This window comes from Mesoplodon mirus (assembly GCF_964341445.2).
Source record: "Mesoplodon mirus genome assembly, chromosome: 15".
NCBI lineage: Eukaryota > Metazoa > Chordata > Mammalia > Artiodactyla > Ziphiidae > Mesoplodon > Mesoplodon mirus.
Genome location: NC_138991.1, coordinates 36,547,463 through 36,685,831, shown reverse-complemented (window position 1 = coordinate 36,685,831; position 138,369 = coordinate 36,547,463). Strand labels below are relative to the sequence as shown.

Genomic DNA, 138,369 nt, shown 5'->3' with positions numbered 1-138,369 from the left:
AGTGAGGGAGGGGGGCTCAGTGAGGGGATGGGGCTCAGTGAGGGAGGGGCTCAGCAATGGGAGGGGCCATGGGAGGAGCGGCTGTGAGCGGGCAGAATATTCAGCGCACAGAGTAGATCAGGCTTCCCTGGTGGCGCAGTGGTTGCGAGTCCGCCTGCCGATGCAGGGGACACGGGTTCGTGCCCCGGTCCGGGAGGATCCCACATGCCACGGAGCGGCTGGGTCCGTGAGCCATGGCCGCTGAGCCTGCGCGTCCAGAGCCTGTGCTCCGCAGCGGGAGAGGCCACAACAGTGAGAGGCCCGCGTACTGAAAAAGAAAAAAAAAAAGAATAGACCAGGGAAAGCCCTGAGGGGTGGGTCCAGGCCGCCTTGTGCCATCTGGGCAGCGCTTGGCTCCGAGGCAGCCCCCGGGCTGGGTTTCGCCCGCCTGCCTGAAAGCGGAAGAGCCTTGGGCAGGGCCTCTTTATGGCTCCTGGCGAAACCTGGCCCCCGGGACAGGGAATAAGTTTCGGGGGGGTGGGGGGGGGAGTGACTCATTCTCCCTCCCAGGCTCCTGACACCCCAGAGCCTGGGAATTACTCCCAAACAGCCAACCAGGCCCCCGGTCGAGAGAAAACAGCTCCACCCCACCCCGGCTTCTCTCACCTCAGGCCTCCCACCCTCACTCACAGGGAGGGACAGACCATGCCCGGAACAGTGGACACCCTGGAGGAGAAACACACCCTCTCACACAAACACAAACTCAGGCAGACACACACCCACAGGCTAAACGCAGTCCCAAACCTCCGCACCCAGAAACAAACACCCGCCATCCGCGACAGCCCCCAGAGCCCCCAGAGGACAGCCCACCAAGAAGCCACCGTCACTCACTCACAGCAAAGCACAGCACCCAGTGAGCCCGAAGCCCAGCTCCCAGACTCAGCCAGACCCAGGTGTGGGCCCTCTCTGCTGGCCCAGAACCAATCTGGCTTCTCAGTCGGCCAGTTTAAGAGGCTCATGAGGGAAAGAGAGGGAAGGAGCTGGGGCAGCAGAGGTGGAGGGAATGCCAAATCGGGGTGGGGGGGACCCCAGCCTCCTGCTGAGGAGAGACAGTACACACTGGGTTTTAACCACCCCAGGAACAAGCACTGTCTTATCGCAAGAATCTGAGGTGCCCCCCCCCACCGCCTTCACTGCCTCCTGTCCCCCACCTTAGGCTCCATCTCAGAGAACACACATAATCTTGATGTCTCAGCACAGGGGTCCATGTAACAAGAGCCGGCTGCAAAATCACCTCTCCAAGGAGTCCCTGGAATCCCCAGCATCTGAACACATTGGCTATTTCTGCCCCCAGCTGCAGCATCTGCTCCCAGTGTATATGATTACCCACCTCAGACTGAGACTTCCCAGGGCAGGGCCTGTCTCTTCTCGGCAATGTCTCCCCAAAGGCAAGGCCATGTCTCTCCAATCAGACCAGGGCCTCAGTGTTAGAGATAGCAGGTGTGCCAGACACGATTATTTTTATTGAAAGTTACAAAAACTGCCAGTGTTTACTGTAAGTCCCAAAAAAAAGGTATGGGAATTGGAGGGAATAGTTATAGGGTGAATACTGAGGTTTCTCTCCAGAGCAAAATGAGTCACCAAATTCCAGAAAAGGCATAAGGTGGAACAGCATGGGGATCAGCATATAAATATATAAATTCTCGGACTTCCCTGGTGGTCCAGTAGTTAAGAATCTGCCTTCCAATGCTAGAGACATGGGTCCAATCCCTGGTCGGGGAACTAAAATCCCACATGCTGCAGGGCAACTAAGCCCATGTGCCACAACTACTGAGCCCGTGTGCCACAACTACTGAGCCCATGTGACACAACTACTGAAGCCTGCGTGCCTAGAGCCCGTGCTCTGCAACAAGAAAAGCCACCGCAATGAGAAGCCCATGCACCACAATGAAGAGCAGCCCCTGCTCGCCGCAACTATAGAAAGCCCGTGAGCAGCAACGAAGACCCAATGCAGCCAAAAAATAATTAATTAATTAAAAAAAAAAAGAAACTCCAACATACTGGAGGAAGTGTTGGTTAGTACAACAATTTTAGAGAATCATTTCGCAATATCTGGTAAGGTGGATGACGTATATACATTATGACCCAGCATTTCCACTTCTAGAGAAACTCTCAGGTATGTGTACCTAGAGGACTAGGACATGTGTCACATCTTGTTTGTAATAGAAAAACAATTGGAAGCCATTCAAATGCTCACAAGAGAAGAATGGATAGGAATTGTGACATAGTCACACAATGGAATGCTCTACAACAATGAAAAAAGAATAAACTACTGACATGCACAACAACATGAGTGGACCTCACACACACTGTATTGAGTGAAACCAGGTACAGATGAGTATACACTGTGATTCCACTTATACCAAGGTCAAAAATAAACAAAAGTAATCAATGGTGACAGGAGTTAGAAAGTGGGGAGAAGGATGGGGTGGGACACCAGGAAACCTTCTGGGGTTATAGAAATGCTCTGTATCTTGATTTGGGTGGTAGGCGCATAATGTGTTCAAATGTAAAAATTTCAAGCTGTACCTTTAAGATTTGTTCATTTCAAGGACCTCAGTGAATGTATTTTATGCCTCAAAAAAAAGAAACTGCGGACTTCCTTGGTGGTCCAGTGGTTAAGAATCTGCCTTCCAATTCAGGGGACGTGGGTTCGATCCCTGGTTGGGGAACTAAGATCCCACATACCGTGGGGCAACTAAGCCTATGTGCCGCAACTACTGAGCCCTCATGCCACAACTAGAGAGAAGCATGTGCGTTGCAACACAGAGCCTGCGAACTACAACTGAGACCCGACGCAGCCACAACTAAATAGATAAATATTTTTAAAAACTAAGCAGCATTATAATTAAAAATAATAATAATGAGATGCAACTTGACACCCACGGAATGACAAAAAGTCTGATGCTACCAAGTGTTGGCAGAGATGTGTAGCAATAGGAACTCTCTAATGTGCTGGAAGGAGTGTATAATACTAACAGGCAACAATTTTCGGGAATCATTTGGCAATATCTGGTAAGGTGGAAGGTGCATATACTCTATGATTCAGCAATTCCACTTCCAGAGAAACTCTCACACATATGCACCTGGAGGCATTTACAAGGATGTATGTCACATCTTTGTAATAGCAAAACAGTTGGAAATAATCCAAATGCTCATCAAGAGGAGAATGGATATAAACTGTGACATACTCACACCATGGAATATACACAGCAGTTACAATGAATGAACTAAAGCTTCCTGTATACGTTTCAAAGACATAACACCATTGAATAAAGCAAATTGCAGAATGATGTGTACAATATCAGACCATCCATGTAAAAATGTTTAATATGCAAGAAGTTCTATGTATTGTGGATGAATATATACCTAAGTAGCAAAACTATGCAAATCTGAACAGGAAGATGCCATGTCAGCTTCAGGATTGTGTTACCCAGAAGAAGAGAAGTGAGTGGGATAGGGAAGGGGTACAAAAGGTCTCCAGCAGAATGTAACAACTTGCTAACTCTGAGTGGTGGGGTCCCATGGGTATTTTTTATATTATTCTTTGTACTTTCCAGGGTTTTTTTTGTTTTTTTTTTGGGGGGGGGGGTTGGCCACACCGCACAGCTTGCAAGACAGTTCCCTGGGCAGGGGTTGAACCTGGGCCATGGCAGTGAAAGCGTCAAATCCTAACCACTAGACCACCAGGGAATTCCCCTCGTAATTTTAAAAAACATATTCAAAGGGAAGAGGGCACTTTTACAGTCTGGCTGCAAGCTGGTGGGCTTCCATCTTGGTTTCTGCAGCTGATCCCGGACTGTGCCTTCCCTCCTTCACTCCACATTTCAGCTTTGGCAGCACCAGCTGGGCCAGCATTCTTCTCCCACAGAGATGACCAGCCCTTGGTGGTCCTGCTTGGGGTGGTGGTGGTCTTCTGTGAACATTTATCACTGGTGATAGCAGAATGCAGACATCCAGGAGGGTCCCTGAGTTCTACACAAATTGCCCATGCTCCCCTCCAGTAACTGGGACTTGATTTACCCTCCGTGGTCAGAGTCAATCATCTCAGCCATTGTAGTGATTCCCTTTTCCCTGTTCTTGTAGGGGGACAAGGAACACAAAACAGTCAGGGGGCTTCCTCCCTTCCAGCGCAGTGGGCCTGTTATCATGCAACACCCCAGGGGAGCAATTAACTCCACAGAGTTCAGGAAACAAAACTCTTGACAGTGGGTCATTGGGTGTACTTCAGGGTGATGCCTCCCCCATTTTTGCCCCTCAGTTCCTGGATCCTCAAATAACACTGAGATCCTGGAGATTTAATGCCACACAGGCTTGGTGTCCCATTTACAAAGCATGATCTAGAAGTACATAGGAACCCCCTAACCCCCACCCCGCCGTTGAATTTTTTTTTGCTGTGTTGGGTCTTCGTTTCTGTGCGAGGGCTTTCTCTAGTTGTGGCAAGCGGGGGCCACTCTTCATCACGGTGTGTGGGCCTCTCACTATCACGGCCTCTCTTGTTGCGGAGCACAGGCTCCAGACGCTCAGGCTCAGTAGTTGTGGCTCAGGGGCCCAGTTGCTCCGTGGCATGTGGGATCCTCCCAGACCAGGGCTCGAACCCGTGTCCCCTGCATTAGCAGGCAGACTCTCAACCACTGCGCCACCAGGGAAGCCCCCACTGTTGACTTTTTTTTAACATTTAAAATTTTTTATTTATCAATTTATTTATTTTTGGCTGCATTGGGTCTTTGTTGCCGTGCGCGGGTTTTTCTTTAATTGCAGGGAGCAGGGGGCTACTCTTCGTTGCGGTACAAGGGCTTCTCATTGTGGTAGCTTCTCTTGTTGTGGAGCACGGGCTCTAGAGCGCAGGCTCAGTAGTTGTGGCTCACGGGCTTAGTTGCTCCGCGGCATGTGGGATCTTCCCAGACCAGGGCTCGAGCCCATGTCCCCTGCATTGGCAGGCGGATTCTTAACCACTGCACCACCAGGGAAATCCCCACCATTGACTTTTTTTTTTTTTTTTTTTTTGAGGCACGCGGGCCTCTCACCGTTGCGGCCTCTCCCATTGCGGAGCACAGGCTCCAGACGCGCAGGCTCAGTGGCCATGGCTCACGGGCCCAGCCACTCTGCAGCACGTGGGATCTTCCCGGACCGGGGCACGAACCCGCATCCCCTGCATCAGCAGGCGGACTCTCAACCACTGCGCCACCAGGGAAGCCCCTCCACCATTGACTTCTGAAAGATGTCAAAGTTATCAAAATATGTGGTCTACCACAAGTCAGGTGAAAACCACGTTCCCTCTCCTCTCCTCACACCCCACACTTGGTCCTAAGGTCCTAAGCAAATCTTCTAGAAGCTGCACCCCCCAAACCACTCTTTCACTCCCAGTCTAACGATCTCTGTTCCTCCTCTGCCCATCGCAACACTTTATCATGTGTATCTGCATTGCCTTTCTTCCAGCAAGCAACTCTTCCTACTTATATTCAATAAGGTGGGAGGGGGTGGGGCAAACTTGGTGCAATTATTGAATCCTCTTTAGCAGGCCAGGGGAGGAGGAAGTCTGATTACACACGTGTTCTGTCGGCAGGAGAAACAGCACGAGGTGTAAGAGCATTTGCAAGATGGCCGTCCGAGCTGCCACGCTGTTGTCTCCCAGGTGGAACCACAGCTGTCTTCAAAGGGCCATTTCATCCCCCCTGCAAGGTCAGATGCTTCTAGATGATGGGGTTCATGATAAGAGCAGGACTCCCAGGACATCACCCCATACTTCTTTTGCTGTAAGGCAACTTCTAGATCAGAAACAATATTGCAAGATTCACTAGAACAGCAAATGAGGCATGAGTAAGTTCATGAATAGTAGTACTGGCAGGAGCATGATGCTCAAGTAAAACAAATCCACATCTCAAATGGGCATCTATCGATGTATGGACACACTGCTGATATCCTCACAACAGGAGTCTGGAGTGATGGCAGTCACATTAGGTTGGCTGGCCCCTAAGGAAGGACAGTGCCATATTGGATTCAGGATTGGTGCTACTTTGCGGCCAGAGGCCACTGGGGTCGGCCTTGGTGAGAGAAAGCCCTACGTGGACTCCCTCCCTGCCGCAGTGGCCGCCACAGTCACAAGGCCATTGAGCAGGGACTGGGCTGTCTGGGGAAGAGGCTGCCTGGTACCCATAGGGCTGCTCATCAGCCAACAAAGATATTTGAGCTCCTTCAGCTGCAAGACTCTTCTTTCGGTTGGAGCTCAGAGTCGGGGCACAGAGTGCCACGGGACTGCCCTGGCTGGGGAACGTGGCCTCTGTCAGTGATAACACGGGAGGCACTAAGGGTTGAATAACCTCTGATAGAGCCCTATCTTAAACCAACTACGCTCTCCTTGGGCCTCAGAAACTGCTTTGTTTAACTTTGTGCTGTTTGCATGAAGATATGATAAGGTTCCCCAAGGTTTAAATAAACTTAGAAGTCAACAGAGTCCATTACCCTCCGTTCCGGGGAAGGGAGGCTTAGTGAGGCGAAGACACAGCACAGTGCAGGGGCTGGGGGCTGGGGTCTCACACGCCTCTCTCCTGCAGTGCCCCCAGCCCCACCCTATCCCAGCTGAGCTTCCCTGGGGTTTCTTTCTTTTCCTTTTCCTTTTTTCTCATTCTGGTTGCCAGTAGGAGACCCAGGGCCAAAACACTAAACTACAAAGGCTAAGCCAGGGGTCTCAAACTCAAGTGGTTACAGGGGCCGAGCAGGTAATGAATATGTGTACAGAGAACCAGGTGAAAGAAAACAGGTGTGTGTGTCGGGGGAATTCCCTGGTGGTCCAGTGGTTGGGACTCCACGCTTCCACTGCAGGGGGTACAGGTTCGATCCCTGGTCCGGGAACTAAGATCCTGCATGGTGTGGCCAAAAGAAAAAGAAAGAAAGGAAGGAAGGGAGGAAGGGAGGAAGGAAGAAGGAAAGAAAGACAACAGTTGGGGGACTGACTCCTGAGAAGATGAAATAGACATACGTGTTCCTATTCCTTCTGCCAAGTACAGCTGAAACCCCTGGACTTTATAGATAAAACAGGCATGAGAAGATTGAAAGGTGGAGGGAAGGCAGACCAACTCGGGACCTCTGGACCCAAGGACACATGATGCCCTCATCGTTGTCACCAACCTGCTGCCCGCCCTCAGACTCCTCGTAGCTCATGATGAGTGCCACAGCTTTTCTTTTTCTTTTTTCTCCCAGTTTTATTGAGTTATCATTGATATAGGCACTGTACAAGTTTAAGGCGTACAGCATAATGATCTGACTTACATACATCGTGAAATGATTATCACAATAAGTTTAGTGAACATCCATTATCTCATATAGACACAAAATTAAAGAGATAGAAAAGAAATATATTTTTGCTTGTGATGAGAACTCTTAGGATTTATTCTCTTAACAACTTTCATATATAACATACAGCAGTGTTCATTATATTTATCATGTACCTTACATCCCTAGTACTTATTTATCTTATAACTGGAAGTCTGTACTTTTGACTGCCTTCTTCCAATTCCCACTCCCCCAATCCTGCTCTGATAACCACAAATCTGATCTCTTTTTCAGTGAGTTTGGTTTTGAAATATAATTGACCTACAACACTGTATTGCTTCCTGTTACACAACATAGCGATATTGCTTCTTGTTATACAACATAACGATTCAATATTTCTATACAATGGGAAATGACTACCATAATAACTATACTTAGAATATATCACCATATAAAGATATTACAAAGTTATTGACTATATTTCCCACACTGTACATTTCATACCCATGACTAATCTATTTTGCAACTGGAAGTTTGTACCTCATAATCTTCCTCACCTATTTCTTTCCTCCCCCCAACCCCTTCCCCTCTGGCAACCACCTGTTTGTTCTCTGTATCTATAACTGTTTCTGTTCTGTTACATTTGTTCATCTTTCATTTTTTAGATTCCACATATACATGAAATCATACAGTATTTGTCTTTCTCTGTCTGACTTATTTCACTTAGCATAATACCCTCTAGGTCTATCCGTGTTGTCTCAAATGGCAAGATTTCATTCTTTTTAATGGCTAACGTTCCATTGTATGTATATACTGTATCTTCTTTATCCATTCATCTATCGATGGGCATTTAGGTTGCTTCCACATCTTGGCTATTGTAAATAATGCTGCAATGAATGTAGGGGTGCATCTATCCTTTCTAATTAGTGTTTTTGTTTTCTTCAGATAAATATCCAGGAGTGGAATTGCTGGATCATATGGTAGTTCTATTTTAAAATTTTGAAGAATCTCAAAAAATTTTTTGAGGAATCTCCATACTGTTTTCCATAGTGGCTGCACCAATCTACATTCTCATGAACAGCGTGTGAGGGTTCACTTTTTCCACATCCTCACCAAAACTTGGCATTTGTTATCTTTTTAATAATATCTATTCTGACAGGTGAGAGGTGCTATCTCACTATGGGTTTTGTTTTGCTTTTTGTTTGTTTGTTTGTTTTTAAGATTTTTTTGATGTGGACCACTTTTAAAGTCTTTATTGAATTTGTTACAATATTTCTTCTGTTTTATGTTTTGGGATCTTGGCCACAAGGCATGTGGGATCTTAGTTCCCCGACGAGGGATCGAACCCACACCCCCTGCATTGGAAGGCAAAGTCTTAACCACTGGACTGCCAGGGAAGTCCCCTCACTATGGTTTTGATTTGTATTTCCCTGATGATTAATGATGCTGAGCATCTTTTCATGTGCCTGTTGCCCATCTGTATGTCTTCTTTGGAAAAATGTCTACTCAGATACTCTGACCATTTTTCAGTCAGGTTTTGTTTGTTTGTTTGTTTGTTTGTTATGTTGAGTTGTATGAGTTCTTAGTACATTTTGGATATTACCCTCTTATCAGATATATTGTTTGCAAATATCTTCTCCCATTAATTGGCAACCTTTTCGTTTCCCTTTGGTTTCCCTCACTGTGCAAACTTTTTAGTTTGATGTAGTCCAATTTGTTTATTTTTGCTTTTGTTTCCCGTGCCTGAGGAGACATATCCAAAAAAATATTACTAAGACCTATGTCAAAGAACTTACTGTCTATGTTTTCTCTAGAAGTTTTATTTATTTATTTACTTACTTACTTACTTACTTATTTATTTATGGCTGCATCGGGTCTTTGTTGCTGCCCACAGGCTTTCTCTAGTTGCGGCGAGCCGGGGCTACTCTTTGTTGTGATTCGTGGGCTTCTCACTGCAGTGGCTTCTCGTTGCGGAGCACGGGCTCTAGGCGCGCAGGCTTCAGTAGTTGTGGCTCGTGGGCTCTAGAGCGCAGGCTCAGTAGGTGTGGCGGACGGGCTTAGTTGCTCAGCGGCATGTGGGAACTTCCCGGACCAGGGCTCGAACCCATGTTCCCTGCATTGGCAGACGATTTTTTTTTTTTTTTTTTTGCAGTACGCGGGCCTCTCACTGTTGTGGCCTCTCCCGTTGCGGAGCACAGGCTCCGGACGCGCAGGCTCAGCGGCCATGGCTCACGGGCCTAGCCGTTCCGCGGCATGTGGGGTCTTCCCGAACCGGGGCACGAACCCGTGTCCCCTGCATCGGCAGGCAGACTCTCAACCACTGCGCCACGAGGGAAGCCCTGGCAGGCGATTCTTAACCACTGCACCACCAGGGAAGCCCTCTCTAGAAGTTTTATGGTTTCAGGTCCTACATTTAAGTCTTTAATCCATTTCGAATTTATTTTTGTGTATGGTGTGAGAAAGTATTCCAGTTTGATTCTTTTGCATATAGCTGTCCAGTTTTCCCAACACCATTTATTGAAGAGGCTGTCTTTTCCCCACTGTATATTCTTGCCTCCATTGTCATAGGTTCATTGTCCATATAAGTGTGCATTCATTTCTGGGCTCTCTATCCTTTTCTATTGATCTAGGTGTCTGTTTTTGTGCCAGTGCCCTGGGTTTTCTTTCTCCCTCATGTATCCCAAACATGGAACTGAAGATGTAGGCAAGTGGGAGATACCACTGGACCAAGACCAAAAAACTCCAATAAAAGTCTGCTTTCTCCAGTCAAAAGACCAAGAAAGAGGCAGCCAAAAAGACAGAAAACTTTTGGACAATAACCATTCTAGGGGAATTTCCTGGCAGTCCCTCCAAAAGACAGTAACACTTCAAATCAGCCTTATTATGGGGTGACAGATTTGGGGCTCTTAGAGATAGTGGTAGCTAGAAGAGTGATACTTCATCCCTGCAGTGGTTTGTTTGGGGGCGGGGTGAGGTGGGCAGAATGCAAGGAGTCATCAGCTGGAATGACCCTTGACCCTGCCTTCAGCGCCTACACAGTGCCTGGCACACAGTAGGTGCTCAATAAATATTTTTCAGCCATTTGTGGGTAGTGGGGGTTAAGGACTCCGCACTTCCACTGCAGGGGGCGTGGGTTCAATCCCTGGTCGGGGAACTAAGGTCCTGCAAGTCATGCAGCGCAGCCAAAAAATTTTTTAAATAAAATTTTAAAATAACCATTCTATATTAGGACAAACACCAGAGAAGGAACCGTGGCCTCACTCATACCCACACCACAAAGGCCAATGGGGAGCCTAGGTATGAAATATGAAGACTTTTTTCAATTAAAAAAATTTAATTACAGTATATTATAACACAGTAGTACAACAGGACTCACTCACATATTCATTTGACAAGTATTTACTGAGTGCCTGCCCTCTGCTAGGCACTATTCTACTGCTAAAAATAAAGTGGTGAAGCATACAGACAAGGTCCCTACAGTCATCAAGTTTACATTCTAGTGGACACCACTTTTGAACAGAAATGACTAGAAAAGCATCTTGAAACGTATAAAACCAGATGTCAATAATGGTATCTTGGGCCTCCCTGGTGGCGCAGTGGTTGAGAGTCCGCCTGCCGATGCAGGGGATACGGGTTCGTGCCCCGATCTGGGAGGATCCCATATGCCGCGGAGCGGCTGGGCCCGTGAGCCATGGCCGCTGGGCCTGCGCATCCGGAGCCTGTGCTCCGCAACGGGGGAGGCCACAACAGTGAGAGGCCCGCATACCGCAAAAAAAAAAAAAAAAAAATAATGGTATCTTTAAATGGATGGGATTATAATTTTTCTAATATCCTATTCCATTTGGACTTTCCTGTATAAGTAGGCATTGCTTTTAAACTTTAATAAATAATAGCCAAACTTGGGAATTCTCTGATGGTCCAGTGGTTAGGACTCTGCACTTCCAATGCAGGGGGCACGGGTTCGATCCCTGGTTGGGGAACTAAGATCGTGTATGGCGCAGCACCCTCCCACAAATAATAATGATAATAATAGCCAAACTCAGCCAATCAAGAAATATATAGGACCTCCCTGGTGGCGCAGTGGTTGAGAGTCCGCCTGCCGATGCAGGGGATACGGGTTCGTGCCCCGGTCTGGGAGGATCCCATATGCCGCGGAGCGGCTGGGCCCGTGAGCCATGGCCGCTGAGCCTGCGCGTCCGGAGCCTGTGCTCTGCAACGGGAGAGGCCACAACAGTGAGAGGCCCGCGTACAGCAAAAAAAAAAAAAAAAAAAAAAAAAGAAATATATATAGATATGCATTTATTTATTTACTTATATAAATAAATAAAATACAAAAGGTTTTCCTCTCTTCTTGAGTTTTCTAATTATGTTTGACAGTTGAAGCAAAAATCACAACACTGTCTGATGTGGTTCTAAATATATAGAGAGGAAGTGTTTAAGACATATCAGCATGGTAAATCGGAGAGGGTAAAGGGACATAAAGGGAGGTACGTTTTCTATACTTCTCTTGAACAGGTAAAATGATGACAGCAAATAGATTGTGGTAAGTAATATACATATAATGTAATATCCAGAAAAATCACAAAAAAAATGCTGTATAAAGTGGTACACTCAAAAACATTATAGAGGGACTTCCCTGTTGGTCCAGTGGTTAAGACTCCACGTTCCCAGTGCAGGGGGTCTGGGTTCAATCCCTGGTTGGGGAACTAGATCCTGCATGCAGCAACTAAGACATAAATAAATATTTTAAAAAGAACAAACACTATAAATAAAATGGATTTCAAAACTGTTCAAGTGGGCTTCCCTGGTGGTGCAGTGGTTGAGAGTCCGCCTGCCGATGCAGGGGACACGAGTTTGTGCCCCGGTCCGGGAAGATCCCTCATGCCATGGAGCAGCTAGGCCCGTGAGCCATGGCCGCTGAGCCTGCACATCCGGAGCCTGTGCTCCGCAACGGGAGAGGCCACAACAGTGAGAGGCCCGCGTACCGAAAAAAAAAAAAAAAAAATCTGTTCAAGTAACCCACAGGAAAGCAGAAAAAAGAAAACAGAAAAAAAAACAAACAAATGAAGAGAGCAAACAGAAAACAAAAAGTGAAATATCAGACTAAGCTTTAACATATCAATAATTACATTAAAATGTAAATAGTTTAAATACAGGCATCCCTCAGAGATATTGCAGTTTTGGTTCCAGACCACCACAATAAAGCAAATACAGCAGTAAAGTGACTCACCCATATTTTTTGGTTTCCCTATGCATATAAAAGTTATGTTTACACTATACAGTATTCATTAATTGTGCAATAGCATTATATCTAAAAAACAATGTACGTAACTTAATTTAAAAATACTTCATTGCTAAAAAAGGCAATGAGCCTTTTTTATGAGACTCATGAGCCTCATGAGTCATAATCTTTTTGCAATAGTAACTTCAAGGATCACTGATCACAGATCACCGTAACATAATAATAATGAAAAAATCTGAAATATTTCAAGAATTACCAAAATGTGACACAGAGACACCAAGTGAGCGAATGCTGTTGAAAAAAGGCACCAATAGACTTGCTCAGTACAGGGTTGCCACAAACTTTCAACGTAAAAAAACACAATATCTGCGAAGTGCAATAAAACAAGGTATGACTCTGTATCAATTAAAAGAAATTATCAGAGTGCTTAAAAGCATGACCCAAATATATGTTGTGTACAAGAAACTCACTTCAAATATAATAACATAGGCAAGGTAAATGGAAAAGGATATAGCATGAAAACAATCAAAGGAAAGTAAAAGTGGCTATATTTGTATGACATAAACTAGACCTCAGAGCAAAGTAAATTACCAGAGACTGAGAGGGACATTATGTAATGAAAAAAGGGTCAATCTACCAAGAAGACATAGTAATCCTAAATGTGTATGCATTATCAAACAACAAAACCGCAAATTATGAAGCAAAAGCTGACATAACTAAAAGGACAAATAGACAAAACCACAATTACAGTTGGAGACTTTAACACTTCTCCTGCAACAATTGATGGAACAACTAGATGAAATATAACAAAGTTATAGAACTCAGTGACACCATCAACAAACAGGATCTAATCAACATTTATAGAATACTCCACTCAACAACAGCAGAACACACATTTGTTTAAAAAGCCCAGATAGGGCTTCCCTGGTGGTACAGTGGTTAAGACTTCGCCTCCCAATGCAGGGAACGCAGGTTCAATCCCTGATCTGGGAGCTAAGATCCCACATGCCTTGGGGCCGAAAAAACAAAACAAAAACAGAAGCAATATTGTAACAAATTCAATAAAGACTTTAAAAATAGTCCACATCAAAAAATCTTTTAAAAAAATTTTTTAATTAAAAATTAAAAACCTAGATAGACCATATCCTGGGCCAAAATGAAATCTCCACGGATTTTTTTGTTTTTTGGCTGCGCTGCTTGGATTGCAGGATCTTAATTCCCCCACCAGGGATTGAACCCAGATTCTGGCAGTGAAAGCGTTGAGTCTTAACCATTGGATGGCCAGGGAATTCCCTCAACAAATTTAAATTAATTGGAATCATATAGTATGCTCTCTGACCACAATGGAATCAAACTAGAAATCAAAAACAGAATGACAACAGGAAAATCTCCAAACACTTGGAAACTAAACAGCACACTTCTTGTTCCATAACTCAAAAGGCAGCCATAGGTCAAGGGAAATTTTTTTTAAATGCATTGAAATAAGTGAATATGAAAGTACAACATATCAAAATTGTAGAACACAGATAAAGCAGTGCTAAGAGAGAAATTTATAGCACTAAATGCATATATTAGAAAAGAGGAAAAGTTTCAAATCAATAATCTACACGCCCACATCAAGAATTTAGAAAAAGAAGAGAAAATAAACCCAAAACAAGTAGAAATAAGAAAATAATAAAGAAAAGCAAAAATCAAGGAAATTGAAAATTGAGATCAATGAAACAAAGGGCTGGTTCTTTGAGGAAAAAAAAAACTGGTAAAAATGACAAACCTCTAGGTGACAAAGACTGACCTTTAGCTGACAGAGAGAGAGAGGGAGAAATACAACTTGCCAACAGAAATGAAACAGGAGCTATCATACAGACCCTACAGATATCAAAAGGATAATAAGAAATATTATGAACACACATAAATTCAACCACTTAGATGAAATGGTCCAATTTCTCAAAAAACACAGCTACAACAATTCACTCAGTATGAAATAGATAATTTAAATAGACCTGTAAGTATTAAGTATTTGTAATTTTACAACTCCCAGAAAGTAATCTACAGACCCAGTTTTCACTGGAGAATTCTACCACATTAGTCAAGGTTCTCAAGAAAAACAGAACTAATAGACTATATACAGGTACGCATAATAGAAGATTTATCATAGGAATTGGCTCATGCAGTTATAGGGGCCAAGAAGTCCCACAATCTGCCATTTGCAAACTGGAGAACCAAGAAAACCAATGGTATAATTCAGTACAGACTGCCCACTGGGGAGAGGTGGGGGCCAGGCTGAGTGTGCTGGGATGGGAGAAAGGGGAGGATGCCACCACTGCAGTAGGGGAAAGGCAGACCTTGGGGACCTGATGGCTACTTCTGGGGGGCTGAACACTGGGTGGGAGATGGGGAACAGGCTAAACTCCTAGCTGGGGGCACTCTTCTTTCAGTTCCTCTTTTTCTAGCCCCTTGCTTCTTGGAGTTACACACACACAATTCACCCCAAACACACCTAGTCACCTCCACCAGCCAAATCCTTCTCTACCAGCTCCTGCCCAACCTCCTCCTACGGGAAGCTCTCCTGGACCAAGACAGCAACAGAACTCCCCTTCCTATGGTCATTCAGCCCTAACTGGAGGGACTTTGGAGCATCAGTCCCACCTTGGCTCATGCTGCTGTTTCTAGACAGGAGGCTCAGGAATGGAGGAGGGGGAGACAAGCATTGTGCTTGGAGCCCCCAAGCCTCACCCTCCTCTCACCAACTCCCACATACTCTCCATTAAAAAACAGCTTCATCCCACCCTCATTCGCACTCTCTGGGAACACACATACCACATGAATACACACTGCAGCCCCCGCACCCCGCACCCAGCACCATTGTGGTTTCTAACAGCTTTATTGATACAATTTACATACCATACAACTCACAATTTAAACTGTATTATACAATGGTTTTTTACAGCTTTTTTGATACAATTTACATGCACCATTGTGGTTTTTAACAGCTTTATTGATACATTTACATACCATACAACTCACAATTTAAACTGTATTATACAATGGTTTTTTACAGCTTTTTTGATACAATTTACATGCCATACAACTCACAATTTAAACTGTACTATTCAATGGTTTTTTAGTATCGTCACAGAGCTATGCAACCATCAACACAATCAATTGTATCAATAGAACATTTTCATCACCCCAAAAAGAAACCCTGTCCCCATTTAAGCAGTTAGTCCCCATTTCCTCCCAACACCACCACCCCAGCACCACCACCGATCTACTTTCTATCTTTATAGATTTTCCTACTCTGGATCTTTTTTTTTTTTTTTTGGCTGTGTTGGGTCTTTATTGCTGTGCACGGGCTTTCTCTAGTTGCGGCGAGCGGGGGCTACTCTTCATTGCTGCGCAGAGGCCTCTCATTACAGTGGCTTCTCTTGTTGCGGAGCACGGGTTCTAGGTGCTCGAGTTTCAGTAGTTGTGGCATGCGGGCTGTAGAGTGCAGGCTCAGTAGTTGTGGCACACGGGCTCTAGAGCTCAGGCTCAGTAGTTGTGGTGCTCGGGCTTAGTTGCTCTGTGGCATGTGGGATCTTCCCGGACCAGGGCTCAAACCCGTGTCCCCTGTATTGGCAGGTGGGGTTCTTAACCACTGCACCACCAGGGAAGTCCTGGATCATTTTTATAAATGAAATCATATAATACGGAATCCTTTGCAACTGGTATCTCTCACTTATAATGTCTTCAAGGTTCATCCACGTTGTAACACATATCAGAACTTTATTCCTTTCTATGGCTGAATGATATTGCATGTATAGATACACTCCTTTTTGTTTATTCATTCATCAACTGACATTTAGGACATTTCCACTTTCGGGCTATTAGGAATAATGCTGCTATGAACATTCGTGCACAAGTTTTTCGTGTGAACGTACATTTTCATTTCTCTTGGGTAAATACCTAATAATGGAATTGCTGGGTCATATGGTAATTCTATCTTGTGAGGAACTGTCAGAATGTTTTCAAAAGCAGCTGCAGCATTTTACAATGCCACCAGCATTGTCGGAGGGTTCCAATTTTTCCACATCCTCTGCAACACTTGTTATCATCTTTTTGATTCTAGCCATCCTCATAGGTATGAAGTTTTATCTCTGTAGTTTTTTTTTTAAGATTTTTTTGATGTGGACCATTTTTAAAGCCTTTATTGAATTTGTTACAATATTTCTTCTGTTTTATGTTTTGTTTTTTTGGCCACGAGGCATGTGGGTTCTCAGTTCCCCAACCAGGGATCGAACTCACACCCCCTGCATTGGAAGGAAAAGTCTTAACCACTGGACCGCCAGGGAAGTCCCTCTTTGTAGTTTTGATTTGCATTTCCCTAATGACTAATGTTGTCAGATAACTTTTCATGTGCACCTTGGCCATGTGTATGTCTTCCTTGTCTACTCAAATGTCTACTCAGATCCTTTGACCATTTTTTTTAATTGGGTTATTTGTCTTTTTATTATTGAGTTGTAAGGACCATGGACGATATTGAGCAAAACGCTGATTGAAGCTATTTGCCCAGCGTCCCTGAAGTTTGGCCCCTGGGCAAGAAGCTTTCTGTCTTGCTGGCTTCATCTCCTCACAGCCCTGCCCGGCACATCCACCTCATTCAGGCTCAGGAACAAGGTGCCTCTTCCTGCCCACCACCCCACTAACCCAAACCCAAGCAGCTCAGAGCAAACCCCTCTTTACAGATGAAGAGACCGAGTCCAGGTGGGAAAGGACTTGCTCAAGGCCACAGGACTGATAAGAGTGGAACTGGACTCCACCTTAGGTCTGTCCAACTAAACCCTCCACCTTCTCCACACTGTTTCTCTGCCCACTGGTTTGTCTGACCCTGGCTGTTTTCTGGTTTGCAGCACACATATGTTTCCTCCGTTCTCATCAATGCCCTGTGAGGTAGGTCATGTTCGCATCAGTCTCCTCATTTGGCAGAGGAGGAAATTGAGGTTAAGAGAGGGGACCTGACTTTCCTCAGCCTCGCAGGTAGCAAGAGACAGAGCTCAGGGCAAAACCAGCAGGAAGCCCACTCTCAGGACAAAAGCATGTGATTTCAGGCGCCCACCCGATACTCAGCCACACTGCCCAAGTGTTCTGCCTCTCCTCCGACCCAAAGCCACGCCACTAACCAGGAAACTGCAGCAGCCAGCAGTCACTGGATGGACCTGGGCTTCAAGATCTTGCTCCATGGCAGCCCCCACCCAGCACCAGCGGGGCCCTCTCGCTGGGCACTCCCAGCCCTGCCCAACCCAGCCCCAACAGGCCCAGCCCAAGACCTTTGCCCCTGTGAGAAGTAGGACCCTGGTTTCCATGGGCCTCTGGCCCTGTTTACCTCACCCCAGGGCTTGGACCCTTACAGAGGAAGACATAGGCTGCATGCCTGTATTTGAGAGATGTGGGGCAAACCAGAAAAACCCCTAGGCCCGGTTTGATGAGGTTTCTCATCTCGCCTGGAAGTGCCCTAGGTTCCAACTAGATTCCAAAGGCACGTGACCCATTATCAGTGTCTCATTATCAGTCATTTATGCCAGGAGGAGGGCCCCCAGGCAGACGAGGTTGCAGGAATGCAAGAAAGTGATGTTTTTGCATGAACTTTCTAAATCAACTTTCTCTTGAGGACCCAGCACTGTTCTGGGCACTGGAGATACGGCAGTTAATAAAACCAGCAGAAACCCTTGCCTGTTTGGGGACCTTCTGGATGTCCCAGTGGAGCTGACATACTAGAGCAGAGAGAGAGAGAATAAAAAATAAGTAAGAAAAATATAGAGTATAATGCACGGTGTTAAATGCTAAAAAAGAATGTAAAGTATAAAAAGGGGACAGGACATAGTGGGGTGAATAGCTGCAATTTTATTTATTTATTTGGCCACACCACGTGGCTTGCAGGATCTTAGTTCCCCCACCAGGGATTGAACCTGGGCCACTGCGGTGAAAGCAGGGAGTCCTAACCCCTGGACCGATGGGGAATTCCCAGCTGTGATTTTATTTTTTGATTTTTAAAAAATAAATTTATTTTATTTATTTACTTTTGGCTGCGTTGGGTCTTTGTTGCTGCGTGCGGGCTTCTTCATTGCAGTGGCTTCTCTTGTTGCAGAGCACGGGCTCTAGGCACGCAGGCTTCAGTAGTTGTGGCACATGGGCTCAGTAGTTGTGGTTCACGGGCTCTAGAGTGCAGGCTCAGTAGCTGTGGCACATGGGCTTAGTTGCTCCGTGGCATGTGGGATCCTCCCAGGCCAGAGATGGAACCCATGTCCCCTGCATTGGCAGGCAGATTCTTAACCACTTCGCCACCAGGGAAGTCCCAGCTGTGATTTTAAATAGTGTGGTTAGGGAAGGCCTGGCTGGGAACAAAAACATGGAAGGTGAAAGGAGTGAGCCATGTGGTCTCTGCAATGTCCCAGGCAGAGGACACGGCAAGAATGGGGGCCCTGAGGTGAGGGGAAGTGAGGAAGGTGGGGGACAGACCTTCCAAGGCCAACTCTGTAGGGCTCTAAGCAAGGCGAGGGATAGCCCAGGTGTGGGAGCAAGGCCATTGCAGGTAATGTCTCTGACTTCCCACTTTTGCCTGGATCAAACCTCTTTCACCACCGTTTCATTAAGGTGGATCCCGGTTCTGACTCCCCGCCCCCAACCCCGGCTCAGCGGGAGAGAGAACCAGGGCTCTGTGAAGGGAGGGGACTCAATGGAGGTGGCTCTGGGAGGGGAGAGCAGCTCAGCTAAAGGGATCAGGGTCACTGCGAGTGTTAAGAGCTGAGAGCTGGAGAGGGGCTAGAGAATCTGAGTTCAGCACTGGCTCAGAGGTGTCTTCTGGGCGCCTTTGCAGGTGGTCCCTGGCTTCCGAATCCAGACGTCCAGGGCTGGCAACCCCATGGCCCTGGATCAGGCCGGGATCCTGCGCTGGGAGCGCTGCCTCAGAGGCCGGAGGGACTGAGGAGCAGGTGCGCAGCTCCCGGGGCAGCGGCCCACTCTGGGAAAACAGCCGCGGCCACGCCCACAGTGGGCCCTCTCTATCCCCGCGGATACCTGGCAGGTGGCAGCGCCCTCTTCCTCACGCCTCCCGTGCCAACGGCGCTGAAAATGCGGGGGAGGCGGAGTGTCCAGCACTTTGTGCTTTTCACCACACACCCCGTAGAATTCGTTTCCGAGCAGTGGGGAACCAGGAGCGAGGGGCGGGGGCGCAGGTCTCGGCCCCGCCCTCTCTTGGCACCCCCCATCCCCGAGCCGTGAGCCACTCCTGGCCAAGTCCTTCCTCCCAGGGCGCTTAGTGAAGGTGGGAAGAGGGGCCACGTCACTGTCCCCAGGCCCGGGAGAGGGCGGCTCCGCCTCTCCCTCCCCCGCCGGAGCGCTGGGCCCGGATCGAAGACTAACCTGCCCCAGCCCAGGGCCAGCCCAGTCGCTGCCGCCCGCCTACAAAGCCACAGGCAGGTGCAGGCGCAGCCGCTGTGCGAGCGGGCAGAGCGGACCCTTTAGGGCGCGCGCCATCCGTGTGTCTTTCCGTCGGTCCATCAATTCGGGCGTCAGTCCGTCGGCGCACCGCCGCTCCCGCCCAGGCCCCAGCGGCCCCGGCCCCTCGTCGTCCCGCACCCGGAGCCGCCCTCCAGTGACGGCCTTGGACCGGCAGCCATGTCCATGGGCCTGGAGATCGCGGGCACCTCGCTGGCCGTCATGGGCTGGCTGGGCACCATCGTGTGCTGCGCGCTGCCCATGTGGCGCGTGTCGGCCTTCATCGGCAGCAGCATCATCACGGCGCAGATCACCTGGGAGGGCCTGTGGATGAACTGCGTGGTGCAGAGCACGGGCCAGATGCAGTGCAAGGTGTACGACTCGCTGCTGGCGCTGCCGCAGGACCTGCAGGCGGCCCGCGCCCTCATCGTCATCGCCATCCTGCTGGCCGCCTTCGGGCTCCTTGTGGCGCTCGTGGGTGCCCAGTGCACCAACTGTGTACAGGACGACACGGCCAAGGCCAAGATCACCATCGTGGCGGGCGTGCTCTTCCTGCTGGCCGCCTTGCTCACCCTCGTGCCGGTGTCCTGGTCGGCCAACACCATCATCCGTGACTTCTACAACCCCTTGGTGCCAGATGCACAGAAGCGCGAGATGGGCTCCGCCCTGTACGTGGGCTGGGCGGCCGCGGCGCTGCAGCTGCTGGGGGGCGCACTACTCTGCTGCTCGTGCCCGCCGCGCGAGAAGAAATACACGCCCGCCAAGATCCTCTACTCGGCGCCGCGCTCCACCGGCCCGGGCACCGGAACCGGCACAGCCTACGACCGCAAGGACTACGTCTGAGTGAGCAGCCGCGGGAAGCCTCTACCACTCCCACGAGCTGGCGCGCCCACCAGTACTGCGTGCGGCCTTGCATCGGAAACCAGCCCACCCAGATGCCAGGCAACTCTCTCGCTGGACTGGGAGGGGACCTCCTGGCGCCCCCTTCCCCAGCTGCCACCCCTCCTCGGGCCGGGGAGCGGGATTGCGGAGCCCAGGGGCCAGCCAGCATGGACCAGGAAACCTTGCCCCTCTGGAGCGCGGAGCTGGGGTGACTGCCGCTACTTGTTCGTCCCGTCGGGCTGCGGCCTGACAGCCCTCGTTGAGCAGGGACCTGCAGTCTTGAAAAGGGCCACTTGTTATTTTTCAATAAAAACATTTCGTTTTGCAGTTGCCTGTGCCTCCTTGTCCTGAGCGCGGACAGGCCTCCACCTCCCTGCAGAGCTCTCCCCGCAAGGGCTGGCCTTGGCTGGATTCTGCTCTCCCACCGCCCGGGATGAAGCTTAGAGAGGGACCAAGTTTCGGTAGCCGAGAAAGTGGGGTTGTAAACTGAGCTGGGTGCTCACTAGCTAGTTGGTCCTTTGGCCTGTTCACTGGGGATTCAGACGATGAAGCCCCAGTCTGGAGGGGCGGGCATGAGCACTTCCGGGCATGGGGGAGGTGGGAGGAGGATGTCGGGGACCCCCTTCTCCAGGGTTTGCGCCTGGAGCACCGGCCCTCCACAGCGCCCCCCGCACACCTGAATCTCCCCTGTGGTGTGTGAAAGAGCACATTCAATGCTATGATTTCATATTTGGGAAAGGAGAACAAAAAGATCTATTGTTTTGGTAAAACACACCACCAAAGGAAGCTGAGTGGAATCTTCTCACCAAGAGAAGAGATGAGAGAGGGACCTCATTTTCTTCCTGAAACCCTTGAGGGAGGGAAAGAGGGGGGGACTCAGAACTCTCTGGTGACATTCTAATGCTAAGGTAAACAAGGCTGGAAAGCACTTGTGTCTTGGAGAAGGTGTAAGAGGTTCAGGCAGTGGGAAAGGGGGCTGGTGTCCAGAGCCAGGAAAGTGGGATTCCAATGGCTGGGTAGATAGCAAGGTGAGGGAGGAAGTAGCAATGGGACCCTGGGCCCAGAAGAGGCCAAGTCATGGAGAATCTCGTGTGCAGAATTACAGATTTTGGACCCTAATCTAATGTTATGGGAATCATGGAAGGGGCGTACCTGGTCAAATTTACACTCTAAAATAACCTCTCCAGCTGCCCCTGCAGAACTGGGACTCAAGGAGGGGGATGAAGGCAGGAGACCATCTTAGAGGCTGTGCAGCTATCCCCGTGTAAGATGATGCAGCCCAGAAATAAAGCAGGGACAGTGGGATGGGGGACCAGGCCTGATGGGGAGGGGGTGTTGTAAAAGAAGCAAGATGAGCTGGGCTGGAAAACCATTTGGATATGCGGGGTGAGGGAGTGGAAAGAGCTAGGATAACCCCAATTTTCTGCCTTAGGTCACTGACTGGCTGGTGGTGCCGTTTACCAAAATAGGACCACGTTGCTGGGGGAAGATGATGGTTTCAGTCGTGAGTGAACAGAGTTTGGCAAGCCTGTGGGACCTTCAGGCAGAGACGTCCAGGATGTGACAGGACATACATAGAGATCTGGAAGTCAGGAACAGTAAACCTGGCTGTTGTTAGCATACATAGGGCAACCGAAACCAGGGAAGTGGATGAGGTCAGTCTAGAAACCAAAGAGAAAAAAAAAAGAGTTTCAAGAAGGCGGGCGTTGGCAATGGCACCTGAAGCTGCGGAAGTCGTCAGGCAAGAAGAAGCCTGAAGATTAAAAACAGCAAGGTGGTCACTGGCGGCCTTAACTAGAGGCGCGGGGGCAGATGCAGTGGACAGAAAAGTGAGTGGGAGATGAGAAGCAGAAACAGAACATGTAGAGCAGGCGTCCTAGAGGTTTGGGGAATTCAGGCCAGGAGAGCCACTTGCAGGGGAGAAGGGTCACAGCACAGGTATTTGGGACTGTGGAGGCTGGCAATTATTTCGAAGGTATTGTATCTCGAACTTCTTGGCCTGCAGCAAAGCGAAAGTGAAAGGCCCCGGGGGCAGGCAGATTTTTTCCATAGAATGCTTCACATAGCTCCCAAAAAATTCTCCTCTAGTTAAGGAACAACAGACATGTTTTTACCCTTTATGACCCAAGGAAGAGGAAGTAGGTTACCATGAACAGTAAGAGTACCCTGGCTTTAGATCTTTCATTCTCTGTGAGATTCCAGGAAAGGGCTTGGGGTTGCCATTACTCTCTCTCCAACCCAGTCCCTTTGGGAGCCAGTCTTCTAGCCTGGGGGGAAGGAAACAGAGTGACATGGAATATGAAGGTGAGGGGGGCTGCTAGTGATGGACCCTAGGGAGAGCTAGAGGGAGGGGTTGTGGGCTCGGGGCAGGGGGTGGGAGGGCTCCATGGGGAGGCCTCAGGGGAAGGGGGCTTAGCCACAGGGAAGTGAGGGGAGGGAGCCCAGTAAGAGGGAAGGGACTCAGAGAAGGGGGTCAGTGAAGGGGAGGGGGCTCCGTGGGGGGAAGTGTCAGAGAGGGAAGAGGCTTAGCAGTAGAGGGGGAGGGAACTGAGATGGGATTTGGGGGTGTAGGCAGAGGACCAAGGGATTGCATCTGCCTTCATCCACCCCCACAGTCTCTTGTTCAGTGGAACCAGGGAGTCAGGTTGGCCCAAGCCAAAACTGAGGGGCACCAGGTGGCTTCTTTGTCCCAGAGGGCCCTGCAGGCAGGAGCGAGGTTATTCATTTACCACCGGCTTCAAGAGGGCAGCCTGGATGCAACGCCTCCCAGCCACACTGTGGCAGAGCTGCAGCCTGAGGCTCTGAGCCAGCCAGCCCACTGTGGTCCATCCCCAGCACACCCGTCAGCTCCCCTGAGTCAGAGAGATGTGGCAGAGAAGGTAGACAGACCCAATCAGATCCTCAGGTGGGGTGAGAAGGGCTCCCAGGCCTCAGACCCTCCCCTGGCTCCCTAGGCTCTCCCCAAGCCTGGGCTCTCCTGCGCTCCCCTAGCGGGTAGTGGTGAGGTATCCTACCCCATCCTACACCCTCCCACCCCAACTCGCACACACATCCTTGCCTGGCTTCAGGATCTGTCCTAACTCAAACTCTTCTTATTCTTTCTGGAGTTTAGGGTCTAAACAGAGGGGGTAGAGTTTGCAGCCTAGAGACCACAAACTGAGGAGGGTCCCACGTGAGGGGTCCCAGGAAATCTTGAGACTTCTAGAGAAGAGAAAGGCATTTGGTGTGACTGGACTGGGAGTCAGCTGGGATCCTCTCCTTTCCCTGTGTGACTCGGAGCAATTTCCTTCCCTTCTGAGTCTCAGTTTCCCCATCATTTCAACATAGGGCTTGGACCAGATGATCCATGAGAGCCCCTGTAACTTGTCTTTTCCATCCCCATTTTTATCCTTATCACCCCCTGCAGAAGAAAATTAGTCAGAACCAAACTGACCAGGTAAACAGGGCAGTTCACTCTCTGAGTCTCAGTTTCCTCATCTACAAAATGGGTATGATAATAGCACTGAGCTGTGTTGAGGATTAGCTGAGCCATCCTCTGGATTCCCACGCAGTCTAGTTTCACCCCGTCACAGCACATACTACACTATGTTGTGGTTCTGTTTCTTGTGAGATATCCCCTGCAGAAGGTCATCTCCCAAGGTCAGGGGCACTATCCTGAGCTTCTCTCTGTCTGCAGCACCCAGTACAGGCCAGCACTCATTTGTGCTCCTGTCTATATGCAGGAGTAGCACCTGGCACAATGCTAGGCACACAGTAGAACATCAGTTAACTTGAGTTGGTATCGTTAATATTTTGGGGTATTCAACCAGGCAGGAGTCTGGGAACATGAGGGAGATGGCTGGGTCATGAGAAAGTCCTTGGATTTCTTCAAAATCCACAGACCCTGGAGCCCCCTGCCAGGCCCCTGGGCTCTGTCCCACCCCACCTCCCACTGTTGTGCTGCAGGCTGCCCTGGTCTTGCCACACCTGTTCTAGCTCTTCCTCCTAGCAAAACTAGAAGTCAAGTGTTTTATCAAACAAATACAGCATTTATTGTGGCTCCCTCGAGGTCTGCGGCAGGCCTGGAGGGACAGACAGTAACTTCCTTCTCCCTCCCCTGCCAGGGTTCCATTCAAGGTCATCCTTGCCAAGACAAGTATGCAATGCAGAGGAGGTGAAGAGAGAGAGAGCGCATTGGCCCTACTGAGGGACCTTGGACAAGTCACTGGCCACCTCCCACTCTCCTCTGTAAGAGAAGTGATGTTGTCCCTGCTCTGTTTGATCTCCGTAAGAACCCTGCAAGGTAGGCATTACACGATGAGACCACCAAAGCTCACGAGCTGATGAGACTGGGCTCCAGGCTCTGCCACCTCCTGTCAATTACCAGCCTGTTATTATTTCTAGATACGTCCACTTCTCTTCTTCCCCACTTGTACCACCGATTCCAACCAGGCTATCACCATCTTTCTGTAACAGCCTCAAGAGGGTCTCCCATCTCCAGACTGCCTCTCCCTACCCTCAACCCTGCTCAGTCCATTTCCAAGCCATTTGGAATAGCCAAGTGACACAGTCCTGCATCTGGCCATGTCACTCCTCTATTTAAAATCCTTCCAGTCCCCCAAGCCAACATGGCTCTTAAGAGCCCCCCCAGACACCATGGCATGCCTAAAGAGCCCCTACAAGGGCAGAGCCTTGCTTGCCTCTCAGTTTCTGCCTGCACTCTCCGCATTGCCCCACTCTGCCTCCCCACCCCGGCCTCCAAGGCCCAACCCCACTAGACAGCCTTCCCTTCCTCAAAAATCGTGCTCTCTGGACCCTCAATACAAGTCATTCTCTCTTCTTGGCACAGTTTCCCCATCTTCACCTCACCGGTCTTGGGAAGCTTAGAGGTCACTTTATATCCCAGCTGAGGGATGCTTCCCTGACACCCAGCCTATTCCTATAGGGTCCTGGGCATCCCGGGCAACACCATAGCATTTGTCCCTCTGTGTCAGAATCACCTATTTTTTTTCTTTTCTCTCTTTTTTTTTTTTTGGCCGCGTTGGGTCTTCGTTGCTGCGCGCAAGCTTTTTCTAGTTGCGGCGAGCAGGGGCTACTCTTCGTTGCGATGCGTGGGCTTCTCATTGCAGTGGCTTCTTTTGTTGCGGAGCACGGGCTCTAGGCACGCGGACTTCAGTAGTTGCAGCATACCGGCTCAGTAGTTGTGGCACCCGGGCTTAGTTGCCCCGCAGCATATGGGATCTTCCCTGACCAGGGATCGAACCCATGTCCCCTACATTGGCAGGTGGACAGAATCACCTCTTAACTTGTCTTTCTCCTGCCCTAGACTATCAGCTCTGTCGCGGAAGGACCTAAGCATCCTGTTCACCTTTGTATGCCCCAAGCCTAGCAGAATGCCCAGCACAAAGCTGATACTCAATAAAGAAGAGACAAGTTAATGTCCATGGTGCCTTTTGGAGACAAAAATGACTGTGTCTTATGTGCAATCAGGGAACAGCAACAGATTGGTTCTAGAAGAGTTCAGAGGTCATGAAGATCTGTAACAGTCTAGGAAGGCTTTGTGGGCGGGGGGGGGTCCCTGAAAAGGTCTTGAATAAGTAGGTTTTAGATGGGCTGAGCTAAGAGGAAAAGGCTTTCCAGGCAGGAGTCACTGATTGGGCAAAGGCAAGGTGTCAGACCAGAAGTCAGGAGTTGACCAAAAGGTCAACCTGGTTGAAGTACAATATTTGTATACAAGCCAGTAAGAGAAAGGTTGAAAAATTTGAGTAGGGACACGGAGTTACATTTCAACCCAAATTTCTCTGCCTGGTATTCCAGACCCTTCAGTGCCTCCTTCCCAGACCCAACCATGCAGCCACCTAGAGCTGTTCCAGCCTCCACAGTTTTTCTTTTATTGAAGTATAGTTGATGCACAGTAATGCTATATAAGTTACAGGTGTACAGTATAGTGATCCACAATTTTTAAAGGTTATACTCCATTTATAGTTATTATAAAATATTGACTATATTCCCCATGTTGTACAACATATCCCTGTAGCTTATTTCATACCTAGTAGTTTGTACCTCTTAATCCCCTGCCCCTATATTGCCCCTCCTCCTTTCCCTCTCCCCACCCAGTCTCCACACTTTTTTTTTTTTTTTTGGCCATGTTGCACAGCAGCTTCAGGGATCTTACTTCCCTGATCAGGGATTGAACCTGTGCCCCCTGCAGTGGAAAAGAGGAGTCTTAATCACTGGACTGCCAGGGAAGTCCCAACACTTTTTACTATCCCTATCCTTCCACCTTGCCTTCTGTCCACATGCTAATCATTGGCAATTCATTGGGAATCCAGATGCATTAAAGGTCTAACACAACAAAACAAACAAGCAAACTAGAAAGAACTAGAAGATAATGCAGAAAGCATTTTTATGATATAAAAATGAGGAAAGCCTCCCTAAGCAAGACACAAACCCCAGAAGTCAAACAAAAAAATGATCAGCTTTGAGTGCATAAAAAATATAAAATAAATAAACAATCTGAAAAGGAAAGTAAGAAAACAATTCCACTTACAATAACATCAAAATGAATAAAATTCTTAGAAATAAAACCTAACCAAGGAGGTGAAAGACTTGTACACTGAAAAGTACAAAACATTACTGAAAGAAATTAAAGAAAACACAAATAGATGGAAAGACACCCCATGTTTATGGACTGAAAGACTTAAAATTGCTCAGACATCCATACCACCCAAAGTGATCTACAGATTCAATGCAACCCCTGTCAAAATCCCAATGGCACTTTTGTTTTTGTGTTGCAGAAATAGAAAAATTCATTCTGAAATTCATATGGAATCTCAAGGGAACTGAATAGCCAAAAAGAAGAACAAAGTTGGAGAATCTACACATCTGGATTTCAAAATATTACAAAACTATAGTAATCAAATCAGTGTGGTACTAGCATAAAGACAGACATATAGACCAATGAAATGGAATAGAGAACCCAGAAATACACTCTCACAAAAATGGTCAAATGAGTTTCAACAAGGATGCCAAGAACACTCAATGAGGAAAGAGCAGTTTTTTCAACTGGATATCCACATGCCAAAGAACGAAGTTGGACTCTTGCCTGACAGCTTATACAAAAACTAAAACTGGATCAAAGACCTAAACATAAGAGGTGAAACAACAAAACTTTTAGAAGAATGTGGGGAAAAAGCTTCACAACATTGGGCTTGGCAACAATTTCTTGGATATGACATCAAAGGCACAAGCAACAAAAGAAAAGAACAGACAAATTGGACTTGATGAAAATTTAAAATTTTGTGCATCAAAAGATATTATGGACAGAATGAAAAGGCAATCCACAGGATGGTTTTGGAATATATTTGCAAATCATGTATCTGATATATGATTAATATCCAGGATATATAGAGAATTCCTAAAACTCAAAAAGAAAAAAAAAAAAACAGAAAATAACAACTGTTGGCAAGGATATAGAGAAATTGGAACTTTTGGTGGGAATGTAAAATGGTACCGATGCTGTGGAAAACAGTATGGGGGTAAAAAACTTTAACTACCATATGATCCAACAATGCCACTTTTGGGTATATACCCAAAAGAGTTGAAAGCAGGGTCTCAAAGAGATATTTGCACACCCATGTTCATAATACTATTCACAATAGCCAAGGGGTGGAATGCAAATGTCCATCTATGGATAAAGGGATAAGTAAAATGTGGTCTATACATACAATGAAATATTCTTCAGCCTTAAAAAGGAAGAAAATTCTGACATATGCCATAATATGGATGAGCCTTAAAGATAAATACTAATTGAAATAATCCAGCCACAAAAAGACAGATACTGTATGATTCTACTTATATGAGGTACATAGAGGAGTCGAATTCATAAAGACAGAAAGCAGGGCTTCCCTGGTGGCACAGTCGTTAAGACTCTGCACTCCCAATGCAGGGGGCCCGGGTTCAATCCCTGGTCAGGGAACTAGATCCCACATGCATGCCGCAACTAAGAGTTCGCATGCCATAGCTAAGGAAACCATGAGCTGCAACTAAGACCCAGCACAACCAAATAAATAAAAAAATTTAAAAAAAAAAAGAGTTCCTGCAAATCAACAAGAGAAAGTATAGCAGTCCAAAAGAATAATCGGCAAAGGAGAAGAAGTAATTATAAAAATAACTATTTATGCTAATAAACATATGAAAAGGTGTATAACTTCCCTATTAAGTGGTATTTCTCTAAATTCTCTAAGTGAAACAAATTTTCCCCCCTTTTAGATTGGCAAACTTTAAAGATTAATTGTATCACTGGGGGCCTGGCAGAAAGCAGACAGCATGCTGGATTTTATTCTATCTATTTATTTATTTATTTTTTGGCCACGTGGCCAGCGGAACTTCCCCATCTAGGGATTGAACCTGTGCCCCCTGCATTGAAAGGGCAGAGTCTTAACCACTGGACCACCAGGGAAGTCCAGCATGCTTGATTTTAAAGAGACTTTATTGGAGGGACTATGTACAGAGAGGTATGGGTAGAGCTAGGGAATTCAGTAAAGGATATTGAGGTACCAAGAAACTAACAATTTTTTCAAAAAAGGAAAGAGGGCTTCCCTGGTGGCGCAGTGGTTAGGAATCCGTCTGCCAATGCAGGGGACACGGGTTCGAGCCCTGGTCCGGGAAGATCCCACATGCCGCAGAGCAACTAAGCCTGTGCGCCACAACTACTGAGCCTGCACTCTAGAGCCCACAAACCACAACTACTAAGCCCACGTGCCACAGCTACTGAAGCACACGCGCCTAGAGCCCATGCTCCGCAACAAGAGAAGCCACTGCAATGAGAAGCCGCGCACCACAACGAAGAGTAGACCCCGCTTGCCGCAACTAGAGAAAGCCCGCGCACAGCAACGAAGATCCAACGTAGCCAAAAACAAACAAACAAACAAACAAACAAATAAATAAAAAGAGTTGCATCTCCAGCAGCATTAAAAAAAAGAAAGAAAGAAAGAAACTAACAATAGTGAATAGTGGGGAGCCATTACCCCCCCCAAGCCTAAAGAAGCAATGGGAGGGCTTCCCTGGTGGCGCAGTGGTTAAGAGTCCGCCTGCCAATGCAGGGGACACGGGTTCGTGCCCCCCGGTCTGGGAAGATCCCACATGCCGCAGAGTGGCTGGGCCCGTGAGCCATGGCCGCTGAGCCTGCGCGTCTGGAGCCTATGCTCCACAACGGGAAAGGCCACAACAGTGAGAGGCCCGTGTACCAAAAAAAAAAAAAAGAAGCAATGGGAGGAAACCGAGTTACAGGGTTGAAAGAGCCATGGGAAACAGGGTTGCTGGACAGTAGCCACAGCTATAGAAGGACACACCCTCTGCTGGAACCACAGCAAACCTGGGAGCAGCAGGAGAAACAAATAGTCCAGCATCTCTCTCTTCTCGCCCTCAGAAGCCAGAAGACAAGTCTAATACAGCCTGCAAAGGTGAGCCTCCCAGAGGCGCAGTCAAGAGCGGAGAAAGGATGCCTGCGACACTAATCAGCACTTTGATGATATCCCATATGAAAGAAAATACTAGTTAACAATTTCTAAGTGTATGTGTTGACTGAATAGTGGTATTATCATCATCATCCCCATTTTATAGATAGGAGAACTGAGGCACAAAGAAGTTATACTAGTTGTCCAAAGTTCACACAGACATTACACAGAGACGCTGGGCTTTGAACTCAGGCATCTGGTCTTCTAGAGCCCAAGTTGTTAAGGACTGCACTCCTCCGCCTCTTGTTTTCCTTTTCCCTTGTTGGTGAAGTATATATTGATACAATAACCAATTTTTTGGAGGGCAATTTGACCACTTCTACAAAAAATAAGGTCCCTTATAAGTATAAAAAAATAGTCTGAGATCCAGTAACTCCACTTCTAGGTAACATCATTCAGAAATATTCAGTGTGCAAAGATATGGGATATTCATTTTATGCCTCTATAGATAACTAGAGCAGACCCCCACCCCCAGCTCCAGTGATAACTCCTGATTAGACTAAGCCAATCATGGTGGTTGGTCTCTTTCCCTCCATGGTGATTGGCTCAGACTGGGTATGTGACACTTTTACAGCCAGTGAGACAGGAGGGAAGGTCTGTTGCCAGGCCGCAGGACTAGGCTTCCACTTGCCTAGAAAAGAAAGCACCCCATCTTCCCCTGGACGTCCTGTCAGGTGGTGACATCTGGAATTCTATGCCAGCTTGAACCTCCAAAGAGAATGAGCCCGAGGACTGCGACCAATGATGAGGACATCGATCTGGAGAGGAGGAACCTGGAGCCCTGGAAACATTTTCTATCCAGTAACTGTCTTCTCTTCGGGGCCCTGAATTTCCTCTAGATCTCTTGGTTGTAGGAGATGCGGCTTTTCTTATTGGTTAAGCCAGTTTGATTTGGGGTTTCCAGCCAAAGGGGTCCTAACCAGTACAACTTGGCTGCCGTAAAAGAAGAATCAAGTACAACATCTCTTGTGGAGTACACGTACAGAAAAACAAAAATAAAAATAGCAAATAAATAAGTGAAATCTGAATCTAATCAATCTTCTAGATCAGAAGATCAATTTACAGCACATGCAAAGGAGAGAGGAACACATATACCCAGAATACAGTCAGCAAAATCCAGATGTGGAGAACTCTATAGGACAAATGGGTCCTTCAACAACAAAAAAAAACTCAAGGAAAAAAATGAGATGTAGGGACATATGGATCAAAAAAGAAGAAACACAAGACATATCAACCAATCACAGCTGTGGATCTTAATTGTTTCCTGATGCAACCTGTTAAAATTTATGGCATTTGTGAGACAATTAGAAAAGTGAACATTGAGTGTATAATTGATAATATTAAGGAATATTAAGTGGTCCAGTGGTTAAGACTCTGTGCTTCCACTGCAGGGGGTACAGGTTCGATCCCTGGTCAGGGAAGTTCCACATGCCAGTGGTATGGAGGGGAAGAAAGAAGAAAAGTATGTAAATGATATGCTGGTTTATGTTTAAAAAACAAATAGGTCCTTAGCTTTTAGAGAAACATACTGAAATATTTACAGATGAAATAGTATGATGTCTGAGGTTTATTTCAAAATAATGCAGAGATGGGAGAGGAGATACATAGGGTAGAGATGAAACAAGATTGGCCTTGAGTTGGTAATTGTTGAAGCTGGGTGATGGGTGATGGTGATTCTATCTCCCTTCATATATGTTTTAAATTTTTCATAATAAAAAGTATTTTTTTTTAAAGGTAGATCCAGGGAATTCCCTGGCGGTCCAGTGGTTAGAACTCTGTGCTTTCACTGTCTTGCTGGGTTCAGTCCCTGGTCAGGAAAGTAAAATCCGGCAAGCTGCACAGCACAGCCAAAAAATAAAAGAAAATAAAATTAAAATTTTAAATTTAAATTATAAAGAAAGGTAGATCCAATAAACTAAATTAAATAATAAAAATAAATTAAAAATTTTTTTAATTTTAAAAATAAAAACTAAAAAAGGTAGATAGAAAAAAATCTCCCTCAGAAATACCTTATTTCTCTTGCATTAGCAAATACCACCCACTCTCTACTATATCCTTCACATCAACATATAAACATGTTTATCTCCCATCTTAAAAAAAGAAAGTTCCTTGACTTCACATCTCCAAAGAGATGCCAGCCCATTTCTCTGTTCACCTCAAGAGCTATCTCACCCTTGATTTTGCTTCCTCCCTGCCCACATGCCAATCAGCCCCTCCTGTCTGCTCCTGCCCCCACCCATTCACCACTCCAGGCTGCTCCTGGCAAGGTCCCTGGGGCCTCCAGGTTGCCATGGCCAACAGTCACTTTTCCATCCAGAGTTTACTCACGTTCTCAGCAACTGTTGACAGAGGTGACTGCTCTCTCTCCTCCTCAGAACTCTCACTTGTCCTGCTCTTTGAGACACCACCCTCGCCTGGCCTTCCTCCTCCTTCTGTGCACTTCCTCCATCTCCCTTCCTGCCATCCTCCAAAGGTCCTCTGTCTTAGGCCCTCTTCTCTTCCTCCAATGCACTTTTATCCCCTGTGAGTGTCTCCTCCATTTCCATGGCTTTAACATCCTCCAGCTCCCAGGCCTCTCCTCCGAGCTCCCCACTCATGCATCCACCTGCCTCCTTGAATGCCACGAAGACAGTAGAGGACACTGGTTAACAGCATGGCCCCTGGAGCCCAACCACTTGGGATTGGATCCCGGCCCTGCAGCTTCCAAGCAGTGTGATCGTAGGCAATTAATTAACCTCTCTGTTGCTCAATTCTCTCAGTTATTAAAGGAGGGATTAAATAATACATGTACCCTCTCACAGTCATTATGAGGAGTAAATGAGTTAATGGATATACACTTAGAACAGTGCTTGGCATGTTAAACTCAATAAATGTTAACTATTATGCTATCTCATGGGCATCTCAAACTTAACATGCCTCAAGTGGAACTCTAGATTCTCCCTTACCACTTGTACCCTATAGAGGGGGATATCCATCTAATTCTTCATCCAGGGAATTCCCTGGTGGTCCAGTGGTTAGGACTCTGTGCTTTCACTGCTGAGGGTGCAGGTTCGATCCCTGGTCGGGGAACTAAGATCCCACAAGCCACGCCCTGCAGCCAAAAATAAAAACTAAAACTAAAAATAATTGTTCATCCAATCCTATTAATTCTAACTCAAAATATATCTCAAGTCTATCTACCTCTCTCTATCTCCACGACCACCTCACAGTCAAAGGTTTCCATCGTCTCAACTAGATAATACAATAGCTTCCTAGCTGATTTTCCTTCCTCTCCTCCACTTCCCCTCTAATCTGTCTCTCCAGCCTTCTCCTGCATAGCCAAATAGTCTTTGTAAAATGGAAATCATGTCTCTCCCCGCTTAAACCCTTACTGGCTCTCATTTCTCTTTAATAAAGACCAAATCCCTTACCAGGCCCCTACATGGACCCACCCCAGCCCATCTCTTTTTTTTTTTGCTGTACGCAAGCCTCTCACTGTTGTGGTCTCTCCCGCTGCGGAGCACAGTCTCCGGACGCGCAGGCTCAGCGGCCATGGCTCACGGATCCAGCCGCTCCGCGTCATGTGGGATCTTCCCGGACCGGGGCACGAACCCGTGTCCCCTGCATCGGCAGGCGGACTCTCAACCACTGTGCCACCAGGGAAGCCCTAGCCCATCTCTTATATGCCTTTTTCCCCTTGCTTTCTCTGCTCCAGCTTCCTCTGCCTTCCTCTCTGTTCTTCTAACAAGGGGAAAGTCTTGTGTACTTCAGGGCCTTTGCACATACTATTCCCTCTGCCTAAAACACTTTTCCCCCTGGTGTTTATATGACTGCCTCCTTCTTATCCTCCAAATTTCACCTTACCTGAGACCTTTTCTTACCACCCTACTTAATATCTCCCACCCCAATTATTGAACACAGCACCCTGCCCACTTGAAAGTAGAAATGCTGGGGGGGGTTTTGTTTTTGGCTTTTTGTGTTCCTTGAGGAAGAGGGCCATGTAACTGCCATATCCCTGACTCTAAAATTCATATTTAGCATCCGCGGGTACCCAGTAAATATTTGCCAAATGAATTATTGGATTGTTGATTTATAAAGAAAGTCCATGTATATGGCATTGTGGCAATTATGAAAGTCAGTTCATAAACTGAGCCATGAAATAACATTATTTCCTTGATGCTCCATTCTGCTGAGGAGGCAGTGGCTCGGCCACAATTCCAGGACATTCAGCAGGGCCAAATTTGCTGGGGGTGTGGTGGATGGGGGAGATGAGGGAGGAGGCTGGGGGGAGGGTGAAGTTGGACAGTATCCAGCCCTCAGGCAACAGTGATCACTGCTGAGGCATCACCATCTTGTCTCCATGGTCCCTTTGGTCCTGTGGTTTGTACTGTGTCTGCTTTGGGCTCAGAGCTGGGAACAATTTTGCAAGCTGCCTATGATCCTGCCTGCCTAGTAAGCCCATGAGCCATTCCTTTCTGGGGACCCTGCCAAGAAGTAAGTGGCAGACCCCTCCCATTCTTGGCCCAAAGACTTATGTCTACTGATGCTTCCTCTTCCCCTCTGGGCTTCAGCTTTTGAAACACAAAAACCAGATTTTCTACTCTTTGGTCTGCCACATGCATCCCCAGGAGCATTGAACACAGAACCCAGAGCACAGAAAAATAGGAAAATGTAAAAAGGAACAAACTAGATTAACATAGAAATATATTAGATGTTTGGAAAAGATCAAGCTGCCTACTATGTAGGGAAAATACTAGAAGGGCCAGAATGGACAGGTCCAGTGAGAAGGTGGTGATGGAGGGGCGAGATGGGGCCGTGGAGATGGACAGAAGTGGATGGATATCAGAGCTGTTTGAGAGATAAAAATCAACAGAACTAGGTGAGGGATTGGATGGGGGTGGAGGAGGTAAGGAAGGAGGCATCAGAAATGACTCCTGATTCTGCCTTGAGAAATGGGATGGCTTTGTCATTGAACATGGTGTGCCAACTTCTGGAACACTCTCCTCCACTGTAACCCCTTCACCTGGCCGATTCCTACTCATCCTTCAGATCTCCATTCAAGCATCACTTCTGCAGGGCCAGTAGGATTCCTCGGTTTTATGCTCTCACTTTCCTTTGCATATTTACTGGGTGTGTGATCACACATCCATTCGTATCTTCTCCAGCAGACCGTCAGGTCTGTGAATTGATCTGGGCTCACCCCTGCATCCCCTGTGCCTGGAACATAGCGCTCAGTAAATGAAGGCTCCAAAATGCAGGCAGAGGGGGCTGGTGTGCAACCTGCAGGCTGCTGTTTCTCAAGAGGAGTGAAGGCTGCTGGGTTTCAAAATACACAGAATCCCTCCACCCAAAAAGAGGAGGTGTCCTCACCCCACCTACTTTAAGAATGTGTGCCTGTGATGAGGCTGTGACTGGGGGTACAGTGACTGTGCACGTGAGTCTGGAGGTAGGAAAAATGTTGACAAGAGTTAGCAGGGCTGGGACTTACCTGGTGGTGCAGTGGTTAAGAATCTGCCTGCCAATGCAGGGGACAGGAGTTCGAGCCCTGGTCTGGGAAGATGCCACATGCCACGGAGCAACTAAGCCCGTGAGCCACAACTACTGAGCCCGCGTGTCACAGCTACTGAAGCCCGTGCACCTAGAGCCCGTGCTCTGCAACATGAGAAGCCACTGCAATGAGAAGCCCACGCATGGCACCAAAGAGTATACCCTGCTCACCGCAACTAGAGAAAGCCTGAGCACAGCAACGAAGACCCAATGCAGCCAAAAATAAACAAAGAATTTTTTTTTTTTTTTTTTTTTTTTGCGATACGCGGGCCTCTCACTGTTGTGGCCTCTCCCACTGCGGAGCACAGGCTCCGGACGCGCAGGCTCAGCGGCCATGGCTCACGGATCCAGCCGCTCCACGGCATGTGGGATCTTCCCGGGCCGGGGCACGAACCCGTGTCCCCCGCATCGGCAGGCGGACTCTCAACCACTACGCCACCAGGGAAGCCCACGAATAAATAAATTTAAAAAACAAATAGTTAGCAGGGCCTGTAGGGGGTTCTGTAGCAGAGGAGCAAGTAGGTGAAAGCAGGAGATGGAGGATCTGTGGGTCTGGTGGGGAGCTTGGAGGGGAGGAGGTACACGTAAGGCCTGGAGGTGGCAGAAAGGGTCCCCAGAGGTGTTCTGGACACCAGGGCTAGAGGATGATCACGCGCAGTCTCTGTCTTCTACACGGGGTCCCCAGGAGCCTCCCCAACCTGCTCAGAAGAAAATAAATACTCCACACCATCCACTGTCGTGTGGCTCATTAGTCTGTTGTCTTGTTCACTGGCTGTCTCTAGAAAGGTGCCTGTGTCTAGAAAGGCATGAGGCCCCAAGAGTATCTGTTGATTGTTGAATGAAAGAAGGCAGGAGCAAATGTTCTCAAAGTGTTCCCTGAGTCGGGGGGAGGTACAGGGGATTACCACCACTCCCACGCAGGACAGGCTGCTGTGCTGATTAAACAAGATAATGCATACGAAAGTCTTGGCAGTTTAATAAACTCAGGTTCAAAATCTGGGAAGAGAGAAGTTGGGTTGGGGGTGGGGTGCTATGGGAGTATGCTGGATGGGAGTCACTTGAGGGGGGCCGCAGGGACAGCCCCAAGGGAAATCTCGAGGGGTCTTCCAGGAGCCCCGGTGACACTCGCCTGACCGACACCCCTGCCCCACCTGGCGGCGGGCAGGAATTTGCCCTCGTGACCTCCCCAGGCGCCCTCCTGTCACCATGGTGACCAATCGCGGAAACAAGCAGCCTGATTGTCCCTGCTCAGCGGGGCAGGTGAAACCCTGGCCACGTGACCGATACTGAGCCAGGTGCGGTTAAGGGACACCCGCCACCTCCCTGTCTTAACCCATTCAACGCCGCCGCCACCAGGGTGCAGTGTTCCTGCGGCCGCAGGCCACACCCCCTTGGCTCTCAGTCCCCAGCCAGAAGGGCGGTGACGAAATACTCGGAGCGCTGCACTAGGAGTCACACAGCTGGGAAAGGACTTCGGGTTGCGCCACACGGGGGCTGCATGATTGGAGTTGGGTGACTTCACCTCCCAAGTCTCCATTTTCTCAGCAGTAAAATAAGGATGCTAACACCTTCCCAGGTTGGACGGCTGGAAACAGATGCGGAAGTGGAGAGTCGATCACCGAGGTGGAGCGTCCTCATTCTGTGCCCCATTTCTCCCCCTACATCAACCTCAGCATATCAGGGGCTTGACACCCCCCCAAGTAGGAGACCCTCACCAACCACCAGCGAGGCCACTGGCCTGTTCCTGACAAGATGGGAGGGGTGGACGGCCCTAAGGTTGACCCCTGCCCAACACCCCATCACCAGAGTCCTTCCAAGGTAGCAACAACCCCTCTCCTGGCCCCACTGCTTCTTCTGGAGTGTTCAAGTGAAAACCTCAAGCCGTGGTTTTTCTGCTTGCCAGCCAGCCAGGTCCTGACCGGCCACGTGACACAGCTGGGGCCCTGGACTCAGAAACGTCTCAAGACTGCTTCTGCCCCTAGACCCAGGACTCTGGCTGGGGGCAGATGGTCAAGGGTTGTGGGCCAGGCTCAGGTTACCCAGTTAGACAGCAGGCTGGGGTGGGGATGGGGGCCCACCTGAAACCACCATTGAAATGCTACTCTTCTGAATCACCACCATGACATCAACCCCCTTCCCCTTTATCCACCAGTTCTAGAAAAACTCCCTACCTGTTCTCCTCCAAGGACCCCTCCCAGGACTTGGACCAACCCCTCTCCAGGGCTCAGATGTTCTCATCATGCCCCTATTGACTATACTGGCAACAAATGATCACACCACCTGGTGTGTTTAGAGTCCCCAGCGACCTCAAAGCCCTCCTCAGATTAGAACAAAACACCTGCCCATCACCAGGCTGGCTCAAGATGGGGGCCACTTCATTAGGCAAGGCATATATGAGGCCATGGAGTTAGGATGCATCCTACCGTACTGATTCCATCAGGCTTGTCCTAAGGAGGTGGGGGAGAAGCCAGTGGAACCCTGGCTAGCCCAGGTGCCATGTCCTGGAGGGGGCACTGACCCAGCTACCAGCTGAACCTACACCTAAGCCTCAGCTAGTGCTTGAATCTCTCCATAATCATTCAGTAAAATTACTATTGCACTTTGCGCCAGATGAACAAAACATGACCCTGGTCCTTCAGGAGCCCCCAGCCTATGGTGGACACATAGGAGTCCAGACTCTGACAAATGTTTTGAGAACATGTGGTGAAAGAGATTAGTTTCAACTGGGAAAAGCTGGGAAGGCTTAAGGAAGAGGTGGCAGTTATCCTGGACCTTAAAAGACATTGAGGACTTGGGCAACTGGCTATCTGGAAAGTGGACACAGCATCCCAGTGGGAAGTGGTGTGGGAAAGGACCTGAAGGGAGGTGTGCAGTATAGTCCTTGGGGGTGCCTGGCACTGCGCAACTTGTGGGATCTTAGTTCCCTGACCAGGGATTGAACTCGGGCCCTCAGCAGTGAGAGCACGGAGTCCTCACCACTGGACCACCAGGAAATTACCCCTGACCGTTTCTGAGCAGAAGAATGCTGTAGAAAGAGCAGCTACTCTTGCAACTGCTGAAGGCTGGACTGCTGTGGAAGCCAGCTGAGACCTGAGACAATGTCGCCACTGCCACCGCTACCCCAGACTGGTCAGAGAAGATGGCAGCCAGTCAGTGCTCCAAAAGGAGGCGACTTCCCTGCACGATGTGCTGAGGGGGGTGGGAAATAAAGGTCTTATTTATTTCTCTGCTGGTAAATGGGGGGCGGGGGTGAGCAGATCTGAACCATTTCAGCTCAGTGCAGCAAATGCCCCCTTTAGTACAAACACCTGACCTCCCACCTTGACTCGCAGACCAGAGGTCACGTTATACCGCTTGTAAAAGTTATTTGCCTCAGTTTCCTCATCAGTAAGGGGCGGGAGCGGGGGTCGAAGGGCGGGTTGGAAATGACCTCTAGAGTCTCTCCTAGCTCGTTCTAGAGTAGACTTCAGGAATGGTAAGAGGTGCTCCATCCAGCCTGCCCGGGCCCGCAGCTGTAGAGCACGGCGCCTCCAGGCTGGCACCTCGACGACGGGAGCCACTCATGGCGCCTCTCGCCTGCGACCGCCAGCGGCACAGAAAATACAGCATCCGGAGCAAGCCAGGTGCGGGGTCCGCAGCGGGCTTGCCAAGGATCTGCCCCGCGGCCAGAGTTCAAGCCCCAAATCCAGTACGTCACGAGCTGCAGGAACGTGACTCCCAAAACTCAGGCTCCGATTCCCCGCAAGAATTCTGCGCGAGGAGGGGCCGGGCGGAGCTTAGCAGGGCGGGGCCAGGGTATTGGTTGGCTCCGCCCAGGGCGTGGCCAGGTGCGGTGCTCTCGCCTGTGGGCTTGGTGCCCACAGAGTTACGTAGTGACGCAAGGGGCGGAGCCTCGGGGGACAGTTTTCCGGGATTACGTAAGGAAACGTGAGCGAAGGAGGGGCGCTCCGCGACAGGGGGCGGGGAGAAGGCGGGGCTCCAGTCGGAATTGGGCGGGGCTCTGAGTGAGGCGGAGCCGGGGGACGCCACGAGGTGTGCGCCGGGAAGGAGATCCAGGAGATGCTCCGCTGGGCCCGCGCCTGGAGGCTCCCTCATAGGGGCCTCGGCCCCTCCAGTCCCAGCTTCTCCAGAGTGCCTGTCGCACCCAGCAGCAGCCAAGGCGGCACCGAGCCGAGGTCAGTCAAGGGTGTCAGGTGCAAGTTCGTCCTTCGCCCCTCCCCCTCCAGTCCAACCCAGATGGCTCCACTTCCTCCGCTTGGGCCCGCCCTCTCCCAGGCCGCTTCGCCAACCGGCTCAGACCCTTCCCCTACCCTTGCTCCTCCCGCCAGGCCGGTGCCGCTTTCCTACAGACTTCTGGACGGGGAGGCAACCCGCCCGCCCCTCGTCTTTCTGCATGGGCTCTTCGGCTGCAAAACCAACTTCAACTCCATCGCCAAGGCCCTGGCCCAGCAGACAGGCCGGAGGGTGAGCTTCCGGGGGAGGTGGGGACCCGAGGGAGGTGGGGCCTGGGTGGGCGGGGCCCTAGAGGAGGCCGAGGTGTGACCAGCTTCTCTGTCCTCAACGCTGGGAGTGGCAGGTCCTTCTCGACAGAAATGAAAGAAGAGATTGACCTTCTAAGGCTGGAGGCCCCAGGGCAGACCCAGGCCCTAGATGAACCCCATTCATTCCCTCGTGCTTTCACCCATCCTGTCCTTCATTCGTGTTACAGGTCTGCGTGCTGCACCCTAACCTAGGCTCTGCTGTCAGATGCCTAAGCACCAATACTCTACCCCCTAAGGGGGCCAGACCCTGCTTGTTCACCAGGGATGATACGGGGCTTTCCACCTCGTACAGCAGCCCGTCCTGCTGTGCTCCAGCTGTTGCCAGTTCTTGGTGTCTGCTTTCTCTGGAGTTGCCACCCAGCTAGGCCATACCTCCAGAGACGTGGTCACACTCCTTGGGCCTTCTGGCACAGTGGCTCCAGGTTCGTCATCTGGGCCTCCCAAGTTCTGAGAACTGGGCCTTCTCACCTTTCGGGCCCTTCGTTCCCTTCTGGATCTCCCCACCACCCCAGGCTCTCCACCTCCCTCAGACTGCAGATCTGCCAGGCTTTTGGCTATGCCCTGAATGTGGATGCCAGAGCTGCCCTCCTCGTCCACTCCCCAGGTGCTGACAGTGGATGCTCGGAACCATGGTGACAGCCCCCACAGCCCAGACATGAGCTACGAGGCCATGAGCCAGGATCTGCAGGACCTCCTGCCCCAGCTGGGCCTAGTGCCCTGCGTCCTCATTGGCCACAGCATGGGAGGCAGGACAGCCATGCTGCTGGCACTTCAGAGGGTGAGCCGTCTCTATCCAGGGCTTCTTCCCATCCACTGTAGACCCTGAGTGCCCAGTAGGCAACCTGGAACTCCACTGAGCCTTGGATGGCCAAGTTCAGGATCCAGGAACTAGGCCTGAGACCTGCTATGCCTGCCCTAAGGTCCCCAGTCTGATTCTCTCCCACAGCCAGAGCTGGTGGAGCGCTTGATTGCCGTGGACATCAGCCCAGTAGAGAGCCCGTCCAGCTTGAACTTTCCAAACTACGTGGCAGCCATGAGGGCCATAGACATCCCGGATGTGGTGTCCCTCTCTAGTGCCCGAAAACTGATGGATGAGAAGCTCAGCTGTGTTATCCAGGTAATGCACCCAAGCCCCTGTATGGTGTTGTGGGCAAAGGAAGAGTGGCGGCCCCGGGCCTCACAAGGAGTCCCTCCCACCCGCAACTCCTGGACCCCCACAGAGCATAAGCATGCGGCAGTTCCTGCTCACCAACCTGGTGGAGGTGGACGGGCGCTTCATGTGGAGGGTTAACTTGGATGCCTTGGCCCAGCACTTGGACAAGATCTTGAACTTCCCACCACGACCAGAAACCTACTCTGGGCCAGCCCTCTTCCTCCTGGGTGGAAACTCTCAATTCGTGCTGTAAGCCAGGCTGGGTGGTGGGAGGGGCATACCTGACTTACCCAGCCCCCAGCCTGGGGAGGGCTGGGGTGTGGGCAGGGGGCGCCTGAAAACCCAGAAACACCACTGGGCAGCTGGACTCACGTGGCTCTCCATCCCTCCCTGCTTGGCCTCCACTTCTCTCCTTCCCTCTCCATCTTCCTACTTTCACCCCCTCTTGGTGGCCTTCTCTCCGGCGGACAGTCCCAGCCACCACCCTGAGATTAGACGGCTCTTCCCTCGGGCCCAGATGCAGACCGTGCCTAACGCTAGCCACTGGGTCCACAGCGACTGCCCGCAGGACTTCATGGCTGCCGTCCGAGACTTCCTGGCCTAAGAAAGGCCAGAAGGGGACACGAAACCCCAGGCTTCAAGGCCGTGCGGGCTGCTCCTTGTTTCTGCACAGAAGGACTCAGGTGGGCACTGAGAGGGCACGAGGATGCGTGGGGGGTGCGTCAGACCTTAAACTTTAATGAATAAAGTTACTCCTCCCAAGGTCTTGGGCTGAGCTCTCTCACCGCCAACGTCCCCACCAACTCAGGGAGAATCTGACCCAGGGGGTCCTGGCAGTGCCAGGGTCCATGGGGGCTCCCAGGGCGCCCCTGGACTCTCTCTGCAGCTGACTCTCGACCTGCTGCCTCACCAGCCGCTGCATGTCGTCCTGGAGGCAGGAGAGCAGGTTCAGGGGCCAGGCTTGTGCCTGTCTGGCCCTGCCCCCTGGGCCCGGCCGGCAGGTCCACCCTACCTCCCAGGCCTCCACCTCCTGCCTCAGTCTCAGCTTCTCCTCCAGAACTTCCAGCAGCTGGGCCTCCACAGCTCGCAACTTGGCTTTGAATATGTCCAGCTCAGCCTCCACTGCCCGCTTCCTGAGGGGGCAGAGAGAGCAGTCTGGGCACCAGGCCCTGTAGATCCGGTTCTGGGCCCTGGGGGTGGACAAGTATGGCCACAGCCCCTGCCTTGTGACAGAGTGGATATTTGTGTGTGTGACAAAGTGTGGCTTTTCTTCCAGGAATGCCTGACGTCCCCCCTTCCCCTCCTGGCAGGATGGAGCCTGAGGGTGAGCCAGCCACCACCCTCCCGTCCCCCACAAGCAGCTTCCTCTCACTTGGCAATGGCTTCATCCCGCTCCCGGAGGACCTGGTCCAGCGAGGGCTCTGTCTGGGTATCCCCCAGTGCTCCAGCCACTTGGGATTCTGGGCTCTGTGGTAGGGTGACAGAGGAGAGAGTAGTGGTTTGCGGCTTGCCTGGACAAGGTGCCCCACTTGGCCCTTCCGCCCTGGCCTTGGCCCTGATGCTGATGTCAGGAGGGGAAGGGTCTGAGACGTTCTGTACCTGCCCCCCAGTGCCCCGGTCTCATGGGCCGGGGACTGCATCATGCTGAGGGGTTAGTAGGTGTGGCCCCTTCCTACCTAAAGGAAAGCAGAAGGAGCAGGGTTTTGGACCCCCTCCCCACAAGGAGGAAAGGAATTCTCACCTGATCCCCAGGAAAGAGACAAGGTGGGTTCAGAAGGACACTTACCCCTCGAGGGCCCCAGACTGAGAGGGTGGCCTGGTGACTGGGACTCTTGTCAGCAGGGTGGGGCAGGCGGAGGACGTGGCCCTTTGCCCTCCCTTCCTGTCAAGGCACTCCCTGTCAGGCCCCGCCCCGGGTAGGCTGACCTTGTCCCTGCCTCCACTCCTGGATCCTGGAACCCTCCAGCCAGACCCAGTTTCCTTGCCCAGGTATGCGTGCCCCTCCCCTCAAGGGGGCGCTCTACTGATGTCAGGAGATAAGAAAGGAGTTACAGCCGGATGACGCCAACGCTGAGAGACAGGTGCCCCAGTCCCCCATGCTGAAGAGTTGGCATCTTGGAAGCTTGAGTGGCATCACCACACATACAACCATAACCTTAGCTCAGCAGAAAACAGAAGGGCAAAAGTTCAACCGTTCCTGGCAAATGGCTCCTAACATCTTGAACGGTCCGTCCCCCCCTAGCAATATCCTCCAGTATTCCCACAATAGTGCTCAGTATTCCTCCAGTATTCCCAACATTCTGATCCTGGAGTGTGGGTGGAGGTGCTGTGCTCTGAGTGGGGGGGTGGGTAGGGGAAGTCTCAGAATCTCAGTATCCCACACCTCCCTCGATGTGACCATTGAGAGCACAAGTGACCTCAAACGTGCAAGAGGGCCTCCCCATTGAGAGGTCTTTGCAGCAAGGTTCCATCTTGGGGATTAGACCCTCAACCCCACTCTAAATAGTACATACTTCCTCCAAGATCCCCCAGGAAGCTCCCTGCAGACATGACTCCTGGTTGTCTGGGTCCCACTCAGCCAGGTGCACCTCTAACAGCCAGACTCCAGTTTCTTTGGTTGAACCCAGGTGAAAAGGTGGAATTGAGCTATACCCCCAAAAAACCCCTTTTGTGGAGGAGATTCATTCAGTGTGTTTCTGAAGGCTGCTGTATGTCATGATCCAGACAGGACCTCTGCTCTCGGATCTCTGGGGCTAGCAGGGATGAAGCACAGATATAATCAGGAAAGGGTGTCAGGGAGTCAGGAAGAGTGGGAGCACAAAGGCCCCTCACATCCAGTCACAGGGGTTCCACAGGAGCTTGTCCAATAATGAATCCCACAGGCCAGCAGGAGTCAGCCAGAAAGGTCTAACACTCGTGCCAGGCATTTCTTTTATCTTTTTACTTTGAAACAATTTCAAACTGCTCTTCAATGTCAAAAAATATATATACATATATATATATATATATATATATATATATCCTTTTAGGGTTAGAAAACTAATATGGTATCAAACATTGCACCCAGTTGTCACATCTCTCTGGTCTCCCTCAATCTAGAACAATTTGCAGCCTGCCTTTTAATTTTGACCTTAACATGTTTGAAGATTACAGGGAACTTATTTTGTAGACTGTCCTTCAATTTGGGTTTGTCCATTTCTTTCTCACAATTAGACCACTGTTATATATATTTTGGGCAGAAATATCACAAAAACGATGCTGTGCTTTTTTTTTTTTTTTTTTTTTTGGCCACGCCGCACAGCTTGCGGGATCTTAGTTCCCTGACCAGGGATTGAACCCAGGCCACGGCAGTGAAAGCACTGAGTCCTAATCACTGGACCACCAGGGAACTCCTGATGCTGTGTTCTTGTATTCAGTATCATTTGGAACCATGACTGGTGTTGGTAATGTTGATCACTTGATCATAATTAGTAGGTATTGGGGAAGGGAGGTACTTTTAAGACTATGAAACATCCTTTTCTTCATCCCACTTTCACTCATAGGTTTCAGCATCCATTGATGTTTCTTGCCTGAATTAATTATTAATACAATGGTTTGCAAATGGTGATTTTCCAATTTTATCATTTCTTCTACATTTATTAGTTGGCCTATTATAAAAAACTTTTTCTTCACCCCCATTTTTTTATTCACTTATTTATCAGATGAACTTGTGATTGCCTATTTTATTCAATAGGTTATAATCCATTCCTGTCATTTATTTTGATGCTTAAATTGTCCCAGGATTGGTCAACGGGTGCCCCTGGCTCACCTCTTGTCATTTTGATGCGTCGCATCATTCTTTGGACACGTCCATTCTTTCTGGCTCAATAAGATAATTCCAGGGGCTTCCCTGGTGGCGCAGTGATTGAGAGTCCGCCTGCCAATGGAGGGGACACGGGTTCGTGTCCCGGTCCGGGAAGATTCCCACATGCCGCGGAGCGGCTGGGCCCGTGAGCCATGGCCGCTGAGCTTGTGCGTCCGGAGCCTGTGCTCCGCAACGGGAGAGGCCACAACAGTGAGAGGCCCGCGTACCGCAAAAAAAAATAATAATAATTCCAGGTTCATCTTGTTTTTCCCTGCCCCAGCCCTGGAATTAACCATTTCAGCAAGAATACCTGTTTCTTTTTGGTGGAGAATAATATTTAGAAACCAAGATCTGGGTGTTAGTTGTGCTCAATGCAATTAGGGTAACCTCTACTGCCAGGCCCACTCAGTAGACACATGTTTATATATACACATAAACATACACATTTATACCTATGTTTATTCCTTTATCTGTGTGATGGTTAATTTTATATGTCAACCTTACTGAGCTGCTGGATGCCTAGATACCTGGTTAAATATTACCTCTGGGTGTGTCTGTGAGGGTGTTTTCAGAAGAGGTTAGCATTTGACTTGGTGGCCTGGGTAAAGCAGGTGGCCCTCCCCGATGTGGGCGGGCATCATCCAATTCACTGAGGGCCTGAATAGAACAAAAAGGCAGAGCAAGGCTGAATTCTCTCTTCCGGATTGTTGAGCTGGAATTGGTCGTCTTCTGCCCTTGAACTGGTACTTGCACCATTACAGCTCCCTGGTTCTCAGGCCTTCTGTCTGAGTCTGGAACTCCACCACCCTGCTTTCCAAGTCTCCAGCTTGCAGACAGGAGATTGTGAGACTTCTCAGCCTCCATAATTGCATGAGTCAATCCCTCATAATAAGTCTCTTTCTCTATTGGTTCTGGTTCTCCGAAAACCCGAACTAATACAATTTCCATATATTGAAAAATAGTTTCCATTCAGACCTTAAATTCCAGTGGCACAGGGTTCATCCTAGCTTTCCCCCTTTCCAGATTTTTACTTCCTTTTCCCCAATTGTCTTCAATATATTTTATAATTTGTTCAGTTTCCCTGTAGGTAGCTAATCCTCTGAGACAACAGGCTGCCCCCGACTTAGATGCCCTCCTTACATGGGGGTGGGTCCGGCAGGGCTGCCTTCCCATCCCACTCCAGTGCCATCTGCATGCACGGTCCTGGCTGCCACTGGGCTATCAAACATTTCTAAGACTTTTATATTCGTTCATTCTACAGATATTTATTGAGCACCTACTATGCTTCAGGCATGTTTCCAAGTGACGGACATAAAACAGGAAGATAGACAAAGTTTCTTGACCACCGGAGCTCACATTCTAGGGAAGGGAGATAGAAAATAAACAATAAACAAATGAGTATACCAGATGGTAAGAAGTGCTGTGAAGAAAAAGAAAACAGGGCAAGAGAATGATAAAAGACTAAGAGATTGCTATTTTATATAATTCTGTACTACCCTAGGGAGATCACAAATACTAACCTACCACTGAGATGAAAAATGACCATTCTCATGACTTGGAATAATTTTTCCAGCAACAGCATCATTCATGGATTCAAAAAGCTCTGGGTTCCCCTGATGGTTCAGTGATTAAGATTCCGCACTTCCACTACAGGGGGCACGGGTTCAATCCCTGGTCAGGGAAGTTGCGCATGCCATGCAGTGCAGCCAAAAAAAAAAAAAAAAAAGTTCTGTATTTCCAAGCACAAGTGAAGATGACACATTCAAGAAAACTGTATTAGAGAACACAAAGGAGATGGCTAGGGATGACACATGATATGACAATGAGAAGCAGAAGTGCAAGTGAAGGGTTTGAATAAACTCACAAACCATGAGCGTGGAAAAGAATTGTTTCGAAATAAAGTTATTTGTAAATATATGTGATTTAAAGTATTTCCATTTTAAATGTTTTCACTAAATATCATTACGAGGGAGCCGCTTATTTCATTTGCATCCCTAAATGTTTTAATTAGACTATTGGGCCAAATTTCTTTTTTGAAAATCTTCTCATTGGGAAAAGGAGGGCAATGTATTCAGGCATATAGTCAATTCCATCACAAATACCTTAAATATCACACACTGAGCACTGAGGCTCATTCCCCAGCTGCCTACTGCCCGTATCTCCCTCCTCTGCTGTGCCCCCAGGATGGCTGAGCCCAGGCCTCAAGACTGAGCTAGAAGATGGTGGGCTGGGGTTGGGGAGTCTGGAAGAGGGAAGGAGAGCTGCCTGCTGGGCAGGGCTGGACTTTGTGGTCAAAACAGCTTGGATTTGCAGGGCTAGGTGGCTTACAAACCATGTCACCCAAACTTCAGTACCTGGTTTGTGTTTACCTCTCTGAGCCTCATCGTCCTCATCTGTGAAATGGAACTAAAGGAGGGCCTTCCTGATAGGGTCACAGTAAGAGTGACCCTTACACAATGGCCAGCACTTTGTACAATAATGGGCCAGGGCCAGACTTCCCAGGGGAGGAGAAAGAGGGAGTAAATCTGCCAGAAAGCAGCAGAAAAGCCACAACAGGAGAACATCAAAACACACACACACACACACACACACAGATGGACACGCACTCTCCTCAGCCTCAGAGCCTGGGTTGTCTGGCCCTTCCTGCTCTGAGCCCCTCACAACTCTGCCCCGGGGACAGAATTCCTGAATTCTACACAAGCTGCCTCCCCTTCCGCCTCCAGACCCCGAAAGCCCATATACTTCCACATCATTGTCTTGTCACTGTCAAGGTGTCTCTCACACCAGCCCGAGAGCTTCTGGAGGACAGGTAGTGACTGTCATCATCCCAACCTGGGCACACAGGTGCTCAGCCGTGAGGGCGTGGGCAAGGCAACACCGGCCTTTCCCAGCAGGTGGCAGCAGTTCCCAATATTAGGGATCCCCACTCCCACCCTCCCAGCTGTTGGGATGGAAACCCCAAACCGTGCTGGGGCGAGGGAGCTCTCAGACGCCCAGCCTTTCCTTCAGTGCTCCTTTATAGGAACACGCCTCATTCAAGCATCCAAGTGTTTATAACTCAGTCTGCAAACACACTTTCTGTGCCAGCCCTGGGGAATCAACAAGAACATGACCCCGTTCCTTCGCTTTATGTGTCCCCATCTAATGAGGGGACAGACACTTAACACACACTATATGCACACAGGACAATAGTGCTATAGTCGGGATAAATACAGGCCTTGGTGGGACCACGCAGAAGGAGTCCAAAGCTCATTTTTGGGTGGTCAGAGACAAATCCTTGGAGGAGGTGATGTCTAGGAGGGAAGGACTAGAAGTCATTGGCCAGCTGCATGCGGAGGAGGAGAAAAGAGGGAGGAGAGGGCCCCAGGCATGTGCAAAGGCCTGAGAGGAGGGTGCAGGTCAGGCATTACGGAGGCTGCTCACAGGGTGGGAGGGAAGGCGGCCTCCAAGAAGCGAGGCAGGACCAGACCACAAAGGACCTGGAAAGCTATGTTGTGGCACCAGCATTTCCCCCGCTCCTCAAGGAGAAAAGGAAACCTGAACAAGTAGAGGGGTGCAGAATGCCAATGTTGGGGCACAGTGATGCCCCTTTAATGAGAGTGGGGAGAGGGCTCTACAGAACATTGGTCTGGACTGAATCTCCATCAATTAACCACATTAAAGAATGCGAGTGATGTGTGTTGTGGGGACTGCCTGGTTCCCACAGGCACTAAGCCCTGCTCTCTCACTGTCCATGTCCTTGTTCACAGCTTTGCCGCAGAATGCCCTTCCCCCATTCTCCACCTGGCCACCTCCTACTCATCCTTTAAACCCCAAGTCAAATGCCCCACCTCTGTGAAGTGGTCCCTGATCCCAGGGAGGTGGCTGCTCGGGTACTCATGGCACCTTGTGCAGCAGCTTCTACTTTAGCTCCTGCCATGGTTCTGGCTCCTCCGTCTCTAGCCATCCCTCACCTGTCAGTTTCATCTTCAGACCTTCACCTTCTTCCATAGACACAGACACACACACACAGACACATACATATGCACATACTTCCCTAGATTGTGGCCCACAACTTCCATTTCCACCCCAAGCCAGACTCCTCCTGCCTTCCAAGTCTCCAGCCTGTGTGCCACACGAACGCCTCATTGACCGTCTGCCTGTCTCCTCTGGATGTCAGGGCAGAAACCTTAAATACTACACATCCTGGTCGAAACCCTCCCCCAGGTGCCAGTTCTGTGCTTATCTGCACATGGTCAGTCACAGGGCCTGTGGCTTCTAGTTCATAATATCTGTCACTGTTTTGTTTTGTTTTGTTTTAAATAAATTTATTTATTTATTTGTTTGTTTTCTTTTTTGGCTGCACTGGGTCTTCGTTGCTGCCCGTGGGCTTTCTTTTTAGTTGCAACGAGTGGCGGCTACTCTTTGTTGCGGTGCACAGGCCTCTCATTGCAGTGGCTTCTCTTGTTGCGGAGCACGGGCTCTAGGCATGCAGGCTTCAGTAGTTGTGGCACGTGGGCTCAGTAGTTGTGGCTCAAGGGCTCTAGAGCACAGTCTCAGTAGTTGTGGTACACGGGCTTAGTTGCTCCACTGCATGTGGGATCTTCCCGGACCAGGGCTCGAACCCACGTCCTCTGCATTGGCAGGCGGATTCTTAACCACTGCCACCAGGGAAGCCTCTGTCACTGTTTTAATGTTTTACAACAAATATATTCTTTTCATAATTGAAATAAAGTGTAGTCGTATTAAATAAATATCTCTCTCTCTCCCTCTTTTTTTTTTTTCTTGGACACATGGCTTGCGGGATCTGAGTTCCCTGACCAGGGATCGAACCCGTGCCCCCTGCAGTGGAAGCAAGGAGTCCTAACTATACCTACTGGACTGCCAGGGAATTCCCTTAAATAAATCTCTTGAATGCCTTTGACCCTTCTCTCCAGCCGATGGGTCCTGCTCTTGTTCACACAGTCCCAGTCTCTCTCTTGGACAACGCAGCAGCCTTCCAGCTGGGCTCCATGCTGCTATAGATGAGCCTCTTCCCTTGCTTTAAGACCATCTATGCTGGCCTCTTCCAGCCTGGACCTCTCCCACAAATTCTAGATTCCTATGGGCAGTGGCCTACTTGCCCTCCCTGGTGGGATGTCTAATGGGCCACTCAAACTTAAGGGTCCAAACCCCGAATCCTATTACCACCTGCCACCCACCTGCCACCTGCTCCTTCTCTAGTTTTTCCTCCATCTTTGCAAATGGCAACACCATCTTTCCAGGTATTCAGGGCAAAAAACTTGACTCCAGGCATCCTTGATGCCTCTTTTTCTCTCAGTTGGCTCTACCTTTAAAATGTATCCAGGGGAGCTCCCTGGTGGTCCAGTGGTTAGGACTCGGCGCTTTCACTGCTGTGGCCCAGGTTCAATCCCTGGTTGGGGAACTAAGATCCCGCAAGCCACACGGCGCAGCCAAAAAATAAAATAAAATAAAATATATCCAGGATGTAACCACTTCTCATCACCACCATTGTATCACCTTTGGCCCAGCTGCCTGCGTGATCACAACTTCCTAAATACGTCCCTGCTTCCTCCCGTGTTCCCTTCCGTCTGTTCTCCACTCAGCAATCAGAGCAATCCTGCTGAAGCCCAAGATGGATCAGGTCCCTTCTCTGTTCAAAACCCTCTGGGGGCTCCCATCACCCTCAGAATCAAAGCCAAGGGACACACAGTCAATTCCAACGCCCCTCCCTCGACTCCTCTGACTTCACCTCCTTGGAGCTCTTCTTCACCCACCACACTCCAGGCATCCTCACCTCCTTGCTGTCCCTCCGATATGCTAGGCACACTCCCTGCTCCTGGTCATTGCACTTGATGTTTCTTCTGCCCAGAATGCTCCTCCCCCAGAGACCTACATGCCTCACTCCCTCACCTTTATTTATTTATTTATTTATAAAATCTTTTTTTTTTTTAATTTTTTTAAAATTTATTTTATTTTTGGCTGCGTTGGGCCTTCATTGCTGTGCGCGGGCTTTCTCTAGTTGCGGCGAGTGGCGGTTACTCTTCGTTGCCATGTGCGGGCTTCTCATTGCTGTGGCTTCTCTTGTTGCGGAGCATGGGCTCTATGCGCGCGGGCTTCAGTAGTTGTGGCATGCGGGCTCTAGAGTGAAGGCTCAGTAGTTGTGGCGCACGGGCTTAGTTGCTCCATGGCATGTGGGATCTTCCCGGACCGGGGCTCGAACCCATGTCCCCTGCATTGGCAGGTGGATTCTTAACCACTGCACCACCAGGGAAGCCCCCCTCACCTCTTTTAGATATTTACTCAAGTGACACCTTCTCAGCAAGGCCCTCCTTGACCACCTGATTTTAAACTGGAATCCTGCCTCAAACCCGGTACCCTACTCCTTCTGTCCTGCTTTATCTTCTTCATAATATATTATCACCATTATGTATATTATTTGCTTGTTTATCATCTCTCTCCTCTACTAGAACCCCATGAGGGCAAGGACTTTGTCCGGTTTTCTGCCATGTCCCCTCTAGAATAGTCAGCACATAGTAGATGCTTTTTGATTAAGGGAATGAAAGTCGGACCCTTGATTGCCTCCCCCCTTGTCTGCACAATGAAGTTTAACGTTCAACGTCTCCCTCACTGGACTCATCTCCCACCCACGCTCATCCCCATACCTGAGCACCGCAGCAGGCTCCTGAGGTTCTCCAGTTGCTCTCCACCCTCACCCCAGCGTCTGGGCACACTCCTTCTGTCTTGAATGCCTGCACCACTGCCTGCTGCAATGTCACTCCTTCAATATCCAGCTTGAACGTCACTGGCTCTGGGAAGCCACCCTGAATCCTTCACATACTGAAACCATGTCTGTCTCTCCCACCACTCTAGGAGCACCTTAAGTGCAGAACAGTGTCCCCAGAACATGCATTCCCAGGTAATGTTTGATGAATGAATAAATGAATGAGAGTAAGACCTGTATCAGAAAGGCAGTTTAAGTTGAAGGGCACACATTCATTCTCTATTCATTTTTCATGCTACCATTTAATATTCATCTCAATAAGTGATGCTGGGCATGACACCAAGATTCTCTGAAGGCAGCAGCTGTGTCTCCCCTTCCTGCCCTCTCCCCACAGGGCCAGACACTGGGCTCTGGGGCTGCACCCATGACTCACCCCACTGAGTCACCCTGCACAGGGGAGAGTACTCTGAACCAGGAATCAGCAGCTTCCCTGCCACCTGTTCCCTGTAACCCTGGGCAAGTCCCTCTAGCAGGCGAGTCCTGGTCTCACATCGGTCATATGGGGCACCACCAACACTTGCTCTGTGGGACACTCAAGGTTGAGGTCTGGACAAGTGGAAGGGGTGTGGCTGCCTCTCATGCTAGGCTACATCTGAGCTAGTCTTGGACCAGACTTTCCAGGGAAGGAGGGGTGGCTGGAACAGTGTCTCCAGCCTGTCTGCCAGCCAGCTAACCTGTGCCCACAGTCTGGGAGAAGTGCCGGGCCTGGACACACTGGTCAGCAGGGGGCTGGCCCAGCCCCAGAGCAACACCTTGGCAGCCCTGGGGAAGGGAAGGGGGAGTGCTTGGCTTGAGGTCAGAGCATCTGGGCCAGGGCACAGAGGGGGCAGCTGTGTGTGTGTGTGTGTGTGTCTGCCGCTCAACAAGATGCTGGCAGGAACCAGAAAAGAAGCATCTGCTACTGACTAGCCCCCACCCACCACCCCTCCACAGTATTGAGAAGACCTTCCCATTAGTCCAGAGGAGCTCGGCCCCTGCTTAGCTACTCTCAGCTTCTAGCTAGGAAGTAGGATCTCAGGCCCGGGGCTGGGATGCAGGGCTGGGAATACAGGGAAAGGGGAAGGAGATGGGGCTATAACTTAGATCACCTTACCCCAAAATAGAGGGGTGCCTACATCTTGCTGGGAGTGGAAACTAAAGGAAAAATGGTGGTCACTCAGCATCGGACTGTGAACTGAGGAATTCTGGGGAAAGAAGGGGCCAGAGCCTGAGTCTGGATGAGACGCTGGGAGAAGGCAGGGAGGGTAGGGGCTCAAAGGCTGGAACTCTAGAGGGTTTTAGCTGGAGGAGGCTTTTGAAGGGGGATGCTGGAGGTCCCAAGGCAATAAAATTAAGGAGGGAGGTGGGGTCTAACCTCTAGCAAATCCCCAAGGATATGAGGGGCTCTGGGGGTGAAAAGCCAGGGTCCAGAAGGAGGGATGATGAGCGGCTGAGTCGAGGGATGGGACGGAGGGAGGACGGAGTTGGGACGGGAGGGAGCAGAGACTCTGGGAACCGACCCCAGGCAGGGATCAGGCGGGCGTCGAGAACGCAGGGGGATGAGGTCCCAGGGCTGTGACCCTACGGAGGACCTGATTGGGTCGGGGGGAGGGTGGGCAGTGGGAGCGGGGCGCCAGGGTCCCAGAATTGGGCTCTAGGCTGGGACCCGCCAGGGCGGGGCGGGCGCGGGGCGGGGCCGAGCTGGGGGCTGGGGGCTGGGCTGGGGTCCCGGGGGCCGGGGCGGGGCCGGGCTGGCGCTGCGCAGCCGCGGGGCGGCCGCCGCGCATGCGGGGCTCACAGGGCTGCAGCCGGTGCCGCTGCCACTCCCGGGAGCATGAAGGACCGAACACAGGAGCTCCGCACGGTGAGTCCGGCCCCTGCGCGGCGCCCCTCGCTGCCCGCGCCCAGCGCCCGGGCCGCTCCCCGACCACCTCTGGCGACCGCTTGGGCGATAGTCCCTGCGTCCCTGGCCAGGGTGGGAGGGAGCAGTGCCGAGCCGTGGACCCCCATCCGGGTCCCGCCCCTTGGACCCAGTGGGGTCACGGGCTCGCGTGAGCTCGGCTCCGATGGTTCGCGGACTGACTACTGGAGCCCGGGGTCCTGGATAAACTTTTCGGCGCCCCCTTCTTTTCGGGGATCGGAGGGATATTCTGGAATATCGGTGGCGGGACCGAAGCCTGGCCTCTCGCTCGCCCCGCGGAGCAGGTCCCGACTCTCTCTCCCCACGGTGCCAAATCACTGACCCTCCTGCCCTCCCTCTGGTTTAGACAGACGGCGGGACTGGTGGGAAGGGGCCGCGGACGGTCCCCTGTCCAGAGCCCCGCTGCAGGGCGCGCTGCGGAAACGGGGCGGTCGGGTGTGGCTGGACTCCTCCGTTGGGCGCTGTTTCGTGGGGCGACCGCCGCCCCCATCACCTTCCATCACCTGTAGCTCCCATCACCTGTGGCTCCCCACTCGGTGGCGATCGGCATCTACTGCCCGCCCTGGTCCGGGAGGGGTCAGACCCGCTCCCGGTCCACATTCCTGGCTTCCGGGCAGCCCGGGCCGGCGTTTCCAGACCCTTCCGGGGTTCCCTGGTCTGATTCCGACCTGAACCTATTTTTCCACCTGTGTTTCGGAGGCCCCTGGGGTGTGGCTTCTGGGGCGGGGTTCCGGTGGGGGAAGTAGAAGGATGCTCAAAGGTTCTGAGTCAGAGCCCGCCCTCTCCCAGCCCTGACAGAGACCCCTGCCGCCTGCTCCTCATCATCAAGGCCCCCCTCCCCTGGCCCCTGCTATTAACCAGGGTGTTCGCACCTCTTCCTTTAAAGGTGGCAATCCTGGGGTGGGGGGGCTGGGGGGGACAGAGAAGGAAGGGAAGCCTGCCTGTGGGGAGAGGGGCATCAGGGCTCTAGACCCAGTTGAGGCTCCTCTGATGCCCTGGCTGACCCCCCTGCTGGGAGGCTCCCACCTGCTGATCTCTGTGGTGGGGGCGGGGCTAGCTCAGTGTCTCCCCAGAACACTTCCCCTGCTACCCACCTTAGAGCCAGAGACCTGGGTCCCCTTATATGGAAAGTTCCAAGGGTCCTTTGGACTTTTGATCCCAGGGCTTGTCCTCTCTGCCCATAGGTTCCCTGCATTTGTGCCTGGGTCTCCCACCCGTTGTACCAGTCTTGTCTCCTGGGCAGCGTGGGGCTGGAACCTGTGCTCTCCTGCCTCCGTGTCCCCCTTGCTCTGGCTGCCAGCCCCCACTCTCCTGTCAGACCTGTGTTATTCCTGGCTGAGTGCCCAGCCCCTGGAGGAAACCCCACAAGGTTTCAAAGGAAGAAGATGGTCCCTCATGTCGTGTATGGTGTCTAAACACTTCCCCCGCCAGCCCTTGTGGTTGCCCTCAAGTTTCCTGTGCTTGGTTGAGTCAGAGGGAGTGTGGTTATCTTGGTGATGAATGGCCGTGTGGTGCATTTGCTGGTGTTTGGGTGCCTGGTGGGTCAGGGGAGGGCGTATGTGGGAACCAGGAGATCAGGGAGAGCACAGTCCTTTACATCTGACATCCTCTGACTCATCAGCTTCATCCCCTCTGCTGAAGGGAAAACTGAGGCACAAAAGAGATGTGGCTGGCCTGGAAGATGAAGTGGGATGGTAGAAAGGGGCTTCACCTAGTCCTAAAAATAGTCACACTCAGACCTGGCTGAGACCTAGGGCCTAAGAGATCTTGGGCTGTAGGAAGCTTGAAGCCAGCTCTTTGCTCTGGTGTGTCTGTGATTCCCCCCTTCCCCCCAACCAGCACACACACTAGCCAGAGTGGTCTTTAGGTGGTGAGGCCTGGCTTCTCTGAAAGTAAACTGAGTCTTCCTCTCCAGACAGGCCCCCAGTCCAGGCATTCAGCGCCCATGCAGGCTGCTGTACTCATGGCTGGGTGGCTCTGCCCCTTGGGGGTTTCTAGCAGCCTTGAGGGTCCGCTGGCAGGATCCCACACTGGGTGGGGTGGAACCATTAGTATGGGGGGCTGCCATTCCCACAGGTCTACGTCTGGGCTGCATAGATTCCTATCTATGAAGTGGAGGTAGGAAAACCTAGAACCCAGTTTCTCAGGGCAAGAGGGGTGGTCACAGGTCTCCTGACTCTGACTCCATATTTGGGGGAGACCTTGAACCCCAGGAGCCAGAATCCCCAGGAACTGAGACTCCAGTGCTAGCTGGGCTGGACAGAGGGTGGCGCTTGGGACAGCCACTTGCACCACAGCCAGCCTCCCTCCCTCCTCCTCCCCCCTCCTCCTCCTTCCCCACCACATTTGGAAGGAAGGCGAAGGGAGCTTATTTATAAAAGTCACACTTGGGGAAGGAGCTAGCACGTTTCCTCAGCGCTGCAAGCCAGGCCCAGCCCTCCAGCCTTCTCCAGCCCTCATCTCCCCTGGAGCTGATCCTCTCATGCAGAGGGAGAATGAAGGGGTCCTCACGGGCCGGTGTGGGGACCTGAATGCTCTCCACAGCCCTCAGAGATCAGATGGGCAGCCTGGAGGCCTAGGACGGGTGAAGACCTGGGTCACCAGAGTATGCCGGGGAGACTTTGGGGACGCGGTGTCCGCAGGCAGCCCTGCCTGGCCTGCAGCTGCCTCCTTCCCCCAGTTCAGAGGCCTCCCTGGTTTTCTTTCCAAGAACTCCTTGGAGCTGACCCGCCCCTCCCTGGGCCCAGAATGGTGTTTATCTACATTCTGGGCCATGTGAGACACAGAGGGGCCTGCAACAGGAAAGAGGAGGGAGAATGGGGTAGCCAGACCCAGGAAGAACCTTCCTGGAAGGAGAGGACTTGGGATGGCCCAGAAGGAGGAGTTGGATTTGAATGGGAGGAGGGAGGGTGGTCCAAAAGAAGGGACCAGTATGAATAAAGGCAGAGGGATGCCCAACCGAGAGAGAATGGTGGGTGGGCCTGACATCTGGTCTAGAGCAGGGCCCAGCTCACCGGGGCAGCACTCTGCTGACCGGTTCCCTTTTTCTCTCTCACTGCTGGGAAGAGACTGGGGGCTCCCGGGGCAACAGCAGGCAGGTTGGTGCCTTAACCTCTCCATGCTCATTTGTCTGTACAGTGGAGCCAGCTGGCGTTGCCCTGCAGAGCAGAAGAAACGGGGGTGTAAGAATAGACCCAGGCTAGGGGCCCCCTCCTTCCTTCGTTCCTTCTCATCACCTCCTTGGAGTTTCCCCACAAAAAAAAAAAACCAGTGGATTTGGGCACGTGTTCATCTGAGGTACAGATGGCCTCCAGGAACTATTTAGTCCAACCTGCTATTTTACAAATGGAAAACTGAGGTCAGAAAGGGCCAGGAGTTTATCCAAGGTCACACAGCACCTGGAGGGAGGTGGAGCTCAGCCCCTCCTCACAGCCCGAAGCTGCCTCCCTGAGCTGCTCTGGGGCCCTGCTAAGGGGTAGACCTGGCTGAGGGCAGGGATCTGGGGGAGGGGGAGGTTTGCAGGATGGGGAAAGGAGGAAGGGGTCAGAAAGGAGAGCCCTCTCTTTCTGGAGACCCAGCTCGGCCTCTCGCACACCCCTGACTCAGCTCTGGGCCTCTCTGCTTTAGTAATACTGGCTTTGATTAGTCATTAAAAAGAACAAGGGGAAAAAAAATAGCCCTCGAGACAGACAACAGCAACTCCTGCTCCAGCAGGAATGAATCAAGCCTGCCTGCCCGCCTGCCGCAGTCCCCCAGGACGGGCCTGGAGGCTGCCTGGCCTCCGCACCCCTTGGAGGATTCACACTCTTACTTCCAGGAGGGTATCCTGGAATCCTGGAGCCTCTGCTTGGAGAGACCACCAGGGCTGCACGCGTGGTGGTTCTAGTGGGATATTCTCTCCCCTGTTGAAGCAGGTCCCTGTGGTGGGGCAGTGCTTGCTCACTTCCGCCCTGATTTTCTCTTCTGATTGCTCAGGCTGGAGGTGATGATGCTGGAGCCGAGACAGCCAGCCAGCCAGAGAGGAGTGAGACCAGACCAGTGGTTCTCAATCCTGGGGGGGCTTAAAAAAACTTAAACCTCACCAGCCCCATCCCCATAGATTCTCATTTGGTCTGGAAGCTGTTTTTTTTTTTTTTTTTTTTTAATCCCCCACCGAGGGACTCAGGTCCTGGGCCAGGGTTGGGAACCCGTGAACACTAGAACCAAAAAACAAACGCCAAGACAAAAAATTGGATGTAGGTTGGACTTGAGAGGAGGAGGAAGAGTGTGGATGCTCCCCCCAGTTTCTGACTTGGGGGACTCTTGAGAACGGGGTTTCTGAGCAGGGGGGTTCAGAGAAGGGGGCTCAGGAGAAAGAGGTGGAACTTAGTTTTGGCCAGGTGGCAGGCAGGGTGCCCATATGATGTCTGGGTGGGTTTGTCCAGAAGATGTTTATACCTTTGAGTTTATAACTGCCTCACGACTCCAGCTGCCGCCTCCATGCTGCAGCCTCTCAAGTCCCCAACTCTAGTCCAGCCCTCTTTCCGGAGCTGTGACTGCCACTTAGAGAGGGTTGGCGGATCCCCAAGGGAGCTGGGGCCCTAATCATTCAGGGCTTTGGCCTAGATGTGGATGAAGTTGCAGGGGGCAACAAAGGCATAAACCATCAGATTCTCACAAACTGAAGCAAGGATCAGAACAAATGAAGATCCTTCACTTGAGCCCAAAATCCAACCAAGTAAACAGGGTGGGGAAGGGCTTGGGGGCTTTCCTTGGCAGGAGGAACTATATCATCACTTCTGTGATCCCTGGCTGCATTAACAGAGGTAGACTATGTAGAAAGAGGGAGGTGATGGGTCAGCTCTTTGGCACTGCTCAGGCCACAATCAGCGGCAGATTCAGTTTATATCTTGTACTGCTGGAGAAGACAGAGGCTGAGTAGAACAAGTCTGGGGCAGGGGCTGCAACTTAAGGCCTCTGGGAAGGATCTGAAGGGGAGGGAATGGTCAACTTGAGAAAACCGAGGAAGGATGTGGATGCTACCTTCAGATCTCTGGCAGGGCCAGCCCAGGGAGAGGGCACCAACAGGTTCTTTATGGCCTGGGGCCAAACCGCAGGAATGGGAAGGACTTTCTAACAATTGGGGCTGCTCCAGATAGGCAGAAGTGCCCGGGAGAGCTGGTGTGCTCTCCATCCCCCGAGGTGTGAAAGCTGCAGCTAGATGCTGTGGCCAAGGTGACTTTTCAGGTCCCTTAGGGCTTGAGAGTGTGTGCCTGTGGCTCCAGTAGGGATGCAAGTAGGGTGTGGGGAACCAGAGGAGCAAGATACCCACCCCAGGGAGCTGGGGAAGGCTTCCGAAGGAGGTGGCATCTAAGGATGAGGGGAATGTCAGCTTCATGTAATTGGCACTGCCGGCAGAGGGAGCCACATGGGGACAGCAGGGAGGATAGTGGGTAGATTATAGGGGCAGGGAGATGGTTATAGGTTATAGGCGGAGTGTGGTGAGATCAGATTTCAGCCTGGGGCAGTGAGATGAAGAGGGGGGTGAGAGTGAAAAGGTCCTGAGGAGGAAGAAGTGGTAGCACTTGGTAAGGAAGGGTGCCCTTGAAGCATCCCCTCCATGTTTTGCTCAGAGCCACAGCTGTTTGACCCAGGCTGTGAGGTCAGGCCCTAAACCCTCCAATTGATAGAGAGCAAGGAGGAGGGTGTGGCATCTCTCCCACCACCCTTCTGTTGGAGAAGCTACTCAAGTGCAGCCTCTGTGCAGGGAGGCTGTGCAGGTAGCAGGTCAGAACTGGCTGGCTGCCTGGAAAAGATAAGTCCGTTTCACAGATGGGCAAGCTGAGGCCCAAAGGGAGGCATCAGCCCCAGGGTCCCTGGTAGTGACTCCCGTCTCCAGTGACTCCGGCGCCCTTGTCTTTGGCTCTAGCTGGTCATCTCTCCGGAAGGGAAGGGAGCTGGAAAATTCTCCTTCTGCCTCTTCCCGTCCACCCGTATCCTTCTCTGGGCACCAGAAGGACAGAGAAGCCAGGATGCTGAATGGCAGGAACTCCTGGGGCCACTTCCCAACCTGGCAGGCTGCCGGGGAGGGGGCCCTGGGGTTCTCCAGGCTGCACCCTGCCTCGGTGTCCCTAGGGAGTGCTCCTCTGGCTTGGTTCCTGGGCCTTAAAGTATGGAAATGGCTCCTAGATTCTCTGTGGCTAAGGGTGGGCTTGGTGGGGGATGGGGGCCACCTGGCGGCAGCCACAGGCACTTGTGGAAGCGAGGATTTATTTCAGCTGCTGGGGGAGGAGGTGTGATCTCTTGAGGAGGGGGGCCGCCTCCATAAAGCTCCCAACCAACCCCCTCTCTTGGTTGGTCCCACTTTGGTGGTGTAGTGGGACCCCGAGAGCCCCAGGGCCACAGCCCTTTACAGAACATGCTGGGCTTCCCCATCCATTCTCAGCCCGCCTCCCCCAGCATGGCGTCACTGTCCCCATTTCATAGAGGAGCAAACAGACCCAGAGGGGAAGTCCCTCAGCCAGTCAGTGTCTGTGCTGGGCCCAGAACTCGGCCCCTTCCCCAGCCGGCGGGGGCCCAGCCTCCCTGGCCCCACAGCCTCCCCATCCCCTCAGCCTCTGCCTGCCTCCATCCTCGCAAGGGAGCATCAAGGTGAGGGCTAGTGCCTCCTCCCTGTGGGGTGCTGAGAAGTGAGGAGGCATGACCCAGCCCGAGAACCCAGGTGACCGTCCTGCTCTGAGCATCTGGGCCTTGGCTGTGGAGAGGGACCTTGGCCTTACCAGCAGAGTGGGCCGACCATGGCTGATCCCAGGTGTGGGGCGGACAGTAATGAGCATGGCCGGCATGCTGGGAGGTCAGAGGCGTAATCACCCCCACCTCCTGATGGGCTGGCGTTTGTACGGCTGCCCCTGGGGCCGCGGGGTGAGGCCTGCACCTGCAGCTGAGGCAGGCCCTGGGCCAAGTGGCAACGTGACTGGCCTCTTGTGCCTGCCGGACCCAACTCTGGGCCTGGAAGGAAAGAGGATCAAGGTCAATGTCAAGACTAACAAGGAGGGAGAGTTCCCCGAGCGCTCTGAGGGAGCAAGCCTGGCGGATCACAGAGGCCCCTCACGGGCAGTAGCTCTCAAGCCGGCCTGGGTGTTGTGGGGATGGCCCATATCTGAGCCATTCCACCTTTTGGCAGGGAGGTGTTTGTGGTGCCCAGGCCTCCCCCTGCATGGCCCTCTGCTGAGAGGGAGCTTGGAACTCAGGGCCAGCTTGGGAACTCCAGGCAACCTGTCTCAGGCAAGGTGTGAGCTGGGGCCAGTGGCCGGGGGACTAAGCCCTGAGGTTTGCTTGCCTAGCCTGTGGCAGGGCCTCCCCAGCAGCACCCTAGGGTGAGGGGTGTGCTGGGAGGACCCCAGTCCTGTGGGGGAGGGGAGGCAGCTGAGCAGGGGAAGGAGTGCCTGGCACGGAGGTGGATACTTGGCCCTGTCACCAACTTGACAGGCAAGGCCTCTCTCCATGATCATGCTGGGTCCCCAGGGATCCTCCAGGTCTCACTGCGGCTGGGAGCTGAGGGCACAGCCAGGCCTTGTCCCTGCCAAGGGCCCTGGAGCTGCAGCCTGTGGGCCTGCTGTATGTAGATGCTGGGCAGTTTGGGTGTCCAGGTCCAGTGGGACCCAGTGGTCCTAGCACAGATCCGCTCATGTGTGCACACCCCTGTGCAGGCCAAGGACAGCGATGATGATGATGATGTCACTGTCACCGTGGACCGAGACCACTTCATGGATGAGTTCTTCGAACAGGTGGGAGCAGCACACCTGCCTCTCCCCAAACACTGGCAGACCCGGGGTGGCCACGTCTCACCTCTGAGGCAGTCCAGGGCTCTTACACACCTGCGCCTGGCTCAGCAGCCCACAGGCGCCAGTTAATGAGCCCATTTTGAGAGTGAATAGACTGAGGCTCAGAGGGGAACAAAGTTTGGGATGGCCCATTCCTCCCCACTCCTACCCCGGTCTAGAAGGATCCTTGGAGCAGCCCCGCCTCCCCTCACCTACCCCCTGAAGCCCGGCCCAGTCTGGCCCTGAGCCCTGACCTCTAGCCCTACTCTGGGCAAGCCCTGGGCCCAAGAAGCCCCCCTCCCTGGATTTTTGCCTCCAGACCACCTGGCCTTGGTCCACAGGTGGAGGAGATCCGCGGCTTCATTGACAAGATCTCAGAGAACGTGGAGGAGGTGAAGCGGAAGCACAGCGCCATCCTGGCCTCCCCCAACCCTGATGAGAGTGAGTGTGTAGGTGTGAGGAGCCCCACAGGCCTCCAGGAGGGCGCTGCTGCGGGGAGGGCCGCCCTTCATTGCTGGCCGGCTGAGGGCTGCCTGCGCCTGGCCAGGCTGGGGAGGGCTCCATGGGGAGCCTCAGGAAACACAGCTGTCCCAGGCCCAGGGTGGGGGGGTTCAGTGCCCAGTACCACCTGCGGGATGCCTGGTGAGAAGGGCGGGGTCAGGCGCCAGACCTGCCCTCCCCAGGTGAGCTGGCTGTTTTCTAAGGCAGCACGGCTGGCTGGCTGTAGCCCTGGGATTCTGGGAGGGAGCAAGGAGGGAGGCAGCGGCCTCTGATCAATAGAAGGCCTCTCAGCCCAGCCTCTCCCTTTCCCTCGCCTCCCCAGGGGAGCAGATGGCAGCTCTGAGGCATCAGCGCTGTGGGAGGGCAAGCCGGCCAAGCAGGCAGAGTTTCCGGAAAAAGCTGGCAGCCCTGGCACTTGGCCATTGGTACCCCAGAGCTGGGCGTTCTCAGGGCTCCAGGAAGTGGCCTCTCTCCCTCTGCACAGGGAGGCTGTGTGGGTCTGCGTTTCACTCTGTCTCCAGACGGGTCCCACTGACCTGGCTGTCACGATTCCCGTGGAGGTGTTGATTACTACTACACTAACATGGGCCAGGCTGACAACATGCAGGCCCGTGACCCCCTCCCATAGAGGGGGCTCACCCTCAGCCCTGGGGAGGCAGTGACGGGCTGGGGCCCAGGTCAGCCACCTGGACTCATCAGATTGGGTGTGTGCACTGCTTGCCTGTTCTCGCGGCTTGCTCACCTCCTCTCTCCCTTCTCCAGCTCCTTTGGAAGGCGCCAGCCTATGGGACCCCAGGACAAAGCACGGGGGAGGGTCTGGCTGCTGCCCAGGTGTTCATGGGATAGGACCTACGGTCCATAGCCCACCACCCAGGCACCCAAAGCTTGATTTTGTTCTCAACTCCAGCACTGCCTCCCTATCCATGGCCTCTCAGCCCCAGGCCCACAGGCATCCTCAAGCACCCAGAATAAATCTCTCCACGGCCCCAAAGTGTGCTTGAACCTGAGGCCAGTGTCAGGCCCTTTGAAGGCAGAGTGAGTCAGCTGGGAGCCGGGGAGACTGTCCCAGGAAGAGGTGGAAAGGAAAGAGGGACACCCCAGAGCAGGGCATACATCCAGTGCAGTCGCTGTGTCGTGCTGCTTTGCCCTTCTCCCTAGAGGTTTGTCTGGGACGGCAGTATGTGACGTGGTTTGTCCGTGGGCCCGTGTGTATCTGGGTCAGCGCCTGTCCCTGGTGGGTCACTCCTGGTGAGGCGCAGGAGGGGGCTGACTGTGGGGCGAGACTATAAAGAGCTGGGAGTTGGCCTCTCACCTGCTGGAAGGTGGGGCAGGCGGGGGGCGACAGAACTGCCCAACTCCCCCAGCCTTGGCTGCCTTGTGCCACCTTCATCAGACTTCACTAGTGACCAGTTTAGAATCGCCACCCATGAGCTGGGCAGTCAGGACCCGGCTGACAGTCACTGATGTGGGCTACCCGGCACTCCCCAAGGGGAGGGGGCTCCCCATTAAGGGTTCTAGGGCAGAGGCGGAGCAGAGTTGAGGGGCATCACAAAGAGAGTTGGCAGTGAGGGGGGGGCTTTCCTGGGCCAGGCTTGCTCTGCCGCCTCTGGGGGCTGCCATCCAGGCTGGGCTATTCTGGGTCTGAGCAAAAGAGGCTGCGACGTCAGAGCAGCTGGTAACCGAGTCTGCCTTTGTTCCTATGAACAAGGCCTCTTCCCCCGCTCCTGGAAGCCCCCCACTCCACCTCATTCACATTCCACTTGGGAAGTGGCCCTCCCACTTGATCAGCCACTGTAAATGCTCCTCCCGAGCCCCCTATGGGAGAAGCCCCAACCCCAGAAGCAAGCACAGAGTGGATGAGAAAGGCTCCAGCCAGGAGCTCAGTCCTGGTTTCTCCAGGGGGTGGAGCCATGGGGGGCTGCCCTGAGGCTGGGCTCCACCCAGCACCCCAGAGGGAAGCAGCCATCTTGTCCCGCCTTGCCAGCCAACCCCTCGCAGGGAGCAGGGCTAGCTGGGCACCTCCATGGCCTCTGCCAGCTTTACGGAGATGGTTCCACTTGGAACAAGGGCCAGAAACTACGCCACAGCCCTCCCCGAGCTTCACCCCCTGATAGGCCCCGCTCCATGCTACTTCTAGAGCTGACTGTACCCCAGGGGCCCACCTCTTTGAAGCTCTTCTCCCAGCTCCCACCTGGCCGGGTGCCTCCAGCCCCCATCCACCTACCAGGCACTCAGCAGCTGGCCTTCACTGAGCTTAGCACCTGGGGAGGGGGGCTCTGTGAAGAGAACAGGGTCTGCCCTGCCCAGGGTGCTCGATGGGGGCTGGCTTCTGCCTCCTTGGCCCCTGGCCCGCATCAGCCCATCAGCTGGATGTTCACCCCCAGAGCCACCAGGTAGCGCTAGGTGAGCCCGCACCTCCACCTTCGACTCAGGCAAGTTATCAAGTAAACGTTCCCCAGTGCCACCTTCGGCATCACCAGCTGCTCCACAATTACTTCTGCCTTAAATTTAGCCCCATCTGTTATCTGCAGGGGGTTGGGGGGAGCCAGCGAAGGCGGAAGGGAGGCTCCTTTGAAGGCACATGAGAAGGGGTGAGGCTGCAGCTGGTGTGGCCCCGGCCCGGGATTGGAGGGGCAGGCGGACTCTTAGCCAGGGGACAAGGGGAGACCAGGGTCTGCCCAGAGCCCCCTCGGGCCTGAGCCTGAAGATCAGGCATGGGGGAGCCCAGGGTGTCTACCCGCCACCCCTTCTACCTCCCCAGAAACCAAGGAAGAGCTGGAGGAACTCATGTCTGACATAAAGAAGACAGCAAACAAAGTTCGCTCCAAATTGAAGAGTGAGTCTGGGCTCCAGGCCTTGTCTGGGATATGGGGGGCACTCCAGGCCTGCTTCCCCCACACAGCCCATGGAATTTCACTGACTCTGAGGGGTACATTGGGTCTTGCTTTCCTTTGTGAGGGTGCCATCATGCGCCATTTACTCAGCAGCTACCTGGCAAGGCCTGTTTGTGCCAGGCTCTGGGCTGGGCCTTGGGACACATACCTGAGGCTCCGTCCAGGGAGTGTTCCACTCTGGGCACTGTCAGCTAAAGAGAGTTAAAGGAGTGGCCAGCAGTGCCTGGTCCCACACAGGAGCCCCCATGCACTCACGTGAGCACAGGCATGCATGCCCCGGAATACACAGGCCTAGGGGTCCCGTGCCCTGTGATTGTGGCCACCTAGCCCTGCCCACCCCCCGACCCCCTCCACGGCATGCCCCACTCCTCGCTCCATGCACAGCCTTCCTGAGCAGGAGAGAGACAGGGTGGGCCTGAGCCACCAGGCCTAGCACATAGTAGGTGCACACACACACAAAGATACACAGCTTGGTGTGTGCCCGAGGCCTCACAGGTGTGTCTGTGTGTGTGTGTATGCACACACCCACACACACATCGTGCCTGGAAGAGCCCTTGTTGGCCCCTCCATCAGTGCCTGGAGCCCCCTCTTGCTCTGCTTCCTGTGTGACCCCACTCAACAGACAACACACATCCCCCCAGGGGAGGTCCTGAGCCAGATCCTGGGTGTGTGGGTGGCGAGACAGCGGTGAATGGGGCAGGTTATCAGCAGCTGGCTGTTCCCCAGGCATCGAGCAGAGCATCGAGCAAGAGGAAGGCCTGAGCCGCTCATCCGCTGACCTGAGGATCCGAAAGACACAGGTGTGGGCGGGACCTCTGGGGCGGGCAGCCAGGCACCTGAGGCTCTGGGGCCCGGTGGGGCTGGGCCTAACACCTGCACCCTCATCTCGGGCCCCCAGCACTCCACACTGTCCCGGAAGTTTGTGGAGGTGATGTCCGAGTACAACGCCACGCAGACTGACTACCGCGAGCGCTGCAAGGGCCGCATCCAGAGGCAGCTGGAGATCAGTAAGCTAAGGGGGTGGGGCCAAGGGGCGGGGCCGGGCTGCCGCTGACCACCCTGCGGAAGGCCGGGCTCAGCGTGACCCCTGCTCACAGCCGGCCGGACCACGACCAGCGAGGAGCTGGAGGACATGCTGGAGAGTGGGAACCCTGCCATCTTTGCCTCCGGGGTGAGTGTGGACCCCTCCCCCTGGGGACCCTGGTGTGCGTGCAGAGCGCTGGATCTGGGCAGTCTTTGGACACAGCCACCTGTGAGGCAGGTTTTAGAAAAGAGAAGGCCGAGTCCCAGAAAGGGTTAGGGACCAGGCAAAGGTCACACAAACATTAGGGGCAAAGGGGGAATTAAGACCCGTCTCCCGGTTCCTCCCAGTTGGGTCCACTTCCTAGCTACCCCTGCTCATTTGCCACCAGCTAGGGGCTCCTTCCACCAGCCTCAGGACCTTTTACCCCTCTTGGAGGACACGGTACCCTTGGCCTCTCTACATGCAAGTGAAGCTCCATGTTCTACCTGGCAGGGGGGCTTCCTGAAGGAGGTGGCACACAGGTAGGGGAGGCAGCTTGGGCGTGTGGTTCTAGGAGGGGGTGTCAGCTACATTCAGTGTGGGAGGAAGAACAGGAGGAGAGGGGATGGGAGAAAGGCCGAAAGGCCATTCAAGGCCTGGGCCCCTCGGGGCAGTCGTCTTGGGCTCCTACAGCGCTGGTGGTAAGAACTACCACTCAGCTGTTACTATGCACGGGCACAGGTGGGGAGGGTTAGCCCCGTGTTACAGGTAGGAAATCTACAGGTAGGAAATCGGGTCTCCGAGAAATTAGGTAACAGCTAGTAAGAGCCGAGCAGAGAGTGGGGGGAGAGCTGCGGCTGAGGAAGAAGCCTCAGGCTCTGCTGCCAGAACATTCTGCTCAGGCCACTGCACATTCCAGTGGCCTGCTTCCACCCTTGGCCTCTTGCTGTCCCGGTCCCCACCCCCGCTCCCTTCCGCCGGTCCCTGGGTCCCAGCCCACTGCTCCCACCCTCTAGATCATCATGGACTCCAGCATCTCAAAGCAGGCCCTGAGCGAGATTGAGACGCGCCACAGTGAGATCATCAAGCTGGAGAACAGCATCCGGGAGCTGCACGACATGTTCATGGACATGGCCATGCTTGTGGAGAGCCAGGTGAGTGCCTGGGGCCCCACCATCCCCCCCCCAGCCCCCAGCAGCACCCAGGGCTGCACTAACCCTACCCCCTCTGCCTGCCACGCTGCCCTGCCCGGGAGGAACCGAGTCTTCAGGTAACTAACCACGTGCTGATGAAACTGCCGTCAGGGTCCTGCCCACCTGAAGGATCCTCTCTGCATGGCTCTGCTTGGCCTTCTAGGACCCCAGGCCCTGCATGGCCCTACACACCTTCACCCAGCCTTGTCCTGTCTTGTTCACCAGCTGTGTGTCATGTGGGCACTGTGGATGGGCACTTTTCTAGGAGCCGGAGGTATAGCTGTGACCAGGACAGCTGAGGGCCTGCTCCCTGAGAGCTAATGTCTGTTGGGCAAGAGGGCAGCATAAGTAAACGATGAATGGCATATTCTCCAGTTGTGCCAGACGTTAGGAGGAGGCGATTAGACAGCAGCGGTTCTCAAACTTTAAAGTGCTCAAGAGCCACCAGGAGGGCTCGTTATACGTTTCCCTATTCTGGTCCCCGTTCCCAGAGATTGGTAGGTGGGGTGGGGGTTCATAAATTTGCATGTCGCACAAGCTCAAGGGTGATGCCGACGCTACTAGTCCAAGGGCCACACTTGGAGTGACACAGTCACTGCAGTGGCCACTTTGGACGGGGTGGTCAGGGAAGGCCTCTCTGAGGAGGCGGCATTTGAGCTCCGAAGACTTCCCAGGGGAAGAGTGAAGAGCTGGCCCAGGCAGAGGGACCAGCGGCACCACAGTCCTGAGACCAGCAAGAGCCTGACTTACGTGAGGAGCAGAAAGGAGGTCCGGGAGGCTAGAGCACGGGGAGAGCTGGAGATGACAAAGGTGGGGTCTTGGCAGGCAGTGCTGGGCTGCTGGAGTCTCTTCTAGATTGGAGGGTCTTAAGTGTGGGAGTGGCATGGCCCGAGTTAGGAAGCAGGGAGGCCTTGAGGAGGCTGCTGCTTCCACTGGGGCGAGAGACCATGTTGCTGTGGACGCCTGTGGGTGCAGTGGGCTTGGAGAGAGCGGCCAGCCCTCAACACGCTACTGCTGGGAGTCCTGGGCATTGTCATGGTTGAGTGGCCTCTGGGGGCTGCCTGGGACCAGACTGCAGGGCCCAGGAGGCCTGTAGGACTGGGCGGGGGGGTCTTAAAGGTTGAAGACCAAAGCCTGTCAGGGCTGGACGGAACCATCATGCCTGGGGAGGATGGAGTAGGGGGCTCACCATCGTCACTATGGCCAGACTCCAGCCCACCCACTCCTGCCCCTGCCTTCCTCTGCCCCGTGCTGTCCTCTGCCCAGCCCCGGGGTCAGGGGCCCTTCTGAGCATCCTCTGCATGGTCCCCACCCCCTTGGCTGAGGCTGCATGGCCAGTTCCCGCCCCAGGATGGCTGCATTTCAGGGAGCTGCGCGGGGTGCCTGGCAGAGGCAAAGGGCACAGGTGAGAAGCTCTACCCCATCCCCCTCACACTCCCCTTTTCTCTAACCTCAGGCTGCTTTCCCGAAATCCTGCCCTGGGCCCCCTCGTAACCCTGAGGGGGGCCCTCTGGAGCTCGGGTGCCCCTGGCCCTGCAGGGAGAGATGATTGACAGGATTGAGTACAATGTGGAACATTCGGTGGACTACGTGGAGAGGGCTGTGTCTGACACCAAGAAGGCCGTCAAGTACCAGAGCAAGGCTCGCCGGGTCAGTAGCCCCAACCTTGCCTGAGCCCACGTCCTCATGCACGCACAGAGCCCCCGGACCATCACAAAGCCCTCCGCATTCTGCCTGCACCCTCCCTCAGCTCTGACCAGAGCCTCCAGCGCCCAGTTAAAACCCCACCCAGATACGTTCCAGGCCATCACTTCCTCCCTCATTCAATCCCCCAGACTCTCCAACCCTTATCCCTCACCAGAGCCCCTCCCCAGCCGCCCCACAGCCTCAAAGCTCTGCGCAGAGGCCCAGCCCCCCTCCTGGCCCCACCTCCGCGCTGAGGCCTCTCCCTGCTGCCCTGTGCAGAAGAAGATCATGATCGTCATCTGCTGTGTGGTCCTGGGCATCGTCATCGCCTCCACCTTCGGAGGCATCTTCGGGTAGAGACCACCCCACCGCCACTCCGCCCTGGACGGCCCAGCCCAGGAGGCCGCCTGGCTGCTGCCACCTGCTGGCTCGAGCCCTCTCCTCCCCACCCCATACCGCTCCTCTCTCTGCACAGGGCCCCCCATCCCCACCCTGCCCTGAGCCGTCGTGTGCATGATCTTTGTGACAGTGTGCGTCTGTACAGAGGAGGCAGAGGGGAGCCAGGCTGGAAAACAGCCAGCCCGGTGGGGATGGGCCAGCAAGGGACAGACTCAGGCCCTGGCCCAGGCCACTCCCCTTATAGGCAGGGCTGCCTGGGGTAGTTAGCCATGCTCCCCTCCCCCGGCCCTCAGTCATTCCACTCCAGCCTGGGGTCTGCCCTCTCCTGGGATCAAGGCTCTCTGGACCCCATCCTTGCCTCCTACTGACCAGCCCCATCTGCCCCATCCTGTGTCCTCTCCAGCTGTCCCCATAAGCCAAGCCCCCTGAGGGCTGGGGACCAGCTGGCCACATGGTGCTGCTTTTCAGGTTCGGGGAAGGGTGGCCCTGAGAGAGCCCAGCTCTAAGCCTCTAACAGCCACTCACTGCCAGGGAGGCTCAGGGTGCCGTGGCCGGGTATGGCTTCTGGCCTCTGGCCGTGTCAAGACCAGGCTTCCTCCCCTGCCTCGGGGCAGAGTCCAACAGGTCTTCAGCTGCCTCAGCCTCCCTTCCCACATTCCTACAGCCCCAGGAGCAGCAACCCCTTTGGGCTACGCCTGACCCCAGGTAATATCCTGGAAGAGGCTGACTGGTGCCTGGTCTCCAGCCACCCTCGGAGGTAGGGAGGCAGAGCAGGCCCCGGCCAGGCCTCTGCACGGGTGAAGCCCACGGCCCGGGCCAGCCACTCTCCCCGGCAGGCCCTAGTCAGGTCCTCAAGCCATTGTGTGTTGCATGTTTGGGACAGTGGTCCCTGCTCTCTTGTGCTCGGGAAGTCAGCGTCCCTTCAGGCACCTGCAATCTCGTCCTGCCCTTGCTGCCCCCCACTGACGTGCCACGTGGGTGTCAGGTGTCTGGGATGCAGTGTTCAGCAGCCAGCCAGGGAGGGGCACCTCCCTCCTCCCCACCGTCTCGGGACTTCTCAAATCTGAGATGTGCCCCCACCCAAAACCCGTCGCCCGCTGACAGGCAAGGAGCATGCATGCGAGCGCATGCGGCAGGGGCCGGGGCCAGGTCTGGGCCCCGCCTTCCCTCGGCTTTGCTCCTGCCCAGTGACTGTGACCGCTGTCCGTGTTGCCTTCTTGAACAGCGACTCCCTTCCCCCTCCTCCACCCCTTCACCAAAGGTCTTGGTACAACCAGCTGCCCATTTTGTGAAATTTTTATGTAGAATAAACATTTGTACCTGTACCACGCCTCTGCTCTACACTTCTTCGTGTCACGGCCTGAGGACTGGGGCTGATCGTATGTGGCACCACGGGGCTCAGAGGCCAAGGATCCCAGCCGCTTCACTTGGCCTTCACCCCCCAGACCCTCTGGCCCCTCCGCCCCAGCCTGAACACCTCTCAGCTCCTGCTTAGCACCTGACGCCTATTCTGTACTGTGGGCCCAGTTCTACCCCCTCTTCCCACTGGAAGAGGCACCACTGGATCCCCTCTCATCACCCTGCTGGACAGTCCCCCCCGGGGCCGAACCTGCCCTTCTGACCATTAGTGATTGGAGAGAAGACAGGCCCCAGAGGCAACCAAGTGCTGGACTGGTCAGCTGATGTGGCGGCTCGGGGTTAAAGTCAGCCCAGGCCGCTGGGTTGGATAGTGCCTTCAGACCAAAGGGAAACCAGAGACTGAGCAGAGGCCTCAGGCCAATGGGTACCACGGATACCTTTCATTTCATCCTGCCCATGCTTCCCAACTTTGCCTGGTGTTGTAATACATAATATAGTCTCACCTAAGTCACATATAAGCAGCCCTAAATTAATCTATCTTGTTCCCTGAAGGTTAAAAGAATGCTTTCAAACATTAAGTTCTTTAAACCTAACTCATAACCTGGGAATCAAGCCCCCACCAATAGAGGAACTTCAGAAATCTGTTTAGGATCACAGAGCTGGAAAATGCCAGAGCCGGAGTTGCACAGAAATTCGTTTACTGCTTTTAGAACAAAATAAGATGCTCTCAGAACTTTTTTTAGTGAAGAAAATACTTTTAGAACTTTAAACCTTTTTAGAACTTTTCTAAAACACTTTTTGTCAGCTGATAAAGTAGGCACTTCAATATAGAAAACCCTCCAGAAGCAAGTGCCTGGGCTGGATGGCACAGCTCACAACTGTGTGGTCCCCGAGCTGTCCCACTGGATGCGGCCGCCTGCTCAGAAGCGGGGCTTGCGCTTGCGGCCGGTGTACTGAGTGTCAGGTCGGACCTCCCTGTGCAAAGAAGTAACGGGCGGGAAGAACAGAACTGTCTCAGGAAAAACAACAAGATCCCCTGGGACCCCTGAGGCAGGTGAGCCCCTGGGCCCTGGGTGGCCAGACCCCCCCCCTCCCCCACCCTGCCCCACCTGCACTCACTTGCCCTGCCGCCGGCGGCGCTCCTTCTTCTCCAGCACCCACTCTCGGCTCTTCCTCACCACCCCCCGCCTCGCAATCCTGTACGGGACCCTGTGCAGGAGACACGGCTGTGAGCAGGTGGACAGAGTGGCCCGGCTGGCACCCAGGTTAATCCCGGCAGGTAAGTGTGGTGAGCTTCCCCCGAGTCAGGTGGCCTCAGATGCCCCTTCCACAACAGAAGTCCCCATTCTGGACACCCACTTCCTGGTGACATCTGCTGGGGCCAGAGCGGTTGTTTAGGAGGAGGCAGGAGAGGTGGAGTCCCCCCCTCGCTCGCAGGCATCCACACGGTTGACCACGTGGTTAGGCATGCATACATACCTGCCTGTGGGGCAGGCAGGGGCCAAGTTACTTTTGGGGCTCACAAGAGCCGATCCAAGGAACGCAGGCCCTAGTCTGGCTGTGAGGCCAGCCCGCTTGGTACAGATCAAGTTGGGGCTCCCAGCAACTACAGGTGTCTGAGGTAGGAAAACAAGGCTGCCCCGCTTGTGGCAGCCCTGACAATGATCCTCAAAGGGTGATCTTGGCCTCCAGTCCTGGCTGAGGAGAAAAGAGACCTTCCACAGCTCTATGGGAGAGAGGCCCTGAGAACAGGGGAGCCTGGGCCCTCAAATCACATCCCCACCTGGCAGTTGGAGTCCAACTGTTTTCAGCGTTGAACACACCACGGAGGCTGCTTGCCCTCTGAGTAACCATTCCCTGAGTACCTGCGTGCACGGCCCATGGATGTTCTACAGTGGCTATGAACCAGCCCTGCCCCTAAAGAGCCCAAGGCTGGGCTGTGGTAGCGACCACCCGCACGAGGCAAAGCAAGTGCAGAGAGGCCAGGACCTACTAAGGCAGTGATGGGTAAAAGGAGAGGGCCACAGAGATAAGCTGCTTCATGCAGAAGGTGGGCCAGTATTCCAGACAAGAAGCAATACATGAAAATGAGGCACAGGGAAAGGACTGAAGAGGAAGGTTAGGGAGCAGAAGAGCCCTGTTGCCTGGAGTCACTGAGTGTAAGAAGGGGAAGGGCCCACGTTGAGACTCTGAGGGTCAGCTGAGGATTGAGTCATCCTCGTAAGTTTCCTCCTCGCCTGAGGACCAGTGGAAGCCGGACTGCATGACACACCCTTCCGGCTGCTACTTCTCATCTGTTCTAACCTAACAGTAAAAGTCAGATTAAAAAAAAACACCAACTCAGAATCCCACCTGGCTGGTCCAGTTCATGGAGGTGTGAACAGCAAGCAGCAAGGAGCGTGCTCTCCCTCCAGGAAGCAGCGAGGCTTTCTACCGAAGGAGGAACACAACATGTCCTAGACTTTGGGGTGTGCAGAGATAGCAGTTCACGAAAGAAAGTTAAGAGGGCCTACAATGAGGGGGCAGGAGTCCAATGTGCCAGGTGCAAAGCAGGCTGCTGCAGATGCAGGACTAAACAGATGCAGGACTGATCCCCAGGAGTCTCTAAGGAAGGACAAGCTCTGGGGTAGCACAGTGAACAGGGGGCAAGATGTGAGCTGCAGGAGGGATGATGGGAAAGAGTCATCAGGGGAGACAAAGGGAGCAGTGAAGACGGTGAGCGACCCTGACCACAGGTGCCAAGAGGGAAGCGGAGTCCACAGTGCAAATGCCGGAGGGGACGGAGCCTTTGGAGAGAGCAGCTGAGGAGTGAGTGGTAGGGTAGAGGCTGGGTGGCGAGGATTAAGGAATACACAGGTCAAGCAAAGTTGTTGGGGGGCGGGGGGAAGAAATTAGAGATAAGTCAGGTAAAGGTTTAAAATACTTTTCCTTGATTTACCTATTTATTTACAGTAAGTGGCCTGAATGTGATCAGACAGAAGTGACAGCACCGGGAGAAGCCCGATCAGCCTTACAGTAGACAAAGGCCTCCTCCCACCCTCCTCAAATGCGAGGACGTCCAGAGGAAGAGCCTGTAGGGAAGTGAGGTCCGCGCCAGGCACTGTGCTGAGCCCTGTACAGACGTGCCCTCGACTCAGCACACTGCCCGAGAGGGTGGCACATCCCCCCCAATTTTAAACAGACGAGAAATGGATGATCAGGTCCCAAAACTTACCTAAGTTTACAGTTAGGACACGTCGTCTGTAGACACCGGCGTGAGGACAAGAGGGAGCCTAAGATGGACGGAGGGGAAGCAGGAGACGGGGCCACTCCTTGGGAGCAAGCGATGGGCACCTTAGAGCAGAAACGGCTAGGAGAGCCCCCAAGTCCCCACGGGGAATGGGCTGAGGAAGCTAAGGGAGATGACCACGGAGGGCCAACGGGTCAGAGGGCATCAGTCCACGGTGGACACGAGGACTGCACTCATGATTTTCACCACAGGTGGGCCTTCCTAACTCATCCATTCTCGGCTCATTTTTCCTCTTAAACGTCTTAAGAGTCTGAAAACCTTTCACCCCTACCAATCAGAACTAAGAAATCACCTCCTTCTTCACTACCTTATAATCAACTGTTCCTTCAACAAATACTGAACACCTTTTGCAAACAAGACACTATTCTGGTGTCAGGGATACAGTGCAAGTCCCCACCAAGTTTTCATTCTAGTTGGGGACAGAAGTAATACCAAGTAAACAAATACTTATGATTTAGAGCAGTGAAAGATGGTAGGGAAAATAAAGGTAACGAGAACTCAACTGAAGATACTGAACAGAGAAATGGCAAGATATGATTTACGTTTTTAAAAAGTAAAAGAAAAAGGGAAGTCTCCGTCTTGCTGCACAGCAAATGAATTCAAAGAAGCAAAGTCAGAAGTAAGGAGACAAGTGAGGTAGCTTTCAGTAATCTAGGCAGCGAAGACAGAGACCAGGCAGGAGTGGGGAAAAGGGATGGAGTGACTAGATGTGAAATGTAAGGAAAACAAGAAGGGCTGAGAATGGAAAGAATGGAGGGAGGAAGTTCGGGGATGAAAACCAAGAGCTCTGTTTTGTCCCAGAGCCCCGTGGGAAGTCCAGGTATGGATATTTAGGAGGGGAGGTGGTTTGGAAAGCAGAGGTGGGATTGAGACCAAGGATAGAAACCTGGAGGTTCTGAATCTGTAGCTGGTGTCTAAGGCAGCAGCACAGAGAGAAAAGGGGTCCAGGGTGGGCCCCAGAATGCACCGAGAAGGAACAGCCAGTGAGGTTAACAGAAAACCAGGACCGTGGGTGGGAGGCCAAGTGAGGAAAGCATTAGGGGAGCGATCGGCTGCATCAGCTCCTAATGAGCGGAAAAGTTACAATGAAGATGGAGAAGGAAAAAAGACTGGGAAGTGACCATGGGTTTGGCGAGACAGCCTGGCGGTGGCCTTGATCAAGAGAGCAATTTGTGGGGGGCTTCCCTGGTGGCTCAGTGGTTGAGAGTCTGCCTGCCGATGCAGGGGACACGGGTTCGTGCCCCGGTCCGGGAAGATCCCACATGCCGCAGAGTGGCTGGGCCCGTGAGCCATGGCCGCTGAGCCTGCGCGTCCGGAGCCTGTGCTCCACAACGAGAGAGGCCACAACAGAGACAGGCCCGTGTACCGAAAAAAAAAAAAAAAAGACAGCAATTTGTGATGAGACAAGCATGAGCCAGAGGAGGGGACTGAGAACGGCAGGGGAGGCAGTGTGAGGAGTTCGGTCATCAAGGGAAGCCGATGAACAGGGTGGCCGCCAGGAGCTGTTATGGGGTTAAGGGAGGACCCTTTTTGAAGACAGGAGAAATAGCGCAGGATGTTTGTGTGCTGATGGGGATGACTCAGGAGGGTAAACATGAGGATGTGGGAGAGGAAAGGGAGCCACAGGGGCCAAGTGGGGATGGGGTCCGGGATGTAGGTGAAGGAGGCAGCCTTGGGAAGAGGGGACAGCCTGCTGGGTGTGGCAAGAGGGCAGGCAGAGAGGAAGGCTGCCCACAGACATCCAGAAGGGCTCCAATAGCTCAGCCGGAGGCAGGTGCAGGCACAGGTCTGAAGGGTTCCCAGGTCCTATTTCCGCCTTGGTGTCTCTGCCACACCAGACCCTGACAGACTTGGTGAAAGCAGAGAAAAACGGAGGAGTCTTGCTGCTGTGTCTAATGAACCTGGTGGCAGCAACCGCCTGCACCTTAGGCAGGGCTGAACAACAGCCTTACCTCTCAACCGTGAACGTGGACTCCCTGGCCTCCTCTTCCTCCTTATCTTCGTTCTGGGCCTGCAGAAACCAAAGTGCTCTCAGATCACCCTGGAGATCTCTCAACCCACCTGCCCCGCCCCAGAAGGCCTGGCACCCAGGCCTGAGCCCTTCTAACAGGTAGATGGCCCGGCCCCACCAGAAGGGAAGCCAGAAGAGATGGGCCTACAAACTCAAGGTCCCTCACCATTGGTATAAAGGTCGAAGGTCCAGAAAACAAACAGAGGTAGAACCTGAAACAAGAAAGTGCAGAGTGAGGGCTGGGCTCAGAAAGCCTCACAGAGTAAGACAAGTCCTCCCCCTCCCTGCCACAAACAGGTACAGACACAGCCAGGCCTCTTGCCTGCCTGGGGCCCCAGTGACCCAACCCAGCACTGCTCTGGTCCACGCATCAGTGGCCTGTGAGGGCCACACTGCCACCCTCTCTCCTGCAGCACAGGCAGCACCCTGGCCCCCGGCACTCACTTCTTGGCTCTGGCGCTGTTGGGGTAGTCCACCAATACACCACCAGTGAAGCCGGCCTTGGTGGCCTGGGTCGTGATCAGCTCCAACTGGGAAGAGAACAGCGCGCAGTCAGGCAGGGTGGCTGGGGGAACAGCAGCTTCCTGCCCCCTCCCCTGGCCCCCGTCTGGTCCCAGAATGGACCTTGTCTGGGAGAAGTGAGGGTCTTTATCAGACTATTCCCAAATCTGAGTCCCCGAAAGCCATGCAGAGAAGGTGTGGCCTAGAACCAGCAACAGCAGATACCTCCCTCGGGGGATTACCGAACGACCAAGTCCCCCTGATTCTCACTTTCTAGCCCAGGGACCCACCTCCCCACTCAAATCTCAGGAGATGAATGGCCACCAACTGCAAGGCAGACTCATTCATGTTATCAGTCAGGGACAGCTCGCCACTTGTCAGTCAGAGTCGGTACCTCCTACCCCTCACTGCTCATGCATCACACTCCACAGAACAGACAACCGTTGATGTCCTCTCCCCCACCCCCAGTTATTTCTTCGGTTATGGAAATCAGTAATATCAGATGGTTTATCTCTCAAGAGAAGACAGACATCCTACCACCCCCCCGCCCCAGGTACCCCTCTTCCTTAGGACATTAGGTCATAAAATGTGCCAGCAGGGGCCACTGGCGACCACTCCCAGGAGCTCAGCCCCTCCCTTCCCACCAAGCAGCCTAAGGTTGCTTGTTCTGTCACCTCCCAACAGCAGGAGGGCAGGTGGGTGAGGAGCAGGACAGTTTACCTATTCTGGGTCCCTCCCCCTTCCCTGCACCTCCACTAGCCAAGGGGTTCACCTGCTCTGAGTTCTCAGGGTACAGCTGCAGGACAGCCCGAGCTCCATGCACCTGCAACAGAAACATGGCTATCTTTCAAATACCCCATGGGGTCAGGACCCAGACACTCCTCCCTTCCTTATTCACGAGATATTTATTGAGTTCCCATTATGTGCAAGGTATACTGTTCTCAGGGCTGGGAAACAGCCATGGACAAAAGAGACAGCCTCTGAACTTCTGCAGCTCACATTTTAGTGGGTGAGGTAGCTAACTTACCGTAGTGATTAAGCGCCAAAAAGAAAAGTAACTTAGGACAAGGGATGGTGCATGACAGCAACTATCAAGTTTACTTTTGGCTCAAGGAAGGCCTCTCTCTGAGGGACGCTGGAGCAGAGACCCGAATGTAGTAGAGGGCTGGCTATTTAAATGTCTGAGGGAAGAGCATTTCAGCAGAGAGAAAACCAAACACAAAGGCCCTCAGAACTTCAGGGTTAACCCCAGGACCTGAGAGGAAGAGAAACCATATAACGCCCAAGACCCAGCAATCTGCCAGAACAACCCACTCTAAGAAAGCCAGGGGTGAGGTGAGAGGACTAAGGGGACCAAGGAACACCTGGAGCCAAAAAAAAAAAAAAAAAAGTGAAAGAACTCACTTTTAGGACTTAGAATCGCAGACTATCATCTAATCCTAAACAGTGGAAATCAACACCATCACTTCTAAAGACAAGATGTGGTCCCATCTAAATGGCATTCCCACGGGGCACCTCCACTTTATCATGCTATCTGCAGGGCAAGGGAGGGACAGGCAGCCAGCCCAGGTGGGAAGGAGATCTCATACTCACCAGGACAGAGTAAAGAGCAGAAAAGAAGCAGTACAGGCGCTTAGCAGGAATGTCGGACTTCTTGTTAGCATTACAGAGCCACTGCACCGCAGAAATGCTGAAAGAGGAAGGGACCTAGTCAGGAAAGGGAACGATACGCAAGGTTCGATCTCCAGGCGAAACCCTCCTGCCCACGACTCTTTGTTGGCACGTGCAGGTCCACTCCAGGTCACTATTCTACAATGCTGGACCAAATAGGGTCTACAGAGGGTGAATGTGAACTTCTCGTGGCCAGTCCAAGGAAACATTTCCTCAACCTTACTTTCTGCACACATCTCAAGTTTAGCATTACTCAGCAGGTCAAGGCTCTCCCTGCCACCTACCCCTTCATTCCCTTCCTCCAATCAAGGGAAATATGCTTTGGACTTACACAAAGCCATTCGCTCTCCTCCTAAATCACTTCCTTCAACTGTACCGGCTAACTGTCTCCACAATCCCCAGATTTAAAGCCTCAAGCAGCTAGTATGTCCTCCTTTCCGACACTCCCCTCCTCCCTGCTGTGCACATACATCTACAGAACCCCAAACCCTGCTGGTGTCTCCGACCGCCATCTCCCAGCTTTTACGTTCCTCCACTACTCTCCTTGGTCAGCACTCATTACCACCTCCATTGCTTCGACAACCTAACTTATCTCTCCTCTCGCGTCTTCTCTCCTTTTAAATAATCCTCCTACAACACAGACCCGATCTCGTCACTCCCCAGCTCCCCATCAACTACTGAGTAAAACCCAAACTTCTCAGGATGGAGTTAAAAGCCTCTGGGAACCGACCCCACACAATCTCATCTTCCGTAGAATTTCTCATTCCTCCCTACATCTATGAGACTCCTTTCCCCACCCACTTCTGTGCCTTTGCTCACACTGTTCCTTCACTCTGAAACCTCCTCCTTGACTATCCAAATTCCTCCCAACCTCAGGGCCCAGCCCCGGCCCCTCCTGCTTTCCTGTGCTCTTACTTCTCTTCATAACTCTGGTGGGTCCCATGATTCCCTAGTACACACCCCACACTGGGGCTCACATTTAGTAACTTGGTCCACATCTTATAGCACCTAAAAAACCATGGAGTCTTAAAAACAGGGACCTTTATTTCCACAAACAGCACAGCACCTTGGACAATTTCTTGCAGGTAACAAATGTTGAAAAGAAAAAGCCTGCCATACCACCCCTCCTCTTAAAAACAAACTAAAAATGACTATTTCCTCCTGAAACATACAAGACCAAATTGCTGGCCTTTGGTTTTCTGCAGCTTAGAACATCTCACCTGATCATTACTAAAAAGCAATTGCTATCTTTGCAATGTTTTTTCTCCCCTCCTGTTTTGTTCCCACATGTAAGCTAATCCCATACCCTAAAAAAAAAAAATCTTCGAATGCAGATTTGTACTCCTCACCCAGATTCCTACTGTGTATTGCTACAGCTCAATCTATTATCACAGGAGGTCTTCCCCCAGATAATGATTAAACTATGACTTCCTACCCTAGCCCCTACCTCCACCCCACCAACAAAACAATAAACCAAATACTAAACAGAACTTACTACAGAAGACAAAGAACTTCACGTTTCTAACTGTAATTTCAGTGTTCTAAGATCTGTTATCAAAGTACTACGTACACATTCAAAACTTGAACCTGACGCCACAAAAAGGACTCCTAAGCCACCGAAGAGACTGGAGCAATTGGGGCCACTCTCCACTACAAAGTCCTTTGAAAAGAAGTCAACAAGATGGCTGCTGGGACCCATAAAATGGCTCCTAGAGGCTCAGAAGACCCCCCCACACACACACACCCCCACACACAAAGCAGAGAAACTTATACCATGGTGCCTGAACCTGGCAGTGCAAGATAATCACAGGAGTAGTTTTGAAATACAAAAAAATACATATTTTGGGGCCTTGCTTTGACCTTATACATCTGAAAATCATGGGGGATGTGTATTTTTAAGTATTCTGTGTAATTCTGCTGCACAGCCAGGTTTGGGAAGCACTGGCCTGCAGGACTAAAAGGAGGACCTGAAGACTCTCACCTGATACAACCATCAAAGGAGCCCGGTTTGAAGGGGATGCCCTGACCCATGTCCCCCAGAAGTAGGTCTCCCTCCGTTTCTCGGTCCAAGGCAGCATCTACATTGGAGAAGAGTGGGTGAGGAATCAATCTGCATCACTGTTCCATACTCATGCAGGGGAGTCCACTCCAGTGCTAAACAGGACATACTTACCCAGCATGGCAGGGCTGATGTCAATGCCCACCCAGTAGTGCCCCTCATCTGAGAGGTAATCTCCACTCAGCCCAGAACCACAGCTGGAAGACACAATCAAATGGGGACTCAACAGTGTGAGTAGCAAAGACATCCCACCACCTACCTGGACTAACTGAACTGAGCCCCAGGATCTCACCCAATATCCAACAGGTAACAAGGTTGATCCTCAGGCAGACAGAGGAGCTCCAACGCTCGCCCAGCCATCTTGGTTTGGACATCAATCATCCGTGAGCTAAAAAGGCAGAAACACAAGCAAGTGGTAAAGGAGTTCTGGGCTAAAACCTCACCCAGACCAAAAAAAGCCAAAGAAAGAGAAAAAGGAACAATCATCCTGAGGTACCCTTTCCCGGTCAACAAACTGAACTACAACTATTTAAAAGTGACCCCAAAAGTCCATGTAATACAACGTGTTATTCTGTTCTGACACAAATTAAAACTGTAGTAGCTGCAGAGCTAATGTGAAGTTAACAAATCATTTATCTAATGACCAACCATTGGGTATTTTCAACTCTACCAGGCTTTGACATTGTATTACTTAAATACATGTTTTCTAGAAGAATTATCCACTGTAGCTACTCCCATATAGAAGGGTGAAGAAGACACAATAAGAATTATAGCAGTGCTGTCCATGAGAAACATAACGCAAGCCACTTGGGACATTCTAGAAGCTATGCTTAAAAAGAAATTAAATATGTAAAGTTAACTGTAGTAATAGTTAACCCAACATACTCAATATTACACTTTATTTAATCCAGTATACTCAAAACATCATTTCAATACATAACATAAAAAACAATAAAGCATTCTACATTTTCTTCATATGAAGTGTATCAGATTAAATATGTTTCAATAGATGGCTGATGATTACTGGTTACCATATTGAACAGAAGAGGTCTAGAGTGTATCTGGCTTTCCCAAGATCCAGGGAGAGTCACACGTACCAGTTTTCAAAATGCCTAACACAGGGCTCTGCAACTGGAAAAAAGTTTCTATTTGCTACATAATGACAACTGACCAAAGGGTTTTTGCTGACTCTGTCTGTACTCCAATTTGAACAAAAAAGAGAAAAGAGGTATCTGCAGAACTTTCTTACAGAGTACTGTATCGGAAAAAATAGGTTTGGAAGTCCTTGCTCTAGCCGTCATCTGTTAACTGACTTCATAATTATACAAAAAACTCTCCTCTACAAAATTCAGATACTCTACCAACAGCTGTCCTAAGGATTTACTGAGATAATGTAAACTGCAGCATACAGTAAGCATTCCATGAATATTATTTCCTTCCCCCCAACAGCACTAATCCCTTACACATCTCCACTGCGTCCTACCTGTTTTATCACATGCTTAAAATAAGCTGTCGTATGAGACAAAGTAGGCGTGATCCCTCCCATTCTGATGCTAAGGTTACTGAGACCCATTCGAAAGTTTAAAATTGACTCTTCCAGTGTCAAAAATGGGATCAACTCAGGTCTCTTCCTTCCCCCACCCCCAAATCCTGCGTGCTTTCCAAGCAACCTCCGCAATCAGGGCAACTTGCTGGTTCCCGACACCCGACGCCTCGCAACATCCAGGCTCCCCTTACTTGCGCACGTATTTCCGGGCTTCATTCTTGTCGTAAAACTGCAGGGACGAGAAAAAAAAAAACGGGTGGCGAGTCGAGGAAGAAATCAAGACGCGGAGGCCCTAGGAGAGGAGAGAGGGGTGTCCGCGGAACACAGGCCTCACCAGCTCCGGAGGCCCGCTGTGCTCGGGTCTCTGCCCACGGGACGCCATCGCCACGCCTCAGCAACAGGACTCGTGCGATTTGTTCCGGGAGTCCGGCTTTTATGCCCTCGGCCTGGCGCCCTCCTCGTAATACGCATGCTCCACCCATCTCCCCGCCTTCTCTTTTACTCGATTGGCTACAAGGGCAGACGGGATGCGGAAAAACGCACGCCTCCCATTGGCCAGTTCATCTTGCACCGCCCGCCTGACTCATTCAAGATGGCTGCCCAGCGCGATGTGAGGTGGTCGCGGCTATTACTGTGGAGGTTGTGGCAGGCCCGGGGGGTTCCACAAAACTTGGGATCGGGCCTGGGCCTAAAAGCGAGAACTTACTCCCGGAGCGACGGCCCGTACTCGCGCACGGCGCTCTATGAGCTGCTCGGCGTCCCCTCCACGGCCACGCAGGCGCAGATCAAGGCGGCTTACTACCGGCAGAGCTTTCTCTACCACCCGGACCGCAACGCCGGGAGCGCCGAGGCTGCCGAGCGCTTCACGCGCATCTCCCAGGCCTACGTGGTGCTGGGCAGTACCACCCTGCGTCGCAAGTATGACCGCGGCCTGCTCAGCGACGAGGACCTGCGCGGCCCCGGGGTCCGGCCCTCCAAGACGCCCGCCGCCGAGCCCGACTCGCCCCGCACCCAGCCGCCTGCCTCTCGGACCCAGGGCCGCGGTCAGGCCTCGTCGGGAGCCAACCGCACCATGTTCGACTTTGACGCCTTCTATCAGGCGCACTACGGCGAGCAGCTGGAGCGCGAGCGGCGCCTGAGGGCCCGGCGGGAGGCCCTTCGCAAGCAGCAGGAGGACCGGGCCAAGAAGGGCTTACGCTGGGACGAGACCCGAGACACGGCTTTATTCTTGGTTCTGCTCACAGTTTTCATCATCATGGGCTTTCGTTTTTAATCGGAGAGCGGAGGAAAGGGGAGCAGCCGCGCCACCGCCCCCCCACCCCCAAGAAAACGGCCTTTCCTGTCTTCTTGAACCCGTTGCCTCCATTGTCTACTGTTGTCTACCTCTACTGGGGTCCGAAGGAACTGCTCTCCCCTTTCCCTTCCCCACCCGGCCAGCTTAGCCATTGACCTGCATATCCCTACCCCTCTGGTCCAGAAAAGGAGGCTTTTTGATGCCCAAGAAAAAGGCTCCCAATGAGGAGTCCCGAAAGCCCGAGTGTGAGGGGTTTCCTGGAGGCCCTGGGGTTCCTGCTTCCAGATGTCAATTTCTGGAACACTTGCTGTGGCTTTCCTGTAAAGCTCCGAGCAAGACTCGTCTGCTGCTGCCCCACGTGTGTAGCGTGGGGCTCCTCTGTAACCTTGAAACGTGCAATGTGACCAATTGCGACGGCCAAAAGAAAAATTCTGGGGTTATAAGAAACTTGTCTTTCTGTGAGTTCCCCAAGCCACAGGTGAGACCCAGTGTAGGGTAAAGATGTGATCTGTGGGAACCTGGCCATTCTTTGGTGGTCAGACCCCACTCCGCCTTCTGTTGGTGGTGAGTGTGAGTGGGAAAGAAAGCAAGGTCGTGAGCGTAAGGAATGAGCCTTCCTGTGCCCATGCTTATCTTATGTATGACCTCGGAGAGGTTTCTCTGTGGACGTGATGGCAGAAGAGCAAATCGTTGGCTCTCTTTCGGTCTGTCACACTTGATTATCCATGTTCTAATAGGCTCAGTGATTAAAGTATGATGCCAGGGACTTCCCTGGCGGTCCAGTGGCTAAGACTCCGTGCTTCCACTGCAGGGGGCGCAGGTTCAATCCCTGGTTGGTGAACCAAGATCCCACATGCTGCAGCAGCAGGGGGGAAATATATATATATATATATATATATATAGTGCCCGTAGAGTCAGATTTGTCCTTGGGACACTGTGCCTGGCACCTGGGCATCCCTTGACCAGCCAGCCCCATTGCTAACTGTGCAGCTCCTCCCTTCCCAAAAATAGAGCAACAAACTGGGAGTTTTGAGTCACCTGAGTGTGGCCCAGCCTCCTGTTTCGCTGGCAGTGCTTATCGCAGGCCCTACAAGCCAAGTCCTTGAAACATGGCTACTTGAAGCTGTGGGAATTGGGGGAGTTTGAGTAGACCGGACTGTTGAGTAACAGGAGGCACAGGATGGAAGCGCACTTCCTTATTCAGAGCTGGCTGAGGGTTTTTTGGTTGTTGTTCGTTTCCTCTTTTCCTAATTGGTGCAGTGGGTTGTCACTTGGCTAGAGCTGTGGTAATCCAGTTCTCTTAACCGTGAGCCACTGCACGTGGGGTGTGGCTTAGCTGTGAGATGGTAGGTACTCAGGTATGTACTGTGGAGCGTAAAGCTGTGGGGTAGGAAAACCTTTGCAGGAGATCTTCTACAAAGGTAAGGGCCTAAGTAGGTTCTGAACAAAGCCAGAGGTGCTTTGCTATATTAACACCAATTCCTGCATTCAATCTTTTGTGGCGGTCCTTGGATACATTGGGAGAAACCCGTAGCTAGTGCAACTTGGTCTCTTGGGAACCATTCTGTTTTCTCTAGCCTTGGAGGTTGGAGGCAAACTCTTAGTGGCTTTGCAGTGACCATATGATTCAGTAGTAAAGATTTAAGCCTACTCTGGTTCAGACATGCTGGGCTCATGGAGCCTTGGTTTGGGGGCAAGGGCATATGTACTTTAAAAAAGAACATTTAATGTTATTATGTTTCATATCTGGAAAACAAGAGGGAAAGTCTTTTCAAACTGTAGGAAGTGAAGCTTAGTAAAAGGTACAGAGGCTGGTGATTCTCAACCAAGGAGTTGGGGCATAACAGAGTGTCCTTGGGGCAAGATTCTATCAACGTTTCGATCAAATGGGGTTGGGGTTCTTTTGGGTCTTGTTTGTAAACGCACTAGTGGTCTGTGATAATCTGGGATCTTTCTCATGGGCTCTTTGACATAGATCTCTCAAGTTTGTTTTCTCTCAGTGAAGATCACAGTGAAGAACATTCCCTCGGGCCCCAGAACATGGAGATAGACCCAGAAGGTTTGGAGTGGTGGGGTCCAGACTCTGTGAAACTTCTGGAATACTCCATGCAACTCCAAACAGGGTAGTCAATAAAATTTATTAATCATCCAACTCTAAGCCTCTCCTTAGGCCTAGAACTAGGCCCACTCTTTCTATGGTGCCATCCTGCCTGCCTCTGGTTTTTGTTTTTTGCGGTACGCGGGCCTCTCACTGCTGTGGCCTCTCCCGTTGCGGAGCACAGGCTCCGGACACGCAGGCTCAGCAGCCATGGGTCACGGGCCCAGCCGCTCCATGGCATGTGGGATCTTCCCGGACCGGGGCACGAACCTGTGTCCCCTGCATCGGCAGGCGGACTCTCAACCTCTGCGCCACCAGGGAAGCCCTGCCTCTGGTTTTTTTAGGCCAGAGCTAAACTCTGAGAGACCCCACTCCCTACTGTCCCTGAAACTCAATCTGGGCTCTTCATGGGAGGGGAGATGTGTGGGAGGCTTTTTGAAGGACCCTCCCCAGCTGGCTCCTGTTACATCATTTCTCCCTTTCTGGCCCCCCTGCAGTTGTCCTTTCTCAGCTTCTTACCTGCCCTGGGGAGGAGAGGCTAAACCAGGCCATGGACATTAGCCCCTGCCTTCTAGGGGCTGCTCCCCAGTTCCTGATAGAGGAGGAAGGCTGAGACATGGTCAGCTTCAGTCCCTTTTCTCCCTTTGGTCACAGACTGAAACAAAACTATAAGTTTAGACCTAGGAAGAGAGACTTTGGACAAGAGGGGCCCAGCTTGCTCCATGCTGTGCTCATTGGGTAAGGGGTGAAGAAGAGTACCAGGCTGAGTGAGCAGCACACACAGATCCTAAATGGGGAGACACGGACAAGAGGATAGGAATCAAAGGTGTACATGTCTAGGCAATTGTGATATTGTCTTTGGGCTTGATCAGGACTTCATTTTATTCCTCCTGAGCCTAACTGTTTTCCCCTCCATTGTCCTTTATTTATTGCTGGGTGAAAAGATCCTTTACACATTCCAGTGCTGAAGGAGTAAGATTTCTTGCTTCCTTCTGCGGTTCTGGCATTTCATTCGCTGAGTGCACCTTGCCCTCTGTAATGGTCCCAGCATGAGCCAAGATGAATAAGAATAGCCTACCTTAGGCCAGTGAGTTGTCCGTTGGTCATTACTGACCATGTATATATATCTCCATCCCTTATAGCCACAGCCTGAAGCTGAGACACCAAGGGTGGAGCCCAAGTGAGTGGCCACCACACCTGCTTATGGAAAATGGCGAGGAGTAGGGGTCTTGGGCCTTTGGGCTTCCAGGAATGTCACCAGATCCCATGAAGGGAGGCTGAGAGAAGGGACAGCTGGTAAGTAGCGGTGTTACTTCACTCTCTGGAGTTAAGTGCTCTCTCCTGGCCTTTGCCCTCTCAGTTCCTCAGCCCTGTGATGAGGTCACACACTGTGTCCTGCCTCTGAGCAGGACTGTAGAAGGCGCGCCTTGCCTGCCCTCAGCGGCTTGGCTCTCAGGCCAGGCTTGGAGCCCTGGGGGCCATCAGGTTTGTGCAAAGCAGCTGGGGTCCCTCTGTTAGTGTTTTAGGGTGATAGCAAGACCTGAGTCTGGACCTCATGAACTTGCATATGCTGGGGATTGCTAGGTGCTCTCATCCCCCAGAAGCAGAGAGCTCACCTTCACCATCTGTTGTAAGATCATAGCGTCACTATGGATCTAGCCATCTTGCCACTGTCTCTTAAGGCTATACAAACCTGGGGCCCTGGCGCTAGTCTTGAGGTGGGTTGGCCCTCCCATCCTGCCTCTGCCCTGTCAGTGTTCACATCCTTGGCCCTGGGAGGGGACTGCTGCTAGACAAAAGAAGGCCTGTTTCTGGAGGACGAAGAACTGACCGAGATTTGTGGTTCACAGGCCACAGCTGACCTGCACACAGCGTTTGGCTGCGGCTAGCACAGTGTCTTAACTTTAGGCAATATTCAAAACTTGGAAGACTTTGCATAAAAATCTAGATTTCTGACTTCTCTCAAAAGAATGAGAAAATGTGCCACCATTGAGCTTCCTCCCATACTTTCATGACCGCCTGGGAGAAGCTGTAAGGTCTGCCTTTCAGATGGGACCTTGCTCCCTGGGCTGCTGCACTCTCACCAGCAGAGGGGATGTGTCAGAGGTCGTGATGCACACACTTGCACCATTTTGCTCTTAGTAGAGAAATCTCTCTCTGTATCCCATGTCTATTAAGAGGAAAAACAGAAAAAAAGCGGGGGGGGTCATGCATTTCCAGGAAAATGGGGGAGGGTGTACTTTGTGGAAACAGCTGCTTTGCACTGTGACCTGGCCCCTACAGGCATTTGAATTTGCAGATCCCTAGGTTACCTCCTGTGTTATTAAAAGAGCTCGCACTTTATGCAGGGAGGCAGAGTATAAGTCTTATTTTCATTGTGGGACAAGAAGAATCTTTTGAGAGGTCTACAGCAGCGGCAAGGTCCCAAACAAAGCCAGAGGTCCCTTGGTACAATAACACCGATTCCTGCACTCAGTCTTTTGTGTAAAATCCTTGTATAAATTGGGATAAACCCTCAGCTAGTCCAACTTGGTCTCTTGGAAACGATTAGATTCTCTTTAGCCTGGGAGGTCAGGGGCAAGTTCTTAGCGATGGCTTTGCAGTGACCACATGATTCAGTGGTAAAGGTTGAGCTCAGTAAGCCTTGATGAGGGGGCACGCAAAAGTACATTTAATGTTACTATGTTTCAAATTTGGAAAACAAGGTGGGAGGCTTAGGAAAATATGCAGAAGCTAGTGATTTCCAAACAGGGAGGTACACAGACTTTCTTGAGGGGGAGGAACACCTTGTTTTTATCAAAAAGGAGTGAGAGTTTTGTTATTTGGGCAATTTTTTTTTGGCTTTGTTGGGTCTTCGTTGCTGTGCGTGGGCTTTCTCTAGTTGGCGGCGAGTGGGGGCTACTCTTCATTGCGGTGCACAGGCTTCTCAGTGCAGTGGCTTCTCTTGTTGCAGAGCACAGGCTCTAGGCACGGGGGCTTCAGTAGTTGTGGTTCGCGGGCTCTAGAGCACAGGCTCAGCAGTTGTAGCGCACGGGCTTAGTTGCTCCACGGCATGTGGGATCTTCCTGGACCAGGGCTCGAACCTGTGTCCCCTGCATTGGCAGGTGGATTCTTAGCCACTGAGCCACGAGAGAAGCCCTTTGGGCAATTTTTGGTTTTGGTTTGTAAAAGCACTGGTGGCCTGCAATAGGTAGGACCTTTCTCATGGGCCCCTTGAGGGTCTACCTCAAGTTTATTCTCTCTCACAGAGGATTATAGCCAGGAGCATTTCCTGGGACCCTAGACCTGGAAATAGAAAGTTCCAGAAGTGATCTGGCAGGAGAGCCCAGACTGCCTGGAACTTTCCAGAATATTCCATGTACCTTCAAGCAGAGGGGTTAATCAAGTTTATTAATCATCCAACTCTAAGCCTTTCCCATGGCCCAGAACTAGGCCCATTCCACTCTGGTGGTATCTATACCCACCTGCCTCAGGTCTTTGGTGTTTTTCATGCTGGAGCTGAATACAGAGGGGCCTCACTCCCTGCGTGCTCTAAAACTGAGTCTGAGCTCTTGAGGAAGGTGAGGGCCTTTTGAAGGGCCCCATCTGGTTCTCATGGTAATACTTTTCTCCCTTCCCAGTCCCTCCCTTGCCTGGGTCATTCCTTCCTCTTCTTCTTACCTGCCCTGGGGAGGGGAGGCTGAACCAGACTGTGGACATTAGCCTCTGCCTTGTAGAGGCCGCTCCCCAATTCACAATAGTGGAGGGAGGCTCAGGCATGACCACCATTAGCCCTTCTTCCTTTTGGTTACAAACAAAAAACTCCCTAGAAGCATGGACCAGAAGTGGGAGGCCAGGCCGAGAGGGGCCCGGCTTGCCCCAGGCTGTATGGAGAATGTGGGAGGTCTTCTGGGGCTGTTCAGTCTTCTGTCATCTCAGGCAGGCACCTGGTGTCCTCCCCAGCGTCCCTTGTCTCCAGCACGGCCACTGTGGGATGAAGCTTCTCAAGTGGGCACTGTCGGTGCTTTGCCCCTGCTGGGGGTGAATCCGACTGCACTTGAGGAGCTTCCAAGAGCTCGGGTGGGCCAGTCCCTCTAACTGTTGCCTGTATTTCTTAAGAGCTCATCAAGCAGTCACTCAGGTGCTGCTCACTCATCTTTAGGGATGGGGGCCAGCCTACCAGAGCCGTAGCACCCGTGGATCAAGGGCCTCATACTGAGCCAAAATCTGGCTCCCAGTGGTTTCCACCCCTTGGTCTTGACTCTAACGTCTCGCTCTACGTGAAGCAGTCCTTTAGAGACTCAAAGGCTAGACATCACGTACTTGTATGTAACACAGATCCCTCAACTGTTCCGTAGGGGACTTAGCCCCAATCCTCTTTCTCATTATACTCCAAAGGTGCTGTTTTGGGGTTCCCTTAGAGTTTAAAACTTCAGTAAAAAGTAAAGCCAAACAAGCAGTTGCCTCATTCTAGATGGTTATAGCCCCACTAACATGGACCAAGATCACATTAGCTTCTACAGCACTCTTGACTGTTCCCTCTTACTTGCAGGACCTTCTGTGACTTCCTGCCAAACTTCCTCTCATTAGACTTGACCTAAGCTGATCCAAGACATATTCCCACTCTCCCATCTTCTTGTCCCACAGTCACCAGCCAAGCTGGCCACCTAATGTTTACCCGAGCTGAAGACAGGTAGCTTCAGCCCTGTAGAACCCTCTCCATCACTCAGTGGGGGTGGTCATTTGGCAGGCCAGAGAAGGAGCAGGTACCATCCTGATTGGGCTTACAGGCCACCCAGGAAAAGAAGGTGCATAAAGGTGAGGCAGTTGGAGAACTGTGATGGAGCAGAGTGTGCTTCTGGCCAGAAGTGCTGGGAAGTTTAAGAGTTAGGGAAGACTCCCATGGGTTGGTAATCAGAGAAGGCTTCATGGAAGAGGCAGAAGCAGTGCTGGACCTGAAGGACAGCCGGGCTTTGGATGGGCAGAGAGGAGAGGAGGGCATCTCAAGAGTAGGAAGCACAGGAGCTGAGATATGGAGGCTGCAACAGCAGAGTGGCTGGATGAGGGAGCAGAGAGGAGTCAGGCAGCATCGTCATCCTCATCATCACATTTATTGACGGCCCCTGGGAGGCGGGGCTGGGGACAGAACATACAAAGACAAGGACCTGCCCTCAAAAAGTTTCCATTCTAAGGAGACGGGGACAGAAAAATACAGAATGGTCTTTCCGGCGGAGGGCCCACTCTCACCTGGTGCAGGTCAGAAGCCCCTGGCCTACCTTGCCCCAGGGTCTGGAGCATGAGCCGGGCAGGTAATAGCCCCATGGCCCTGCCCCACAGCTGGGGCCTGACCACCTGGCTCCTAGGTGGTGGACCCCAGAACTGGGGGAAAGGTAGGCTCAGGACATGATGGAAAACACTCCTGTCAGCCTTGGCATTGTGCGAGCCTAGTGGAGTGGCAGGGGGAGATAGGCCCCCTAGGCAGGGCCCTTGAAGGAAGTGGGCATCTTCCCAGGCCCCCATGAGTAAAGTTCTTTCACTGGGGCTGGCCCATCACCCGGGAGGCCCCAGCCGGGGAGAAAAAAAGGCGGAGTTTCCTCAGCGGCAGAGGCATAATACCCCGCCCACCCCACTCCCGGTCCTCTCTGGGCATCTTCCAGGTGACCCTCCTCCCCAGTTCAGCCTCCGGGGCCAGGGCCTGTCTAGGGCCAGGGGGAGGGGCCTGCCCCTCCCCCCACCCCGGCGGTGGGGGAGGAGGAGGAGCCACGCATCAAGTTTGTCTGGGCCCCCCAGTGGGGAGCCATACCCTGGATCCTACCGGTGGGGGGGCTCTGGCTGCGAGGGCCGAGGGCTCAGCAGAGGGGCTGGGCCTAGAGGGCACCCGGGGGAGCCCTTCAGCGGGGGCACTGGGCGGGAGTCCAAGGGGGGCAGGCTCCGGGGCACTGCTGGTGGCCCCCGGGCGGCCCCAGTGGGCAGGACAGCGGCAGCAGGGAAGGATTTGGGGGGATCCGCAGCAGCAGTGGGGGCTGGCTGGCCAGACCGCTCCCGGCGCCTCAGCAGCTCCTGCAGCTTCTCCGCCTGGGTCCGCCTCAGGTGGGCCAGGGCACGGCCTCGTTGGAAGGCGGGCAGGAAAGCCTCCAGGCTCTGCTCCCCCAGCAGCAGCTGCTCCATCTGCTCCTGGGACAGGAGGGAAAGGACAGTTTGGGAGGAACATGACCAAAGACTGAGGGCTGGTCCTCTCTCCTCCCACCCTGAATCCCTCCCGATGGCGACCACCCACAGCTCGGGCATGGGGCACCTGAGTTCCAGCCTGGGCCTGCCACTTGCTGAGTGACTGAGGATGAACGTCCTCTACTCTCAAGCCTTGATTTCCTTACTATCACCAGACCTGCTGGGCCAGGGATGAGGCGGGATCAGAGATGGAGACACACTTGAAGTAGACAGGTGTCTCTCATCAGGGCCAGGGCCCTCCTCCTCCACCTCTTCAACTCACTGAGCACTGTGCTCCCAACCCAGCACTGAGACATCTGTCCCAGCTCCTCTGTAGACCCAGCCTAAGCTGCCCTGAGATGTTCACAGGAAGTTGGGGGAAAAGTTACAGGTGGGGACGGTGGGCCTTGTGTCCAGTGAGGACAGCAATGCAGCGGGCACTCCTGGGAGCCAGGCACTCAGGGCAGGCTTCCTGGAAGGGGGGCTCTCAAGCCTGCAATGTAAGAATTGAGGGGAGGGGGATGATGATAGGATGGGACACCCCTCCCGGTCCCCAGGCCCAGCTGCCCCTTCTCTCACCTCAGCCTCCTGCTCAGCTTCTTCCAGCTCAGCCTGCAGCCAGCCCAGCGCGCAGTGGGGGCTCCAGCGGTGCATGCTCTCCTCTGAGGGCCACAGAGGGACAGAGTGAATTAGCCCCTGCCCTCAGGGCCTGTCACCCAGGGCCCAGACCTGACTCTCACTGACCCTGTGTGTGATTCTACGCTTCCCCTCCCCTCTCTGGAGCCTCAGTTTCCTCATCTGCACAACATGCCCGTCGGATCCATTTATGCTCCTCCCCCCCAGTCTTAGTCCGAAAGAGGGAGCAGGGCCTTTGTCTCCTAGAGCACCCCAGGCCCTTGGGTTTTGGGCCCCATTTTGGCCTCTGGAACCCAGCTCTACCCATCGACTGCTCACTTTCCCAACTCGGTAATTTTCCAGCAGTAGCACCCCTCAAACTTGCCTGGGGAATAGGTCTGCCCAAGTCCCAACCTTCAGAGCCTGGCACTTCCCAAGGCCACCCAGCCAGATGGCCAGCTGCCCCCCACCCCAGGCAGTTCTCCCAGCCGTCCCTCACCCAGTCGCTGCAGCTTGTCTGCACAGCTCTCGGCCACCTCCCGAAGCTCCTGGTACTTGATGGCCAGGGCAGCGCGGCCCATCTCCAGGCGGGGCCGCAGTGCCAGGTTCTCCTTGGCTAGAGCGTAGTTGGAGGCCAGGCATGCCTCGCGCTCCAGCTGCAGGCCCTGGAACTGCCAGCAGGGAAGAGCCCAGAGGCCCATTCAGGGAGTGTCTGCCCATGGCCACCTACTGCCACCCTGGGCGACAGTGCCCACGGGCCAAGCCGAAAGCACCCCAATCTCAGGATGGCGAGCCAACAGGTGGAGGGACGATAAGAGCCCAGACCCCGCTTTGCCTCAGTTTCCTCTTCCACAAAGTGAGCTAAAAACATCTACCTTATAGGGTTGTTGTGAGACTTAAGTGAGGAAAACTACGAAGGCCTCTACAAATGTTAGTTAATTTTTAATTTTCAATTAATATGTCTGCTCAGGTCCCCGAGGAGTCCCCCTCCCTCCTCTGTCCCATTTTCCATGCATGGGCAGCTTCCCTCTCATTCCAGGCCTTTGTCTGTTTCCTCCTCAGGTGTTTGTGCCGAAAACACTCCCACCCCCTGCTCTTACTCTCCAGTGATGTCTTCACCCTGTCCCTGCAAAGCACCCCCTCAAACCCCCCTCTCTTCCCTCGCACCCCCTCCTCTGCCCTCCAGTGGAATCCCCACACCCCAAGGAATACACACCCCCTTTTCCTCCCTGATCCCCTAGCACCTGCTCCCAGCTTTCCTTCTCTTGCAGAAAGCAGACCCCTTTCTTTCCTGGCCCTGGAGAACGCTATTTCCTTGTTACTAGGCGGGCCGAGCCTCCACTCCCTGCCCCTGGAGAACGCACTACCCTCCATCTGTCCCCTATAGGATGCACACGCCCCTCCTGCCTGCCTCCCTCCAATGTACACTTTCCCTTTCTGCCCCCCCGCAGACAACCAGCCCGGGCCTATCTCCTGTGAAATATACAACTTTCTCTTATGGTGGCCTATGGAATACACGCCTCAGCTTTCAGTACCCCTCCCCACCGGAAGACATAAAGCCCCCTCTTACACCCCCAGACCACGGACGCCCTCCCAACGGCCCCCCCAGGTGTCACACAGGCCCCTAGTTCTCCCCATGGAAGGCGCCTCCCCTTTCTGGCCCTACAGAACGTGGGTGTGCGAACCAGGGCCCCCACAAACAGCCGCCCCGCGCCCCCCGGAACACACCTCCCTGGAGCAGCCGCTGTAGGACACGCCTCGCGGCCATCCCGGGGGGTGCACGGGCGCCTCCCTTGGTCTCCGGCGCCCCACCCGCCCCAGGCCAGCTCAGGGCGCCCCCTCCCCCGGGGGCGGCTCCGCCGGGCCCACTCGTACGTGCCAGGCTCCGGAGGCCCCTCGGCCCGGCCGGCGCGGCCCTTCGGTCGGTTGGCGGGTCCGGCAGGCCGCGGCCCGTCCCCCGCGCCCCCCGCCCGCGCCCCCCGCGCTACCTTCCTGCTGAGCCGCACGATCCGGTCCAGCTTGGGCTCATCCTGAAGCAGGTCCCGGAGCTGCCCGGTGCTGAGGATCCCAAAGCGCCCCGGGCTGCCGGGCTCCGGCCCCGCCCGCGCCGCCCGGGCCCGGTACATGCCGCCCGCCCGCGCCCCCAGCTCGGCTGCTGGCTCGGCCCGCTCGGCCCGCTCCGCCCCGGCTCCGCTCCGCTCCGGCTCCGGGATCCGGCTGGGGCTCTGGCTCCGGCAGCGCGCGCCGCTCCGCCGCTAGAGGGCGCCCCGCCCGCTCTTAAAGGGGCCGCGGCGTGGAGGCTGGGGGTGGGGTGGGGAGGGGGCAAGCCGCGCCTCTTTCCACCCCGGCCGAGCCGCGCCTTGCCGCGCCTCCCGCATCCGCAGATCGCCTGGCAACCCATCCTCTTCACGCCGTCCGGATATCTAAGGCGCCTCTCCTTTCCTCTCCTCCCGGCCATCATTCACCACGCCCCCAGGCGCGGACTCTCCCACCCCAGGCCTTTACAGTTTGCAAGGCTATTAAACATTTACCCCGTGAATTCGCACAATTTTCTGAATTTGGCCGGGTGCCAGGAGCTCCTGCCCGCTGCTAACTTGGACAAGTCATTCACTTCCCCCAGCCTCAGTTTTCCTTTCCATAAAATAGGATGATAACACAATGTGAGGATTAGAGGTAGTGAATGTTGTGTCCCTTACCTGTAGTTAAATGAATACCTAATACGAGTTATTGTTATTTTAAAGATGAAGGAACAGATTCTCAGAGATGATGTCACCTCCCCAAAGTCACATTACAAGTAAACGACAGACAATCTCAGTTCTTCCTGTATGTGCAGTGTCCACGGAGCACACGATGCCTCCATGCTGGGCACTGGGCTGGGCCCTGTCGGGACATTGTCTCTACCCTCTAAGAGCTCATGGATTAAGTCAGAGTCACATTCTCACTCAGCTTACTTTAGTACAAGACAGAATGGTGGGTGTCATGGCTTGATGTCTTCCTTTGTGAGTCCCATGTGATGCCTGAAGATGTCATGTACCTTATCTTCACAACTAGGCTTGGCCAGTGCCATTGTCAGGAAAGAGACACTCAGAGATTGTCACCTGTCTAAAATCAAACAGTAGCGAGTGAGCTTTTTCCACTTCACCACACTACTAAAAAAGCACCAAGGTGGCACCAGGGCACAGAAAGGCTCACCAGCAGAGGTGACATTTGAGCTGGGTTTTGAGGGATGAATAGGAGTTCTGAAGTTGAAGGAGAAAATAGTGAAACCAAAGAGAAGTCCATAAGCCAAGGCATAGAAACTGAAAGTGCCCAACAAGGACTTTCTCAATCCAGCAAGAGCACAGGGGGCGTGGTGGAGATGTCTGAGAAAGAGACAAAACTGATGGAGTGGGGCAAGACAGACTTGCTGATAGACTGTGAAGGCAACACTTCTTCCACATTTTTATGGCAACTGAAATTTGGTTTTCCTTTTCAAGACTCAGCTGGAACATCACCACCTCCAGGAAGCCCTCTCTACCTCCCCAGGCTGCATTGTGTGCCCCACAGTCCCTGATGTCCCTCCACCACGGTCCTGGGTATTATCAAGAGCTCTTCCACACTTCCCAGTTTCCTGGCTATGATCTCCCTGGTTCTGATCTGCATCCTCCAGACCCACTGTTTCCACTAAGCTTCCAGGGGTCTCCTAGACACTCCCCCTGTCCGGCCCTCCTTTGGCTGGGCAAGAGGCAGTCTTCACTCTAAGAGGCCCTGGTGAGATCTGATGGGAGCTCCTGCCTTGGCTTGTCCCCTCTTCATCACCAATCCCCCTTTGTTCAGCCCAGTGGGCCCCCTGTGGAATCCCACAACAACGGCCCCTGTGAACCTTCCCTACACTCCTCAGACCTCCTACACCCAGTCCTACCCCCTCAGTAGGTGACTCCACTGCCCATCACATGGGAGAGCTTCTGCCACTTCCTGCCCCACCTCTTTGGATCTTCTCTGCACCTGCCCCAGTGCCCTTTCTTCTCTCCTTCCTCCAGGAGGAGGAGCCTCCCCTCATTCCAAAGCCAGCCCAGGTACCCTTGCTGTGGGTCTCACCTTCACCTGCCCCTCCAGGATGCCTCCCCCACTGTGGTAGTTATGTCTCTTTCTTTGTCTCTTTCACCTTTAATTTCTGCCTTTAGACTGATACCTTCCTTTCACCACCCCCACCGAATATTTTGAAAGTACCCTGTTATGAACTGAGTACTTCCCCCCAAAACTGATATGTCAAAGCCCTAACCCCAATGTAATGATATTTGGACATGGGGCCTTTGGGAGGTAATCAGGTTTAGATGAGGTCATGAGGATGGGGCCTGATGATGGGATGGGATTAGTGCCCTTATAAGAAGAGGAAAAGAGACCAAAGTTCTCTCTCTCTCCACCAGTGTGAGGTCACAGCTAGAAGGCCACTGTCTGCAAACCAGGAAGAGAGCTCTCACCAGAAGCCAGATCTGCTGGCACCTTGATCTTGGGCTTTCCAGCCTCCAGAATTATGAGAAATAGGTATCTTTTGTTTCAGCCACCCAGTGTGTGGTATTTTGTTATGGCAGTCCAAGCCTACCAACATACCATCTAGACTCGGTACTCCCTGCATCCATTTCCTCATACCCGCCCCCCCCTTATTCCTTGACTCAGTCTGACTTCACCCCCCCCACCACCACCACTCCAAGTACACTGCACTAGCCAAGGTCATGGACTGCTTCTTACTGTCAGGGCCCTTCTTTTTCACATTCAACGCCATTGACCATCATCTCTTTCTTGACCGCATAGCAGTCAGAGTCCAGACATTTCACAGGTGTCAAGTTGGCAAAAATTAAAAAGTCAGATAATATCAAGTGTTGGTGAGGATGGGAAGTGACAGGAATGCTTTTGTACTGCTAGTGGGAGAGAGAATCAATTCACTTTGGAGGGCAGTTTGACAAACTCGTAATTCAAAGGTGTTCGTATCACACTACCCAGCTGTTCCCCTCTGCAGTGGACAGAATAATAGACCCCAAAGGTGTCCACATCCTAATCCCTGGAACCTGTGAACATGTTACCTTCCATGGTGAAAGGAACTTTGCAGATGTGATTAAATCAAGGATCTTGAGATGGAGAGATTATCCTGGATCATCCAGGTGGGGCCAGTGTAATCACAAGGGTCCTTATAAGGGGGAGGCAGGAGGGTCAGAATCAGAGAAGGAGGTGTGACGGTAAAATCGGAGGGTCAGAGTGAGAGAGAAATTTGAAGACACTACGTTGCTGGCTTTGAAGATGGAGGAAGAAGCCACGAGCAGGCAGCCTCTAGAAACCAGAAAAGACAAGGAAATTGATTCTCCTTTGCAGACTCCAGAGAGAGTGCGCCCCTGCCAATACCTTAATTTCAGCCCAGTGAAACCCATTTCAGACTCCTGACATCCAGAAATGTAATGTGTTGTTTTAAGGCACTAATTTGGTAATTTGTTACAGCAGCGATCGGAAACTAACACAAACTCCTAGGAATTTTCGCTGTCTTGGACTAGGAGACAAGAACGGGAATGTTTGCAGTGGCTCTACTTGTAATGATGAAAAACTGGAAACAACCCAAATGTCCAATACAGTGGAACACTTCATACTACACAGCAACAGAAATGGGCAAATTACAGCTACACATGTCAACTTGGCTGAATCTCACAAACAATACAGTGAAAAAAAGACAGCCTCAGAAGACTACATTCAGTATAATACTGTTTATGTAAAGTTTAGAAACATGCAGAACCGAACTTTATATTATTGCTTGGAGGTACGTACAAAGTAAAAGTACAGGAACAATAAATACCAAATTCAGCAGTGTGGCTGTCTGGCAGAACAGGGATGGAATCGGGGAGGAGACAGAGGGGACTTCAATGGCATTAAGAGATAGTTCAGTTCTTAGGCTGAGTGAGAGTACACAGGTGTGCACTGTATTATTCGTTATATTAATACTTTGGGGTAAGCCTGAAAACTTCTATATAAAATTAATAATTGTTAGGGTCAATTTTTAGACCTTAGCTTTGAAGTCAGACAGACCCGGGTCCCATTCTGACCTCTGCCACTTCCTGTGTGACCAAGAGCAAAGTCCTTAATTCCCTGAATCTCAGTTATATCATCTGTAAAACGGGTAGTTGAAGGATTAGGTGACTTGATATGTGTCTACCACAATGCCTGGCGCTTAGTCAGTTCCCCGAAAACAGCAACTGCAATGGGTTCCTCTTTCTAGAAATGATCCATTGGATTTAATTTATGGGGTACCTACTGTCTTCCAGGGGCTGACTGGAGAAAGAGAACACTTCATCTTCATGGTTCTGCTCCCTGATTCAGTCTTTTTTAAAAAAAAATTTTATTTATTTATTTATTTATTTATTTTTGGCTGCGTTGGGTCTTTGTTGCTGCGCGCGGGTTTTCTCTAGTTGCGGAGAGCGGGGGCTACTCTTCCTTGCGGTGCGCGGGCTTCTCATTGCAGTGGCTTCTCTTGTTGCAGAGCGTGGGCTCTAGGCTTGTGGGCTTCAGTAGTTGTGTCGCGAGGGCTCAGTCGTTGTGGCTCGCGGGCTCTAGAGCGCAGTCTCAGTAGTTGTGGCGCACGGGCTTAGTTGCTCCACGGCATGTGGGATCTTCCAAGATCAGAGCTTGAACCCGTGTCCCCTGCATTGGCAGGCGGATTCTTAACCACTGTGCCACCATGGAAGCCCAATTCAGTCTTTAAATTCATTACTCTCCAAGGATTCAATCACCACCCCCTCAAAAAAAAAAGTAGCTTTATTGAGATACATGCCATACAACTCAACAATTTAAATTGTACAATTCAATGGTTTTTGGTATATTCGCAGAACTGTGGATCCATTGGCACAATTTTAGAACATTTTCATCGCCCCCAAAAAGCAGCTCTGTGCACATTAGCAGTGGCTCCCCATTTCCCCCAGATCCCACCCCGACCACCAGCCCCAGGCAACTAAGCTACTTTATGTCTCTATAGATTTGCCTGTTCTGGACATTTCATACTAATGGAATCCTATAATATGTGGTCTTTTGTGACTGGTTTCTTTCATTTAATATAATTTTTAAAATAAATTTATTTGTTTGTTTATTTTTGGCTGCGTTGGATCTTCGTTGCTGTGCATGGGCTTTCTCTAGTTGCAGCAAGCGGGGGCTACTCTTCATTGCAGTGCATGGCTTCTCACTGCAGTGGCTTGTCTTGTTGTGGAACACAGGCTCTAGGCGCGCGGGCTTCAGCAGTTGTAGCATGCAGGCTCAGTAGTTGTGGCACGTGGGCTCAGTAGTTGTGGCTCACAGGCTCTAGAGCGCAGGCTCAGTAGTTGTGGTGCACGGGCTTAGTTGCTCCGTGGCATGTGGGATCTTCCTGGACCAGGGCTCGAACCAGCGTCCCCTCCATTGGCAGGCGGATTCTTAACCACTGCGCCACCAGGGAAGTCCTAATATAATGTTTTAAAGATTCATTCATGTTGTAGAATTTATTAGTAATGATTCCTTTTGATTTTTTTTTTGTGGTACATATGTGACATAAAATTTCCCATTTTAATCATTTTAAAGTATACAGTTCTGTGACATTAAGTCCATTCCCCTTGTTCTGCAGCCATCACCACGATCCATCTCCAGAACTTTTTTATTTTCCCAAACTGAAGCTCTATGTCCATTAAATACTCCCTCACTATTCCCCCCTCACCCCAGCCCCTGACACCGACCATTCTACTTTCTGTTTCTATGAATTTGACTACTCTAGGTGCCTCATATAAGTGGAATCATACAGTATTTGTCCTTTTGCAACTGGTTTATTTCACTTAGCATAATGTCTTCACGGTTCTTCCATGTTGTATAGCATGTCAATATTTCCTTCCTTTTTAAGGCCAAATTATATTCCATTGTATATCTATTGATTCCTTTTTATACCAAATAATATTCCATTTTATGTATATACCACAATTTGTTTATCCACTCATCAGTTGGTGAACATTGGGGTTGTTTGATCTTTTTGGCTATTATGAATAATGCTGTTATAAACATTGGCATACAAGTTTTTATGTGACATGTTTTTTCCTCTTGCTTATATACCAATGAGTGGGTATATGATAATTCCATGTTTAATCTTTCTGAGGAAAGGCCAGAATGTTTTCCAAAGCAGTTGCGCCATCTTACACTTGCACTAGCAATGTATGAAGTTCCAATTTCTTCACCAACACTTGATATTGTCTATCTTTTTTTCTTATAACTCTCCTAGTGGGTGTGAAGTGTTATCTCATGATTTCAATTTTGCATATCTCTGGTGACTAATGATGTTCACCATCTTTTCATGTGCTATTGGTCATTTTTATATCTACTTTGGGGAAAAGCCTATTCAGACACTTTCCTCATTTTTCAGTTGGTTATTGGTCTCTTTATTTTTTTAATTAATTAATTTAATTTAATTTATTTTTGGCTGTGTTGGGTCTTCTTGCTGCACACGGGCTTTCTCTAGTTGTGGCGAGCGGGGGTACTCTTCATTGCGGTGCGTGGCCTTCTCATTGTGGTGGCTTCTTTTGTTGCGGAGCATGGGCTCTAGGTGCATGGGCTTCAGTAGTTGTGGCACATGGGCTCAGTAGTTGTGGCTCACGGGCTCTAGAGCAGAGGCTCAGTAGTTGTGGCACACGGGCTTAGTTGCTCCGTGGCATGTGGGATCTTCCCGGACCAGGGCTCGAACCTGTGTCCCTTGTATTGGCAGGCAGATTCTTAATCACTGCACCACCAGGAAAGTCCCATGTCTCTTTATTTTTGAGTTGTAAGAGTTCTTTATATATTCTGGAAACTAGTCCTTTATCAGATATATGGTTTATAATTTTCTCCCATTCTGTAGGTCGTCTTTTCACTTTCTTGATGGTGTCCTTTTCTTTTTTTTTTTTTTTTTGCTGTACGTGGGCCTCTCACTGCTGTGGCCTCTCCCGCCGCGGAGCACAGGCTCCGGACGCGCAGGCCCAGCGGCCACGGCCCACGGGCCCAGCCGCTCCGCGGCACATGGGATCCTCCCAGACCGGGGCAGGAACCCACGTCCCCTGCATCGGCAGGCAGACTCTCAACCACTGCGCCACCAGGGAAGCCCCGATGGCGCCCTTTGATGCACAAAAGTTTTTATGAAAAGTCTGATGAAGTACAATTTATCTATTTTTTTCTTTTGTTGCTTGTACTTTGGCATCATATCTAAGAAACCATTTTCTAATTCAAGATCATAAAGATTTATTATACCTTTATGTTTTCTTCTAAGGGTTTTATAGTTTTAGCTCTTCCATTTTGGTCATTGATCCATTTTGAGTTAGTCTTTGAATATGGTGTGAGGTAGGGATCTGACTTCATACTTTTGCTTGTGGATATCCAGTTATCCCAGCACACACACACACACAGACACACACACACACACACACACACACATCCCTTTTAAAATCTGGACCTCAGGACTTCCCTGGTGGTGCAGTGGTTAAGAATCTGCCTGCCAATGCAGGGGACACAGGTTCAAGCCCTGGTCTGGGAAGATCCCACATGCTGTGGAGCAACTAAGCCCATGCGCCACAAATACTGAGCCTGCGCTCTGGAGCCCGCGAGCCAGAACTACTGAGCCCACGCACTGCAACTACTGAAGCCCACGCACCTACAGCCCATGCTCCGTGACGAGAGAGGCCACTGCAATGAGAAGCCTGCACACCACAACGAAAAGTAGCCCCTGCTCACCATAACTAGAGAAAGCCCACGTGCAGCAACGAAGACCCAATGCAGCCAAAAATATAAATAAGTTAATTAATTTTTTAAAAAGTTCCTTTATATTCTTTTGTAATCACTCCCTCCAGTCTCTCCCACACCCCTCAACTCCATCCCCAGATAACCCTGATCTGCTTCCTGTCACTGCAGGTTAGACTGCATTTTTGAGAATTTTACATAAATGGAATCATACAGTGTATACTATTTTTCTTATTTGGCTTCTTTCACTCAGAATAATTCTTTTGTTATTCATCCAGACTGTTGCATTTATCAGTTTGTTCCTTTTTATCTCAGTATAATATTTCATTGTATGGATATACCACAATTTGTTTATCCATTCGCCTGTTGCTGGACCTTTTGATTGTTTCCAGTTTAAGGCCTTTTTTTTTTTTTTCAGTTTAAGGCTTTTACAAACAAAGCTGCTATTAACATTGCATATGTCTTAGTATGGACATAGCCTTTCATTTTTCTTGACTAAATACCTAGGAATGAAACGACTGGGTCAGGTGGTAGGTGTCTGTTTAACATTTTAAGAACCGCCAAACAGTTTTCCAAACTGTTTTAACATACCCACCAGCAGTATCTGAGTTCCAGTTACTCCATATTCTTACCAACACTTTATATGCTTACTCTTTTTCTTTTTAGCCATTCTAACGGGTGTGGAATTCCTTTGTTTTGTTAAAAATAGTTTTGGTATATAGACACAGGAGTCTAAACAACAGATCATTTGTAGCTGTTTTGAACCTCATAAAAAGTGAAGGCTCTGACTTCAGCTGTCTTATCTTTCTGCTGAAGGGGACACTCTCCTACCATATTATGAACATGTTCCCACAAGCACGGGGCTAGGTACACGGGAGGTGTCAATCCAGGCTGAAGAAATAAGCAGCCTGATACCCCCAGCAGCCTCAGAGCTCCACCATCTTCCTTGTGAGAGGCTCAGACATTACCTGCCATCCTGAGGACAGCAGCCTCCTGGACGTCACCCCACAGCAACCCTTCGATGCATTATCTCCCACCTCTGCCCACAGTCAGTTTCCCCCATGCCCCCTTATTTGATTTAGACAGTCAGCATCCTACCAGGTACTTAGGCTCAAATCAGGAAAGCCTTTCTCACCCCTAAACCTTTGACCTGTCGACAAATCCTCTTCCCCCAATTCTGCCGACATTTACAAGTGTGTTATTTTGTTAACAAAGGTCCTGTTCTGGGGCTGGATCTAGAGTTGAATGAGACCCAAGACCTTTGGCAAAGTGACAGTCAGTCCCTTCAGCTGGGCAAGTCCTCCCTCCACCTCCCCAAGGCAGTTGTGCAGTCCTGGCCCAGCTGAGGCAGACATGCCACTCCTGGGCTGAGTGCCCCCTCCTCTCTTTTATGGCTCCCTGTCCTCTCCCGGATGGGGTCTACATTTCTTTGTCTAATGTCTGTGTTCCTCTATGATTTTCTTCCTTTTTCCTTTTCCCCCATCTCATACTTGCCTATAGACCCCCTTCCAGTCAAGCCAGACTCTTGACTATTCCCCAATCTCACACTGCATCTGTACACCTCTCCTGCCTTTGCCCAAGACGTCCCTCTACCTAGAATGCCCTTTATGGGAATTCCCTAGTGGTCCAGTGGTTAGGACTCCATGCTTCCACTGCTGAGGGCCCGGGTTCAATCCCTGGTCGGGGAACTAAGATCATGCAAGCTGCGTGATGTGGCCAAAAATAAAAATAAAAAGAATGCCCTCCCTCCCAATGCCTTGTCCTAAAACTACTGAAGAACTGACCCATCCTTTTGGCCTAGCACACACCTCCTCCTCCACAGGCAGAATCAGTCCTACCTTCCCAGCACACTCTGTCCCAGCCCTGATCCCAGCCTGACCTGTACCAGAGTCATTAAAGACTCACACATCCCCACTCCTTGCTAGACTCGAGGTCCCCTGTGAGACAGAGTTTGTGTCATTTTTCCAATCCCAGCCCCCAGCACAGGCTCTATTACATGGCCGGTGCAGGGCCAGGACACCTGGACTCAAATTTCACTGTATGAACCTCAGACAAATTACTCAGTATCTCTGTGCCTCTGTTTCCTCATCTGTAAAATAAGGAAAAACACCCACCCCATTTGGTTGTTGAAGGGATTCAATGAATAAACCCACATAAAGGGCTTAGGAAGTGTAGGCAGGACCCTGGCAAGTGGTCAGTGCTTGACAAATCTTAGCTAGAAATGGTAGTAATTTGTTGCTGAAATGAGACCCTGTCCTCACTCTATAGAATCTTCATATAAAGGGGGAGATATCTTCTACTTATCTTCAGGAGACTTCCTTAAATGAGGAGACCCCCAACCCTCCCCAGTTTCCATTAAGGGAGGGGGAGCCATCCACCAGAGTCATTTAACTCACCTCCCTTCTTTCTCAGCGTCAAAGTAACCATGAACGTCCTCCTCCTTCAGGAAACCTTCCAGGATTGGACTGCCTCAAGGAACTTCTGCTTCCCTCTGTCTTTCTCTGATGTGAAGGCCATCCTCTCCACCCTGCTTCCCATCTTCACCTTGCTCTCCTCTTATTCTGCAAGGGATGTAACATCCTCCAGACCACTTCCAGGTCAACCTGAGGTTTTTCTGTAAGTGTAGCTGGAGCTAAGAGGGGCCCTGGAGAGAGAAGATCCTGTCGGAACTTCCCTGCCTCCCCTGTTTTACATATGGGTAGGCTAAATCTAGGATGCTCAGTTAAATCTGAATTTCAGATAAACAGTATGAATAATCTTTTAGTATAAGTATACCCCCAATATTGCATGAGACATACTTAGACTTAGTGGTGGGGTTCAGGGAGAGGGCAGAGGCATAGGAGGAGACAAGCACCCAGGGGAGAGAAAGGAGGTCAGAAAGAGGTTCCAGGAGGAACCGGGAGCTCAGGGAGGGTAAAGGGTGTGGAGGGGTAGGGCTCCATAAGGGGTGGGGTGTGTGAGAAGGGGAGGGCTGCTCAAGGAATGGGAGTGGGAATCGGTGAGGACGATGGGAAATCAGGGGGAGAGAGCAGGTCTCAGGCAGGAGGGGGCTCAGGTCGGGGCACGAGTGGAGCTGGCGCTCAGGGAATGAATGGGGCTCGGTGAGCAGGATGGGAACTCAAGAGAGAAGAGGGGCTGCGGCTCAGGGCGTAACCGAGGCTGTCCCAGGCTCTGCCTCTGCCCACCTGGGCCTGGCTCCTCACCTGTGGCTCCTCCCTTCTCCAACCCAGCCCGCGGGTTGGGAGCCGGGCACTAAGCCCCGCGGAGAGGGAGGTTAAAGGTGAGCGGCACGAGCGGGTCGCAGACGGGGATTGGCAGGCGCTGGGCTCATGGCCCGGGCCAGGGCTGCCCCACAGGCCGCCGGCTGGGTGAGCGGTTGCCACCCACGTGCTAAGGAGAGAAGGAGGCACCGGATCAAGGGGCACCCTGAGGGGGCGGGACGGCGGGCGCCGGGCAGTGCCAGCGTCCACACCCGCTGCGTAGACAGCGCAGAGCCCTCTGCCGCCGGCGCAGAGAAGACACAGAGAGCAAGTGGCCTTGGCCCGGACCATCCCGCGTGCGCCCCGGACGCCGCACGGACGCAGCACGGGAGACCCCGTGGCCCTGGCTGGGAGCCACCACGCCCTCCGCAGATCGCGCGGAATCCAGGTAAGGGGCGTAGAGGGGGTCGGGGGCGGGGGCAGGTGCCTAGCCCGAGGAGAGTCGGAGCCTCCGTTATGCTGGACCTCAGTCTCCCCACCTGTCAAATGGGGAGGGGCGCTTCTATGGCTCTGCTGAGCTGAAGGGGTTAATACTCTCGTGTACCTGCACCCCTCACTCAAGCGGGGCGGGGGCAGGTAGCGAAGAGGCAAGCTCCTACCCCAGAGAGGGCTCAGGATCAAGAATCCAAGAAGAGTTCATCCTGCCTGCCCTTCCAGGAGGCCCACAGGCTCCCACTGCTTCCTCGGTCCCACTGGCTGGGCTGGGATTGAATCTGGGTCCAGGGGGCTCTCCATGGAGCCGAGTGTGGGTCCAAGAAGCCAAGAGGGAGGGCCTTCCTCCCTGTCATTCCCCCCTGCCCTGGGCAGTTGTGGGTGCCAATAGAGAAGCTGGTTCCAACTGGGCCCTGGATCGGGGCAAGGACCCAGACTCCTCCTGGCTGGTCAGGAAGAAGCCAGCTGTCTCCGTGGGGCAGGGAAGCCATATGGATTCCTAGTCACCAAGCTTCTAGTCAACAGGTAGGGACTAGGGAAGTGGTGAAAGGCATCCCCACTGGTCTGGCTCAGGGAGGCCAGGGCTCCCTGCCGGCTCCCAGCCACCCTTCTCCCAGCCACCCTGCCCCCAACCCCAGGTCTCCTGAGTCCACCTGCGGGGCCAGGAAGCCAGAGTCAGGCCTGGACTGGGTTTAGGAGCTTCGAGCTCTTGTCTGTGTCTGGCTGTGTGACCATGGGCATGTTACTTCCTTTCTCTAGGCCTGGCTCTCCCTCTGTGACATGGGGAGGCTTGTTCCTGGGCCACTGGTATGGAGACAGGGACAGAACAAACTGGGACACCAGAATGCTTTGGGGTACAGGGCAGCCCCCTCCAAACAAGGTATCTCTGGTCCGTCACAAGGAGGATGATGTGACAGGGTCAGTTGGATCAGGTGGCAGGTGAGGCCAGGGATCTAGCCCTGGCCTCCATCTTGCCCAGGTTCCTCAGCATCTGGCCAGATCCTCAGAAGAGGGGCCTGGGGCTCTCAGGCCTGGGAACCTGAGCACTGGGCTCAGGCCCACCCCGGGGAGGCTCAGCTCCTCAGCCACAGGGCAGAGACAGCTTCTGGGGGAGGAGGGGGGTTCCAGCAGAGGAGCTCTGAGCTGTGACAGCCAGGATTCTCCCTCTCTTGAGAGGGTGATTCTTCTGAATGTGCCCCTCCACCCCTACCCCCTTACCCTGCTAAGGACACAATCTACCTTAGACCTGGGCTCAGTTTGGAATCGTGCTCAGGGCTCAGGCTGGGATCAGGACTCAACCTGGGCTCAGGTGAGAGGGCCGCTGAGAGCTGGGGTCAGGGCCCCATGTGGGGTCATGGAACGCTGTGAATGAAATCCTCTGACACTGGTGCGGGTGACTTTGTAAGCTGAGGTGGATGGGAATGAGCTTTGACAAACTGCAGAGTGGAATGGAAGTGGGAGGGGCCGTGCTTTGGAGGCTCCCACGACCTCACCTGCCCAGACCCTCAGACTCCCCTCCCAGGGTCTTCCCTCTGAGGCTGCCCTTGACCCCACTGCTGGCCCTGTGGCGGGCAAAGGCGGGCTGAGACCTATGTTGGCGCTGTCAGGCTGGGAGGGGCCCGCCTTAGGCCAATTCTCTCTCCCTGGTCAGGGCTGAAGAAGGGGTTTGGGCTCAGAAGCAGAGGAAGGAGAAGAGAGGGTCAGCTGGGAGTGGGAGGAGGAACTGAAACTCGCTGTGCACCTACTGTGTGCCAGGCACTGTGTGGGGGCTCTTCTGTCTCTGTTTCCTGCTTCCTGATAACCTGATATGAAAGAGGATATTCTCTCCACTTTAAGGATGAGGAAACAGAGGCCTAGAAAAGTCAAGGCACTGGCTCAAGGTCACACAGCCTGGAAATGGCAGGGCTGGGTTCAAACCCAGGCAGCCTGATTCCAAAGCTCTGGTTTCTGTTCCCACTGCTGCCTCTGACTCTCCTCCAGGTGACCCTGTCCTCTTCTGGGCCTCACTCTGCTCATCTGTAACCTGGGCCTAAGCATTCTTACCCAGACAGTTGGGCAGCGGCTGTGGGCGAGTGTGTGCTCTGCATTCAGGGGGTGTATTCCTGGGTGCTCATGGGTGTCCTCATGGCCTGTGCCCACCTCATCCATTTCTCCATCTGTCTTTCCTGCTCCTGAGATACAGGGGCAAGGCAGCTCATGTTTGTCTCTCCTTTGTGAGGTAAGCTAAGCTGACCTTGTGTAGGGGACCCTGACAGACCCCAGCAGGAAGGAACAGAACATTCCCAGGACAGGGCCTGGCACCAATAAATAGGTGACGCCTCCTCCTGGCTGGCCCTGAGTTATGGAGGTCAGCAGGCAGGTGAGTGAGCAAGTGACAGTCAGCTGCTGGGGGCCCCCAGTAGCCCCATGACTCTGGGTGAGAGAGATGTGCCTTCCTGGGGCCCCCTTTCCATGTCAGTCCAGGAGTCTGAAGCCCTGATGAGGCTGGTGTGGGACCACAGTTGGTATGACTCCTAGAGCTCCCAGCGCTGAGGAGGCCTGGGGATTCTGGGCAGGGCCGAGCTGACTGTCGCCCACCCACAGCTGGTTTGAGAAGGCTTTTTCCATCCCTGAGTCCCCTGGTGGAGGTTGTCCCCTCACTGTCTGTATCCTGCAGCACCTGGTTCTTTCTCTAACACCATACCCAGAGCTGTTGGCTAGGAAGGAAGGAAAAAGGAAAGGGCAAGGGTGGGAGAGGCAGAGAGAGAAGAAAGAAGGAAACCCACACTTACCATGTGCCAACCACTGGCCATCATTCACGTATTTCACTTAATCTTCACAACAACCCCCTAAAGTAAATATAACATCATATCACCACACCCATTTTAAAGATGAGAAACCAGGGTCTTCCCTGGTGGCACAGTGGTTAAGAATCTGCCTGCCAATGCAGGGGACACGGGTTCGAGCCCTGGTCCGGGAAGCAGCTAAGCCCACACGCCACAACTACTGAGCCTGCACTCTAGAGCCCACAAGCCACAACTACTGAGCCCTCGTGCCACAACTACTGAAGCCCGTGTGCCTAGAGCCTGTGCTCTGCAACAAGAGAAGCTACCGCAGTGAGAAGGCCACGCACCGCAATGAAGAGTAGCCCCCGCTTGCTGCAAGTAGAGGAAGCCCGCGCACAGCAACGAAGACCCAACGCAGCCAAAAAATAAATAAATAAAATAAATCTATTAAAAAAAAAAAAAGAAAGATGAGAAACCAGTGCTCAAAGCCCATTATACCATTCCCTCCTTGTTTAGGGGTCGCACTCAGAGAGGACACCAAAGTCAAAGAACAGGGGCAGGTTTGAGCACTACAGTACATGCCTCTGTGCCAGGGAGCCCTGGACTGCCCGGGCATCGTCTGACTCTGACATTTCTCAGGCAGGCAGGGGTCTGAGCGGCCAGGGAGGTCCTGGCCTTGACAATCATTCCACCCCCCCAAGGCACCCCCATTCTACTCTCCAGGGACTGACTCTGGGCAACCACACCCACACCCCACCTCGACACGCAGAGGTGGCCAGAAATGCACAAAGAAGGAGACTGCACTGCCAGGCGCACCTGCTTTCTGTTTCCTCCTCTGTAGAATGGGTCGACTAACACAGTGGGCCCTGTTCTGCCTCTCCTGGCCCGCTCTCGTGAGACTCCGATGGTGCAGCTTGCAGAGCTGGGAGGCAGGAGGCCTGGCGTGGTCACTGACATGACATGCTGGTGGTCTGAGACAGCCCCTGAGCCAAATCAAGCCCCACTTTCCCTCTGTGTAACGTGGCCTGCGGACACGTGGTCTGCAACCCTCTCCAACTTACAAACTTCTAGGTCGTGGATATGAGTCTTGAGCAGCTGATGAGACCCTAATCCTCACACCCCCTCCTGGAGAGCATAGGGAGAAGGACTTGCCAGTCCTTCGTTGACTCAGCAAGTATTCACAAAGCACCTACTGTGTGCCAGCTGCCCCTTCCACCCTGGCACCTGCACTTCAGCTCCATCTTGGGTGGGCTTATCTGATACTTGATATTTAGGGGCGGTCAGGTCATTCTTCAGTGCCTCTGAGCAGCCCAGTGGAAGGACACACTTGGGCTCTGCCATCGGACACACCTGGGCTCAAATCCAGGCTACACTACTCATTAACTGTATGACCTGGAATGACTGTCCTACTCTCTCTAACACACGTAAACAAACAACTCCCTGAGCTAGGTGTGATCTGTAAACTGGGGACCATCGGCCCTATGTGACAGGTGTTTGGGTGGGTTGATTAGACACGACAGCCAATGTTCAGGGCCTGGCAGGCCACTGGGAGGCCTGGTTGTGGTACAGTGGGAAACATACATATCTAGTTTTTGTCTCTGGTTCCTAGCACACAACTCCTAAAACCCATGGAATCTTCAGAGTGATAAGTGTCTTTTGTATGCTAATGAGATGACTGGTGGCCCCCTAGATAGTTTTGAGCTGGTCACTAGGAAGATCAAGGCATGATTGGAGGGCTGGAATTTTCAGCCCCACTCCCCATCTCTGGGGAGGAGAGATGGCTGGAGATTGAGTTCTGTCACCAAGGGCTAATGATTTAATCGATCGTGCATATGTACTGAAACCTCCATAAAAACCCCTAAATGAAGGCGTTTGGAGAGCTTCTGGGTTGCCGAACACATGGAGGTGCTGGGAGGGTGCGTACCAGGAGAGGGCATGGGAGCTCCGTGCACTCTCTGCTCCCGTACCTTGCCCTGTACGTCTCTTCCATTCAGCTTTCCTGAGTTGTCTCCTTTATGCTAAACTGGAAAGTGTAAGTAAAGAGATTTCCTGAGTTCTGTGAGCCTTTCTAGCAAATTATGGAACCTCAGCCAGGGATCACAGGATCTCCTGATTTATAGCTGGTTGGTCAAAAGTACAGGTGACAACCTGGACTTGTGATTGATGTCTGAAGTGGAGGCAGGCTTGTGGGACCGAGCCCTTAATTTCTAACTCCAGGTAGACAGTGTCAGAACTGAATTGAATTGGAGGACACCCAGCTGGTACTGGCGAATTGGAGAAGTGTTGGAAAAGACCTCACGCATTTTGTGTCAGCAGTGTTGTGAGTAAAAACTGCCCACTGGCAAATGGCAGCCATCGGCATTTTTACAGACGACAGACTCTTGGTGAAACACCAACTCCAGGCTGGCCCCCATCCTTTGCTCTGCTGTGATGCCAGTGGCACCTTCTGCTCCCCTAGCTGTTCACAACACACAAGAGGCTGGGCTGCTTCTGCCCATGTTACAGGGAGGGGAGCTGAGGCCCAGAGAGGGCAGATGGCTTGCCTGAGATGACCCAGCCTCCCTGATGAGCCAGCCTCCTGGGCCTTATGCCCTGAAGAGAAGGTGTCCCCATGGGGTCCTTGGGCCCTGCAGAATGAGAATAAAGTGTCAGACAAGCTGGGGTGGGAAGCTGCACCCCCAGCTTCCCCAGCGTCAGATCGGCCAAACAGGGAGTCTTTCCTGTTGTTTAGGCAGCTTTGATCTCTGGACTTCGGGGTCCTCAAAAAGAGGGGAGGGGTTCCCATACCATCTTCTACTCCTCTTGTTTTCTTTACTTTTTTGGAGGATTTTCCCCCCTGGTTTCAAAAGCAATACACAGGTATTACCCAATTTTAAAATTTATAGAAATTTATAAAGTAAATATCTCTATTACCCACCCCCCAAAGACTACCAGTGTCATAGTTTGGTGCCTGTATGTCCAGACTTTTCTTCTTTTTTCATATGTGTGTTTACTATTATTAATTTACTCACATGGGATCACACTTCACCTACTGTTTTATGTTTCTTTTTTAATCAGCATTGCGTCTTAGTGATTTTTTCCTATTTCTGCAGCTGTAACAATGATGACAGCTAGCATTACTGTGGAAGCACTTTGCAGGTATTAATTCACTTAATCCCCATTAAAAACTATGAGAGACAAATCCTATTATCACTATTTTACAGATGAGGTTGTTAACAGCTACATAGTATTCCACTGTAGGGACTTATCAAAATTTATTCAACCACTCTTCTGTTTCTCAGTATTATAAACAGTCCTGCAAGGAACATCCTGGTACATCTTTGCACACTTATGAAGATATTTTTATAGGACAGATTCCTGCAGTTGAAGTTGGTAGGTCAAAGAGTACCAACATTTTTGGTGTAATAGATTTTGCCAAATGGTCCTGCAAAAATATAGTCCCATGTTACTGGTCCACCGACAGGATAGGAAAAAAGCCTGACCTGGCCCACGTTATTCCTGCCTCTCCCTGGCGTGGGACAGGGGTTCTCAGGCTGCCCAGGAAGCAGCCACAGTGCTGGATAAGAAGTTTCTGGGCAGGGAATTCCCTGGCGCTCTCACTGCCAAGGGCCCGGGTTCAGTCCCTGGTCGGGGAACTAAGATTCCACAAGCTTTGACCAAGGCCGGAAAAAAAAAAAAAGTTTCTGGGCAGATAACCCCTCCAGTTATGCCACAGGCCACTAGAGAAAGCCCGCATGAAGCAATGAAGACCCAATGCAGCCCAAAATAAATAAATTTATGAAAAAAATGTATGAACTGGGACGGACTTCCCTGGTGGCGCAGTGGTTAAGAATCCACCTGCCAATGCAGGGGACATGTGTTCGAGCCCTGGTCCGGGAAGATCCCGCATGCCGTGGAGCAACTAAGCCCATGTGCCACAGCTACTGAGCCCACGTGCCGCAACTACTGAAGACCGCGCGCCTAGAGCCCGGGCTCCGCAACAAGAGAAGCCACCACTGTGAGAAGCCTGTGCACCACAATGAAGAGTAGCCTCCTTTCGCTGCAACTAGAGAAAGCCTGCGCGCAGCAACGAAGACCCAACGTGGCCGAAAAAGAAATGTATGAACAATATGACACTACTTGTAATATCACTATATGTAAATATAGAAGCAGAAGGTCTATAAGCATGAAGTGTACTTTTCCCAAAGAGAAGTGACTTTTTTCTTTCCTCATAGGATAAGACCCGTATTTTTTGATAGAATAACTGGGTGCTTCTGATATGAAAACTCATCCAGTCCAACTTCCTCTTTGATGTAGTCATATTTATCAATTGTCTCTTCATGATTTGTTCATCCATTTTTCAGATACAGAAACTGAGACCCAGACAGGGGAAATGACTTCCCAACTTGCTGCCGGTTAGACACACAGCCAAGACTCCTCTTTCTCACTCTCATCTACCTCTCCATCCTCTATTCCCTCAACTCACTCAACGATCTCTGCCCCTGCCAAATCCTCCTCTGGGCCTGATGCACCGTCGCTCTCCCCACCTCCTAGATGCCTGATGCACCCCCAGCCAAGGCAGGCTTCCGTGAGGCTGCATGTGCATGTGCAAACTGAGTCTCTCTTTTAAAAAACTTGTAAGTCTGACGTCCATATAGAAAGTGTACACATCATAAGTATCCAGCTCAGTGAATACTCACAGTGAACACACCTGTTACCTGAACCCAGATAAAGAGACAAAATGTTAGCAGCCCCTTCTTGATCCCTTCTAGTCATCCCAAGGCTAAAACACAGCCTAACACCAGAGATTAGCCCGTTTTGGAGCTTTATATAAATGAAACCTTACAGCATCCACACTTCCTTGTCAGGCTGCTTTTGCTCAACAGACTGTCAGTGAGATTCATCCATATGGTTGCATCTGGTGGTAGAGCGTTCGTCTCATTGCTGTGTTAAGATTCTGTAGTGTGTCTGTGCTGTGATATATTTATCCGTTCGCCTGTTGATAAACATTTGAGCTGTTTCCAATATTGAGCTAATAAGAATAATGCTGCTCTGAATACTCTTGTACATGTCTTTTGGTGCACATACGTGCACGTTTCTGTGGAACTGCTGGGTCATAAGGTACGTGGATGTTCAGCTCTGGTAGATACTGACAAATAGTTTTCCAAAATAATTGTGCCAAGTCACACAGCGGTGGTGGCAGTGGATGGGGTTCTGTGCACACCACATCCTCACAAACAATTGCTAGTCCTTTTAATTTGAGAAAGTACGTATTTGTAAGGCAGGCTTCCATCAGATTGCCTGGGTTTGAATCCCATTCTCTTTTTAAAAATTTTTATTTTATTTATTTATGTTTTATGGCCGCACCACGTGGCATGTGAGATCTTAGTTCCCTGACCAGGGATCTAACCCGAGTCCCCCTGCAGTGGAAGTGCGGCGTCTTAACCACTAAACCACCAGGGAAGTCTTTCCCATTCTCTTTTTCCCTTGTGACCTTCAGCAAAGCCTGTTTCCTTGTCTACAAAATGGGTTGAAAGTCATGGGGCTGTTAGGAAGATTCCCTAGACTGAGTAGGTTAGGCTCCATAAACATTAACTATTTATAGTTAATTCTCACAACAACCCTCTGAATCACTTCCCTTCCTCAGTTTCCCCTTCCGTAAAATGATAATAAAAATACGAACACACCCACACACACACACACAGTGGGGAGGATTATCAGTAAGTGAAATAATATATTAAATGCCTAATTTTTTTTTTACTGAGATGTAATACACTTATTATCAAATTTACCCCTTTTCACTGGCTTTTAGTATTTCACAAAGTTGTGCAAACATCACCACTATATAATTCTAGAACATTTTCATCACCCCAAAAAGAAACCCCATACCCCTTGTAATCATTCCTCATTTTCCCACACCCAGCTAGTCTCAACCCCTGGCAGCTGCTAATCTACTTTCCATCTCTATGGATATTAAAAGTACCAAATCTTTGCTTTTCTATATGTTTTAACTTTCGCAAAAGTGAAATACCTAGCACTGGGACAGGCGCATAATGTGCACTTAATAAATGTTATCTATGTGTGTGTATGTGGATGGATAGATGGATAGATAGATAGATAGACAGATGGATAGGTAGAGCACACTTAGTAGATAGATATAATATAAACTCATTCACTCAACAAATACCCATTTGCACTTGAGAGGAAAATGGTCCATTTAGAGAAGTAAGATGTGATTCTTGCTTTCAGGGAATTTGCCATCTAGTGGGAAGAGAGGTAGGTGCATGTGAACGCAGGGCAGAGTGAAATTACAGTTGTATCTGAACAAGATGCTAGAGGAGGAAGTGGCATCTAGGGTCCATCTAGGATGGGTAAGCTTTCCTGACGTCGAATGGCAGTCTGGGGGAGCAATCCTGAGAACTAAGGCTGGGAGACAGGGAGGGTTTGGTGTCAGGCAGGACCTTTGGGACGGCCACGTCTTCACACCCCAGTCAAGACCCCGTCCTACATCTCCACAGCTGTGAAGAAGACTTGTCTGTAGCGAGAGGTTATAAACACTGGGTGATACAGGCCAAATGGGAAAGGAGCGAAGGGGTGACCTGGGCTAGTGCACACAAGTCTGCACTGTCATCTGGGCAAGGACACTCTGAACTGGCTATGCCCTTGGTCTATGGAGAGTGGCAGCCTCATAGGTTTAGGAAGCAGGACTTCCAAGTCAGATCTGCCTCTGCCTTTTCTCAGCTGGGGACCTCGAGCAACTGCTTCCCCTCTCTGAGCCTGTCTCTTCAACTGTAATATGAAACTAATAACACTTACTTCAGTAGCATTAGAGATGATGGTTCAAAAGTGTTGGACACAGTGCCTGGAATGAGGAATACATACTCCCTTAAATGGCCATACAGATAGGTTGGGGGAGGCTGGACAAAGTGAATGAAGCACACATTCAAGGCCTCAGGAAGGTTAAGGCATTTAGAACACTTTTAGTTTATTTATTTATTTATTTATTTAGACTAGTGATGGATTGTATTTATTTATTTGTTTATTTATTGCCTGCATTGGATCTTCGTTGCTGTGCACAGGCTTTCTCTAGTTGTGGTGAGCGGGAGCTACTCTTCATTGCAGCGCGCAGGCTTCTCGTTGCAGTGGCTTCTCTTGTTGCAGAGCATGGGCTCTCGGTGCACAGGCTTCACTAGTTGCGGCGCGTGGGCTCAGTAGTTGTGGCTCATGGGCTCTAGAGTGCAGGCTCAGTAGTTGTGACACACGGGCTTAGTTGCTCCGCCACATGTGGGATCTTCCCGGACCAGGGATTGAACCCATGTCCCAGAACACTTTTTAAAATTTAGTAATTGATATACGTATTTTTTAAATTGAAGATGTCATCATGGGAGAAATGAGAATTTGTGGACTTCCTTTTATTATTCAGATAAGTGAGTTTATTATTTTTTTCCAAAATTCATTTGGGTAACTGTTTTTTGTTTTTTTTTTTTTGCGGTACGCGGGCCTCTCACTGTTGTGGCCTCTCCCCATTGCGGAGCACAGGCTCCGGACGCGCAGGCTCAGCGGCCATGGCTCACGGGCCCAGCCGCTCCACGGCATGTGGGATCTTCCCGGACACGAACCCGTGTCCCCTGCATCGGCAGGCGGACTCTCAACCACTGCGCCACCAGGGGAGCCCTGGGTAACTGTTTTGTATTTTTTGTGTCATATTGTTTTTTTTTTTAATTGAAGTATAGTTGATTTACAGTGTTGTGTTAGTTTGTCAGGTGTACAGCTAAGTGATTCCATTTTTTATATATATATTCTTTATATATATATATTTTTTCATATATATATAATATATATTCTTTTCCGATTCTTTTCTATTATAGATCATTACAAGATATTGAATATAGTTCCCTGTGCTATACAATAGGTCCTTCTTTATCTTGGACTTCCTTTTATTTGTTGTAGTGTTGTTTTGTTTTGAATTATGTGCAGAGGGATTGTCTTTTCAGTTCTTAAGCCTCCAAAGGTATTATCAGGCCCTCAGGAGGGCAGAAATGGGGTGCAGATGCCTGTGGAGGGTTAGGGCAAGGGGTGAGGGAGATAATCCACCCTACTGAGAACCAGCTCAAGGGAAAGTCTTTTGAACCACAGAACACAACTCTGAGATTTTCTCCTGGGGACAGGAGGCCTGAGGAGCCTGGGATGGTGAGCTGGAATGCTAATAGCAGGGACGGAGAACCAAGGGTGGTTCAAGTTGCAGGACCCTAAGAAATCACTGAATTCAACTTCCCCATTTTACAGAGAGACAGATCCCCAGTAAGACAGAGACTTGCCCAGGGTCATTCATGGAATTAGTGGCAGAGCAGGATCAATTCAGGTGTCTGCTTAAGCCAGGGCCCCGGAAGCTAAGAGGCACCAAGGGAGAGGAGGCCCTGCTTCCTACTCCTACCTCCACAGTACGTTCCCCAAGTCCCTGGGTGCCCAGCATGGGGGCTCAGATACCCTAGGACGCAGTTCTGCCTCAGGGCCCAGAGGCCAGGGGAGAAGTCAGACAGGCACATGAGGGAAATCCACTGTGCCAAGGATCCCAAAAGGGCCACTTAGGGAGGGCCCTCTCTCCAGAGGAGGCAGGCTGAGGTGGGCACACGAGGAGCCCCAGAATTTGGGAGAGGTGGGCAGGGAGAATGAACCCCCTGCAGAGAGCAGCAGGGGGCAAGTGGAGCAGGGCAGCTGGGGCTCCTGGGAATGTGAGGTGACTGTTTGTCAGGGACAGAGGGAACCTGTCCAAGGGACGTGGTGTGTGGAAGCGCTGGCCTGTGACCAGCCTGGGTAACCATTTCAGCACCTCAAGCGGTCCCAGGGGCCCTCGGGGCACTGCCATTTGATTGTGGGGGCTGTGTGATCCTACCATGGGATGGAAGAAAGTGTGTGGGGGAATCTTTTCCAAGCCTTCAGCCCCCAAATGACCACTTCCTCCCCTTTCCCTCCTGTGACTTAACTAGGCCACACCCTCTGCAAAACTAAGGGAGGTTAACATTTGCCTCCAGCCCTCACCTGCCCCCGCACCAGAGATAGCCCTGGGTGGGAAGGCCGGAATTCTTCTAGACCAGGCTTTGTGGCTGTCCCTCTGTAGATACGTGGGCCTGTTTCCACTCCTGTGGACTCTGGTGCCCCCTCTGATGTGGGGCAAGAACGCTTCCTCTAAGGATTGTTAAAGGCGCCAGTGAGGTGACAGGTGTGATTGCCTCAGACCGAACAGCCTAGTTTGTGTCCTCTGGGTGAGAAGAGGGCCTTCAGAAACAGGAACACAAGGTGGACCACTGGGTTGGTGAGAGGAGGGGGCCCAGAGCAGATGGCCTGCCTAGGGGATGTCCAGGGGAGGGTGACCAAGGCTCTGCCTTGCCAGCGATTACCCATCACCACTGGTAACGATCCTGCGTGGCCAAGCAGGATTCACGCTCATCTAACCCCCAGGACCTCTGTGCAGGTACAGTGATGATTATAATGGTAACTGGAGGTATTGAGACCTTCCTGTGGGTAGGCCACGCGAGACTTCTGAGAGGTGGGTGCTTCCAGCTGCGTGGAGCACTGAGAGGGGGTGAATGTGAGCCGGGAGATCAAAGAGAGCAGGGGGGCAGTAGTTAGGTGAGGGGCTTCACGGGAGGGCACCCCTGGGGGCAGGAATCCCTGGCACTGAGGCGCTTTCTGGCTCAGGTGTGAACGACTCTTCTTGAGACCCCTTTTGGGTGAAGTAGGGGCGGTTCCGCCAGGACTCCAAGTGGTCACAGCATAAGGAAAGACGGGAGGGGACATAGGGACCTCCTCCTCTTCCAAACTCTAGACCCGCGGGAGCTCCAGGCCAGCGTTCTCACACCTGGCGCATTGATTATGCTAATTTAAGCCAGCCCCGTCCACTCCCGCACGCCACGAGGCTCCGCCCCTTCGAGCGACCTATCGTGGTTGGGGGGCGGGGCTATGCTAATGAGCCGGCCTGGCCCCAAGGGCTGCGCGGCCAGCTGCACCTAGCCCAGGCGAGGCGGCAGCGGCTATGGCCACGGCCGGAGCGCTGGCGGGTCTGGTCGCGGGCTTGCAGGGCCCGCGGGTCGTCCCCAGCCCGGATTCGGACTCAGACACAGACTCGGAGGGCCCAAGTACCCGGCGCAGCGCAGGCGGGCTGCTCCGCTCGCAGGTCATCCACAGCGGTCACTTCATGGTGTCATCGCCGCACAGCGACTCGCTGACCCGGCGGCGCGACCAGGAGGGGCCCCTGGGGCTCGCCGACTTCGGGCCGCGCAGTATCGACCCCACACTCACCCGCCTCTTCGAGTGCATGAGCCTGGCCTACAGGTGAGGGGGGCTTCGGGGCCGACGACCTCGGCCCTCCATGGCGGGACCGCGCTCTGGGGCCCCGGACACCCCACCCGGCCCCCAGCCTTGGTCCCGGCTGCTCTCAGAGACTCCGGCCACATCCTGGATACCCTCCTCTCCCCAGCCCGGAGCGTCCTCTGACCCCGGCCCAGCCCACTGGCCCCCGACATGCTTGCGCGCCTCCTGGTTCCCATTCCTCAGCACCAAGACCCCTTCCCTAAGGCTGGGATCTCCTGCCCTCCACCTCGACCTCCGTAGGCCCACCGCGGGCCTCTCTGCCCCCAAAGAATGCCCCCCAGGGCATCCTTTGCGCTCCCAGGACCCTAGGCCACCCTAACATCCCCACCCTCCACTCCGGGGGCCACTCCACCGGACAACCTGCAGCCTTCCGCTCCCAACGCGGCAGTCCCCGCTCAGGCCGGCTCTATTCTTGCACCCTCGCGATACACCTCGCGCCCATGATTGTCCCAATTCATAGACAACGTCGACTGAAACCCAGTCTCTCGTCCACCCTGCACCCCTCAATTGCTGGGACACCTGTTCTTGACCTGCTAGGTCGAGGTTGGCGGGAGAAGGGTGCCCCGGCCGGCCCAGAGGGGCGCAACTCTTAGTTTCCCAGCCCTGGTCCGGCAGGGGGTGTTGCAGGCCGCGCGGGGCTGGTCTCCAGGAGGCCTGGCCTCGCCCACCCGGGTCGACACGCGAGGTTGAGCGCCTAACGTTGCCTGGAACCCCTGCTTGACGCGTCGCAGAGCATGCCGGCCGTGCCCGGCCCCAGCTCCACGCCTGTGTCCCAGGGGAGGGCGCGAACCGGGGTCCTGGCTCAGTGCCCCGGAGAGCAAAGTTCCCCGGAGCAGAGGGACCAGGATAAATTATCAACCGAGAACCGTAGGGGAGAAAGGGGGATCGGCCAGCCTTGATCTTTTCTCTGTGTAAATATTCCTCTTCCTCTGCGGCGCCTCCTCCTCTTCTGAGAACCGCTGGCTACAGACCTGCACTTGTTCTGACTGGGATCGAGAGCTGGGGTGGGGATTGGGGGGGAGGGTTGCCCACCCCCCACTGTGGCGCCCAGCCTCAACTCCATTGGCTGGACGCTTTGTAACCTTGGCCCACACGCTCTGGCCCCGGGCCCAGGTCGTGTTGCAATCTGATCATCCAGAGCACCAGACCTGTGTGGAAAGTTCAAATTCCCATCCCTTTCCTCCCTCCCCTCCTCGGACATCAGGGGACCTCCTGGGACTGGGCATCTAAGGTCATGGTACACCAGATTTGGGCACCCCTGCTCCCCGGACTCCCCCAGGGTCCCCCTTTTCCCATCCATTCCCAACTTAAGCTTTCTGCTTTACATTACACACTGCTCTGCCTGGGCTGGCTCATGCCCCTATCCCAGACCACAGTGACCAAAAGGGGAGGTTCAGGGGAAATGGCAAGGCAGGGGGCGTTGCGCACTCCAAGAACCGCCCGCACTAGGAGGCTGACAGGAAGCTGATGTGACCCCATTCAGGGGCAGCTGGGGTAGAGAGGGCTGGGCTTTCTCCCTAAACCCCCAGAATATTCAGCCTCTGTGACCCGCCCCAGGTGGGGTCCTAAGTGCCAGGGATGTTAGTGACTCAGTATCAGAGGAGTCTTTGAGTTCCCCCATAGAGGAAAAAACTGAGGCTCAGACTGGGACAGTGTTTTAGCCCTTAAAGACCCCTAATTTTAGGGGTTCCTTGGAGGGGAGAGGATTGTGGAAGCTGGGGTACCCCAAGAGAGTAAAGAGATGGGCAGGGACAGCAAGGCAAGGAGTCCAGAGGTGCCAGGAAGAACTGGCCAGCTTGATCCGGAGGACAGCCTGCAGCTTGGCCCGTGTTCCGTGGTTCTGTGGGTGGAACCCTCAGGGAGGCAGGTTCTGGAAGTTCCAAGAAAACACTTGTTCATGGTCAGAGCTGGCTAGCTATGGAAAGAATGGCCTCGGGAGTGAGGGGGAGCAAGCAGGACTCTAAGGAAATTTCCAGGGAAATTTCCACAAGGTAGATACGTGTGTGGGGGTGGGGGAGGGCGGGGTGTTCTGAGTTTTCTCCATCCCATCCCCAAGATTCCCAGAATTTCTATTGGTCATAAGAATTCCTTGAACCCTGGTCACAGGCTTTTGGCTCCCGGCTGGGCCCCTCTCCTCCCCTCGCAGCCAACAGGCCCAGCACAGACCAAATCCTTTCCTCCTGGGCGTGTGGATGTCACTGTCTCACCTCCCCCAGCCCTGCCTGGCTACCTCAGCAGGCAAATGGAGGAGGGAGGGCAGGCAGGCTGGGGGTAGGGCGCTGGGTGATCAGAGTGGACTGGGAGGTTGCTGGGATACAAGCTGGGGCAACAAACTCAGGAGTCCCCCCAGGTGCCACATAAGAAGCTGGCCCAGGAGGTATCAGAGTGCCCCTACCCCATGTGTCCCTATTAGACAGATGGTGTTTATCTGACTTAGGAGGGAAAGGGACCAGCCAGCAGACCTGGGTGCTTGGGCCATGTACTCTATTTGGGTAATGAGGCCTGTTGTGCCTGGGGGTAGCAGTCCCCCCCAACCCCAAAGCAAACACAGGAGCTTGGAGACCAGAGAGTAGAGGGGACCCAGTGACCCATGCACTCAAAGGGCTGCAGGAGCCAGACTGCCACCCACCTGCCCCTCACCCCCAGGAACTGGGAGAGGGCCCTGGAGAGAGCAGGCCTGGTGTTCTGAAAGACTAAGCCTTGGGGCCTCAGCCTTCCATGTGAGCAGGGGTTGGAGAAGCTGGGCCAGAGGGGACTCATGCATAACCCCAGCTTGTGAATCATGAGGAGCGAGGGAGGAGGGAAGAGGGAGGGACCAGCAGGGGTCTAAGACCCTGAACATCTTGGCCTCAGCTCCCCGGGGGTGGCAGACTCGGCCTGTGCCCATCAGGACCCTAAGAGTCAAGCCCCTCACCTGGTAGAGCCCTTCCGTCTCATGGATTTGATTGACTACTAGGGTTAGAGTCAGGGTCAGGGTTAGGGTCAATGTGCCCCCTGCCCATCACTCCACCATCCTAGCTGCCTTCCTTTGGGTGGGCCCTGGTGGCTATCGTGTTGCGCACACCCCTGGGAAGGGGCGCACCTTCCAGGTCAGTACAGATTGCCATCCTGGGATTCTGGGCTGGGCAGACACCAGAAGGGCAGTGAAAAGGCTGTGGCTGGCTGCTTGGAGGCTGCCTCTGGTGAAGAGGCTCTGTCTCTACTCAGACAAACCTTACCCATCCCCTAGGCCTAAGGGGGCCAGTGAGACTGGTGGAGAAGAAGCCACAGGTCCTGAGTGAGTCTCCATCATGTCATGTGACCTTGGGCATGTCCCCTTCGTTTCTGTTTTTTTGCGGTACATGGGCCTCTCACTGTTGTGGCCTCTCCCGTTGTGGAGCACAGGCTCCGGATGCGCTGGCTCAGCGGCCATGGCTCATGGGTGCAGCCGCTCCCCGGCATATGGAATCCTCCCAGACCAGGGCACAAACCCATGTCCCCTGCATCGGCAGGCAGACTCTCAACCACTGCGCCACCAGGGAAGCCCCCCATTCGTTTCTTGACCCTCAGTTTCCTTAAATAAGAGACAGGCGAAAACCCTCCTTAGCCAGCCTATGAGATAGATGCCTGTGAGGCCAATGGGCATTGTCTTTCTGACACCTGAGCTGATAAACAGATTTCAGCAGGTCTCACCAAAGAACACAGAGGCCCCAAGTGGGGACCTGGGAGAGTATTTTAAAGGTCTGCCTCTCAGGGTAGGCATTTCAGGCAGATTAGAGTGAGGGGCAGGCTTTGGGAGGGGTGTCCCTCAAGTTGCCCACCATAGATGAGTGCCTCGTGCATGGAAAGAAAGTGGAGCCAGCCCCTCCAACCATCCCCTTTCTCCACGCCCCCCCTGACCCAGCCCTCTCCCTCTGACAGTGGCAAGCTGGTTTCTCCCAAGTGGAAGAATTTCAAAGGCCTCAAGCTGCTGTGCCGGGACAAGATCCGCCTCAACAACGCCATCTGGAGGGCCTGGTATATCCAGTGTGAGTGGGCACCACAGGCCCCAGCAGGAGGGCTGACAAAGGGGCTGCCCCAGAAACCCCCAGGACCCTCAGGGCCAGCAACCACAGAGAGCTTTGGGGGAAGCCAGGTCCCCAGCATCAGGACCCCTCAACAGCTTCTAAACCCAGAGGGTCTTGGGGGATGTGTCCCAAAGGGTGCTCTCCACTGTGAAGTTGGACACAGCAGGGGTCACCCTTCGGAAGTCCTAAAGTGAGCTGAGATTTGGGGAACAGTTCAAGGCCCATTCTGCATCCCATTAGTGTAGTCAGGTGCCTCAAATGCCAGGGTAGAAAGAGGCATTCAATACTATCCGGGCCAATCACACCGCTTTGCAAAGGGGAAACTCAGATCCTGGTGGGTCTCCACCAGCCTTCCATTGACGTCCTTAGCTTCCCCACCATGGAGATTTGGGGGGAGGGGGCCCAGAGAGGCCACGTGGAAGGGACTCTGGTCTTGGAGTCACCCAGAGCTGGTTTCCCACCCTGGCTCTGCCCCTTGCTGGCTGTGTGACTGCAGGCAAGTTGTCTAACCTCTCTGAACCCATTTTTTCATCTATGAAATGAGGCCAAGAGTCCTAACTTTGATGGCTGGCATGGGGATAACGGGTATGAACAGGGCTGGCACAAAGTTGGTGCTTAATAAATGATGGTTGAATCCGATATACCCTTGAGGAGGTCATGGTCATTCATTTGGGGATACAAAACCCACCTATGCCCCATGGCAGGGTAGCAGAGGCTGAGAGACCTGTGCTGGACCTTGTGCTGGACCTTGTCCAGCTCAGTAAGGTCCTCCTGTAGGATCAAAGGCTGCGCTGAGCTGGGAACACAGCGTAGGAGGGACCACACGGTATTCTCTGTAGTGGCCCCACTGGATTCCATTCAAGCAGAGAAAACAAGTGGGTTTTTTTGTTTTGTTTGTTTTTGGTTTCTATTCATCTTTGTGCCTGGCACTTTCCTAAATCATCTTATTTAAGGCTTCTTAGCAACCCTGGGAGATAGGTTTTATCACCCCCGTTTTATGGACGAGCAAGTGAGACCCAGAAGGCTAGTGACTTACTCAGGGTCACTGAGCATAAAAGGAGCAGAGAGCTATGACTGGCTGTGAATTCAGGGCTCTCCAACCCAGCCCAGCGCCCCTTCCACTGCTCCCAGCTGGCTGGCTTCCAGCCCTCGCCTGAGAATGTTAAGGATGGGCCCTGCCCAAACCAGGAAGCTGATAGGCCAGGGGGAGAAGGTGTCTCTAACTCCCTCACCCTCCCACCCCACCCCGAGTTTTCACCCTCTACGCTTTCCCCTCAAAGCTGGATGGGGTGCAGACCCTTCTCTCTGCAGAAGAAATTTCTGATGCCACCCAGGAGTCCTCACCCAGCTTGTGGCACAAGTTGATGGAAGGACCCCAAGTTCTAAGTCAGAGGGGGGTTGAGTCAAGTTCTAGCACACCCTAGCTGTGTGACCTTGGGAAAGTTCCTAGCCTCCCCCAGTTGGTGCTTGCTCATCTGTAAAGTGGGAATCATAATAGACCCTATTGCTGAGGTTTGCTGTGAGTTTTCAGCGAGATAGATGGTCCACATCTCAGCACAGGGCCTGAAACACACAAGGGCTCCCTGAAGGTGAGCTGCTGGGATTTACTACTGTTACTGTGATAATAGCAACACCAGGCCTCTAACAAATGTCGGGATTCCTCCTCCCTGAACACGGAAGGTTTGCAGGGGGGCTTCAGGAAAGGCGGAGGAGTGGGATCGCTGGAGGGCTGCCTGGCTCCTCCCCCTCACGCCCCCACCCTTAGGCAGGCTCCTGGCCTCCAAGAGCCCTTCCTTTTCCACACCCCCAAGACATCTTGATTTCCTCTGATATCCCAGAGCACCTCTCATGAGCTGACTCTCCACCTTGCTTTAGCTCATGTGGTGTGTGTGCTTTCCTTGTCTCTCCCACTAAGCTGGGAGATTCATCCCCGATTCATTCATGGATCCCCTGTCCCAGCATCTATCCCAGCATAGGTGCAAGGGCCTAGGAGGCTGCATGAATGGATGAACTTATCACTGTTAAATAAAGCATGTCCCAGCTCTAAGAAGCCACATGACCCCTACCCTCCTGTCCAGAGCACAGGGTTGCCAAGTGGGGAAGGGCAGAGCCTGACCAGGCCTGCTCAGCGCTGACTCTCTGGGGGCCCTGGGCAAGCCCAGTCTTTCCTGGTGCTCATATCCTCAACTAGGCAGCCAGAAACAGATACTCTGACATCCTCCTTGCTCTAACCCCCAGGAGTCCATGCAGCCTGGACTGCTGTGTGCCAAGCTCTGTGCCAGATGTAAGGATTTGGGGCTAAAGGGCACAGCTTCTGCCTTCACTCCCAACGGAGAGGCCAGCATGTAGAGAAATGGCCAAGGCAGGGTGGAAAGTGAGGCACATGGGACCATGGGGTTTCAGACAAGGGAAAGCTTCCTAGAACAGGGGCAGCCCTAGGCTATCCTGATGGGAGGGCAGACGTGATGAGGCAGAGGGAAGGGAAGGGGATTCTACGTAGAATAAAACCAGAGGGCTGTTGGGGGTGGGGGTGGGGGTTAGGGTCTGGCTTCAAGGTGGGGCATATGAAGGCGATGGAAAGGCAGGAGAAGCAGTGGGGCCAGTCCCGGAGGGCTTGGAAGCCAAGCTAAGGGGTGTGGGCTTTATCCTGGAGGTTCAGGGAGCCATGGAGGGGTTTAGGCCTGTACTGCCCTTTAGGAAGAATTGACTTGCCCGCATCAGGAAGATGGGCTGGAGAGCATGAGGCTGCAGTCAGGGAGGTCTAGGCAAGAAATGACACCAGACCAGGGGGAACAGTGAAAATATGGAGGGGAGGGGATGGTGGAAGAAATGCCACACACCCTTGGGATTGAGAGGGTTAGTCCATGGATTAGATGGGGACACTGGGCGAGGGTGGGGAGCTGGGAGAATGGGAGGCAGTGTTGGCAGTCCAGAGGAGGCTTGGGATTGGGAGGGAAGTTCCCAAACATCTGAGAGTGATGTTTTGAGACATCCTAGTGGAGGTTCCCCAGGCAGCTGGAAGATGGGTCTGAAACTGGAAAGGAGCAGGGTGAGAGAGGCTAGGGGGAGTGGGCCTGGCAGAAGGGCCAGTGAAAAGTGGTCAGGGAGATAGGAGAACAGAGGGGAGGTTCCCGGGGCTTAGGGAGGAGGAGGGTGCCCTACAGCCAAGGTCTCGGAGGACCGGACTGGGGAGGGCCAGAGCCTTGAGTTCAGGAGCTGGGCCAGCGGGGTGGGTGTGCGGGCAGATGCTGAGGTACCGGAGGTGACAGTGCAACTGGGAGGGCAGAGGTGGATGTGGTGTGCCAGAGTCTGGGAGGAAAGCAAAGGGGTGACGGGAAGAAATTTAGCTTGTTGGGAAGCAAAGGAAGGGGAAGGTTTGAGAGGTAAAGGAGAGCCTGGAATTTGTTTATAGGCCAAAAAGGAGCCTGGAGAGAGATGAGGGTTGAAGACAGGGATGGGAGTGGAGGAGGCAGAGAAAGGGCTCAGGCAGTGGCCTGAAGTGGGCCAGCGGTGGTTCTCTGGGATGGAATTGGGCATCCTGAAGCAGGGGACCAGGGCTCTGGACCTCTAGCCCGCCAGCCTGACCAGGGCCTTCTTGGGGCAATTAACTTCGTGTGGCCCATTCAGCAAGCATTGCCTGCACACCTACCAGGCTCCCAAGGGGGCAGATGGGGTGTGGGAGGTTTGTTTTACAGGGTCTCATAGAAGAGGGAGATCTGGGAGAGCTAGAGCAGGCAGCAAGGCTTCCTGGAGGAGGTGGCACGTAATCAGAGCATGGAAGGCCAGGCAGGCAGGATTTCATAGTGTGGCACTTGAGTCCCAGTCCCTTTGGAGTGGGAGATGAGGGAGCTGGACACCCCTGACCTGGCGCTCTTCTCTCAGATGTGGAGCGGAGGAAGAGCCCCGTGTGTGGCTTCGTGACCCCCCTGCAGGGGCCTGAGGCTGATGAGCACCGGAAACCGGAGGTAGCTGAGACCACGGGACCAACCACCTGCCGCCCCACCAAGCCAGGCCCCTCCTGCCCATCACTCCTCATGCTGAGCGGGAGGGGCTGGCCCAGAGGGAGACTGGGTGAGGGGTGGGGTCAGTGCCACCCCTCGCACTGAGTCCCCTATCCGGCCCTCCTCAGGCCGTCGTCTTGGAGGGGAATTACTGGAAGCGGCGCATCGAGGTGGTGATGCGCGAGTACCATAAGTGGCGCATCTACTACAAGAAGCGGGTCAGTGGGGGGCCCTTTCCCCTGCGACTTCTGGCCACGGCCTCTCTTGCAAGAGCCCCGGAGGGCTTCCCCCCAACCCCAAGCCCGACCCTGTCCTCCATTAAGACCGAGGCCGACAGTGCCACCCAGTGGCCACAGGGCCTCCTCGCAACCTCCTTACCTCCCAGGGCCAAAGAGCTTCCATGGGGAAGTGAGGGATCCGGTTGATCTAGGGGAGCTAGTGAGTACGGGAGGCCTTGGCGGGGAGCGATGGAGGAGCGGAAGGGGATCCAGTGTCCACCTTTGTGTGTTCCTGCAGCTCCGTAAGTCCAGCAGGGAAGGGGATCTCCTGGCCCCAAAGCAGGTGGGTGCTCCCTGGACCCAGAGAATGGATGCTTCCCTCTGGGTGCGCAAGGCAGTGGTGGTGGGGTGAGGGTGGGACGCGAGTGGAGTGGGTGTGTCCTCTGGTTGATTAATTGAGCTTTTCTCCTCTTGGGAAGGGCAACATTGGAGCGCAGTGGTGGGAAGACCCCAAGCCTTCTGGTTCACTAAGCAAGTGGTGGGGAAGCATGGGGGAACAGAAGGTTCTAAGAACTGGGGACCCAGGTAGGGAAAAGTGTAGGCGCAGGAAGGGACCCTCATCTCTTCAGCAGGCCACCCCAGCCTCTCTCCTGGGAGGAGTTGTTGGAGGCCAGTGGGGTGACCCTAGCCTTTCAGGCAGCAAATTGGGTCCACCGGAGAGAGGAGAGGAGGGGCTATATGCAGAGAGGCCCTCTGGGTGGCTGACCACTTCATCCCCCAGGCAGGGGGCGGTGGGAGGCCCCTGTGTCTCCAGACTGGGAAGGAGTAGGGCAGTGGAGCCCGCCTGGGGCTGCTGACAGCTCTGTCTCCTCAGGGGGAAGGGGGGTGGCAGCCACCGGAGCGATGGTGCGAGCAGCTCTTCACCAGCGTGGTGCCCGTCCTGCTGGCGGGCCCAGAGGAGGAGACCGGCGGGCGGCAGCTTCTGGATCTCGATTGCTTTCTGTCCGACATCTCCGACACACTCTTCACCATGACTCAGCCTGGCCCTACACCCCTGCAGCTGCCCCCCGAGGACGGTGAGGGGCTGCGCCAGGAAAGGGAGGCCTAAGGGGATCCAGGCAGTCAAGGGAGGATGGCCGGGCATGGGTGCCCCCACTCCGCCCTGCCCGATGCTGCTGACATCACCACTGCCCCCTCCAGCCTATGTCGGCAACGCTGACATGATCCAGCCGGACCTGACGCCTCTGCAGCCCAGCCTGGATGACTTCATGGAGATCTCAGGTGGGGCAGGCCCCTCCCCCTGGGTGAGTGGATGGTCAGGCTCAGTAGGAGGAAAGCCCCAGTACGCTTGAGACCTCAGGCCAGTCCCAGGCCCCTCTGGGAGGGCGGATGATCTGGGTGATTTCTCAGGGATCTTCCTGGTCTCCCTTTGTCTGGCCTTGGGATGCAGGTGCTGTGGCCTCAGGTGAGAGCAAGCCAGACAGGGTACCTAGCAGGGGACAGGGGACCAGAAGCATTGAAGCTGCAGGCTCTGGGGAGTTCCCAGGAGAGCAGTAGATGCTGGGACTGTCTCAAGGGAGAGAGGGACTTTGATGGCTCTCCTTTGTTCGGGTCTATTTATTAGTGTTTATATAATTCATTAAAAAAAACTATTTATTAAAGAACATTTCAAGCATACACACAGGTAGGGAGAGAGGGTAGTTCACTGACCCTCATGGAATCCTCACCAACGTCAACATTTATCACCTCTTGGCCATTCTTATCTCATCTAGACCTCACCCAATTCTTCCCTCCTATGTTATTTTTAAGAAAATCCCAGGAATCGTATCTTACAAAGCATTCTTTAAAGTAGCCTTTGGCCCTGGCTCCCTCTCCTGAACCCCAGGGCCACCAGTCGCTGGTTTCTCATGTCCCTCCAGAGATACCATGTCTATATAGCACATGTGGACCAATGTCTCTTTTTGTCTCTGTAGCAGCCTGTTTCCCGCATTGCTTTCTTCACTTAGCTGTAGACCTTGGAGACTGCTGCTGATAGCCACACACTTAGGGGGCTCCGGAGCCATGCTGGGGGTCAGACCTGGAGGCTCAGCCTGTCTCAGCAGAGGCCTCGGGCGCAGAAAGGGGGTTCCTGGGATAAAGGCTTGCATTGGGTGACCCCGCCACTCCTTCCTGACTGGCAGGGTCCTGGGCCTGTCAGTTAAGAGGTGGAGGCCTATGGGGCGGGGACGAGGGAATGAGGAACCACCCCCATGCCTGCCTGGGTGGGGGCTGGGGGCTGCGGGGACAGCAGTGTTGATGGCAGTGCCCTGGGAGCAGACCAGTCTGGGAGGGCAGCAGCCCCGTATGGGCACACAGACCCCTGCTGCAGGTAGGAGCCCAGCCGCTCCCCCACAAACCCGGGCTCTGGGCAAAACCTGACCGACCGGGGCTGGGAAGCGACTTCTCTCAGCGCAGGGTGGCTGCCAGAGTGGGGGCCAGCGAGGGCAACCTACGGTAGGGGGTGTGGGTCACACAGGGGAGGCGGCTAGTGTGGCCCCCTTAAGCGCCCCGTGAACTGGGAGGGCAGGGAGCGCCAGGGCCGTCAGGGCTGTCGCTTGGTCCCCAAGAGCTCCTCACTTGAGAGGAAACCTAGTGAGGGGGCCATAACTCTGTGGAGGGAGGGGGCTTGGTGGAGGGGCTCAGGGAGTGGGGAGAGGCTGGGTGAGGGCCACTCGGGGAAGCACGGGGCGGGGGAGGGGCTCAGCCAGGGGATGGCAGGTCAGTGGGGGCGACAGGGTGGGAGGGCTCCGCGGGTGGCTGGGACTCGGAAGTGCCTTCTGCCGGCGTGGGGTGGGGACACGCCGTGGTGACTCAGGCTGGGCTGGGCTTGCTGCTCTGTGAGCCCCTCCGGGTTCTGGGGAGTGGGCGGCATGGGGAGCAGCAGCTGCTCTGCGGCCCTGAGCCTCCCGGGGCTACGTGATGAGGCCCATGGTTCCTGGGGGCCGGGGGTGGAGGATCGGCGGCCGCTCACCCGCTACCACCCAGTCCTTCTGTTGAAGGGAGGCAGGAGGACAGCAAGAAGTTCCCTTCGGACCTTGTGGCCGAGAAAGACACACAGACACACACAGAGGTGGGCACAGGGCAGACATGTACACACTGAGCACCTCACACCAGGGCAGGTGCACACGGACTCAGACAGAGCTCCAGACAGCAGGACCGACACACAGGGAGGCAGACAGACAGGTGCTACATGAGACTGACACGCGCAGAGCCGGCCATCCAGCAACACACGGGCCCCCAGTCACATGAGATGCACAAATAGACCCAATCTGGCTCGAGGTTTGATGCTGGCTTATCCCACTCCTGAGTTTCCTTCAAGGGGCCCCTGGAAGAAAGGCCTGACCACCTGTCTTGGCCAGGGGGCTGGGGTCCATCCAAGGCCAGTGGGGTCACGTCTGACCAGACCAGGAGGCCTTGGGAGCTGGTGCAGACAGGAGGCTGTTCAGGGTCAGAGAAAGGTGCCCGGAAAGGAGCGGGCGGGCGGGCGGCGCCCAGGCCCGGGATGTGGTTAGGCCACAGGCAGCTGCTTCCCAAAACCAGAATAGCCTGGGGCTTACACAATCCGCACCTCGAACAATCTGGCTGCCCCCATCCCTGCCAGCAATTCCAGACCTTCCAGCACCCCCTCACTCCTGCCCCCGCTCTGAGCCCACCCTCTGACCCCTGCTCTGACCCCCCTTAGTCCCTTCACCCACACTCCTGAGCTCTGTCCCTGTAGCCCTACCCATTGACCTTCCAACAAACCCGACTTGTCCCAGACCCACTGACCTTCTGACCCCTCTCACCCCTAACTCACTCCGTGAACTCCTGACACCATGATGCCCTTTTCCCCATCCTAGACCTCCTCCCCTTGGACCCCACCCTTTCCCTCCCCGGTAGTCTCTAGTACCACCCCGCCCTGCCACGTCCCCAGCAGAGCTGGTAACAGAAGCAGACAAGGCCTGGGATTCCCAGGCCGGGAGTGGGGAAGGGGGGCCTCTGGAGCCAGTTTTGGGGCTCGGTGGGAGGGCTGCTTCCTGGGGTGTCCCACTGACACCCCCGCACATCCCCCTGCTGTCTCCCACTCAGGCCCATCCCACCAGAGCCTCTGCTGTGGCTTCCCCTGAGTGAGACAGAAACTCTCCCAGTTTCACAATCTCCTGTGGAAGGCCCCCCCTCCCTTGCTGGCCCCCACCCCACTGCCAGCCCAGCCTGGGGACAGGGCCAGCCCGCTGCTTCCAGCCGTGGCCTTAGCCCTGACAGCTGCCACCCTGTGTGTCCGAATTACAGATTTCTTCACCAACTACCGCCCTCCACCGACGCCTACACCCTCAAGCTTCCTGGAGCCCCCCAGCTTCGGCCCCATGGCTGACCCTGTCCTCAGCAGTGGGATCCTGGGCTCGGAGGTGCCCTCTGCCTGCTCGGGCATGACCCACCTCTCGGGACATAACCGCCTGCAGGTGAGCTCACCCTGCTCAGCTCACCTGCCCACACCCCGGAGGTATTCAGGGTACTTCCTGAGTATGCTCAGTCCATCGTAAGAGACTGGAGGGGGGAGAAAGACCCCATCTGTGCCCTCCAGGAGGGCACTGTTCAGCTGGGGAGGAAAGACCCTCGTGAAGCAGAACTGACAAGATGGTTGCGGGGGAGCCTGAGGACAGAGGAGCGTGGAGCTGGGCTGCTTGTGGAAGACTTCCTGGAAGGGGGGGTAGTTCTGGGCCTTAGTGAATGACTTGGGTTTGGGCAGAAGAAGAGACCAGCAGAGGGGAGGAGAAGCAGGAACAGAAGCATGGAGGCCGAAGCTGAGCATGTGCATTTAGGAAGCAGTGACTCTATCATTTTGGTTCAGGAACTCCCAGGTGCACTTCAGATGTTGCCCCCATGATGCTAGGATAGTTGCCTTTTCCCTCCGTTATCAGACTTCTCAGGTACTAGCATAGTTCATTGTTTGAGAGGTCTCTCTCCTTGACTAGACTGTGAGCTCCTTGCTGGAAGGGCTATGCTTTACTCACAGCTGCATCTTCTCATACTTAGCACAGTTCAAGCACATTAATGGCACTGGGTAAATGGTTGCCCAATGAGTGAGCAAGTGAGTGAATGGATGAGTGTGTGGATGGATGGGTGTGTTGGAGAATAGATCGCTGGGTTGTAGATGGGGGTAGATGCTTACATGGTTGGTATATATATAGGTAGGTGAGTGGTTGGTTGGATGGATGGGCTGGTGGATGGATGTGCAGCTGGTGAATATACAGATGGTGGATAGATGGACAGACTATGGATGGGTTGGTGGGTGAGTAAGGAAGTATAGGTGGTTGGATGGATTGGTGAATGGGTTAATACCTGGTAGGCTGGTAGAAATATAGGTAGATGAGCTAGCTCATAGATGAGAGCATAGATAGGTAGGTGAATGGATGGAGGATGGATGGATGGATATGGATGGATGGATGGATGGATGGATGGATGGATGGATGGATGGATAGGTTGGTAAGTTATTTGGTGAATGAATGGGCAGGCAGGAAGATTAATGTTCTTTCTCATGCCTAATTTGTGCATAAATTGATTCCACTCTTTCCCCTCATTAGATTATAAGTTTCCTGGGGTGTGTGTCTGAGGCCAGGAACCATTTCTCCCAACTCTCCCAGTGCCCAGTCCAGAGCTCAGCCAGGGCAAGAGGCTGCCTGGGAGGCCTCAGAAAGGCTAGCCTTCTCCCCTGCTCTCTGTCCCCCAACCAGGCTCGGAGCAGCTGCCCTGGCCCTCTGGACTCCAGTGCCTTCCTGAGCTCTGATTTCCTCCTTCCTGAAGACCCCAAGCCCAAGCTCCCACCCACTCCCGCATGCCCACCCCTCCTCCAATACCCCAGCCCTGCCAAGGGGCTTGGCCTGGAGCCCAGTGCCTCACCCACTTTCCCTCCCATTGCTCCACTGCCTGCTATGCTGCAGCAAGAGCCTCTCTTCTCTCCCAGATTCTCTTTCCCTCCTGTCCCTCCTGCCCCGGGAGTGTCCCCACCGTCTGCTCCCACGGCCTTTTCACCCACCCCCCCGCTGGGTCCAGGCCCTGCCCCCGCCCCCTTCCCCGTAGACCTTCTACCCTCGGGGTACTCAGAGCCCCCGTTTGGGCCTCACTTCACCGTGCCCCAAGGCACGCGACCCAGAGGCAAGCCCTCTACCCAGTCCCCCAGGGGACAGAGACCCAGCCCCCCGACCTTGGCCCCTGCCACTGCCGGGGGCAACAATCCCTGCCTCGCACAGCTGCTCACAGCAGGTGAGCTGGGAAGGGGGCTGGAGACCAGATGCGGAGCGGAGAGCCTGTGGGATTAGAGGGTGGAGGCTAAGGGGCAGGCTTAGCCGGAGGGCGGGTGGCAAGGAATGAGGGACCTGGGCCCTGAACCCAAAAGCGGTGTGGGCAGTGAGGAGGGGAGGGACGGGGTCTTGGGAGATGATGAGATGGGGGCCCCAGCAGCCCTCACAGTTCTGTCTTTGCACAGCCAAGCCTGAGCAAGCCCTGGAACCTGCGCTCGTGTCCAGCGCCCTCCTCCAGTCCCCAGGGTCCCCGGTAAGATGGCGGGCACTGGGAGGTGGCGGTGAACCCCGGGGCTTCACCCCGACTCTCTGCCCTTCTCCACCCCAGCAGGAGATAGCCCCCGAGTTCCCCTGCACCTTCTTTCCCCCGACCCCGGCCCCTACACCGCCCCGACCACCTCCGGGTCCAGCCACATTGGCCCCTCCCAGGCCCCTGATTGTCCCCAAAGCGGAGCGGCTCTCGCCCCCAGCACCCAGCGGTAAAGAGGGGTTGCAGGGATCGGGGAACTCTGTGGGGGGAGGGAGGGGAAGGAAGAAGGGGGGACTACATCTGGGGCCAGGATGAGAGGGCCAGGGCAATGGGACCCTCTCCCCTGTGTTGGTCTGTCTGTGGGTCTGTCTGTCTCTGACACAGGTGGTGAGCGGCGGCTGTCTGGGGAGCTCAACACCCTGCCGGGCCCGGGGACTCTGAGCATGTGCATCTCTTCCCCTCAACGCATCGTAAGCCGGGGCCATCTGGACAACAAGGTGGCACCATTTCTCACCCTAAGGTCTGTTTGCTCCCCCCAGGCCCTCCCACGCCCCCTCCTAGGCTCACCCCACTTTCTGCCCCCTCAGACCGAAAATCGGCGCATCACACACATCTCTGCGGAGCAGAAGCGGCGCTTCAATATCAAGCTGGGGTTTGACACTCTGCACGGGTTGGTGAGCACGCTCAGCACCCAGCCCAACGTCAAGGTGAGTCTCCAGCCCAGGCTGGCAGCCCCGAGCCCCAGGGCCCTCCACACACCCGGTTGCCTCCTCCCATCCCAGTGCCTCAGTGGGTCCCAGGGTGGGGGACCCCCAGTCCCTGAGCCCAGCCCTACGGTGCTGCTGTAGATGAGCAAAGCCACCACGCTGCAGAAGACGGCCGAGTACATCGCCATGCTGCAGCAGGAGCGAGCCGCCAAGCAGGAGGAGGCCCAGCAGCTCCGGGACCAGATCGAGGCGCTCAATGCCGCCATCAAGTGGGTGGGGGGCCCTGCAGGCGCTGGGCCAGAGGGCCTGCTGCCTGACTCCCCGCCCTGACCTGCCCCGTGCCCCCAGCCTGTGCCAGCAGCAGCTGCCTGCTACGGGAGTGCCCATCACACACCAGCGGTTCGACCAAATGCGAGACATGTTCGATGACTATGTCCGGACCCGCACACTGCATAACTGGAAGTTCTGGGTAGTATCCTCCCTTGGCCAGTGGCGGGGTGAGCGCTGCAGCCGGACCAGGCTGGGCCCGACACAGGCTCCGCTCCCCGGGCCAGGCAGGGTCTCAGAGCTGATCCCAGAGGAAAGGGCTCCGATTCTACCCCCTCCTTCAAGGCCCCTGGCATCTTGGCCAGCAGCATTACCCAGTGATGGGCTGGGAGCAGAGGGAAACTGAGGGGGAGCCCCCTGGGTGAGGGGACCACAGCCCTGCCCTCAGAAAGTCCCAGGGGCAGTTTAGGAGAACCTAAACTTGGAGTAACATGACTGGGGTGGGCCTGTGGGAAGACATAGAATCTCTCACTCCCTTACCTGGTCAAGCCCTTGACTGAGCCAGGGCAGGAAGCCCAGGGATGGGGGATAGTCCAGCCCAGAAGGAAGGTCCTGGAGGAGCTGGGGGAAGGGCCTGAGAGCCAGAGAGCTGGGAGAGCCTTAGAGTATGGGAAGGCGGCTACAGTAGGAGTCCTTAGGGTTCAAGGCTGGACAGTGGCCAGATGTCAGGGCTACATGTGAAATGGATGAGGGTACCAGCTGGATGACAGAACTGCTCCTTGACCTGGGTCCAGTTCAGCATCCTCATCCGGCCTCTGTTTGAGTCCTTCAATGGGATGGTGTCTACGGCAAGCCTGCAGAGCCTCCGCCAGACCTCACTGGCCTGGCTGGACCAGTACTGCTCCCTGCCAGCTCTCCGACCAAGTACGTGAGCCACCTGCCTGCTCAGCAGGGTGTCCAAACCTCAGGGCAGGGGGTTCCACCCTACTCAGACCCCAGGTCCAGCCTGTCTTCACTGTGGCCTAGGGTTTTGTCCATCCCCACCATGCCCCCAGATGGGCCACCAGGACACCTGCAGACGGAGATCCTAGGAGGGGCTGACTGACAGTCTTGCTAACTAGTACCTCCCCCAATCCCTTTGTCTTCAGCATCCAAGGGTAGGGCCCTGACCCCAGAAAGTGTCTCTCCCTCTCTCTCTCTTTTCCCAGCTGTTCTGAACTCCCTACGCCAGCTGAGTACATCTACCAGTATCCTGACGGACCCAGACTGTATACCCGAGCAAGCCACACGGGCAGTCACAGAGGGCACCCTTGGCAAATCTTTATAGTGCTGGCCGGACTGTGCTGCTCACTCAGCTGCCCTGGGGCTGCTCTCCCTGGGCACTCCCCTCCTGCTCTGGGTCCTGGCTGTCAAGCAGGGTTTCTTCTGATCTCCTGGGAGCCGGGAAGAACTGAGGTCCAGTCCCTGCTCTACTATAGCAACAATGCTGTGACCTGGGGAGCTCATCCTCCCTCTTTGGACCTCCATTCTCCAGTCTGAAAAATGGGGACAGGGAAGCTTCAAGTAGAAGAGGATCCCAAGGCCTTAGCAGCTGTGGCGCCTGGGGGCCTAAGCTGGCAACTCAGGGAGTTTGAAAGAGGGAAGGGGACGCTTGTCACTCCCACCTGCTCCCCGCCACAGGTCAGGCACAGGCCTCTGTTTCTAAGCCGGGAAGGAGAAAAGGAGGTTACTTCTCTCTGCTCCTCCACGGGTAGCCTGGAGGGGCTGCAGGATGGCATCCCTGAGTGAGGCCAGGAAGGTCTGATCCCAGGAGAGAGCAGGGCAGGGGGTGGCCAAGCCAGGGGAGGCATCTGGTATGTGTGTGGATGAGTGTGTGTGGATTTTATAGAGAATTCTTGACCAATAAAAACAGAAACTGTCAGGGACTGTCAGAGTTTCTCGCTCTGGGATGGAAAGAGAGCGGTTTGCAGTGGGAGGTGGCCTTGTATAGGGCCTCGCTGGCCATGAAGGGACCTTAGCTTGTCCTCTGAGCTGGAAGCTCCTGGAGGGTTTTTTTTTTTTTTTTTTTTTTTTTTGCGGTACGTGGGCCTCTCACTGTTGTGGCCTCTCCCACTGCGGAGCACAGGCTCTGGATGCGCAGGCCCAGCGGCCATGGCTCACGGGCCCAGCCGCTCTGTGGCGTGTGGGATCTTCCCGGACCGGGGCACGAACCTGTGTCCCCTGCATCGGCAGGTGGACTCTCAACCACTGCGCCACCAGGTAAGCCCTCCTGGAGGGTTTTGAGTGGAGGTGAAAGAAGATCAGACAGAGCTTCTTAACAGGATCCCTCTGGGGGCTGAGTTGTGAATAGGCCACAGGGAGTCAAGGGAGGGATGACAGACACTCAGCCTGGAAATCCTCTGTGGCCAGGGGGAGGTTCAGAGAGGCTCGTCACCTTCTACGCTGGAGGAGGGCAGAGCCGGGACCCCAGCGTGGAAGTGACAGGGCCTTCCATCCGAACCATCCAGAAGGAGAACGTTGCCTTAGCGGGTAGTGACGGCCTCACTGCGTGAGATGTGCAAGCAGAGGGTGGGTGGCCACCGGGTCGGGACGTCTGAGAAGGAACTGATACTGCAGATTGGAAGTTGGGGCAAATGGCCCCAATACTTCGTCGATCCTTTTTAAAATTTTCTTTTTTGGCTGCACCGCTTGGCTTGTGGGATCTTAGTTCCCCGACCAGGAATTGAACCCGTGCCCCCTGCAGTGAAAGTGCCAAGTCCTAACCACTGGACTGCTGGAGAATTCCCTTTCATTGATTCATTTAACAAATATTTCCTGAGGGCCTACCACAGACCAAGCTATGGTCTTGGCCCTGAGGAATCTGTTCACCGCTGCACCCCTCTCCTCGCGGAGCTTACATTCGGGCCTGGCGAGTCTGAGCCCTCTCACGTCCTCAGAAACCTCTGGAGACGTTTGGGGAGACATTTGCAGGCTAGCAACAGGAGCTGGCTTTCTGGCGGCTTTGACTTTCCCTCAGTCATGTAGAATAATAATGACGATAACATGAGTAACTGCACCATCATCTAGTGTTTACCACGTGCCAAGCACGATTCTAGGCACTTTATTTATATTCACCCACTAATCCTCTCCACACCTACCTCTGTAGGTCTGCGGCGAGGATTGAAGAGTAACTATTCATAAAGCACTTACTACAGTGCCTGGCATATAACGCGATGGAAGATTTATCGTAATGATTACTATTGTCCCCACTTTACAGATGAAAAATTGAGACACAGAGAGGTTAACTAGCCCAAGTTTGCACAGTTTTTGAGGTGCCCACCCAGACTGTCTTGCTTCAGAGTTTCTGCTTTTAGCCACTTTTTACTGTGCAGGTGACAGATGTACCCAGCCTTTAGGTGGTATCTGCTGCTGCAGACAAAGGCTTGAAGAGGCTCTCTGAAAGGTAAATTCCTGGCAGTTTGTGTGCTGCTGTTTTCACCCACTCATCCTGCCAGGAAGGTCCCCATAAGACATCCCCTTGACCCTGTGTCCCACTCCAGAGGCCACCTTCCCTTAAGAGAGTCGTCTACACCTGCCTTCCCTCCTTCCCCTCCCGTCTGCCCCCAGCCCCCTGCCTTTGGGCTCCTCCTCCCTCCCCCACTTCCTCCCCAGCCTCACCCCTGCACAGACTCTGCTCTCTCCAAGGTCACTTGGCTCCCTTATTGCCAAATCCAACAACCACTTCGCAGTGCTCCTGGGCCTTCAGACCTCCTTCTTGAATCACTCTTTCCCTGCAGATCCAG

General features: G+C 53.0%; 7 protein-coding genes and 1 long non-coding RNA gene across 20 annotated transcripts; 5 read left to right on the top strand and 3 right to left on the bottom strand.

Annotated features, from left to right (window-relative positions):
* The first annotated feature begins 19,361 nt into the window (after positions 1–19,361).
* Positions 19,362–21,235, top strand: CLDN3 (claudin 3). The gene has a single exon (XM_082644787.1). The coding sequence runs from the start codon at positions 20,207–20,209 to the stop codon at positions 20,867–20,869; it is 663 nt and encodes a 220-aa protein (XP_082500913.1). The 5' UTR covers positions 19,362–20,206; the 3' UTR covers positions 20,870–21,235.
* An 18,704-nt stretch (positions 21,236–39,939) lies between these two features.
* Positions 39,940–42,387, top strand: ABHD11 (abhydrolase domain containing 11). 5 transcript variants are annotated; one of them, XM_082643428.1, is made up of 6 exons: positions 39,940–40,106; positions 40,260–40,395; positions 41,077–41,250; positions 41,419–41,589; positions 41,693–41,874; positions 42,181–42,387. In XM_082643428.1, exons 1-6 carry the CDS (start codon positions 39,991–39,993, stop codon positions 42,227–42,229), a joined length of 828 nt encoding a protein of 275 aa, XP_082499554.1. In that variant the 5' UTR covers positions 39,940–39,990; the 3' UTR covers positions 42,230–42,387. The 5 variants fall into 5 exon arrangements, with proteins under 5 accessions (XP_082499554.1, XP_082499553.1, XP_082499552.1 ...); XM_082643427.1 differs by having other exon boundaries at positions 42,097–42,387; XM_082643426.1 differs by having other exon boundaries at positions 39,940–40,395.
* LOC309816214 lies at positions 42,343–43,608 on the bottom strand. The gene is made up of 4 exons (XR_014295981.1): positions 43,412–43,608; positions 42,998–43,092; positions 42,638–42,758; positions 42,343–42,553 (listed from the first exon to the last, which is right to left on the bottom strand). It is a non-coding gene; the product is annotated as an uncharacterized lncRNA (long non-coding RNA).
* A 10,413-nt stretch (positions 43,609–54,021) lies between these two features.
* On the top strand, positions 54,022–70,925 carry STX1A (syntaxin 1A). Of its 2 annotated transcripts, XM_082644603.1 has the most exons (10): positions 54,022–54,075; positions 61,821–61,898; positions 62,276–62,375; positions 65,197–65,271; positions 66,056–66,129; positions 66,228–66,336; positions 66,427–66,500; positions 67,349–67,486; positions 69,065–69,175; positions 69,491–70,925. In XM_082644603.1, the coding sequence occupies exons 1-10, from the start codon at positions 54,046–54,048 to the stop codon at positions 69,566–69,568; spliced, it is 867 nt and encodes a 288-aa protein (XP_082500729.1). In that variant the 5' UTR covers positions 54,022–54,045; the 3' UTR covers positions 69,569–70,925. The 2 variants fall into 2 exon arrangements, with proteins under 2 accessions (XP_082500729.1, XP_082500728.1); XM_082644602.1 differs by lacking the exon at positions 69,491–70,925 and having other exon boundaries at positions 68,982–69,163.
* A 713-nt stretch (positions 70,926–71,638) lies between these two features.
* Positions 71,639–82,507, bottom strand: BUD23 (BUD23 rRNA methyltransferase and ribosome maturation factor). The gene is made up of 12 exons (XM_082644384.1): positions 82,381–82,507; positions 82,238–82,275; positions 80,793–80,888; positions 80,615–80,697; positions 80,423–80,519; positions 78,364–78,460; positions 77,543–77,593; positions 76,714–76,799; positions 76,436–76,481; positions 76,211–76,269; positions 72,089–72,178; positions 71,639–71,944 (listed from the first exon to the last, which is right to left on the bottom strand). The coding sequence occupies exons 1-12, from the start codon at positions 82,426–82,428 to the stop codon at positions 71,890–71,892; spliced, it is 846 nt and encodes a 281-aa protein (XP_082500510.1). The 5' UTR covers positions 82,429–82,507; the 3' UTR covers positions 71,639–71,889.
* A 115-nt stretch (positions 82,508–82,622) lies between these two features.
* On the top strand, positions 82,623–104,495 carry DNAJC30 (DnaJ heat shock protein family (Hsp40) member C30). 2 transcript variants are annotated; one of them, XR_014296050.1, is made up of 3 exons: positions 82,623–83,818; positions 86,581–86,734; positions 104,421–104,495. XR_014296050.1 is itself a non-coding variant. In XM_082644385.1 (1 exon), exon 1 carries the CDS (start codon positions 82,639–82,641, stop codon positions 83,317–83,319), a length of 681 nt encoding a protein of 226 aa, XP_082500511.1. In that variant the 5' UTR covers positions 82,623–82,638; the 3' UTR covers positions 83,320–85,492. The 2 variants fall into 2 exon arrangements, 1 of the variants encoding a protein (XP_082500511.1); XM_082644385.1 differs by lacking the exons at positions 86,581–86,734; positions 104,421–104,495 and having other exon boundaries at positions 82,623–85,492.
* VPS37D (VPS37D subunit of ESCRT-I) lies at positions 90,518–94,513 on the bottom strand. Of its 2 annotated transcripts, none has more exons than XM_082644744.1 (4): positions 94,228–94,513; positions 92,739–92,910; positions 92,204–92,286; positions 90,518–91,591 (listed from the first exon to the last, which is right to left on the bottom strand). In XM_082644744.1, exons 1-4 carry the CDS (start codon positions 94,363–94,365, stop codon positions 91,229–91,231), a joined length of 756 nt encoding a protein of 251 aa, XP_082500870.1. In that variant the 5' UTR covers positions 94,366–94,513; the 3' UTR covers positions 90,518–91,228. The 2 variants fall into 2 exon arrangements, with proteins under 2 accessions (XP_082500870.1, XP_082500871.1); XM_082644745.1 differs by having other exon boundaries at positions 90,518–91,585.
* A 1,002-nt stretch (positions 104,496–105,497) lies between the features above and the next one.
* Positions 105,498–136,016, top strand: MLXIPL (MLX interacting protein like; the record flags this gene model as incomplete). Of its 6 annotated transcripts, none has more annotated exons than XM_082644377.1 (17): positions 118,444–118,742; positions 122,682–122,788; positions 126,710–126,792; positions 126,957–127,046; positions 127,345–127,389; positions 127,921–128,122; positions 128,247–128,327; positions 131,355–131,524; positions 132,797–133,325; positions 133,549–133,616; positions 133,695–133,842; positions 133,998–134,110; positions 134,201–134,320; positions 134,462–134,589; positions 134,669–134,792; positions 135,382–135,511; positions 135,796–136,016. In XM_082644377.1, 17 exons carry the CDS (start codon positions 118,444–118,446, stop codon positions 135,912–135,914), a joined length of 2,556 nt encoding a protein of 851 aa, XP_082500503.1. In that variant the 3' UTR covers positions 135,915–136,016. The 6 variants fall into 6 exon arrangements, with proteins under 6 accessions (XP_082500505.1, XP_082500503.1, XP_082500502.1 ...); XM_082644376.1 differs by having other exon boundaries at positions 133,692–133,842; XM_082644375.1 differs by having other exon boundaries at positions 133,549–133,842.
* Positions 136,017–138,369: the final 2,353 nt, after the last annotated feature.

Excerpts from the sequence above, each read along its gene's own strand:
- DNAJC30 (XM_082644385.1), top strand. The coding sequence starts at position 82,639 with ATGGCTGCCCAGCGCGATGTGAGGTGGTCGCGGCTATTACTGTGGAGG.
- VPS37D (XM_082644744.1), bottom strand. The coding sequence starts at position 94,365 with ATGTACCGGGCCCGGGCGGCGCGGGCGGGGCCGGAGCCCGGCAGCCCG. Across the intron at positions 92,911-94,227 it reads TCGTGCGGCTCAGCAGGAAG|TTCCAGGGCCTGCAGCTGGA; the intron begins GTAGCGCGGGGG and ends CCCTGCTGGCAG. Across the intron at positions 92,287-92,738 it reads AGACAAGCTGCAGCGACTGG|AGGAGAGCATGCACCGCTGG; the intron begins GTGAGGGACGGC and ends TGTGGCCCTCAG.
- BUD23 (XM_082644384.1), bottom strand. The coding sequence starts at position 82,428 with ATGGCGTCCCGTGGGCAGAGACCCGAGCACAGCGGGCCTCCGGAGCTG. Across the intron at positions 80,520-80,614 it reads CATCAGCCCTGCCATGCTGG|ATGCTGCCTTGGACCGAGAA; the intron begins GTAAGTATGTCC and ends TCTCCAATGTAG. Across the intron at positions 76,270-76,435 it reads CTTCGACCTTTATACCAATG|GCCCAGAACGAAGATAAGGA; the intron begins GTGAGGGACCTT and ends TGGTTTCTGCAG.
- STX1A (XM_082644603.1), top strand. The coding sequence starts at position 54,046 with ATGAAGGACCGAACACAGGAGCTCCGCACG. Across the intron at positions 62,376-65,196 it reads CTCCCCCAACCCTGATGAGA|AAACCAAGGAAGAGCTGGAG; the intron begins GTGAGTGTGTAG and ends CTACCTCCCCAG. Across the intron at positions 65,272-66,055 it reads AGTTCGCTCCAAATTGAAGA|GCATCGAGCAGAGCATCGAG; the intron begins GTGAGTCTGGGC and ends GCTGTTCCCCAG.
- ABHD11 (XM_082643424.1), top strand. The coding sequence starts at position 39,991 with ATGCTCCGCTGGGCCCGCGCCTGGAGGCTCCCTCATAGGGGCCTCGGC. Across the intron at positions 40,396-41,076 it reads CCCAGCAGACAGGCCGGAGG|GTGCTGACAGTGGATGCTCG; the intron begins GTGAGCTTCCGG and ends TCCACTCCCCAG. Across the intron at positions 41,251-41,418 it reads TGCTGCTGGCACTTCAGAGG|CCAGAGCTGGTGGAGCGCTT; the intron begins GTGAGCCGTCTC and ends TCTCTCCCACAG.
- CLDN3 (XM_082644787.1), top strand. The coding sequence starts at position 20,207 with ATGTCCATGGGCCTGGAGATCGCGGGCACCTCGCTGGCCGTCATGGGC.